A 144179-nucleotide genomic window follows, 5' to 3' on the forward strand; every position below is an offset into this window, starting at 1 on the left:
CTTTTTTTACATATTTGCCTTTTTATACAATTTTTAATTGAAATGTTGAGGCTCAGAAAGGACCAATAATGCATGATCTCTTTTGATCGATTTAAGCTTCTGGAAATAAGGGAATATGGAATGCAGGTTTGAGTATAATTTTTTAAAAAACTCATTAATATTTCTGAGATAAAACAAAAAATTTTGATAAAGGCAAACAAACAATCAATAATTAAAAAAAAAGTTTAAGCTTTAACTTTTTTACGTTAAACAACACATAAATATGTTACAATGCTCATTCATGAGACTCTGAAGTACAGTAATATTTTCTTAACTAAACTACAAATTTATGACCAAAAAAAGCGAGCCCCCCCCACCCCCCCCCACCCGCCCTCGTGCGCATGCGCCGTATAGGAAAAACAAGGAAGTAGACGGAATTTCACATGAATGAAAACAAACTCGGAGTGGACACGCAGCAGAGCCATAAAACATTTATGGTGTCGATAAAGAGCAACGATAAATGCGGTCCAAGCAGTTTTACAGCTGCTGACAGGTTATTCCTACAGGTAATGTCTAACTTTTAGCCCGCTAAGATTTTTATCCCAGTGTACATTGTTTAACACAGAATTATGACAAAAAGTTTCAACCAATTGTTGTTATTTTTTATTATCTTTTTACGAGGAAAGGGTTTGATGTCGTCGTTTTTCCTTTTTTCTTTTCTGTTTATCTAAATAAACGGATGTTATCTGTAAACAGTGAAAACACGAGTAATTGAATTCGCAACCTACATTTGCAGACGTCTGCTGTCTGTACGCAGAACGTCAGGTTGGACCCGGACCATTAACGAAAAGTAGTCTACTTTGTTTTAAAAAAAAATCAAGTATACGTATTACTTGAGTATAAGTATGCCGTAGACCCTGCGTGTGTAGTGTGGGAAGTTTACTAACTGAATCCTAAATGGAACCATCAATTTACAATCTGTAGATGGTAAATAAAAAGTAAACTTTAAGTATACTGTCTCACTTTTTTTAAAAATATAGACTAAGTATACTTGTAGTATACTTAGAGACTACTTTTTGCTGATGGTAGCTTCAGCAAAGGCTGGAACTTGTTTGTTTTGGTCAGATATGAGTTAAAGAAGTGTCCTCTGACCCCAGCTGTGCTGCAGCAGAGAGGTGGATTCTGGGATTTTGTCCCCTTTGAGGAGACAGAAAAAAAAAAGAAAACTGTAACGCAGAGACTTCTGATGGAAACCAGATCCAGAATTTGGTGCTGAGCCACAACCAGGTCGAGGGTGCCATCCTGGATCTGTGTGTCTACTGTACGTAGTGTCGGGCCTGTTTTTCCGACAGATGCAGTTCTTTAGGCTCCTGAAGACTGTTAACAAGAATCTGAGATGATTCAAGACTACAGTTTAAATGGCTAAAAGGGAGAGCTTTAAACCTCTTCTGCTTCTCAAAAAAGATTTTAACTCCTTTAGAAAGACAGAACTCGAAATGCAAAAATAGAAAAACAATGTTCTGCTGATAAGGAGTGACAATTCACTTTAATTCAATTCAATTTTCCAATTCAAATGTATTTGTAAAGTCCAAATTTACAACAGTCGTCTCGATGGGCTTCATATCGGTAATTGAAAAATTAAAACATAAAATCAAAAGGATCATGAATGCATAGAATTCAATAGGAAAATACTAAATTGAACTAACAAACTGACTAAACTAAACTGGACATCCCTGCCCTAAGACCCCCCCCCCCCCCTAACAATGTTTTGACTCATAATCCTAATTTGTGGTTACTAATATGATTCATAATGAGTATTGTTTTATTCTGAACGATCCGATTTGATCCAATTCACTGATCTAAAATGGATCCAGGACACCTTTAGGCAAAACTTCAACCAGAGTGACTCAGAGGTAAACACCTGATACTAAACAGTGCAGGTGAAGTTTTCCAGATTTCATGCAAGAAAATCAAGTGTAAATTAAATATGTGAACAAAAAAACAAGAATGAATGTCAAATCCATTCACATTCTAGTTTCCCAAAGTTCAGCCCACTGTTGTTTTTCCACATCCAAATAATCCAAACAGAACATTATTAGAACATTCTAGCTCACTGTTTGGTCACATGACTTTGCTAAATTCAAAGTGTTTCCACACGTTGGACTGGAATGATGGCTGATCATTTTTTGCTGCATCACATGTTTGTTATCTGCTGTGATGCACTTGGCTGCTTTTACATCATAGTTAAATAAACCTACCGTGCCTCAAACCAAACGGTCTTTTCCAATATTCATTTTAATAGATTTATTTAATTTTGGATTGATTGTATAATAGTAATAGTTAATTTGATAAAAAACTTGCAGATCGATTTGGTTGGATCGCAGAAATATGAATCAATTAATTAATTCAGCTGATTGATCATTAGACCCCTAAATATTTCCGTTTCTTGGAGCATATTTTCATAGATTCGTCCTTTAAAACTCTTACAGTTGTTCTCTTTTTAAACCCATATTTGTCCCCTTTAGACCAATTTCATTCCATTTATTTACATGCTGTTATGTTTTCTATTAGCACAGAGTTAAAACTGAGCTTAATAATTGGTGTTTTTTATATTAATGTTATATTATTGTTATTTGTAATAACCTTGTGGAGACGAGCTGTAGTGTGAGCAGTTTGTTTTGTGGATGTTTTAATCTTCCTTACGTTCTGAACAGCAGCTTTGTTGAGAAGACCATGAAAAAGTGTTTTTATTTGGCCATTTATTCATATAAACAGTCAGTATAGAGAGAGCCTGGAGTGTTTCTTGTAGAAAATGAAAATCCTCTTTGCCAGCTATCACAGTTTGATCCTAAAGCACCACGATTGGATTTTGGGTCCCTGCCTTGATGGCTTTATTTTTGAAGCATGTTGTGGATTTGAGGCACTTTGCACAACAATACAGCTGAGGAAACACAAACAACTGGAGGGTTGTGTTGAATTACTGTTTTCATACACCTCTCTTTTTCCAGACAGCCCTCATGCCAGAATGAAGGCAGCTAGAAGTACCATGTTGGCTGCTGGATTATCCAACAACAAGGCCAAGTATTCACGGCTGGCTGCCAGTGATGATGGTTATATTGATTTACAGGTGAGGGGTCCTTGTTAAAATACTCACATCACAAATACAGTGGGGCAAAAAAGTATTTGCGGGTCAGCGATTCTACAAGTTGTTCCACTTAAAAAGCTGAGTTTGAGCTTTGATGTTCTTCATAGATAAACTGTGAGAGACAGAAAGTAAAAAAAAAAGGATTGAGAAAATAACATTATTTGATTTTTTAAGACTTCTTTTGCATAATGGAGCAGAAAATAAGCATTTATCTCTTGTAAGCAAACAAAATGTCTGTCACTGACAGACCTCTTACTTCATTAAGAAGCTCTCTACCATGACCAAGATCAAAGAGCTGTCGAAGGACACTAGGGACAAGATTGTAGACCTGAACCAGACTGGGATGAACCAATCTACAATAAGCAGCTGCTTGATGAGAAGAGATCAACTTTTGGAGCAAGGATTAGAAAACCGAAGAAATGTGAGAGATCTCACCTGGTGGAACAAATTATCTTGAGGATGTTGAGGAAACATCCGTGAGCTACACAGGGGAACTGGTCATGAACAGAGCAGGGACCACAGAAACAAAGGTTACTATAGTAAGTATACTACAAGTATAATTAGTCTATATTTTAAACCAGCACATGTCCAGAGCCGTCAGAAGTTCTCCAGAGGCCATCTGGATCATCCAGAAGAGGATTGGAAGAATGTCGTGGTCAGATAAACCCCACTGGCCTTTTTTTTCTTTTCTTTTGGAGGATGAATGCTGAGTTACATACCATGAACACCATGTGAGCATGGAGGTGACAATATTATGATTTGGGACTGCATTTCTACAAAGACGACTTGACGACTGACCAGTAGGAAGGAAAGGATGAATGAGGGATTTAAGCATTTCAAGGTTCTGGAGTGGTCTTGCTGACCCAATAGAAAACAAAGTATTAAGTAAAACTTTAGTCATGGACCAAAAACTTGTTTTCTGCTTTATTATTTAAAAATCAAACAATGTGATTTCCTGGATTATTTTTTACATTCCATCAGTAATGACCATTGGGGGCCGGTTTAGCTCATGCTGGTTTGCGGCGCCTTCCAGCCATAAAATCAGAGTTCAAATCCAGGCTGCTCCCTATTCCCTTCTCTCCTGCTGTGCCGGTCCCAAGGCCAGCTGGATTGAGAGGGTTGCATCAGGAAGGGCATCCAGCGTAAAAACATTGCCAAGCTTACCATGCGACTCATCCTCGTGGGAGGGTTGTTTCACTTTGGCGACCCCTGATGGGAGAAGCCAAAAGTGAAAGTAGATCAGTGATGACCATTACAGACCAAACTCACTTTTCTAAGTGGAACAACTTACAAAATCGGTAACTTGTTGGGAATCATGTAAACCTTTACTGTCAAAGTTGATTATTTCCTGATATATCCTAAGCAAATGTTTCCTGATGAGGAACAGACAGAAATGACTGAAATTATAGTAATTGTCAAAGCCTTTTCATCCATGTTTGCATTAAATTGGACTTAGCTTTTGCTTTTGAAATAAAAAAAAAATTAAAGAAATGTAAAATTCTGTATTGATGATTTTTTTCTTCCATACAGTTCCAGAGAAGTCCACCAAAGATCCCATACAATGCTATTGCGCTGGCAATTTTCTTGTTTCTCATTGGCTCTGTCCTGATCATCTTTGGGACTCTTCTCCTGACAGGAACCATTGAGGTCGAGGTACGTTTTTATTGAAATAATGTCACACGTTTTTTTCAAATAAATAGTTATTTTGTCAGATTTCTATCCTTTCAAGGGAGCCATTATGTCATTTTGAGGCCAATTTAAATGTCAGAGTGACTAGAGGCAGAGCAGTTCACAGAGTAACCACTTGGTGGTTATTTTATGAAGAAGTTACCAGTACTCCCTAATCCGTAAATGGAAAATTAGTCCACATGGTTTCACAATGCACTTTTGAGAGCAAACCAAAGTCCTTTTGTTCCATTATACTCATCACTTCCTTCCTGTCTTAGTTTCACTGCTCAGTCTATTTGCATTACTATGGAGAGAAATTACACTCAGTCGGATTTGTGCGTAAATTAGGATTTGTGTATGCATATTCTTGCTTTGTGCGTGCGTAAATTAGGATTTGTGCATAAATTTGGATTTGTGCGTGATTTGTTACTCACATAATACGTTTTGTGTATAAGTTAAAAAAATATAAAATGAAAAAAATACAAAATGCAATTTACGTATGCACAAATTAAGATTAGAACAGCTTGAAACTACTTACACACACACATCTTTAAAAAACACGCACGAATCCCTTGTTACGCACACACAAAGCCAAAGTTACGCACGGATCTTCCGCGAGACTGTTTTCACATCTCACAAATTCGTCCGTGAGTGCTGCGTTTAAATACCAGTGGAATGCTCGGTCATTAGAATTTTCTTATCAGCCTTCCCTTCTAAACGTATTTCCTTCAGTGGGTGTAGCAGGGCTTAAAAAAACTTTAAAGGAAAATAAAAATTAATATCTGAGAATGTGACGTTCACTTTTAAACGCTAATATATATATTAAAAGTATGTTATTCTCCGAGACACCGAATTGATACAAAATACGTAACAGGAACGACCAGTAAGGGGCACTGTTTTTTTTCTTCCGGAAAAATCAAAGGCAGTCAGACTAAGAGAGTAACGGGAAGAATGGCGGCCCATCTCGGTGGTCAGCGCCCCGAAGTAAGTAGCCTCTATGTTCAACACTAACATCTACTGTCTTCATGTATTGATTGAGTCATTGTCTGGATACGTTTAGAAGGGAAGGCTGATAGGAAAGTTCTAATGACAGAGCATTCTATGGTATTTAAACGCAGCACTTACGGACAAATTTGTGAGACGTGAAAACAGTCTCACGGTAGATCCGTGCGTAACTTTGGCTTTGTGTGTGCGTAACAAGGGATTCGTGCGTGTTTTTTAAAGATGTGTGTGTGTGTAAGTAGTTTCAAGCTGTTGTAATCTTAATTTGTGCATACGTAAATTGCATTTTGTATTTTTTTCATTTAAATTTATTTAACTTATACACAAAACGTATTATGTGAGTAACAAATCACGCACAAATCCAAATTTATGCACAAATCCTAATTTACGCACGCACAAAGCAAGAATATGCATACACAAATCCTAATATACGCACAAATCAAGAATTACGCACGCACAAATCCGACTGAGTCTAATTTCTCTCCATACATTAAGTTCAAAGTGAACTGCACCAGAGTTCATTTACAACCCAGATCCACTCTTTCACAAGTTTTCAACAGTTACCTGAAAAAGTCAATTTTTTGAACGAAGCAAACTAATTCCTGAATGAAACAGCTCTGATGTGAATGTTTCCCCAGTCTGCTGTGAAGAGCGGAAACTAACAAGACTTCTGTTAAAGCTGAACTCTTTGTTCTGTGACTCTTAACTGGAAGATCTCTGTTTGTCTGTGTGTGTGTGTGTGTGTGTGTGTGTGTGTTTGTGGACCACCTGACGCGACACTGTCCTGACAGTTCAAGTAATACAACTTTAAACAATTGCAGCCAAAGTTTTACCCTTTCCAAACACTAAAATCTGCTGTTGGTTTTCATTCAAATGTAGTTCAATTAAAATGGTTTTAGTGAAAAGCTTTAGATGGTCTGAAAAAAATATCCTCAAGTCTTTAAAAAAAAAAATAGAGCCAAAGGAGTCAAACCAGGCACAGAATGTTTTTGTTGTTGTTAGCAATTTGAAATATGAGCCAACTGCTCGTTAGTTCAGCTTGAAAAGTAGAATGAAAGGAGAAAGTGATGTTTCTAACTGCAGAGACAGGGATGTCTGAAACAAATGCCTTCAACCCTGGACACCATTTAACATCGTTATTACTGCATTGTACAATAGTTAAAATGAAAATGGTGCAGGTAGTGAAACTGTGTTCTGATGTGACCCACATCTTAGTTTTTGATCGTTACATCTATTCTGTTCCTGCAAAACATTGGTTTTATTCTCACAATAATGAGCTAAAATGTTGTAGTACAGGAGAAGGTGTAGGGGGAACTTTCAGGGCTGGTTAATGTCAGAAACAAAAGACGTCTGACAAACAGAAGAGCACAGAAAGATCTAATCAAAACAACACACCATGCTGCCATTTTGCTGAATTTCAACCATAAATGCTCAGACTGATGCAGCCTCTTGGATGAATGGTTAATTGTTACAAAGAAATAAGACTTCATGTCCAGATGCCATGTTTCAACTTCAAGACAAAAGATAGTCTTGATAGTCAGTCAGTGGCATGCATTCATCTAAAGCACATCTGTCAAACTCAAGGCCCGCGGACCAAATGTGGCCCGCCATGTCATTGTATGTGGCACGCGAGAGCATAGAGGTTTTGAATTTCTTAGAATAAAAAAGAAAAATTGGTGTGTATGTATTCATATATAGGGGGAGTCAGACTTGAAATATGGGATTGGGCAACTTTACATTAGGACTTAAACACTGTCAATATAACCTAACCCGTCAGAATCAAATTTAAAAGGATTTATAAGTTGTATCTGCCCCTTTGAGGACAGCCACTATGCTGATGTGGCCCTCTGTGAAAATGAGTTTGACACCCCTGCTCTAAAGAGATATTTTAGGGCTTTAAAACATCCCTTTGAGAGTTTTTAAAACGTAAAACAGTGGATTACTTTCCCTAGAGCAGTGCTTCTCAATTGTTTTTTGCCAGGCCCCCCCTAGGAAATAGAAATGTTTCGTGCAACCCCCCCCCCCCCCACCCACACACCCACACACACACACACCCGCGCGGTGACAATATATTAGGTTAGTATCTATAAAAACTGAGTAAGACGAGCTTTAGCTGTTATTTTTGTTGGAACTGAGCGAGTTTATGAGCAGAATCAGAACAAGGAAGTGAAGACTTTAACCACTTCTGATTGGTCAGACTGATGACATGTGATTAAGCCTCCAAGAATGATTGGTGGAGACAATTAAAGGGGGGGGACTTTTCAGAAAACAGCCGACGCTACGGCTAAATCGCGGTACCGTCATTCTAGTCAAAATGTCTTTAATAGAATCAAATAAACACAAAGAAACGGAGAGCCTGTTTAGCTCGTGCTGGTTTGCAGCACCTTCCGTCTGTGAAACCAGGGCTCAAATCCAGGCTGCTCTCTGTTCCCTTCTGTGCCAGTCCCAAGTCCAGATAAATTGAGAGGGTTGCATCAGGAAGGGCATCCAGCATAAAAAATTGCCTTTCCTCCTCAAAAGTGAGGTTGTTTCACTGTGGCAACCCCTGATGGGACAAGCCAAAAGGGAAAGAAGAAATAGAAACAAGTTTTTACAATCGTTCATATTCTTAACTACGTAGTGTTTTATCAGGGCCTGTTTGGATGAACTGATATCCAGGAGATGGTAAATGTTTTTGTATCAGTTAATGAGGGCAATTTCCCACAGCACACCTGACCATCTCCCACGGTGCGGCACACTGGTTAAAAAACACTGGTTTAGATGTTTCCTTTATCTTTTTGAGCGGTGCAGTTTGCTTCTTATCTAAATAGAAATACGTTTAGATGGCATTTCCTGCAGTCTTTGGATTGAAATTGTTGATCAGTTTGTGATTTACTGAGCGTCTCCATCCAGCATGCAGTGAAGCATGTTGGGCTTTAATTGTGGCTGCCTCAGCAGCTATTTTTATACAGCCAGATTACAGCCCGACACGTCACAGGTGTGGAAAATTACCTTTAATGTCTTTCTAGATTTAAGCAAGTCAGTTTGAGCGAAGAATGCGTACAAGGTTCTTTCTGAAGGTGAAGAAACTTTTCTGTAGAGACCCTCATTTTTAATAAAATCACATATTGTGGCAGCTTGAATTTCTTGATTTGTGCATCGTCTAAGACCATTTTTATAGCAGAATATGGAAATTTATGAGTAAAACTGAGCACAAATTGGCCTCATTCTTAAATGTTACTCTTTATTTTGACAAGCTAAAGCTGCAGGTGGTTTTTACTCTCATTTAGAGAGAGAAGCCATGGTCTAAAATTCCAGCTCAGTCTGCAGTAAAGACTCCCACATGCCTGCTAATAATAATTGCCGTATCCAATGAGTGTCCTGACATTTTATAGCTCTGGTGCCAGTTTCCTGCGATGCTTTATCTTTTCCTGCCTTTTTTTTCACAGTGTTTTCGTATTCCTAATGATTTGGATCTTTAATCACAAGTAGTTCCAGCTTAAGTGGATTGCTTGCTGTGTTTTTCTGCAACTTCAATTCACAACAGCAACTTGGAGAGTACTAGGTCTTCGTGTTTTACATTAGTATTTATCAGTAGGAGGCTAATGTGAATGCCAGCCTGCAGGTTGTGTTTGCAGGAAATTTGATCTGACATGAAAGCAGCGTTGGCGTTATTTAAGGCTGCAGTCTTTGCCAATTAGCCCACATGAGGTAAGGCTCAAAAAGCAGATGATGCTGAGAAATGAAGGAGTTTGTTAGAAGAAAGTCGTTTGATTTTTGGTTTTTTTTAGAGTTTGAACAGGGGAGTGACAAATTAAAAGAATTCAAGATTTCGAGTTCTTTTATTTGATGCTCCAGCTTTTTTTCCTGGTTCTTTCGTGGCCATCTTGATAAGACCGATTTGTAAAGCCTTCATCCTTTGGTAAAGCTGCAGTGCATCTTTCAAAACCTCAAGATCTGCTGGAACTTAGTGCGCAAGACCACCATCTAGTGGAGGTTGCGCTAATAAAGTAGTCTCTGCCTCCCAGGGGGTCAGCTGCTCTTTGCATGGAGACTCTTTTGATTTACATCCGCCTCCACCCTTTCCTACTACAGGAAGTGGATGTTACTAGTTTTTTGTTATGTACATCACAGCATGATCACTTCAGACTCTTCCTTTCATCCTTGACTAGATTATTTATTCCAATGTCTCATGTATTTTTTTGCAGAGGTCTGCAACCTTTAACACTACAGAAGCAATTTGGTCCAGTGTTTTACTGACCAAAACCCAATGAGAGCCTCAAACTGCCTTGAAAAAAAGAAACTTGTGTTTTTTATTTTTTGGGCCATCAAGCCATTCACTTATTTATAAAATGTACCTTACAAAAATTTACAAAAATTGAATTATAACAGGGTTATATTTTATATCATATTACTTTTGACAGCAAATGCAAGTTCCTTTCAAAATAAAATATACCCCGTCAAATCAAATTCTGATGCAGTACATTTATTTTTTCCCGAGACAATATGGGAATATGAAGTTACTCTTATTCTAACAATAACCACTCTGAAAATAGACCTTTAAACCTAATTATATTGATTTATTTGTTTGTTTTTTAACATTTGATAACTGATAGGAGGATTTGTCCCTTGAGATGCCAAATCTAGTTTTTGAGGGCTGAGATTTATGGAAAAAATAAAATATGACAAAGAAGAGTTAAGAGACTAACAAACCAAGAGTAACCAACACAAGAAAATACACATTATGATACAGGTTAAGTATATAACTGACACAAACACACACAGACGTGGCGACATGTCCAGGGTGTAACCCACCTTCACCCAACAGTAGCCGGGAAAAGCTCCAGCAACCCCGTGTCTTTGAAAGGGATATAGTGGGTTAAGAACATGGATGGATGGATGTAAAAGAACATACAGAAGGGGGAAGGTAGTTCCATTTTTTTGGGAGCGCAAATTCAAAAAGCATTTTTTCCTGAATTTCTATCAAATAAAATCTTGGGCCGTTAAAGTAATGAAGTAATTCTGATTATCAAGTATAGGGAGCAGAAGTTGAGAAATTATTTTTCTAACATGGAAATTAAATGAACTTATTGATTTATACATACATTGTTTTAAGATGGTAGATATGTTTTTTTTTTGTGTGTGATAGCTTGTATATGTGTTTTAGAAGAAAAATCTGATTCAAGTCAGACACTAAGGTCTTTAAACATCTCTGTTCTGACACCAGACTGCATCAGACACTACGATGGCGATCACACCAAGAATACAGAAGTAAACTAACATTACAATATGGTAGCAGACGGAGCTGATGCTGTTAGTTAAAAACGGAGGTGGGTTGATCAAAAGTCAATTTTTAAAATGTGTGTATTCTTGAGAAAAGACGTGTGTGTATTTTTTGGTAAAGCTCTCAATGCCTCTTGATTTAGTCAACAGCAGTGAAACAAAAAGGACAGTTAATTTTTATTCATGTAAGATCACTTCAGTTCAAAAATATTAACTTAGATGAAAAAAATTTAATTAACAAGTCACAGACTAACAACAGTGGTTGTGGTGAACGTTGTGAAACAGGAAGAAAAACTGTCGATCTGTGTTGTGTCCTCAGCATCCCGACCGTACCATTCCCCTCATCATCATTGGCGTTCTCGTCTTTCTTCCTGGGTTTTACCATCTGAGGATCGCCTGCTACGCCGCGAAGGGTTGCAGAGGATACTCCTACGACGACATCCCAGACTTTGGAGACTGAGCTGAGCCTCCAGCTGTAACCAGGATCATGACCCACCCCTCCTTCAAACTTTAGCTGCTTCACTTTACGATTAGAAGTAGCAAAACTCACATCAACACTCAGCCATGGAAACTTGTTAGCCTTCATATTAATGCTTTAATTTACTACATGACTGATTATCTGTATGCTGCTTGCACAGCAGTTTTAATTACTATGAAAATCAATCACAACAATGTTGTATCCGGATATGTATGAGAGCTTGGACTGTATTACTTTAAAACAGATTAAGTGACTGATGAATATTTTTGATTGAATTATTCTTTGTTTGTAGCCTAAACTGTCATTTTTGAATGTAAGACAGTATTTTAACTTGATTTGGTAAAAAATAAAGGACAATAAGTGAAAAAAGAAGCTTTTTGACATTAAAGGTTTTGCTTTTATTGATTGAAAAACAGTGAAACATAAAATGTATTTAAAGCAGAGTTGTAGGCCTTACAGGGAGGTTCTCCCGGGTTTGACGGGGAAAGACGCCCTCTAGTGGTTTCCTTCCAGTGGAGGAGGAATGGGCGGCATCCCAAACTGACGCAGCCTTTGGATCAGCTCGGGCCCTAACGTTATTCAGCGAGAGGGCTGGGATGCAGGAGTCAGCTTTGGTTTGTCCTGAGGCCTTTGAACGCAGCAGGGAGGAGGGGTGGATAGCAGCCAGGGGGAGGCTGCTTCAAGCCTGAGAGCAGCACCGCAGCGTCTCCTCCTTCCTCACCTGTACGTGAACACCTGTTGCCGGTGTTTGTTTTTTTTTAAAGGACAATAAGGGGGTCGTGTTTCAACCGGACTAAAGAAGGTTTGGGGAAACCCAGACTAGCAAGGCCGGCATGAAGTAAATATGCTGAGGACTTCAGAAGGAAACTGTCAGTAACCGAATTGCAGGTAAGACCAAGTTTTGGACTTTGAGCGGCTTTTACGGGGACGGAGTATCTCGTTGAGTCGTTAATGGCGTTTCCACCGGGGACTTTCATGTGAAACTCTTAAATTGGCTGAAAGTCACTGAAGTCAATTCAAATCTCCCAATGCAAAGTAGCTGTGCTTTAATTAAGGCCTCCGTGCCTTTTCCTCTCTGCTTTCAGTGGGTGCCATCCTTTATAACGTGTTAATTCGCTCTCTGGACCTTAACAGCCGCGCGCTCATGTGTAGTGATGTATGTGTGTGCGCGCGCGCTCGGTAATGGGAAGCCGTGGCTTCAAAAAAGCTCCTTGGAGAAAATGCTGCAGTTGTCTTTTTTTTATTTTAATCCCGTTAATTCATTTTAAAACTTTTCACATAAAGAGAAGCTGAGTGTGCGCTGATAAGACTTGATTCTTATCCCGCTCAGCGCATTTAAGGTGTTTCTGCTTTTATGTTACATTGTAGGTATTTTTTTCAAAACAGCTATGAAGAGGCCCGAGCCAAAATATAAGACATTTCCTAGTTTAGCACTTTGCTATTGAGGTTTCTTCTTGGTTATTGAGATTGGAGAATTAAAAAGAAAAAAGCTTCCAGTTTACCTTTCCTTTTGAAAGTTCAACTTAGTTTGTACTCTAGATTTCATGTAGGAACCAATTCAATAATGATATCGATTTTTATAGGTATGACTAATGACTGCATATGAGGACTGGAGTGTGACTCATCCCCTTGTTCCAAACGGGAAGTAACTGCTTATTCCAAGAAGACAAAATCTGAAAGACTTCCACAGAGAAATAAACAGCTATTACTCAGTCATTAATTGTCTGAATAATCATTCTAGCTCTGCTGCCTGCTTTGAACATGTTTGTGCTAATCCAAAATATTTTGATAATTCTTTGTTTATTACAATTTATAAAGGTTAAAAACTGGCCATTCAGACGCTTTGATATTTGTTTTGATATTTTCCATAGAAACATTGATTCAGACCAACTCGAAACACTCGCTATCCTTCCTGTTGACATCTGACTCCAACTTGGCCTTGTTATGAAAAAATGGCGACTGAAATGACTTCATTTTCTTGGAACAGGAAGTCCTTTTCTACATTCTCTACATTTCTCCCTTGGTCCAGTTGTTACAGATGGTCAATGGGTGCGACGGATAAATACAAAGGCGGAACAAAACACAAACGGTCCTTTAAAACTGGTATTTTCTAAATAATAAATAATAAACATGAATCCACCATTTGGGCAGCTTTATTATTGGCATCCTTTTAACATTGGTTAGCTGGTTGCTGAATATTCTGCATTATTATTATGGTCTGGGAACAACTGTCACAGAAATATCTATATTTATTGGAGCAAAGACTCCTGGTATTTGTTTGTTAAATACAGAAATATTTTATTTTGAAGTTCAACGCTCTTCTTCTGTTTCCTCATTGACAAAAGCAACTTTTCAAATATGTTTGTTTTTGTCACCATTGTTAGCTTTGGGCTGCCACTTTAAGAAAGCAGCGGTTGGATTTTCAACACGTGACCGAGCGAGTTGACATGCATCAAGAATAATTCAGATAAGGTGGGGAGAATCCGTTTGTTTTCCAAAATAAAATCACTTTCAGAATCAAATTTTAATATAAAGGGAAACAAAAAATGTGTGTCGTGTTTTTCTTGTCTGCGGCCTGGTACCAGCTGTCCCACCAACCAGTATTGGTCCACGGCCTTGGGGTTAGGGACCACTGCTTAGGCACCATCACTTTTCACTAATTTTTCCATAAAGATGGAATCATTAGGGAGACTCCAGTTAAAACGAATAGGGTGTTCATTTTTAAAGGTCTGTACCGTCTGGTGAACACCTGACATCTGACACCTGTGTGGAGCAGAAAGAAAAGACTCACTTCACTCCCACAGAGGCCTCTTCAAAGAACCATGTGCTTTTAAAAAATGTTTAAAAAGCCTTCAACGGCTTGATTTCAGCGCAATTTAACCTACATTTTGAAACATGTATGTACAAATTTTTTTTAATGAATCTTAATTCAAGTTTAAAAACTCCTTTGATTCCATTTCATAAGATGCGTTCAACGGTCATTCAGGGAATGAAAGGATCCGGTTTTATGGACCAAGTGCACACGATATGCCCCTTTTTTGAAAAACCTGAGCCACACCCACCCCCACCCACGATAGTGTGACAAATGAGTAACCAAATCACCTTCATTCACAGCTTTTAGTGAACCTTTTTACGTGGAATAATGTGATTAAGATGTACATGGTTATCCTGTAGCTGCAACTGGCTCACATTTTCCTCATTTCAAATTTTATCTTTTTACTGAAATGTTCAAAGATTAAAGATAAATGGGGGTTATTTTTAAAAATTTCTAAGCTGCTCTGTGGATGATTGCCCTGCATCCAGCTGTGCAGTGAGAGCAAAGAAACGGCACATCCCGCCTTGTGCTGTTTAATTCAGAATTTAAGAGCCTGTTTTGCTGCAAAACGAAAGCTGCTGTGACCAAAAACACTCCAACTTTCAGCCAACAAAAGATGATGAGATTGGCTTTGATTTACAGGAAAGATTTTCACGTGTTTGTGCTCTACATTTACATGTTCACTGTTTTTGTGACCTTTGTTGTACTCCCCTCAAGTGTTGTCCACAAAACCACAGAAAGGACGCGTTCCAAATTTCAGGAACAGGCTTTTCTCGCACATGTGCAGATCATGGAAGCAGAGTGTAAAACGCCAGGTGTGCAAAACCAACAGTTAAAGCTTTCAAGTGAAAAGCACCCCTGAAGTGAACTCAACATAATAACAACCAGGAGCCAGTTGAATTTTATATTTTGTCTTTGACATGACTAGCGGGACTGATTAGTGTAAGTCATAAAAATCACAATCAGAATTTTCATAAAAGAAAAACTTTAAAAATCAATTTTTTTTAAATAGTGGGAACATATTTTCCTGTCAGGGTCACCCCTGCGAATCAGCTTCCTCCATCTAACCCAGTCTTCGGCATCCTCTTCTCTACCACCAGCTACCTTCACGTCTTCATTCACTGCATCCATAAACCTCCTCTTTGGTCTTCCTCTTGACCGCTTGTCCAGTAGCTCTAGACTCAACATCCCTTCATCAATATATTCACTGGCTCTCCTCTGCACATGTCCCAACCATCTCAATCTATCTCCAAAACCTCTGACATAAAAACTGTTTATCCTGAAAAGGAAAGTTCTGTTCTGTTGTAGCAACATAAAAGTTGCTACTAGTCATTTTTTTTTGTTTCAGCAAACTCATATTTCAAAGTCTGAAATTCATTTAAAACTAAGGCAATCAGTATTGTTTTGTGCTATTTTCACAAGCAACCACTTTCGATGAAAACGCGCATAATGCACATTTTCGACTTCTGCGTTCTAAATGCTCGATTTCAGGCATAGCTATGCACATTTTTATGGTGCATAGCTATGCTAAAATTGTACGGCCGTTGAACGCTTGTTGCACCAGGTTGAACTTGGACCAATTAGGGACTTGGATTTGGTAGTGATGTATGGATGGCGTCCCTTTTAATTCACAGAAGTGCTAACCGTTTGGAAAAAGATGATTGAGGATTGAAGGCCCGTACACACCGGGACGAATATTCGCCAGGCGTTATTCGCCAGCGTTTTTCGCCACGTCTTTTGTGTTCACACCCAGGCGATTTTCGCTGACGATGAGCCGAGCGAACATGCAATTTCCTTCCCTGACATTAGATGGCGCTTAATGTAAACAGAAATACTCCTGTACACAAGGTGGCGCTGCGCAACTTTACGATTCTTAAAGTCGCTTTTCACTCAGAAGAAGAGAGCAAGTATTTACGCGCTTGTCAGAATCATACAAAGAAAACATGAATATTTCATCAGTAGCTGCAACTGGTACTTGGTAAGGGGATATTTAAGAATGTCCGTCATTATTTCTTCGCGGCAGTGTAGACGCTACTTGGCGTCTAACTTCTTCGCTGGTATGTGTGCTCAGCAAGGCAGTTTTGTGTTTGAGCGCCCCCAAGTTGTGTTTTACTGTAACTTCAGAAGCTCCAGACACGTGTGCAAAAGCGCCGTTCTCATTGGTCGAATAGATTTCGACGCGACTCGTCGAAAAAAAAAACGAACCCGAGGCGTTTTTTTTTTTGACGCTTTGGCGCTTGGCGTTTTTTCGCCTCGGTGTGCACACTCACATTGGTGCCCTTTGTTTAGTCACGAGGCGTTAAACGTCGGTGAAAATCGCCGGCGAAATACGTCCCGGTGTGAACGGGCCTTAATAGTTTCACTTTGTGCCAAGTCTTTCATATATCAGAAAAGAGCTGTGAATAAAAAGCCTAGAGCAAAATTTGTGAGATTTCTTTCCGCTTCGGAAAGATTCTTGCCTCTTCCAAGTGTTGGTGGCGGATATGCACTGGTGTTGGGAATCGATAGTCTAGTGTGAAGACCCTAAAACGCACATTCAAGAGCGTGCTTTTAGCATGGCTGATCCTTTACATCTACAGCGGTGGACATAATTGTTGGTATCCCTCATTTAAGGAAAGAAAGTCCACAATGCTCACTGAAATGACTTGAAAAGTTCAAAAGTAACAATACATTAAAATGTATTGAAAATTAAATAATCAAAATCAGCCATTATTTTTGAGTTGTTTATTAACAGAATTATTTATAAAAACAAACTAATGAAATTGGGCTGGACAAAAATGATGGTACCTCCATAAAAGACTGAGAACTAATTTCCCAGGGGGTAATGATGAACTCATGTATGTCCTTTAATTGACATCACAGCTGTTTTCAAACCCATTCGCTAATGTGCTAATGTGCACAAGAGACACACAATAAAGACACAATGAAACTATTAAATATCAAGTTTGTCAAAAATGTGATTAACTGTGCTCACAGTAATTGTAGAACTTATTTGTAACACGTTACACATCAGAAGCGGTTTAATATTCACAATAATGACACCCAAACTTGTTTGGGACTCATAAAAAAACAGATCAACATTTTGACAGTGCACCATGTCCCGCTCAAAATCTCTTCGGTAGCAGTAACCATAACCAGAATTAATCCATTCATAATGCACTCCGGATTTTGGGGGGCACTTTTGTTTTTTGAAAAAATTAAGGCCTTATAGTGCAAAAAATATGGTACTTGTTTTTTGTTTTGATTTATTGTAAGCACTGAATGTAGACCACATATGGATCAGAACTGTCCTCACCAGCATTAAACTCTTAAGCTGGTATGTAGTTTAGTGGATGGTCCCTTTTGTGCTCTTGTAAACTTGAAACCTGACCTTTTCTCACTTACAGAGCTGTTATTGGTGTTCTCCCACTCATCCTTGTAGCACTGCATCCTCTTTTAAAGTATGGGGAGTTGCTTTTTCCTTATCTAAAGCTTCTGCCCTTTAACTGTACCCAGAGCCTCAACCCAGTCTGAATAAAGTCGAGGTTTTATTCATACTGCTTCCTACTTTAACCTAAGCTTTAAAAATCTGCTTAGGCAACAACTGACAATGAAAGCCGGATTCAGCACTAGAAGTCATTGCTTGATAACTTCTAAGGAATTCAGTTGGTAAATTTCTTGTTTTTTATGATTGGGGATAAATCTGCTGTTCATTAAACAGATATCTGCTAACCTACATTCAACATGTTTTTGTTAAAGAGCAATTACTGCTCACAGTGGCTGTTATTGTGAGGGAACTTAAAGTGCTGTCACACTGCTTTGTTTTTTTTGAACGTAAATGTTTCATTTCATTTGGAAATAGCTTTTGCAAACGTTCTGCAAACATAATGCGTTTTTATAAATAAACAAACTGCTCATGACAGATACTCTAGCTGTGTAAACACATGTACATGTAAAAAGCTTGTACAGACTTGACTATAAACTGGTAATGAAATCCAACATTTTCTCAATATGTATAGCTCTTGTCCTGTGTTGTATTATTGTTTATGCACATCAAAAAAGTAAAACCGTTCTTTTAATTTGGTTTTATATCCTTGCTAGACAAAAGTGAGTTTATTGCAGTGAAGTGTCCCCAAACCGCAGACGTCTTCCATCTTTTTTTTTTAACGTGTCTCATCACAACAATGGGAAGCATAGAGGTAGTGCTGCTTGTTTCTTATTTTGTACACATACCCTGTTGCTCTGGTCTGTGTCTATTCTAAAGCCATTAAGGAAAAAGAGAGCCAAAAGGGCTTCATGTGACTATTTCAATTCTGTTTTGGAGGGAAAACACCCAGAATTGCATTTCTTCAAATCATAAAAAATAAAGAACATCTCATGTGCTGTGATGTTATTCTCTGACTTATCGGTGGCTTGGTCACTTGTGCAATTCATCCAAAGTCAGCACTGTTGGAACTACAGCCTCAAAAGTAAAAAAAAAAAAAAAAGGAGAAATACAGAGAGGACTATGAAAGTAAGAGTAGGGCTTATGGGCAAGCAGCCCTTGTCAGGACCAGTTACCTGTCCAGGAGGTACCTTGCCTTTGTCCTGTTGTAGTTGGGAAAGGCTTCAGACACCCTCTTGGATGTGTGCAGGTTAAAACTAATATGGATCATAGATAGATGAACAAAAGTCTACCCTCCAGACCATTTTTCTCAGCTTACATGACAGGCTATAGTTGATACTGTACACAGTGGTTTAACTTGGTTGACTTAACCAATCCAAAATAAAAGCTGACTTCTCTGAAAGTGAATGAGATTCTAGAGGTGACATGCAGAAAGCCCATCACCCTCGAAAAATCTCTCCAAAACTGACCTGACTCCAGCGTTTACCCTGGTCCTTACAAGAAGTCAAAGGACTGCCCCTTCAGGTGACTGTATTGTAGTGATTGTAAAGCTACGCTCACAGAGCTGTCAAGAATGTTGATCATGATCAATCATGTTGATTTCTGAAATAGTTATTTTTACATGATAATTAAATAATTCATCTTTGTCATGTGCTTTATTGATACTTTATGATTCTTAATTCTGTATGATAAAAGCTAGGAACCGGATAATGATAAATCATGTAATAAAATGGTTATAGTATAACGGGGTGGGATTATATAAATTCGCTTCCTTCCACTCCCTTTCAAGCAATATTAATATGTCTAATTATCCTAAGTTTGATTAGTTACTGTATGAATGTATAACTGATGATTGTATTGTTTTTGTGTATTATTTCTTTTTAATTGCTTAAAATAAACCTTTTGAAAGAATGTATACACGTTCAATTCATTTCCAATGAAAAGTCTATGTAAACATCCGTAAATGCTTGTTTTGGGCTTTTGCGTTGAAAACTCTTGCGTTCATGATTAGTTATTCAAGTTTCTACAATCATTTCTATGAAAAATGGCCTTTACGTACCAAATGCGCAGCCATTGAACACGCTTTAAAAATTAAACTAGGTTGAACTTTGACCAATCTGGGACTCGGTAGGGATTTGGCAGAGATCTTTAGATGGTATATCTTTTAATTTATTGAAGTGCCAACCATTTGAAAATTGATCATGGAGGAGAAGTTAATGATCACGGTCACCAAGTCTTTCATATGTCAGAATAGAGTTGTGAAAGGAAAAAAGTCTGGAGCAAGATTCAACAGATTTGCACTGCTTTGACATTTTCGCACCAAGCCTCATCCAACTGTAGATGGTGGACATAGGCTAGTAAAAAGAAAAAGATGAAGAAGTTCATCCCTGCTTGCCCAGTGTTAACACAATGGGCTAAATGCACTTTCAAGAACCCACGTTTAGCTCGTTCTTGAATGCGCGTCACATGTCAGATGTGTCTGTAGCTTAAGAGTCTGCTTACTGATATCTGATGCTCCAGGGGCTCGTAGTTAGTTGAGGTTAGTTGAGGCATTTTTTCCTAACTGAGAAAAAAACAAGCAAAACAAAAACAAAACTACAGACAACAAGCTGGCCATAAGTATTTTTGCTTTAATGTTACTGGTCCGGCCCACTAAAGGAGGTTGAAAGTGGCCCCCGAACCAAAATGAGTTTGACCCCCTCGCTGTACAGCCTTGAAAGAAGCAGCTGTGTGTGTCCGTAGCTGCGTTTCCATTACACATATCCGCTAAACGTTATCAAAATTCTGAAATTTTAGCTAGCTCCTCTACGGCGAGCTAGCTAAAGGCTATAGAACAAGAGGGCGTCCAAAACTGCGCTTCAAAGATGTCTGCAAGAAGGACATGAGGCGGTGCTCCATTGACCCCAACACATGGGAAAGTCAAGCAGACGATCGCCCCATCTGGAGACTCGCAGTCAGGTGAATACAACAGATGCAGAGGCCAAGCGGAACGAGAATGCTGTAAAGAAAAGAACCAGGAGGAAGCAACAGTAGCAGCAGCTGTAAGAGCCATCATCCTTCACCTGTACTAAGTGTGGCAGGGACTGCCATTCCTGAATCGGACTGCACAGCCATTCCCGGCGGTGCAGGTAGATTCAACAAGGAGCTACACCATCGTCTCTCGAGATGGACGGCTGCCGCAGACGACGCTGTGGGTCCAACAATTCAGCATTTCAATTCAGGTAGCCATTTCCTACCAAGAAGCGCATAGCAATCGATATCTAAGAAGCGTCATATCTCGTAGTGTTAAAGCTTCTTTTCGATAAATGCAAGTTTTTTTTAATTGACCTGTTCCAATTAGGCCAATTTATTATTGCAAATCCAACTTGCACAATTTCATAGTCAATGGAATGTGACTAGTGACTTTTACACTGGACTCTTCTTTAGTCTTTGGTTTAAGGGTGCAGTGCTTGAAAACAATCCAGATAAAGTGAAAGCTTCTCATTGTGTGGTAAATTCTTGAAAACTGAGACAATTTTTTTTTCTAGCCCCCAGTGGTAGAAAACATTCTGCCTTCCATATCTTTGTGAAAGTTATCATTCTCCCATGTCGTGGTATCACAGGATCTCTGTTCATCAGAGCAACAGGACTTTAGATGATTGGAAGATCACAAAATCAGTTTCCACTTTCCCTGCCCATTTGATGAAGGGTTGTCGGGCAAGACACTGATCATCACATTGCTCCTGTTGGCTATGGATTGGTCCCTTGTATGGCAGCGGAGCTGCCATCATTGACTGTGTGTAGGTCTGCACAATAAATATCAATAAATATCAATATCAAGCTGTGCAATAGGCATATCCCTAAAGTCGGTGAAAATTGCAATAAATAGTACGTTTAAAGGTGCTAAAACAATCTCAGGGAAGCCTGAGGTATTTAACGTATCAAATAAACCCCTTTATGCATTTGACCATCTATCATGGAGCCCTTTTGTGTTAGATGCTTGCTTCCCATGTAGACGAGGGTCATTTGGAGTGCAATTTAAGTTATGTTGACTCTTGCAGTCAAATGGAAATTATGTTTTTAGTTGTTTTGCTATTTGTTCATGTATCGCAAGTTAAATTGTCATCGCAATACTAATCATTAATATTGTGCAGCCCTAAGTGTGTATATGGTAAATGGAACTCTGGCTGTAAAGTGCATTGGGCCTTAAAGCAATGTAGAAAAGTGCTGTATAAGTATTCACCATCCATCATTTTATCATGAAGACGCTTATAAAACGATGAACATTATTCTACCATTCTGATCAGCGCCAGATCATTACATTTGCATCTATTCATGTAACAACTGAGATTTATGATGTCTTGTGCAACGTGAAGGTACTGACATAAGCTGCCTTCGAGATAAATAATCCAGTTACTCTGATGAACAGAAGTATAGCGAGTCGGCTTTTCAGCACAAGGTTACATTCTTGTCACCATGGCGTCACGATTGGGTTTTTCCAGTGTCATTCACCTGATTGCATTTTTGAGTTTTTCTTGGAGGTTCTATATATTTTAGAAAAATAGATTCACTTTGTGTTTCTTGTGGGTGACATTTCGCTAGGCCCATGTTTTATTGTGAAGTACCCAGCTGCAATGCAACACTATTGTGTGTGTGCGTGTTAACCATGTTGGGATTTCAATAAAGATACTAGGATCCCTGCTGGGAGGTGTATTGAACAGCAGGATGAACGCTAAACTAAATATAATAACTTTTTTAAGCTTAGCTAAGAGAATACTGTTTATTGCACTAACCTTTTGCATTTATATCTAGTCTAGATTATGTTAATAGCACCACTTTTTTTCTTTTTAGCTTGCCAAGCTATGTGTTTTTTTCCAATTTAATTATGCTTGATCCATGGCAATTGAGCAATAATGAAGGAAAATGGCCTCAAAGGTCTGAATGTGTTGGTCTGAGTGTTTATTCATTGAAGCTGTTCCTGCTGGGCTCTTGAGGTATTTTTGCGTCCCCCTCGTTATGAAGTGAGCTTGCAGGCGGCCTGGTTTCCTCATGAAATCAAGTTAATTAATTTCTTCTGGTTTTAAACATGTATCTTATTAATTTATGTTGGGGAAAGAGGTGGGTAAAGTTTACAAAAATAATACTCAAGTAACAGAAGCTTTACTTAGAAGGAAAAGAAAGTGGTTATCCATCCATCAACTTGAGTCAAAGACCCAATCCGATATTTTTAAAGGGCCTATACCATGCCTTTATAGTAATCAATATCCATGTACTGTACAGACCAAAAGTTTGGACACACCTTCTCATTCAAAGAGTTTTCTTTATTTTCATGACTATGAAAATTGTAGAGTCTCACTGAAGGAATCAAAACTGTTAAATTAACACATGTGGAATTACATACTTAAAAAAAATCTGAAACAACTGAAAATATGTCATATTGTAGGTTCTTCATAGTAGCCACCTTTTGCTGTGATTACTGTTTTGCACACTCTTGGCATTCTATTGATGAGCTTTGGCACACAAAAGATATGTTTGATACCAGCTCTTCCTCTGAGCTGGTATATGACTAAAAACTGAACGTCTGGATAGGAGGTCCAATATTACTGGCATTTTTGTTGCACCTGTAATGTTAAGTTGAGATTTTGAAGGCCTGTAAGCTAGTTGGAGAGTGCTTAAACTAATGGATGATGGGAAGAGGTGAGAGGTTGCTCCCAACCAACGCCCACAACTCGAGAGGTGAATTTCTCATGAACTACTTCTGCTCTGCAGAAACTATAACTTGTCCAAATTCCCACCCTTACCCCTATATAGTACGCTATATAGGGCGTTTGCCATTTTGTAGTGCTGTCCGAATCTATAATTCCTAAATTGAGTGCCCTAGAAATTTCCCAGAAGTCTCTGCGAAAAACCAGTGTGCATCAATGCTCACTAGATCGACAAATATAAACCACGAAGCATTGCGTTGTAAATTTTTTTGCCAAAAAAATGTATTTTTTAAATAAATTATCAACATTTTTATCTTCAGAAGTCAGTGGACTCATAAACAAAAGGCAAAACGCTCATATTAATTAGATTTTAACTTTGTGAAATCGTTGAGGTCATATATGTTGTTTAAAAAAACAGTAGTGAGCATGGTGTCCAAATTGCTGTTAAAATTCAGAGCACTACATAGTTGTTTAGTAGTTAGGGGTTAGGGAAGGAATTCAGACACAACCCATGTCTTAGAAAAGTGACAGTTTTTTTTTAAATTTGGGCTTAAAAATAATCATGATTAAAAGACAACTGGGAATGCTTTGAAAGTAGATCAAAAGATGATTGGAGTGGGTCTTTGAATGAAATTTATTGACTTTTTCAAGTTGTTCAAGAACCACACTGTATTAAGTTTGTCTTTGTACACTCACCAAGTTGTTTACTTGACCTTTTACCCTGTTTTTATTTGCGATCTGGTCATAAATTAATAACTAATTTGTGTTGCTGGTGGAAACAAACTGCCTTGGAATAGTCTGGACCGTGTAAACAAATGTTTCATGCTCCTGAGAGTGTACAGCACAGGTAGCCTTTTAATCAATAAATGGAAAGGAACACATACAGGACCTAATTTGATCCCAACGATGTGATCTGTGGATAGAGGGAAATAGAGTTTGAACAAGCATTTATCTAGGAGCTCTTTTATCTCTGGATTTTACCAGAGGTGGTAAAATAAGTCAGAGCCACTGATAAATATGTTACCCATCTTGGTCCTGATTAATTAGCCAATCCCCCATTTTTCATTTATTGTGTAGATGAGAATGGGAAGAAGAGAATGTCAACAGCTCGCCTGTCACTGAAATTTCTATTTCTGTCTGCGGATAAATCTGTGTGAGACAGCGTTGCTTCCTTTGTAAAGAAGTGCCGGCTCTTTTATTGCAGCTTTGACTTTTCCCAGAGTGCTGTGCAGTAACTGTGCCTATGTTTACGCACATCCCCAACGTCGGAGTCTGAGAGGATGTGTCTGTGAAATGTCTAGAGACCAACTGAGATGCTTCGGTTTATAGTCTCACTTGTGCTGACTGCTTTGTCTTTGGTTTTGAGTAAATGACAGAAAATATCCAGCTGCTTAATGAGATTTTTTTTTATGCTTCGTCTCTCTTCTAGCTGTGTTTACCAAAGTTTCTCTGTTTACCAGTGTTGGTCCACTTTATAGCCTCACATTTCACAAGTCCCATAAACAAGTTTGACGTTGTCAGTGCAATAATGGTATAATCCATATTTTTATTCATGTGCTGCTTTGGATGTCAACTGTAGTGTTTTGTAATGATGTTATATGTGTTTCAAGTTTATGCAGTCCTTGACATCTCCATTGTTCTGAAGAGAGAACAGAGATTAAAAAAAAAAGAGGCTGAGCATCTGTTCAGACTGCGCCTAATGAGGATGGAAAAGACAAACTAAGTTTGATTTGCATTTGTTTCTTAAAGTAAAAATCAGAAGAATGTGGAACATTATCCTGGACTGACCTTGTTCAGTTTCAAACACTGAAGACCTGAAGCAGGTGTGGAAGTTCTGCATCAAACTTTCTGCACCACTCGGATAAAGAACATTTACTTTCCAGTGGACTGTTGTTAACAGGCGTGCTGCCGATTGAGTTCTTTTTCTGTTTGACTTTAACATCGTCTAAATCTGTGCATGCTGTGCAGCTTGTTGAAGCATGGGAATGTGTTGCACCGAGCACAGCAGCTGCTGACAGCCTGTGTAATTGTTTTCCACCCGTTCAGACTTTGCCCAGCCATAAAACAAAAATAAATCCATAAAGGACTTGTGCTAAAGGCACACAGCTCAGGGCTTTATATGAGTGCTTGGGCTTAAAGAAGTTCAGTGCTCATTACATGGAAGGGCAGAGGCCAGTCAAGGACTTTATAAAGGTTTGCAAATCTATTAAAGTTGGCCTTTTAACAATTTATTTCTTGATGAAATCACTACTGATGTACAGAGATTGCATTAAAGGAGTCTCTTACATTTATGATAACCCTGTAAATCATAAAACATTGCTGTGTTTTATCTAACTAGGTTAGCAAAAAGTAGGGAATGACGGTCATGGTAGCTTTCAGTGTGTCGTATCATGCCAAAGGACACGTTTAATGATGCTTTACCATAAAATGTAGTTTTATATTCACAATGAGAGATCTCCATGATGTTCCTTTAGACAAGTCCTTCAACCAATCATGCGTCAGAGACTACATGGCCAGGGAAACATTTAACATGCTTAGAATAGTTAAATTAACATGTTGATTGTCAGGGAGTAACTGAGACATCAGTGATACCCATGGGAGAGGGATCAAGTACAAAGAAATCTTGCAGAACTAATCAATCAATCAATCAAATCAAAATAATTTTTCTCCGTTGCTGGTGGGACAGTAAAATCAACAAAGTAAGCAACAATTTGTACTCAGACCCGCTGAAACAACGTAAATAAAATACTTCTAAAAGCCGTCGTTGCTGCAGAATTAACAGATTAATTGAGGCTGGTACAAAACTAAGTAGCTCTTTTTTTCCTATGGATCTGCGTTCATGTTCTGAGGGTAACAAAGTGCAATGGCTGTCCAGAGTGTGTATGGTATCTGTGGCGATCACTAAGCCTTACGTTTAACTCTTTCATTGTAAATTGTCATGACTGACTCATGTTCCTGTCCCAGAATTTTACTGATGATTTAAATGATCCTGTTAATAGTGTTGCAATTACCAAGGGTAAATGAACTAAACCAAAGGCCTATGTTAAATGAAGGATGGCTTCAATGACACATTGATAAAAAGTAACCGGGAAGGATTGGTGGATCTGGAGTTATTGAAGTTTACAAAGAAAAAAGATGTTGTCATTTACCAAAGAGATATTCATTGTTAAACTGAAATGTGAGTTTGTGGTCAATTGAGATATTCATATCATTTAACTTGTTTAATTATTTCATTATTAACATACAACTTGTGCGCAATGGCGTATCCACAATGGAAAAGCATGGTCAGCGGTTTGGTTTTTGACACATTTAGGTCCAAACAACTGTTTTGGCTCCATGAAGAGAAAGTTAAAACTTGTATCAACATGTCTAAAGTAAAATTGTGTTTTATTGTTTTTTTTATTGACAGTAACAGTTTTTTATTATGAAAGATATTTATCAAAATAACATTTTATCCAAAACAAAGGGTGAAATGATTTATTAGTTGCAGCTTCAGTCACCATATCATTGCTGAAATGTCAAGTGCTCATTATAATTCCAACCACTAGCAGGACAGTCAAAACATTTACTGGTGTCTTGAACTTACTTTGACATGTCCCGTTTGGTTTCAGTTTAGTCAGTTGTTAAAAATGTGTGACACGTTTATGAGTGGTTGGAAATTAAAACGAAAAAGTAACATTTCTTTCAGTTTTTCCCACTTTAGGCTTTATTTTTCACAATTCAGAATCCAAAGGTTGATGCCAAAGATTATCCTTCCAGTGTGAATGCCTTTAAGTTTCATGAGACTTTTCAAATTGATTCAAATCAAACTTTATTTTTTATAACAATTTTCCAACTGACATTACTAAGTGCTTTTAAACAGTTAGGTTGTAGGATATATTTACTATTTTAAAGAAACAGGTGCTAACATTTTACAATTGATCCACCCATAGATCGAACTCTGATTTCATGGATTTTTGGAATAAAAGTAAACATTATGCTTCACTTTGAGGGGTTTTATGTGTCTTTGAAATCATGTAAACGTCTGAGTTAAGGGACAGAGCACTATTTTATCTTTAAATTCACCTAAAGCCCCACTGCCTTATACTTACTATCCACTTCTCCATTTGCCTAAAAAAAAGAGCAAATGAGACGCCACGTCCGCAAGTGGCAGCTTCAGCATATTGTTTCTAGATAATCACTGTGTTTTTGTGAAAATGCTCTCTGTCAGAACATGTTTTTTTTCTGGCAATGTTTGATCAAACATGACAAAAAAATATAGTTATATGTCTTTGTGACAGATGCAAGTGGTGAAGGGCATGAAGATATAATTAAAATGTGTTTGCTGTATTCAGAAGCAAAGTGGTTTATCACTTTGTAAGATACTTCTTCTGATGCTAGAGATTCCCGTGTGGGAGTTAACTAGAAAAAAAAAACATTCTTTAAAAGTGGTTGGAAACAGGACTAACACTGAGAAAAAAGGCATCCAATTTTCAAAAACAAACTTTGAAAGGCCTTTGAGAAATCCACCAGGACTGCTGCCTAAAAGACTATTGCACTCCATTTGTATAATTTAAAGAAAAGAATGGATGTTCAAGTCTTTTTTTCTCACAATATTGCAATAAATAAATAATAACTCATTTTAATAATATTCTGTTTTTACCTTGTGACAGCAAATAATTTACCTCATCTATCTCTGTCCTAATTAACCTCCTCACTCACCAACCACTCTCATCTTCTCCTTGACTACATCCATGAACCTCCTCTTTGGTCTTCCTCAAGGCATCTTCCCCTCTAGTTCCAACCTCAGCATCTTTTCACCAACATCATCACTGGTCCTTCTCTCAATTCCAACCTGCTTGTACACACCTCTCTACCCTTTTCCCGCACTCTGTTGTTCTGTTGGGACTGTTGACCCAAATAAGTTAAAGTCCTCTACCTTCTTCACCTCTGCTGCCTGTAACCTCACCATTCCTCTCATCTGTGCCTTTAACATTTTCCTCATTTATCAGGTCTTCAAAGTTCTTCAATCTTTCCACCACACTTGGGGAACCTGTCAACACATTTCCATTCCTGTCCTTGATCATCCTAACCTGCTGCATATCCTTCCATATCTGCCTCACCTGACTCTTCCTCCTTTGTGTCCAACATCTCACAGAAGTCATCAACACCCTCCCCCTGTGCTGCATCTCTCTGGTCTTTTCTCTGCTGTTTTCTGTCCTTTTAATGTTTTAACTTTTTCTTCTTCTGAACTTCTTCATTCCACTATCGAATCCCATTATCTGCTTTGCTTATTGCAGACTACAGCTTCCCTCCACCAGTGCTGTTGGTCAACAGCACCAGTGGTCCACAGCACTGCTGACGGCTGCTGATAACCTGGGCCACAACTGATCTAGTTTAAAAGTTCACATTATTTTTTTTCTACTGGTTTTATGTCAGATGCCCTACCTGATTTACCTCTCTTGGAACCAGCACAAAGAAGGCTCTGGATTGGGCCCCTTGTGGTTGCATTCTCTTTTTCATTTTCATAACAGTAAGAGATGGCCTCATCTATGATAGTTTAAAAATGACGCAAAGTTTTGATCCAGAAACGGACAAATCATCTTCTGCAACTAAGATTGAATTGTTGTAGGAGAATCTCCTCCAAACAGACTGAAGTTATTGCTTCACTTTGATGTTAATTTTTCCGGTTTGATGTCTCACTTTAGTGATCCCATCAGGTCGGATGGTCTCTGTCCTTGAGTGCTGAGTATCCCGGCAGCTCTGGCCAAATGTCTCCATTGATGTACTATAAATAAAGCACTTAGATGATGTCCCCCAAGTGACCCCCCCCCCCTCCCCAAAGATTTATTATACAATTATGACATTTACTTCTACAGAAGCATTTATATGACCTGGTTGCACATGCGGCTCTGCCTATTTATGTAATGGCGGCGGATGGAATGGAGTTTTTTGGAGGAAAAAGTTTAAACCAATTTTTTTTTTTACTTTCTTTGAAATGGATGCAGAAAAGGCAGCTTTACCAACGTGGTGTTTCAATCTTAAAAATCTGTCACAGATGGCTGTTTTGATATGTGAAGCCAAGAGAGTCATGTGAATGTGACAATTGTGTCTCTTTTGCCAACAGACCCAACATGCTGCTGGTTGTGTGAGTGACAGAAATGGGGTCAACAAGATCCAGTTGGCACACTTTTACTGTGGTGGCATTTATTTTTCATTTGCGTAAGTATTGTTCATTGTTTAGTTTGACAATTCACTAAATGCTGGTGTTTAGACAATAGTACTGTATATACTTTTGCAAATGATTCCTCATTCTGCTGTTGGAAATCTCACCAGTAACCAATGATGGTGTGGCGTCTGAGGTCCTTGGACGGGTCGGTGGCTGGGTGGATCTGGAGTGCAGTTTTCCCCTGTCAGAGCCAGCAGCTGCATCTTCTGCATCCATGCATGTGTTGGAATGGGTACGACAGGGACTTGACATCCCTGTCCTGATTAAATTTGGATCCCACACACCGCGTGTCCACCCACAATATGAGGGTGAGTATCTGTTATCAAAATAAACACAAGCATCCTTACCATTCCTTTGACTGTTTATATGTGGTATTTTTCCTGAAGGACCATATTTTGGTAAAAATAAGTACTTTTTACTTCTGTCAATTTCAAAGGTGGGTTGGATTCATAGACAGTGCACTGCAAAATTTGAGGCAGTATTTCATCCTTCATACACTCAAAAGATGTTGCGCATAACATAATAATTACTCTTAGAGACGTCATCTAAAATTTGATCAGCAGAACGCTTTTCCTTAATTTGCACAATAAACACATCCATCTTTGCTAAAGTTCGAATGTAGCTTAATTTCGTGGGCGAAACGCAGACAGGCTGCCGAGGCCGGCTCTAGGATGACGTCATGAAATGGGCGGCACCCACAAGGAGCGAAAGCCGGTGCTTCAGAGATCGAGTCGTCTTATTTCCGGATAGGAAAATGGGTTGAAAGGCTGGCATCCTGTCCAAGATGTCCCTGCCTTCCCCCACAAGTGGCCGGGATAGGGTCTGGCAGCCCTGAGACCCCGAAAGGGACAATTACGGGTTTAGAAGATGAATGAAAAGGAGCTGGGGAAAACCATTAAAAAAAAGTTTCTTTAGTGTGACAAAGATAATATGTAATGATATATTTGGATAACGTTTATTCTGAAAGGCTTAAGAATAGCATGATATAGGATAGTAAAATAGCATTTCTGAGTATTTCTTTTTCCAAATCGTTGTGAATAAGGAGCAGGCAAAAAAAGGCTGTTGGAAAAAGCTTGTACTTCTGACGTTGGTGCTACAATCGGCAGCCCACAAGCGCCCTACTCCACTCCAATCTGGATCAAAACCAATGTTGCTCGCCATTTTTTTTGCACCTGTTAGGTTGGGGTGTGAGGGGCTGTAAGATAGCAGGAGAGCTGTTGCTTTACACCAACAGTCCCAGAGCTCAGAGATAAATGTTCTAATGAACTACCGCCGCTCTGTAGAAACTATGTCCTTGAAAACGAAACAGTTTTTTTTTGCTAAAAATGGCATAGTAATAATAATTGAAAGATTATTGGGAATGCTTTTACAACAGATGAAAAGATAATCAGAGTGCGTCTTTAAATGAAATAATCTTTTTGCCTGTTTTTTTAACATAATGATAGATGCATTTTAGCATAACCCTATCACGTAAAGTTTGAATTTAAAAACACTACAAAAAGACGGTTAGCAAGAGTTTCAGTTAAGTCTGCTGGGAAAATGTAATCAGTATCTGGGTCTCAGAGGGTTTTTTTCGGCGCCCCGCCTCTTTCTCTTTTCAAACTCGCTAGTTTAAATGAGCAGAACCTCTCCCATTGCATCATCATCTATTGAGCACTCTCTGCCCTCAGCACAAAGAACAAAGATGGTCTGGAGTGAAAGGAAAGATCCTCAATGGGCTAAAACTACCTTTATGTGGCTTCAGTTACCCTTTAAAGTCACAAACAATGGAAGAAAGGTGAAAAAAAAACATGTCTGGGTGGCTCAAATTTTCATCTTGTGAGAACCATTTTTTTTTCCCAGAGAGATGTCAGAGAGGATTTTAATCTGGAATTTTCCAGCCTATTTGAAATGCTGCTGGAGCCACATGTGGAGCTTCGACCAAAGTGCTTTTTTGAAAGAAGCTGGTTGTGTAGGTAAACCACTTTAGAGTGACAGGGATTAGCTTGTTTTTATTATAAGTGAGAGTTAGCAGGCGACATACTGGTGCTTAACTTGGTCATTTACCACCAGTATTTTGAATGCAGGGCATTAGGAATCATCTTTTCTTACACGATTACCAAGGGTGTGAACCTTCCCGTCCATCTCACTGTTGTATTAGTCATTAGAAGATTTTTAACTGAAGCCTGTTTAAAACCAGTTAGAATAAAAAAAAATGTTGCTTAAAAACGTTTATTTTGGTGCCATTATATGTTTTGTATCCCTAAATTATAAGTCACAATTGTTGTGGCAATAGATATTGATTTTTTCTTTAATTCTTTTATCAAAAAAACAACAGAAAACACTGAACGCAGCAGAATAAATACATTGTTCCCTCGTTTTTAACGGATGTTATGTTCTAAATATAACCTGAGACAGGTGATATCTGCAAAGTAGGATTACAGATGATTTAAGGCTGTAAAGCTCCTCAATAAACACTTTCTACATTTTTTTATGACGGACATGAACATTTTCACATTATTCTCTCTTGTTTAAACTCTGAAAGTCCAAACCTTCAAAGAAAAATAAATCCAGTTTCATAAAATGAAAACAAAGATCTGCTTGGGATGAATATTTATGTAGATTTAACACATTCTGAAGACATGGTGCAAAGCAGATTGATTGTCAAGGTCAACAGCCAATCAGGACGCAGAACACAGAGCGCTGTAAATAAAAGCATGAAAAATTGTACTGAAAAAAAATCAGTGAATCATCGAGACCACAAAAGATGAACCAGAATATAATAAGGGAACACTGTGTATGCAAAAGTTTGATCTATTGTTTATTTCAATTTAAGCAATTGGTGGTTCCAAGTGTTTTTCAACTGCAGGAACACATTTTTGTTTGACGGATAAACCCAAATCATCAGCAGACTGCAGTGACCATTTTGTTTGCAATGGGATTTAAAGTGCATTAGTCATGCCCTTGGAAAAAAAACAACAGTTTTAGTTTGTCATCGGTTGCTACTGTTTTTAGTTAGACTGAAGCCTTGAATATTTAAATATATTTGGCACAAAGTTGATGAAATTCATGAAGCTTTTCCTACACATCTCTAGATTTGTTATCTGTCAAATATAAGATGTTGCTTTTGCTCTTTGTCCTTTCTCTGTTTCTCTTTTTCACTGAATTGCTGTTTCTAGCTCTATTGTTCTCTTCTACCACAAGTGTGCAAAACATTTTGCAGCAGGAATCATGCCTATATGCTAGTAGCAGCTTTAAAGACCCCATCCGGTAAAAAAGGTAAAAATTGTGTTATTGGTGTTTTTAACATGTTCTTGTAGCGTTTTTCTCATGATGGAGGACATACACTGACCAAAAATATAAACACAACACTTTTGTTATTGCTCCCATTTTTTATGGTATGAACTCAAAGATGTGAAACATTTTCCACATACAAAAAATAACCAGTTCTCTGAAATATTGTTCACAAATCTGTCTAAATCTGTGATAGTGAGCACTTCTCCTTTGACAAGACAATCCATCCCACCTCACAGGTGTGCCATATCAAGATGCTGATTAGACAGCATGATTATTGCAGAGGGGTGTCTTAGACTGGCCACAAGAAAAGGCCACTCTGAAATCTTCAGTTGTATCACACAGCACAATGCCACAGATGTCGCAAGTTTTGAGGGAGCGTGCAATTGGCATGCTGATAGCAGGAATGTCCACCAGAGCTGTTGCTAGGGAATTGAATGTCCATTTCTCCACCATAAGCCGCCTCCAAAGGTGTTTCCGAGAATTTGGCATTACATCCAACCGGCCTCACAACCGCAGACCACGTGTAACCACACCAGCCCAAGACCTCCACATCCAGCATGTCCACCTCCAAGATCGTCTGAAACCAGCCACTCGGACAGCTGCTGAAACAATCGGTTTGCATAACCACAGAATTTCTGCACAAACTGTCAGAAACTGTCTCAGGGAAGCTCATCTGCATGCTCGTCGTCCTCATCGAGGTCTCGACCTCACTCCAGTTCGTTGTCGTAACTGACTTGAGTGGGCAAATGCTCACATGTGTTGGCGTCTGGCATGTTGGAGAGCTGTTCTCTTCACAGATGAATCCCGGTTTACACTGTTCAGGGCAGATGGCAGACAGCGTGTGTGGCGTCATGTGGGTGAGCGGTTTTCTGATGTTGATGTTGTGGATCAAGTAGCCCATGGTGGTGGTGGGGTTATGGTATGGGCAGGCATATGTTATGGGCGAAGAACACAGGTGTATTTCATTGATGGCATTTTGATTGGACAGAGATACCGTGACGAGACCCTGGGGCCCGTTGTTGTGCCGTACATCCAACAACATCACCTCATGTTGCAGCATGATAATGCACGGCCCCATGTTGCAAGGATCTGTACACAATTCTTGGAAGCTGAAAACATCCCAGTTCTTTAATGGCCAGCATACTCACCAGACATGTCACCCATTGAGCATGTTTGGGATGCTCTGGATCGGCATATACGACAGCGTGTTCCAGTTCCTGCCAATATCCAGCAACTTCGCACAGCCATTGAAGAAGAGTGGACCAACATTCCACAGGCCACAATACACAACCTGATCAACTCTATGCGAAGGAGATGTGTCGCACTTCATGAGGCAAATGGTGGTCACACCAGATACTGACTGGTTATCTGAGTCCCCTGACCCCCTCAATAAAACAAAACTGAAGATTTCAGAGTGGCCTTTTCTTGTGGCCAGTCTAAGGCACACCTGTGCAATAATCATGCTGTCTAATCAGCATCTTGATATGGCACACCTGTGAAGTGGGATGGATTGTCTTGTCAAAGGAGAAGTGCTCACTATCATAGATTTAGACAGATTTGTGAACAATATTTCAGAGAACTATTTATTTTGTGTATGTGGAAAATGTTTCACATCTTTGAGTTCATACCATAAAAATGGGAGTAATAACAAAAGTGTAGCGTTTTTATTTTTGGTCAGTGTATAAAACGCCAATTAAGATTAAAATAGCATTTTTGACTATTTCTTTATTGTAAATCCCTGTGAATCAGTAGCAGACAAAAAAGTGTGTTTAAATGAGCTGATTTGTCGTCCAGAAACTACAGTGGGCGGGCCACAAGGTCACTTCTCCGCTCCATTCTGCTGCATCCACTTGTAGACGAATAGATTAATGAAGATTGTTTTCTTTGTCCGAGCTGGCATCTGGCTCAAAACTGTACGGATGCTTAGCTCGAATACTGGTCGCCATCTTTGTTGCACCGTTGGTGTCAGGTTGGGGGTGTGAGTGGCTGTAAGCTCGGAGGAGAGCACATCAATGGAGAGCTCTCAGAGACTCGCCCACAACTCAGAGGCAATTTTTTTGCTGCCGCACTGCAGAAACTATGTCTTAGAAACCGACACAGGTTTTTGATTTTGGATCAAAACGTCATAATTAAAATACCACTGGTAACATTTTAACAATAGATCAAAAGATGTTTGGAGTGGGACTTAAAAAAAGATGTTTTTGCTGTTGACATTAAGAAGTCCAATCAAAAACATTTGCTTTCTGTCAATGAAATCTTATTGATCAGTGTGATTACGCTCTATGTTCTGAAAGAAACATGTTCTTTGGATCACTGAGGCGCATGTTAAGATATTTTGGAGCAACAGGGAAATTAGAGCTTAAATTTTAATTAGAAAACCTCAAGTAACTCATCAGTAGCAGCACAAGGATTTTAGCAGTTCTTGGCAATGACTGTCAAGGTTATTCACAGATTCTTTTGTATTTTTTATATTTTTTTATATGCCATTTTAAGCAAAAGCAAGAAAACAAGCAAACAGGTTTTTCTGCAAGTGGGGACATAAAAAATATTAGTTTGCTTTTTCCCATCCAGCAGAGTTTGAAAAAAACTTTATAAAGTTAAAAATATAAACTGTCAAGAAAATTGTCTTATGCAAATGGAAAGGCATAAAACAGCCAGAAAATATGATTTGACTCCTCCAATGCTACTAGGAGGAGGGGCGAGCAGTCGCAGCGGCCCCTTGCTCTCTCATTGCGCGTGTCTGTGTTTGTTTTTTTGCTTTTTGTTTATTATTTCTATTTTGTCTGTGATGCTTTTTCCCCGCCAGCCTACAGTAGAACATATGTACAGTCGACAGAGACTGTTGGAAATTAGAAATAGCAAAATATGCAGCGTTTTGGACACTAAGCCAGAGATGCTGGAAGAGCTGGGATTACTACACCAGCCAGAAATCACTACACAGAACTCGCCAACCACACCCACCCCAAGAAGGTCACACCGAAAACAGTGCGCGAGGACAAGGAAGAGGGGAATTTGTTGGAGGTATCCAAGCCCGACTGGCAGCTAACCCAACTCGCCCAGCCATTCCATCTACTGTATACTTCTAGCTAACGTGAGGTCATCTTCACGGAAACATGGCTAAACAACAACATTCCCGATTCTTCCAAACAACTGGAACAGCTAACATGCTATCGGCGGACAGAGACCTCGTAGACGGAGGAAAAACTCGCCGCGGCGGGGTTTGTGTTTACATCCGTGACGCGTGGTGCCGGGATGCTAAGCTGGTAAGCAAACACTGTTCACCGCGGGCGGAGTTCATGATCCTGAAGTGTCGTCCTTTCTACCTGCCGAGGGAGTTTACTGCGATTTTATTAGTGGCAGTAAACATCCCCCCAACAATAAACAACGGTGACAGGAAAGCGGCGCTAAATGAACTATACCAGGCCATTTGCAAACAACAGACAGCAGATCCAGATGGCTTCATCATTTTCGCCGGAGACTTCAACCACGCTGATCTCAAAACAGTCCTACCAAAATTTCGTCAGCATGTGCACTTTCCAACTAGAGGAAATAACATACTGGACCTGTTTACACTCCTCACAAAACAGCCTACACAGCAACCCCCCTCCCCCACATCGGAGCATCAGACCACATCAGTGTTATGCTAACCTGCATACAGACAAAGGGGGAAACTAGCAAAACCAGTCTTGAAGAAAGTAAGAGTGTGGCCAGAGGGAGCATCCTCTGCCCTTCAGGACTGCTTTGAAACAACAGACTGGGACATGTTCAAACAAACTGCCACCTACAACAACCTCACAGACATCGAGGAGTACACAAACACAGTAAACTCCTACATCATAAAGTGCACTGATGATGTGACACACAAAAAACATCATCATTCGAGCCAACCAGAAGCTATGGCTGACAGGGGAAGTCAAGGGGCTGTTGAGGGCCAAAGACAATGCCTTCAGAGCAGGGGATGAAGCTGGCCTATAACAGCAAGAGCCAACCTTTCCCGGGGCATCAGGAAAGCAAAAATGGATTACATGCACAAGGTATCTTCTCACTTCAACGACAGCAGAGATGCACGGAGCCTGTGGCAGGGCATCCAGGCCATCACAGACTACAAGCCTGCACCACAGAGCTGTGAGAACAACACCCCCCTTCTCAACAACCTGAACAGCTTCTTTTCACGCTTTGAAGGACTAAATAGCACACACCCACAGAAAACGCCCCCCTCCCCCCACGACCAAACTTTGCACCTGACAACTGCCAGTGTGAAGAGGACACTCTCCACCATCAACCCACGGAAAGCTGCGGGTCCAGACGATATCCCAGGCCGTGTGGTGAAGGACTGCGGAGAAGAGCCAAAGGATGTCTTTACAGACATCTTTAACATCTACTTGGAGCAAGAGATCGTCACATCATGCTTCAAGGGCTACCACCACCATACCTGTGCCAAAGAAACCATCACCATCCTGCTTCAATGACAATGACCCCATAGCACTTAGCCCATCATCATGAAGTGCTTGAAAGGCCAGTCATGTCAGATAAAATCCACCCTTCCCCCCATCCTGACCCCTTTCAGTTTCCATACCGACACAAACGATCGACAGAGGACGCCATCTGTTCTGCTCTTCAGCTCTGCATTTAACACAATAATACCACAGCAACTCTTTTGCTAACTGGACAAGCTGGGTGTTTACACCCCCATCTGCAACTGGCTGCTGGACTTCCTCAGCCGAAGACCACAAACAGTACGTGCCAGCAACAACACCTCAAATACAATCATTCTCAACACCGGGGCACCCCAAGTCAGTGTGCTTAGTCCGCTACTCTTCACCCTGCTGACACATGACTGCACAACAACCCACAGCACCAACCACCTTGCGAAATTTGCAAACGACACAACTCAGGTGGGTCTCATCACCAAGGACGATCAGACCAACTACAGGAAAGAGGTACATCTGCTGACAAAATGGTGCAGAGATAATAACCTCCTGCTAAATGTCAGCAAGACAAAGGAGATTGTTGTCTCTTCCAGAGGGGCCACACTCAACACCTGCCACTGATCATTGAAGGTATTGCTGTGGAGAGAGTGATCAGCACAAAATTCCTGGGGGTACACATCAATGAGGACTTCTCCTGGACCGCCAACACCACATCATTGGCATAGAAAGGTCAGCAACGTCTCTACTTCTTGCGGAAATTAAAAGGATCAGGTGCTTCACAAGCCATCATGACCACATTCTACAGAGGAACCACTGAGAGCATCCTCTCCAGCTGCATCACTGTGTGGGGTGGTAGCTGCACACACAGCAACAGGAGAGCCCTGCAGAGCGCATAGTCAACACAGCCAGGAGAATCATTGGAACACCAGTCCCCTCCCTGCAGGACTTATACATCACCCCCCTCACCCGCAAAGCACTAACAATAATCAAGGATGCACACCACCCTGCACACGACCTGTTCAGCCTTCTGCCCTCGAGGAGGAGGTACAGGAGCGTCCGCTCCCGCACCACCAGACTCAGAAACAGCTTTACACACCAGGCCAACAGGATGCTAAACACCCTCTCCCCTCTCCGCCTACCCACCACCCATCTCCCCCCATGAACAGTGCTCAAACGAACCCCCCCGGTGCCTTGAGATATTGCCTAAAGTGCACTCGCACTTTATTGGCTAATATTGTAAATTGTCTTTCTTGTCTTTGCTTTTTATTTATTTATTTTTATTTTATTTAATTTTTTTTCTCTTGGAGAGGCATGAGAGAGTAAGAAACGGAATTTCGATTCATTGTATGTGATGCATATGTGAAAAATTGACAATAAAGCTGCCTTTGACTTTGACTTTAAATGCTCAGTGTGATTTCAAATTGGTTGCTTCCATGCTGAAATATAAGCACATCCCACCTGTCTTGTATTTTATATACTAGTGTGGAATGTTACCTTATTCAGGAGAGGATAATCACAAGGGCATGTTTACATGATCATGTGTTATTCTGGATATTAGCTTCTTAAAAACAGAGTTAAGATATTGGTGATTTTCTAAATGAGACGCCCACTTTGATGAAAATAATGTTTTTGTTTAAAATGTTTGTTGACCAGTGGGATGGATGATGGGACGTAGGGGTGGGCTTACTGCGCACCAACAGCTCCGCCCACAACTTAGCGGCAAATTTCTAATGAACTCCTGCCACTCTGCAGAAACTATGTTTTAGAAATGGACAGTACTTTTTTTATTTTGTCTAAAAGTGATATAATTAGAACTAAAAGACCACTAGGAACACTTTGGAAATAGATCAAAAGATGATCGGAGTGAGACTTGAAGTTGATGAGTTAAAAAGTCAGCAAGGAATGAACAATTGTCAACTTAATGCAAGGTTTTTAACAGTGCAAACATCAAAGGATAAAGATTAAAATTACCCAAATAATTAAAACATCATAACATCTAAAGATTCATTTGACAATTCAATTTGGTATTTGTGATTGCCAATTTAATACATTCTCGATTTAGGCTCATTTTGAGCGATCTGATTCACTTACCTAAAATGGATTTAAGACACCTTTAGGCAAAACTTCAACCAGTGTGACTCAGAGATAAACACCTGGTACTGAACAGTGCATGTGAAGTTTTCCAAATTCCTTGTATTTCTTGCAAGATAATCAAATGTAAATTGAACAATATGAACAACAATATGAACAAAAAAACAAGAATTAATGTCAAATCCATTCACACTTTAGTTTCCTTAAGTTCACAAAATAATCCAAAGGGAACATTATTAGAACATTCTAGCACACTGACTGGTCACATGACTTTGCTAATTCAAAGTGTTTCCACACGTTGGACCAAAATGATGGCTTGATCATTTTTTGCTGCCATAACATTTGTGTTGTCCAATGCAATGGCACTTGGTCTTTTTTTCCTAAAATAAGTTAAAAGAAACAAATAAATACAAATAACAATAATGAAGGTAAAATAAAAGTAAAAAAATAAATAAATAAAAAACTAACAAGTCTCAGTCCAAGTGGTATTTTCCACTATTGATTCAAATATCAATTTATCTAATTTTGAAATGATTTTTTAATAGGTTGATTTGATTCGATTCTGCCTCAGACAAATCAATTTGGTTGGATCGTAGGAATAGAAATTGATTAATCAATTCATCGATTATTCGTTACATCCTCATTCAGTAGCAATAATTAAAAAGGATATAGATTTTGTTTTAATTTGCATTTTTCACAAATGTTAAAAATAATTTAAGGTAATCCATTGGCCCTTCAAAAGTAACTGTTCTAAAACCTCTGAAGTTCAAAAGGTCATTTCAAGCAACTACAGAAATGTATTTCTATTTTACTGCATCATTCTCAGAAACTGTTATATTTTCATGATACATTTTCCCCACATAATCCTTAGCATGTCATTATACTTTATTTGCACAATGTATTCTCCTATTTGGCATGGTGTTCATGGCCGATGCCGTCGTGAGCGGTAATCTGCTTTTAAGCTTGTTTGTCAAAGGATCTGGACCTGCTTTTCCTCCAGGTCAAAGCCTTTTTACATCTGGCTGTTCTGCCACTCCCTGCCCAACCTGACCACAGAATGTGATACTGACATTTACATAGCAATAAATTCACTGCCAATCCTAGCTGATGAATTGTTGAAGGTGAGGGCAGGGCAGACTTTAATTCCTGCCCAGGCTCATAAAAAGAGAGCAGGCTTTTGTTGCTGACTCAGAAGACAATTCCCTGCATTGATGCAACACCTCATGATGTATTGAAACTATGCACGACCATATAAATTCAGTCAGGACCCTAATATTTACTTGTGCTGGAAGCCTTGAATTACTTTCCCCCCTCTTCCTCTCAGCCGTTCAGCAGTGCGCTGAGGAAAGCTTGTGTTTCTTTAGGCAGGTATGCTAATGACTTGTCTCTCCTGCTGGGAGTGGAAGCTAGTTCTTCAGCCAAACAGCAGGTCTGAAAAAGAGGCTTTGAGCTCAGGCTTCCTCACAGGTTGCTGTGTTAGTAACAGGTGCAAGATGGGAAACTAAGACTCGCAGAGTTGAAAGGAGCGGTGTGTATTTCACCCCCCAGGCTAAAGCGGGCTCTCAGGTGTCTCATCTTCAGAACCAGACTCCCAACTGTTGTTCAGGTGCTGGGATGCTAATGCGAGTTATCCGAGTGATTTGGTCGTCTCAGGCTCATTTCCCTTGCTCCTTAGTTCGTTTGATGCAGGACGGTGCGTATCAGTTGAAGTCCAAGAACTCTTCATTTGGTTTGGCACAAACAAATTTATGCAAACTTCCGTGACTTCAAGCAGCTGCGTGAAGAAGTGCTTGACAACATTTTATAGCAACAAAGATTAGAGTTGCCTTATGCCAGGGGTCTGGAACCTGAGGCTCCAGAGCCACATGTGGCTCTTTTATCCCGCTATTGTGGCTCTTAGGTCAAAGAAAAATACAAATGTTTTTTAATTTTAAGAAGTAACATACTTTTTTAACTTCAAAGTGCATCAAGCAAAACAAAACAATCATATAAGTCAGACATTAAACTCAGTGACAAACAGCTAAAGCATACAGTAGTATGGATCACTCCGCAACGCTCCCTACTACCCATAATGCACCAACAACCCATCAAGTGGTGTGCCCCAGACCAAACCAGCAAGTCCTGATACAAAAGATCCCAATATGAAAATACAACTTTATAAATGTCAGCAAAAAAAAAAAATTATTAATATAATATTATTGGCGGCAATAATTGGGGAATCCCTTAAGTGGAGTGGTGACTGAGGCGCAGGGGGAACACCGACGCACCAGATGCACCGGGTGACACCCCCCCCAAAAGCCCGCAGAGGTCCAAGAGGACGGCTCGAGGAAGTCGGAACCGACTCATAATCCACTCGTCCTCGTTTGCCAACAAGTCTTCTTGCTGTCTAAAGATGCGTTCACTCCGAATTCTTCCTTTTGCCACATCTTCTAAGAGCGCAAGATCAGCCATTGAGCGTCATTACGCATTGTGATGGGGCATTTTATTTCCCTCCATTTAATTGCGTCTGACAAGCTACAGATATCGGTAATAATCGACGTGGAAATGGGAAATTGTTCTGCGCAAATGTAATTTCTTGTTGCTTTCTGAATGGTTGAGACATATGCCATACATCGTTTTATCAAAAATAAAACAAACTAAAGGCATATGCATGAATACCATAATTCCGTAGCTTATGAAGAAATGTTTTACTATGAAAACAACTATCCCCAGTGGACAATTAATATGTCCGTCTGTCTGTCTGTCTAATTGCACCTATGTCTGCTCCGCCAGACGGACACATTGATGAGAATATCAGTTTTGTACATTATTTCGTTCTGTTAACTATATTATTTATGAGGATGAATTGCACAATATGCCAATATTGCAGAACATATTTCACTTTTCTTTCTGCAAATAAGTGTTCATTTGAATTTCTGTTGTAATTGTCGTTTGATTTTTTTGTTTGTTTCACTGCTGATCGATCAAACGGGTCTTCGTGTAGGCTGTTAATTGTAAGACTTGCTTTGTGAAGTCTTCATGTTATTTATGAGAGGCAGGATTGTCATTTTCACTTTCACGTGTTTCTTCCATCTGCCGACGGTGTCGCCGTTTCTCATTTCACCCGTTTTTGTGCGTACGCCTGGGTCAGAGCTTGCGTGAAGGACCGCACATTTTCCCGTCAAGTTTGCTTTTTATAAATCTCAATTATTGCGTAGAGAGTGGCGTACGCCTTCTTTTGTGCATACGCAACGTTTATAAATGAGGCCCCTGGGCACTCAATTTTGGAATTATAGATGCTTACATCTCTAAAAAATGGCAACACACTATAAAGTGCACAAAGTAGTGAAGGAATTCAGACACAACCTTAGTTTGTGATGATCCCATTTGTTGCAGGATGTCTTTTATTTTGAAAGGAACTCTTGTGAACCGCTGTCAAAAGTTTTAAACATAATATTTTTTTAAAAAGCTATACTTTTTCTTCATGTTTAAGTTTTATGTTTCTGGAGCGTATGGGTTATCAGTAATTATACCATGGTCCGGTTGAATACTCGATTCTGATTGGCTGGTGGGTATGCATTAAAACCTGATAACCGCACGGTGAAAAAAGAAGTTCGGTCAGCTAGCTTAAATGTTTTGTATCACTTCTTTAAAACAACCTTTTGCTTCATCATTTGGACAAAAACAAGCGGTAAGAGGTGAACTTTCTCTCTGAATTGATGCTTTATTCAAGCCATCGGGACGATCAGCATATATATATATCGCCGAAACTTGACTGCAGCGGTGGTGCTGCGCGACGCGGACTATAAAAAAAGCAATCCAAATCGGAAAAAAAAAAGAACTAAGGACTAAAACCTGGTTAATATGTATTGCCTTTGTAAGTGACCATGGTATAAGGGGGTTAATGGCCTTTGAAGTGTGCGTCGGATGGTTCAGGCTTCCACGGCGTGCGTTAAAAAGTAATGACCGCACACTTCGTCGGCCATTAACCCTTACGAAATCAATCTGAATGGCTCTTAAGGTGTTAAAGTCCCATTCCAATCATATTTTAGCTCAAATCAAAAAACCTTTGTCATTTTCTTTGACATCATTTCTGCAGAGCGGCAGGAGTTCATCAAAATTGTGGGCAGGATTGTTAACACAGAAGTAAGCTTGCGCTGATATCCCATCATCCCTTTTGTTTACACTCTATCCCGCTAGACTACAACCCCTCACAACCCCATACTAACATTAGCGGAGCAACAAAAATGGCGACCAATATTGGCGCTATCTCGTCATAAGGTTTCGACCCAAATACCAGTTTGGATGAGGAAAAGGAAGACGTACATGGATCGATCAGAATGGAGCGAGCAGTGAAACTTTGGCTCGCCCATTTCAGTTGTTGCGTCACAGCTGAGAGCTCTTTCAAACTACGAGTTTTTGTCTGCTTCTGATCCATCACGATTTGAAGAAATACTCAGATCTCAACCATCCTCCATCATAAAAAAAATGCTTTTAGATCATGTTAAAAACACCAAAAACAATTTTCATTGGAGTGGGTCTTTAAAGGTTGCAGACCCTTGATTTAGACTGATGTGTGCTTATGTGCTGTTGGGATGATTTCTCTTTTTTCTCTTGATACAGAAAACCCTGTAAGAAAAAGTCCATTCTTTTCCACATGACTGTGCATTTCATTTTCTTCTCAATGCTCCCTTGAGACTGTTAGGAGCTAACAGGGGCTTTAAAGTATTTGTTGTTATAGAGCAAAAAGATCAAAGGATTAATGTCTCCTCCACGCCCAGGATAGAAAGTCCCTGAGCAGCCATCAGTCTGTATAAATGCACGGTTTGCATGTGTTTTCTGTTTAACCCTATCATAATTAGTCAGTGTGCAGGAGTTGCATAAATGGATGTTGTGCTTCCTTTCTCATGTGCACAAACATGAGAGCATGCACAAGGGATAAGTCCTGTTAGCTACAGCAGTGTGGAGCCACACAGCACCACATTTCCAACCGGCTCACAGTTGAGCTCAATAAAGCCAGAAGGCATGAAGAGTGCATCCTTATCTGCTCCTGCCTCCAACAGAAACCTCCCCACTGCCGCCAAGAGCTGACGACATGCCTTGGAAACGATGTGGGCGTGCTGCCCGTGACTATCACATTTTCAGGGACATAAATGTCTGTGTTGCACAAAATAGTATTGAATTTAAATAATTTTTTATACAGACCCTTGTCAAACCAAACAAGACCCCTTTTAGACGATCTTCTCCTGAGCTTTTTCCTTATTTTTTGTAGTTTAATTTGAAAGCTTAATCTACCAACAACGTTATACATTCATTTCAGAAGAAAGCAAATCAATAACTTTGGTGGATCTTTCAATCTGAATAAAAATGAGCAAAGCTGATAACTTTGCTTTCTAAATGTTCTTGCCAGCAGCGTTTCCATTTTAGCTCTGCACAGGACAGGACCTCAAACTTGAACTGATGAGAAATGTGGATGTAAAAACAAGCCGATTTCCAAACAAACGAAAAAATAAGGTCAAAGAGTAATAGCAAGAAACTCACCATAGTATAATATGATACAAGTAAAATCCAGTGAAGGTCCTAAGGCTTCAGAAAACTGATTAAAATTTCTTCTATGATTTGTTTCTCTCTTTAAAGATAATGGGATTTCACTCCTAATTCACCATTTGTGGGGAATAATTTTTCCTCACAGCACTGAACGCATCTCTAAGTGTCTGTGTCACCTTAGTGTGAACTCAGTTTTAGGGTCCAGAAGCAGAATCCTTGTAGACTTTGTCAGCAATTTGAAGCCCTATTCTAGGACATTTAAAGCTGAATTCAGATGGGGGGTTGACCCATACGGGTGTTGCAGGCCAGGTCAGGACTCTGTGTAGGCCAGTCAAGTACATCCACACCAGACTTTGTCATCCATGTCTTTATGGACCTTGCTTTGGTCACTGGTGCACAGTCATGTTGGAAGAGGAAGTGGCCCGCTCCAAACTGTTCCCACTAGGTTGGAAGCATACAATTGTCCAAAAGGTTTTGCATTCAGAGTTCCTTTCACTGGAACTAAGGGGCCAAGCCCAGGCCCTGAAAAACAACCCCACACCATAATTCCTCCTCCACCAAATTTCATACTCGGCACAGTGCAGTCCAAAATGAACCTCCAAACCCAGACTGACTTGTCCATCAGATTGCCAGATGGAAAAGCGTGATTCATCTCTCCAGAGAAGTCGTCTCCAATGCTCTAGAGGCCAGCGGGTGCGTGCTTTACACCACTTCATTCAACGCTTTGCATTGTGCTTGGTGATGGGTGGCTTGGATGCAGCTGCTCGGCAATGGAAGCCCATTCTAAGTGTCTGTGTATTGTACTTGGGCTAATCTGAAGGTCACTTGAAGTTTGGAGCTCTGTAGCAATTGACTGTGCAGAAAGTCAGCAACCTCTTTGCACTTTGCGCTTCAGCATCCGCTGACCCCTCTCAGTCAGTTTACGTGGCCTATCACTTTGTGGCTGAGTAACTGTTGATTCAAACTCTTTTATTTTGTTATGAAAGAGCTGACAGTTGACTGTGGAATATTTAGGAGCCAGGAAATTTCACGACTGGATTTGTTGCACAGGTGGCAGGCATCCTTTCACAGTTCCGAGCTGGAATTCCCTGAGCTCATGTTTGGAAACCTGCTGAGGAACGTTTGCATGGATCCTATCTTGTGTTTGTTCTTGTCTAGGAAAAAACAAAAAAAGTCTGTTTTTCATCTGAGCTTAAAAATCACCTTTTATATAGAAAACAATTTAAAGAAGTTCATGACCTGTCCTTTACCAGAGGCATGAGCGCAATACTTCATCAGAAATGTTTTACCTACTTTTTTTTGTCTAATTTAAGAATCATTTACAAAATGGAGTGGTGTGTCCTTGGTTCACTGCAGCTGATAAATCAGAAGAGACTTTTTGAGGGGATGGGGGCACCTCCAAAATAGTTTTTTTTTTCACAGGAAATATAGACTAACAAAAACCAATGTGCTGGCTGCTCACAGTACCTCATACTAGACTGTCAGAATGTGACATAACATAAAAAACAAATCAGCTACACAGCTGCTGGTTAAACATTACAGAGTCTTTCATTTGCTAGATGTGTCCTTTTCAAAGGTGCAGCCAGCCTGAGATCATCTAAATGTGGCCTTCAACTATTTATATATTTGCATCAACGTACCTTATTCCTCTTAAGTTATGACATATCTGCAGTGACGGCTCCTTAAACCTTGCATTTCATCCATTCACAGATTATATTTTCCCTTCTTTTAGGGGATGGAAATGATACAAACAACTAGTCATAGATAGTTGTTCTGTACTCTTTTCACATTGGCTTTACCAATAATGTAAAACAAATTTTGCGTCAGCTTTAGTTTTGTTGTGGGGAAAATTCCACTCATATTCACTGGGAATTTGGTATAAAACATAAATGTTAATATATGGTAATGCAGTTTCTAATTTTCTTTGCTTTACATGGTGATTAGTCCCCCCCCCCCCCCCCCCCCAGTGTGTGTCCATCAGTTCTACAGGCTTTCATGTAAAGCAGATCCATTTTGTACTGCAGAACAGCACAGCTGCTCTGAATTTCACCTCTCGCTCAATTTAGCTTGCACTTAAATCACTTGCAATAATGCACTTTTTTAAAAGCAGCAGTTGCGCCATGTGGTCACCCTCATGCCTCCACCCCACCCCCACCCCTTTTATCTGATGACGGATCCATTCATGCAGCTTCCCTGCCTCAGCACAACCTGAACTCCAAGGTGCTGCAGTGACCTGCACCACACTAATGCAAGAAGCGCAAAAAAGTAAAAGACCTTCTGGGGGTCAATGGTTGGGATTTTCAAATGTGCTAATCCCCTGAGTGTATTCTGCCATGTGTTTTGCTTCACATTAACCCCACACTCCTCGCACTCTGTGGATTTAGTTAACTTTAGCAGCTCAGAACGTAAATGCTTTGCGTTATCACTGCCAGCATACCCACTGTGATGGGTACTGTCCATCTGTGATGTTGAAAACCAGACTGTAGACTATTCCGACTGTAGCACAGTCATTCTAACTCATACTGGGCCACACAGAACTACACTGTGCTACACTGGTCCCTACTGACTTATACTGGGCGCTAGTGAGCCAAACTGGGACCATGCTAAGTTATACTGGCCCTAACTATACTTTGCTATTCTGGGCCTTACAGGCATATACTAGACCATATTGAGTACTCATCCATACTGAGCTATGTTGACCTATACCGGACCATACTGGGCTATAATAGCAAAACAGAGCTAAACTGAGCTGTAATAAGTCAAACTCCATCATATGAGCCATACTGAGCTTTAGTGGGCCATACAATGTGATGAAATATTGGGCTATACTGAGTTATACTGTTCCAAACTGAGGCATACTGAGCTAAAGTGTACTTTGCTGCTCACTTGTATCTGTTTTTTAATGCCAGTGCATGCTGCTGAGGGGCTGAACCAGTGTGTTTTTGTTAAAGTTTAAAAGCTAGATTGGCAGTTGTAGGCTGCAGAGTGGAAAGAAATAAAGGGCTGATGTGGCAAAGCAACAGAGGCTTGAGGGAACGGTCACCTGGCAACCAGGAGATCAGATTTCAAACTCTGCGTGCACATGAGTGTGTTGTTTTGTCAGTGTCTTTGAGCATACGATGATATTTTCAAGCAACATTTGATGATATTAAACATTTTCTTCCCAGTCGAGCATCACACCAAAACCCACAGTAGCTGCAAAATGACATGATAAATCAGTTTTCTCAGTATTTTACCTCTTTTATAGTCTTTGTGTAGCTTGCCCGCTCCTTTTTTCACATGCACTGTGTGCCTGCAGGGCGAGTGTCTCTGGGGAAGAACGCCTCCCTGCGGCTGGAGCGCCTGCAACTTGATGACCAGGGATGGTACGACTGTCGGGTCCTCTTACTGGACAGGCCCTCAGATGAGCTGCGGAACAGCTCGTGGACTCTGCTCTCTGTGTCTGGTGAGGTTCTCCTTACAGAGCTGTGATTTTTCAAAGCAGACTATGGTGAGCAGCACAAAAAGAAAGATCAATCCAGCCATAAACAAGTGGGCTGCACCTTTGGTCCACACAATTGTTTTCACCAATTTTGTCAGTCAAACACAAAAGTTATGATAAATTACTTTATTTTTCCGCATTGATTCTGCTACATATTACCAGAGCTAACACGCCTTTGGCTGGTTATTAAAGCTCAGTGCTTTTTTGTAGCCAGCAGCTGTTTCGAAACTTTGACTGAGAAAAAATAAGAAAGAACTGAAGCCAAATGTTTGTTGAGATTCGCTCTGTACAGTGTTTTTCTGATCGCTGATATTATAGATCCAGCTTAGATAAAGCAGAATTCTGTTAAACCAGAACCCTCTGCCAACACACAGAACTGGGTTCCGTTTGAAGAAAACTGGACTGTGGGAATTAACTGGCATAAATCTGGCTCGATGGTCTGCTGTTGATACTGAAGCTGTGTAGATACTAGGCATGTGACGCGTGTTCTAGAACTTGCGCTCAGTGCGTTCTTGAACACGCGTCACATGCGTAGTATCTACACAGCTTAAGTATCTTTTAGTATACAGTGTTCACATTGGACTGTTGCTACTCGCTGCCCAATGCTACGCATCTCAGCCACCTACAGTTGAAAGAGGCTTGGTACGAAATGTTGAGACTCTGCAAATCTCGCGAATCTTACTCCAGACTTTTTACTTGACAGCTCTATTCCTATACAGTATTCCCCCTTTATTCGCAGAGGTTAGGGACTACAGACATCCGGGAATAGGCAGAATCCGTAAATACGGAGAACCCCTCCCCCCACCCTGCGGCCAAAGAATGTCTGTCACCATCCTTACTCATCAAAAACCCTTCTGATGCTTTATGCAACATTTATTTAAATATTTAATAAATATCGCTCAATGCAGTTTTTTTTGTTCTTCAGAGCATTAGACCTAACGTACTTTATAACACACATTATGAGTGTCACTCGTTCTTTTTGTGCCTTAAAAGCAGGAGCCCCGTGCTTCCGAGATGGCATTTTCTCCCAGGAGACGCGATTTCATCCATCATTCATTCATACGGATGATAATTATTCTCCGTGATTATCTTCCTTAGCATTTCAGGATATTTCTGGCTGTTTCTGAGTCAGCTGATGGCATTTCTCCATGCAGAGGCACAAACTTTGGTCATAGCGATTCAGGAACCGGTGAAACCACCTCCTGCTCGCTGTAAAATATTCTTCACCCTAAGGTAAACTGGAGGAGTCATGTGACTGAAAAACAAATCTGCGAATACGTGAAACCGTGTGTATGAAAGACTTGGTGTCGTATAGTTCCGTTCGGGCACAAATTTATTTCTCCTTCATGATTAATATTCAAATGGTTGGCACTTCTCAAATCCGAGTCCCTGATTGGTCAAAGTTTGACCGGGTTTAACTTTCAATATGCTTAGTACTTTGGCTGAATCCGAATTGCTTACCTACCCCCGCAGCTTCTCCCTATCCCTACATCTGCCCCCCACAAGTGTAGAGATATAGAAAGAATAGTGTCTTCAAATTTGGACATTACTGCCGTTTGATGATGTCACCAATAGTTACAGGTCATCTAGTTTACATCTACTTAGCATAGCTGCCAGTGCTCTAAAATGCATAACAACATTGGCTTTATAACTTTAAAAAGTCATGCAATATCAGCAGATCACCCTACCAGTGTAGGGATAGCCAGCCCTAAGACCCTACGGCTCCTCCCCAAAAAGTGACTTTTGGACACCAGTACAGCTTCAAATGCCCCTACAGCTGGAGCAATAGGGCTCCAACTGTAACGGAGTAGCTAATGTGCTTGAACGATCGAGTTTTGAACACAGAAGCCTAAATGGCACATCTACGTGTGTTACCATAGACTTCATTAGAAGTGGTTGCTTGAACGCGCATTGCAGAGGCAACTGTGAACATAGCTTTGCACATTCATTGGCCTCTCAGAAACAAAGCCATTCACAGCCCATACAACAGTAATCCGGTGGGATTTGTCTCAGTTGGCAGATAAATAAAACTGAAACTTTTCCAGATTGGTTTATTTTGACACTCTTTGCTGCACTTCTGCTGCTTTTCGCATCCATCTCTTTGGCGCCATGAGGATACCAACTTGGAGACAAGATGTGTTTATCCTAAAATTATCATTTTACCTCCAGCTTTTTACTCTCCTGGAATGACTGACAGTGGCTTGAGTGTGAGGATTTAAGTGGAAATATTTTGAGAAAAGACATCAGTTAATTGGAGCCATCCTTCTGCTGCTCTTCAGAAGTTCTCACGGTTGATGCCAGTTTTCTACTTTACAAAACACACAACTGTAGCTCATTTGAAATAAAAGACAACAACTATCCATGAAGTGTTTTATCAGCCTCATTAAGAGCATTCTGCTCTTTATGGAGACTTTCACCATAACTTTAAGTCATCTCATATTTCATTTGTTGTGCAAAGCTATGCTTTGACATATACTATAAAGAAGTCTTTAAACTTCAAAAACATCCTTAAAACTTTTTCAAACTGAGTAAACTTTTCAAATGGATTGGGTAATATGGAGAAACGTAAGAACTGCTGACTATCAGAACAGATTTTGTAAGGAATAATGGCTGCCTGCCGTTGATTTATTATCACACTTGTTGATAGGTTTAAATATTAAACTCTGATATGAAATATGCATCATTATTTTCACAGCTTTGAAGTTTATCTGTAGTTTGTAAAGCCTCTGCCATGACTCCACACACAAATGTACAGAAGAAACCTGCAGCAGGCTGCAGATCAAAGCCAGGCGTCAGGTTAGAGATGAGGATGATAATGGGCTCTGACTGTGTACTTGAGGCCTGCTGTAGCATGCCCTGCAGGTATTCTCTTTCACCTATCCTGTGCTCTTTTCCTAAACATATGAGACTGTCAAAGGCTGCAAAATCACAGATAAAATAACTCAATAACAAACATATTGCAATTTATAGGACCTTATACTTACAGAGGGAGAGAAATGAACTTGTATCTATTATAGAAATGTGTTTAGGATCAGAGTTTTTGTGGTTTGCCTGTGACTGGAGGGTTTGCAGATGATCAGAACGTCCATTGATGAGATCTGAGTCGGAGGAGGTTCGATTTGATATTTGCACTTTAGTTTTAAAAGTAATAGATTATGATGCTGCTAAACTTTGCTCAGTTTGCTGTATCAAGGCCAAACAGTAGTGTTAGGAAAACAGGAGCGGCAATCATTTATTCTTTAATATCTCCAAGAAAGTTGCTTTTCTGTATAATTGAGGTTGTCACATTTAGAAAAGTAATGTGCCTGATCGGAAGGCAGGGATGAAAACAGATGTCTAAATATTCTTTTTTCTTCACAGGTCCACCCACCTTTACAGAATTCCCACTCCCTGTATTGGAGGCACTGGCTGGAACTCATCTTTCTTTTTCTTGTGTTGCTATTGGAAACCCCACACCAACCATCACATGGCTGAAGGATGGCACTGTCATTCAAAACATCCACTATCAGGTACGTGTGAGTGCACAAAAATATAACTGAAACATACAGCTTTGGCCTAGATTATGTTGTAGGTGCCAGCAGTGGACAGTGGCAGATGATCAAAATTAAATCTTGTCATTACCGGAAATAAAAGGTACTGTTGCGGCTGGTCAAACACAAAACAAAACAAAAGAGTGGAACAAAAAGAGACAGAAAAAGCTTTTGCAAGCATCTGTTCTGTGGGGAGTTAATGACGGGTGAAAAACAGCTGAGTGGCAATCATTAACTAAATCCCAGAAACTCCACACAGAAACAGAAAGCGACACAAAAAGGCAACTAAGCACAGGAGAAAAAAAAAAAGAAACTGCATCTCAGAAATGACATTTATTTACACCAATTAAGGTCATCATTACATTAAATAGCAGTGAAACCGATTCAAAGCTGTTAGTGTTGATTTTCTATCAGAATAGACCTGATCATTTAAACCATCTGTGGTGGACATTTGTTTTAAAGCTGTATCTTCTAACATATTTTACTGAATGCAAAAAGTCTTGATATACCCAATGAGAGACGTTCAAGCCTTTTAGTGATAGTTTATACATTTAGTTGGAATGAAGAAATACGTTTTCTTTCACATGAAGATTATCAATATAGATTTTTATCCTAAATAAAGCAAGCTAGACAGCTCTTTTTATCTCTTAAATACAGGTTAATAAAATATCACAAATCTGTACTTTGTTTATATTTTGTAACATTAAAAAAAATTGTGCAAATAGTTAAACAAAATATTTATTTAATTCAACAATCTTCTTGTTTATAAAGATTATCAGATATTCTCATGTATTTCAACTTATGGTGGGGGAAAAAAGATACTGGAAGTCACCAATCCTACCAGTTGTCCATTTTAAAAAGATACATGTGTCCTGTAGTATTTATCATTGAGCCACTTTAGCTGTAAGACAGAATGTAAAAAAAGAATCCAGGAAATCACATTTTTAATTTTTAAAGAGTTTATTTATGCAGCAGAGAATAGGTTTTTGGTCCATTACAAAAGATCCTCTCAAACTTTGTAACCAAGACAACCATACTTGATTAGTAATGACAGAGGTCAGTTTTCTATAAGTCTACGTACACACCGGTTATGTGTGGCACGTTTAAGAATGTGCTTATCGTGAATTCCTGAACACGCTTTTAGCATGTGGTATTTACACAGGATACTGGTGCATGTCCTTAAAGTTGGAAGAGCCCTGGCGCAAAATGTTGAAGCGGTACAAGTCTTGCAAATTTTGCTCCAGCCGTTTCCTTTCATCGCTCTATTCCGATACGTGAAAGACTTGGTGTCATATAATTCTAGTGGGATACAAACTGCAATAATTATTTCTCTTCCATGATCAATTTTCAAACGGTTGGTTGGTACTTCCGTGTTTTGAACAGGATACTACCCGTACGTCACAAACAAATCTGAGTCTCTGATCAAAGTTCAACTGGTTCGACCTTCAGCGCACATTCAATGGCTGCCAGTTTTTTTTTATGTAGAAGCAAAATGGACCCTAAAACATCCGTAGCAATGCGTGAGCATGAGAGTTTTCAACACAGAAGCCCGGAACAAGCAGATGCACGTTTACAACGACTTTTCTTTGGAAGCAGTCACTCAAACGCACATTTCCAAACCGGGTATGAATGCAGCATCGGTAAGCCTTCACCTTGCGCTGTGGCTACTATGTTGGTCCATTATCAAAGGTCTTCTCAAGAGCTCATAGCCACTCTTTTGTTTTCCTGGTAATTTGTTTGGGATCACTGCCATGCTACAAAATCCAGCCACGTTTCATCCTCAATGATAGAAGGAGGTTTTTACCCAAAATCTCTCCATACATGGCTCTATTCATCCTTTCCTTCATACAGATCAGTCGTTCTGTCCACTTTGCAGAGAAGCAGCCCCAAAAGATTGAGGCTTCCATCCCTATGGTTCACAGTGGGATTGGTTTTACACAAACAGTTCTTGAAAAAAATGTGAAAAAATGTGAATTCCTGGATTATTTTTTTACATTTGGTCTCTCACAGTTGAAGTGTATGTATGATGAGCATTAAGGACCTCTCAGCCTTTTTAATTTGACAATTTACAGAATCTGCAACTGACAAATAGGTTTTTGCCCTGCTGTAAGTTTGATCAGCTGAAATAGTAAATGAGTTCTGGAAAAAAAATGTTTAGACATTTATGCTGCACAATCAATGGCAACATTGGCTAGTCAATCCAGCTGTCCTCTTTAGACACACATAGATTTTTACATCACATTTAGAAATGCACAAATACACTTTCTGCACCTGCTCTTCCCAGCTTGGTGGTTTGTTTGCAGCTCGTTCCAGCACACAGATGCAGAAACCTTCATGTTTTGAAGCGACAGTGCCAACCATCGCACACTGAGCTGCCCCACATGGAAGAGTCATTAAACTGAACCTTTGCCAGTGACCTCATTACAAAATTCAGCTTGGGAAATCTGCAAAGCACCACCAGAATAACCCATAGAGACCCTGAACCTATCCAAGCTATTTGGCTGCCATGATGGAAAAGGGTTTTAGTGAGAAAGCCTAATATGTTGCTAAATGTCAAGAGCCAGACGGAAATACAAAATGCAGCCATTCATGTTGGAGGCTCTACGTGATTAAAGGGGAGAATGTTTTCTGCTGCGTTTCAGCATGTTGAGGTTTGAACTTTTGGAATGCAGAAGATTTGTTGTGGATCTTGTTGCACCAGCGCAGAGAAGTACTAGTTTCAGATGTTAGTGAACTGACAACAAAATTCCATTCAGTTTTTATTATAAAGCCCAATATTACAACACAGTTGGTCAAGGAAAGGAAAAAAAAACAAGAAACTTCAAGGATGTCCACATGAAGGAGAGGACAGGTGATGTACCAGGACTGTTGAAGAAGAATTAGCTTATCTAACTCCACAACTACATATTTGAATAGTGTAGCAGATGGGCTTCATCCAGATGGAACTGGGATCTAGATGGAACAACTGGGGGCACGAGATGAGGTCCAAGGCCAAGGACAGGAGCACAAATAAATTATTAGTTAATCATTTTAAGTATGGATTTATTTAAATGGGGAGAGCAGCAAAAAAACAAAACAAAAAAAAAACAAAAAACCAACAGGTATAGATTCTAGTGAAACAAGTGTTCAATGGCTCATCAATCAGCAAAATGCCTGATAACAAACTGAGATTAGGAGTACTCTCCCAGGTCCACTGAAGCAATCAAGCAATGACATTTCATCTCCACCAAAACAAAAGAGCTGCAAGATTGTCAGGAGCAAGATTGCGACATACGCAAAGATGCGATTCAGACTATTGGCAAGCAGTATGATTAGATGGCACTGATTCAATAATTTGTAATAGATAATCAAGTAAACAAAGAAAAGTCAAACTGTAGCTGCTCCTTAAGTTCTTTAATATGATCAGGAAAAAGCCACGCTCCGACTGCTGATGTTTTGGTAGTTTATTTTCACGTAACCAAACGAATCACCATGAAAAACTAAAGAAAAACAAATTACCCTTTTCAGAATACACATATGCATAAAGATTTACAAAATTACAATATATTGAAACAATATTACCGTGTGCCCTCTGATCACATTTTAAGGAGTTGCTTTTCCATTTCATAGTCTTTGCACCGTGCTATATTCCGTCTTCTTCCAGCTTGTTCTCTGCTTTCTTTCTTATAACGCTAATGCTGCCCCATCAGACTCTTTATGACCAAACGCATGGACAGCGCATGCACAGTCAATTTTTCAGTTCACCACAAGGGGTCAGCAATGAGACACAAAATTTGAACATATAGAACATTTACAAAATGAAAACATTTTTCGTGACAGCTACACAAACTGTTTACCAGTGATCACAAGTACAGTGAGGAATCAGCTCAGGCGCCATGAAGGACTTACATCCTGCAGCTCTGATGCTACATTCACACCGACCTCAGTAACACGTGTTCAAGCGACCACTGCAAATGAAAAGTCTGTGTAATAGTGCGTATATGCGTATTTTGGACCTCCACGATTACAACTCTGTTGCTACGCACCTTTTTAAGTCTGTTTTTGGGCTTCACGTACAAAATGGGTGGCCACTGAATGCATGTTGAAAGTTGAAACCAGTTGAACTTTAACCAATCATGGCCTCAGATTTGGTAGTGACATATATAGATGGCGTCCAATTAAATTTATAGAAGTACCAACTGTTTGTAAAACGATCATGAAAGAGAGGTTAGTAATTAGATTAGATTTGTATCCTGCTGGAAATTCTAAGTCTTTCACATATCAAAATAGATCTGTGAAACAAAAGGTCTGGGGCAACATACACGATTATTTGCTGCTTATCTGCATCAACTTTTCGCACCAAGCCACTTCCAAAGGTGCATGCGCTAGTATCGAGTAACAACAGTCCAGTATGAACATCATATGCTAAAAGCTCGTTCAAGAACCCGTGTTCAGCGCTTTTTTTGATTGCACGACACATGCCCAGTGTGAATGTGTAATGACAAGGTCCTCTACTGAAGCACACTTACAGACTCATGAAGGTTGCCGATGAACCTCTGAAGGATTCAGGTGAGACCTGGATGAAAGTGGTGAGACCAACATCAAGGTCTTTGGAAAAGTGTCTTTGCAAAAGACACCTTTTCTGGATCAAACACAGATGTGGAGTCAATGCTTAAGACTGTTCACCACATCAAAGGGATGTATTGGGCCATGTACCATCAAATCTTGGACTAGAAACTCTGTTCTTCAAAAGACATAAATATACTTACAAAAACAAAGGACTCCCTTAAGAAAAGTTCCACGGGGTTCTGGAGAAACCTGGCCATCTTTAGATCTTAATCTCAGGAAAACTCTTTAAAGAAAACTGTAGGCTGCAGTTTCCAAATGTCACCCAGGAAACTCTAATAATTCGGAGAGGATCTGAAAAGAGAATCAACAAAAACTCCTGAGGTGTTTCTGACCCTGGAAACAACAGCCACCAACTCCTAAATCAAGTTTTCAGAGATCTGAAAGAGTTCAAACGGTTATTGTGTTGTGAGGCAAATCAGTTCTTACCTTTATTAAACATTGTTTTATATTTCCTCTGTAAGTATATAAAATACCTTCCTTCCTGTTGATGTTTGTAGTTTATTTTATAACCTCTCTATTGTTTGCTCTCACCCTCTCCTCACTTTATCTGTCATATCAAATTTTCCAGGGTGGAGTCTTATCTCTGCCTGCAGTGAGCACGCAGTCAGCGGGGATGTACACCTGCCACGCCTCCAACTCTGAGGGAAACGTGACTCGCGTCACAAACGTGAAGATCAAAGGTCAGCTGTTGTCTGGCTGTCTGTCTGGATGCTGCCTGCCTGTTTCCACGCCGCCTGTGATCTTCCTGTCTCTGATTGACCTAAAGCCACCATCATTTAAATGTCTCTTTCTCCGCCTTGCATCATGCAACAGAGAAGTGGAAGAAACTCCAACTGAACTCAGACCTTATCTTTTAACTTACTAAATATTTTCAGTGTCAGAATATGAGTCCAGATATCATCTGATAGTTTGGAGTGCGGTCTTATCGCTTTCAAGCTTTCTGTTTTGCTCAATTTTAGAGACGTACAGTAGCGTGAATGCAAGATAAGAAATATTTGTATAAATAAGGACTCAATAGCAAGGCAGTCTGGGTATACTATTAGAAAAATGTAATTTTACACAGTGTCATTATTTAGGAAAAAAGGAGCAGAGACAGGGGTTTTGTGACAGACGGTGATAACTGTCTGTCATGTACTGGTCTTCATCCGGCTTTTCTGCAGATTTTCAGGCTTTAGGAGTAGACGAAACAGAGGGAACACTAGCAATGATCTTAAAGAAACAGTAACTAATCTTCATTACTCTTAGGTTACATTTCACTGGGCTCCTGCGGCTTGTTAAATCGTGAAAAAGGATGCCGATTTGTGACAAATTTCCCTTATAGATTACACTGACTTAGAAAAGCAAGAAGACTGCACCAATGGGTTCATTAAGTTTTGCTTAGTATTTGCACTGGGATCCACATAGGTGTTAAATAAAACAAATTTTAATACTATGGGATAGTTGTACAACTCTTATGTAATGGAAACATCAGATTCTTATACTCCAACCCTTTAAAGACCCACTACCATCATCTATTGTCCTGGCCAGCACAAGAATTGCTGAAATTCTTATGCTGCTACTGATGAAGTCTTCGAAGTTTTCTAAATAAAACCTAAGCAGTGATTTTGCTAAACATATCTTAACATGCTCCCTAGAGATCCAAAAAACGTTTCTTTACGAACATGAAGTGTAATCACATGTAATAACGGATCCATACACTTCTGTTGAATGAAAACAAATCTTATTTAATGTACTTCTTAATGTCAACCCCAAAAACATCTTAATAGAGTCCCACTCCGATCATCTTTTGATCCATTTTCAAAGCATTCCCAGTGGACTTTTAATTATGATTGTGACGTTTTTCGCCAAAATCCAAAAAACCTGTTGTTTTCTAGGACATTAGGAAGTTCATTAGAAACTCACCTCTGAGTTCTCGTAAGCTTAGCTTCCGCTAATATCCCATCATCCCTTTGTTTCGACTCTCTCCCGCTAGCTTACAGCCCCCCACACCCCCAAGCTAACATTACCGGTGCAACAATGCTGAGGAGCGACAGCCGTACAGTTTAGAGCCAGATTCCAGCTCAGACAAGGAAAACAAAGATGCACATGGATCTATTTATCTACAAGTGGATGCATCAGAATGGAGTGGAGCAGGGAGCTTGTGGCCAACTGTTCCAACTGTGTATTTTTTTATCTGCTAATGATTTAACCCAATTTAAATAAAGAAATACTCAGAAATGCAATTACATGTCCTCCATCATGAGAACATTTTAAAACACCAAAAACACAGTTTTCATTGGATTGGGTCTGTAAATGTTACAAGTTTGCATATTTTTGCAATGGTGTGTTCCTGGATACTCTGAAGCCATTGTGACCCAGTGAAAACATAGATTTTCCTCGTTCTGAATCTGACATTTTGGCAAAATCACAATAAAGTAACCCGCATATAGAAAAGGGAAAAGCCTTAAAGTTCACAGAGACGTTTTGGAAACTATCTTTTAAATGCTGTTCACAGTTTGTTTCTAAAAGTAGAGGCTCAGGAAGATGAAACATTTACTCTTACAAAGTTAGATCTGAACAACCTGCAAAACTTTTTAAATGAGAGCTTGAGCAGAGTTTGAACACAATGGGCAGGAGCCTGTTTGAAAAAAGAAAAGTATACATAAAAAAAAGTGAATCCTTTGAATCTTGGGATGTTAGTTTTTCAGACTTTTACTGCATGTGCTTTACTGCTTTTTTTCATAAAGCCTTGCAAGTGGAGGAAACTTTATTTTTACAAACAACTGCAACTATTTTGCAGTGACTAAAACTACCTTGTAGCAGCCAGAGTTATTTATTTTTTTGGAGGCAGTTGGAGTGAAAAATACAAATATTTTCTGTTGACAAAATGGAAAACATTTCAGAAAAATCTGATTCAGGTGATTTGTGAGCTTTTTGGCTCCAGATTGTCGGTCGACTACACACAGATTATACTAATATGACGCTGTGCATCATTGGATTACACCAACACTGTGCGGCATAATACTCTGTAGAATTTATTTCTGACTTCTCTCTGTACTCCTAATCCAACTCTTTCCGCGGATTCTCTTCCTGTAGCATGAGGAGTTCACATATAGGCATAAGCTCTCCAATGTTTTCACATATTTGGAAATCTGACGCTCATATTTGCAGCATTTGGTCTAACAGTCCATGTAAACATGCATCTGAGCTTTGGCCCCTCTTTTCTGCGGCATTGCCACATGCATGGATTAGTAAAGACTAATGGTTTATCTAGTTTAACCTAAAAGCCTGTAGTAACCTCTAAAACCTTTCACTCAAACACTTTGCACATGTATGATTACGAACCAAATCTGTAATGACCGTATCAGAGATTATGTTGCTGTTCATAAGAACTAAGAAAGGCTGTGTGTCTGGACTTTTATATTAGCTCTTAGCACACAGCTCACAGAGGTTTGTGCAGCAGATAAATGGGCCATCATAACAGCACTCTGCACTGGCTGTGTTTGATTAGGTTTCAAGGCAATTATGTTGTTAAAACTGAAGACACAGGGACCGGGGGAGATAGTTGCATTCCTTTTATTGTTGTTGCTTAAAAGGTTATGCTTGAAAAAGAATTTTTAGTTGCTTTTTAGTTTTTGACCTTTGCCTCGGCTCATATGAGCTCATTTATCAAGTTGATGCTCATGCAAACTAAGTTAAATGTAAGATATTTCAGCAGGTGTTTATTACTTTTAGAATATAAACTTTGTTCAACTTTTAGATGAACTTTTTGAATCTAAGAGTGGTAAACACGGTCTTGGTAATTTCAATAGCAACAGACATGGTAAACAATGAGGTTAGAGCATCATGGGAAATATTTAAAGACCCACGCCAATAAAAATTGTGTTTTTAGTGTTTTTAACATGTCTAAATATAAAGAAAGTTAAGCTTAAAATTCCATTTTTGAGTATCGTATTTTCCACACTTTAAATCGCTTTTTGTGAAAAAGCGATTTAAACCAAAATGTAACAAGAATAAAGCACTAATAATTTATTGAATATTAACTGATTGATCATTTATTCCTTTTGCAAGTGACTATGGTATAAGTGGGATTATGGCCTTGAGTGCCGTTAGTTTCTGATGATGGACACCTCATCAGCCATTATCCTCTTTATAAATTAAAATATTCTTATATACTAATCCATATATAAGAAGGTCCAGATTACAAGGCGCCACTGTCATTTTATAAAAAAAAATTGAGACTCTAAACTTTTCCTTATAGAGTGGAAAATCAGTACTTCTACTCTAATCAATTCGTTCTATTCAAACCGTTATGAATCAGGACAATAAAATGTTCAACAAAGATTTTATTTGTGATTTAGAACATACACTGGAGGGGAAGGGGGGGGGGGTTGCTCTGCACCATGGTCCCACCCACAACTTTGAGGCAAATTTCTAATGAACTGCTGCTGCTCTGCAGAAACTATGTCCTAGAAAACAACACAGGTTTTTAAAACAGCTCCAAAGATGATCGGAGTGGGTCTTTAAAATATGCTGTGTCATTTCTCATTTTAGTAATAAAGCAAAATTCCTACCGCATATGGCAAAATACATTCTCTCTACCTGCACATCAAAGTATAGCTCTCCAGTATGGGAAAGGTCAGAATTTGGTTTTTCTATTTTGCTTTGACATCTGGAGGTAGATTTGGACAGAGGAAGATTCCGTATGAGACGAGATAGCGTGTGACATGCTCAGTTGGTCTCTTACTGTCTTTTGTCACTGCCGCCTCACTTCTCATTCGTTTATGCACTTCACTGCACAGCCAATATGAGTGATCTCCCTCACTGACTGACCTGACATGTTGAATCGACCTATAAAAATATGAGCTGGATCTGGCGGAGCTGAATGCGTGAAAAGACAAGAGAGATGGGGCTCCTGCAATCACCTACAGGCTTTTTCTGCCTCAAGGAGCAGCAAGGATGCGAGTCTCTTTCAGGCGTTCACTCTTACTTTGTGGCTTTAGGAGAAAGTTTTATGAAATCCCTGAATTTCCCTAAAGAGTAAAACACATATTTGTTCACTTCTGTATGAGGAACATATTTAACAATCACCATTTTGTATAAAAGATCAAGCAATTTATCAGAATAACCAAGTAAGTGTGATGTTTTTGTCTCTTTTTTTATCAACAGGTCCGCCGGTGATCGTTGTTCCTCCAAAAAGTAGCTCCCTCAACATGTCCCAGAATGCATTTCTTCAGTGCCAGGCAGTGGCTGACCCCCCCAACATGACATATGTGTGGCAGAAAGGTGGAGAAAACGTTTACCACATAGAGTAAGTGCAGCTAAACAGTTTTGTCCTAATCTGAACTATTTTCAACAGATTTCACCTCTTTTCATTTTCTGTCTATAAGAGAGGCAGAAGACTAAACACACAAAGATGGCAAGCATTAACACAATAAAAAGAAATATGATAACAGTGCTCAAATTTGAAGAAAAAAAAAGGTTTTTAATGTTGAAATATACATTTATTTTCCTTGTATGTCATCATAGAGGCTGCTGCACAGAAAGAATGTGGAGCGGCTGAAGTCTGTGCTTTTATTTTTATTTTTTCACTTAGGTTTTAATAATATGTGGCACAGCTGCATGAAAGCCAGACTCCAAACAAAACCCTATTTTAACAAAAGCAACTCCTAAAAGCCTGATTTCCATTCATGCAGATGGCCGCAAACTGGTCTGACAGCATGGAGCTTTTACTCCAGCTAAAGAGGAGAGATTTCAAAACAAGTGCTGTTGATCATGTGTGACCAAAAAGTCTCCTAAACAAACAAAAATGCACAGAATTTTCTGTAAAGCCTTTGGTTTCGGGATTCGGGAAATCTGTCTGGCATAAAGCAGCATTTTAGGTTCATTGTACCGTTTATGCAAAAGTAATAATGGTGGTTTTACAAATGTCAAATGAAAATAGCATCTTTTTTTAAACCCCTCCTGCTGCTCAGGATATCCCAGCTGCCATCATGTGATGGGCACCGGGCAGGTCTGAGGAAAAAGAAGCCTGAGGTGATTCAGAAACCTTGTCATCATATGGTCTGTCCTGCAGAGCTGCTTCTGTTCAATTATTTACTAGTGTCACCTTTGTCTGCTCACACTTGTTGCAGACTTTGCAGTGCAGCCAAGCAGAGAGGGGATGTTCAGCACAAACTACACAAAAGCAGAGCAAACGCAGAGCAGGAAAAAGCCAATTTCCTGTGACCTAAATTCAATTTTGTTTATTCAGATTTGTTGCACATTAAGGATTCCACTCATCAAGCAAATGTTAATTTAGTTTGCAAAAGAATCAAAGCAAATACATTTCCCTGTTTTCCCAGTGCTATTTTAATTATGATTATTCCATGTTAAGCCAAAACCCAAAAACCTGTATCGTTTTTTTACATAGTAGCAGGAGTTAATTAGAAAAAGATTTTCTAAGTTGTGGGCGGGGCCTTTGGCACAGAGTAAGCCCGCCCCTTTCCCATCGCTGAGAATATTTTCATCATGTATCTCCACCCCCACGTGCACGTGCAGACTGCCACACTGCTCCCTGTCTGCTTCATCCCTCCTCCTTACCTACAGTGTATTGATGGACAGATTTTTTTTCGCTCATCTTAGTGTCAGATTTTCACCTTTTATGTAACATTCGTCTTTCCAGCAGATCTGGTATAATTGTTACAGCTTAAAATAATAACTTATTCAAATCAGTGCTTGTATCCCCCACCTTTTCACCTTTCTTCCTTTTACTCTCTTCCACCCTCCCCTCACATTCTTCCCCTCTCCCTTCCCACACACACTAAATGTAACAAATAAATAAAAAATAATACGACAAAAAGGGGTTTATACAAATGTACACTCTAGTTTCTTGAAGCTATATAACCTCTTTTTGTGATAGTAAAACCTGTCCAACACAAAAAGCCTTCAGCTCTAATCTGTTTGCTCAGCTGTTGGACAGAACAAGTTAGAAAAAAAAAAAAAAAGAGAATATTTTCATCTGCCCCTGATTCATAATGATTTGAATAAAGAACTACACAGAATTCCACGTTTAGGCTCAGCTTTCTTTCTAGATGTCCTCCATCATCAGAGACATACCACAAGAACATGTTAAAAACACAAAAAACATCATTTTCATTGGAGTGGATCTTTGACAAATTGACACCTTGACAGTGATGCAGCAGCTTCTAACAAGACTCGTCTGTATGTTATGTATTTTTTAAATGTTTGCTTTATATGATGTGTTGTACACCGTCTCTGTGCAGAAGTGAAGAGCACATTCTTAACTGATGAAGACAAAGTTTGGGATTTTCAAGCAATCTCAGTTTTCCAGCTTTCTTTTCTATTAAATGTCCTTCTGCATTGTAGTGATAAGTAAAGGATATACAGCTAAATTACTCAAAATGAAATGACTTTTCTGTTGTAACCTTTAATGGCAGTGTTACTGGTAAACGCTCCAAAGTTTCTTTGGTAGACCGAAGCAAACAGCTCTGCCAAAACCAGTCCTGTTACTAATGAAAGGAAGCTTTGTTCATTGGCTGTGTGCTCTGGAGACCGGGGGGAAATGTACACGGACAAGTCTGAGGATTTAATGAGAAGTGGATTTTTTTCTGCTACTTAACATGTGCAATTCAGATTGTCATAAAAGAAGACGAAAGAAAGAAGAGAAAAAAACTTCAAGGTTCCTTCTTCTAGGTTAAGGTATTTGAAGTCACACAAAAAGATTTTCACCTTGATGTTTAGTGTATAAAGCTGTACAAAATAAATTGACAGAAGGCTACACTAAGGTCTAAAAAACAAGTTAACTGTGCTGTCTTTGCTGAAAAACATACTGTACTTCAAGTAATGTGAAGGCTCAGTGACCTGCAGAAATAAACTGTAAAATAATTGATTTGTTGTTTTAAATTCACTGCTGCGCAGTAGTAATCCATCAAAATTCAATAAATGCAAATCCGGCCATGACGTGTCATCATTTTAAATGTCATGCAGAGATCCTGTTGCCCTGCTGTGACCAAAATAGGCAAAGCGAGTTTATTTGTATTGCTCAATCCATGCATAATATCATGTGCTTTATAGAAAAAGACACACTCAAAACAGACAGAAGTCAAAGTTAGGACAGCTAATTCTCGATTAAAATCTCAAAAATCCCAGTTCCAACAGGAAAACCAGCAATAAATGAGAAAAGTCCTTGTCAAACAAGGTGAAAAGAAGAGTGCGGCTCGAAGACTTTCAGCTGTCATACGCTAAGCTTTTTGTTTGGACTTAAACATTAGCGGTTTTGAAAGAACACCAATTCTGTGAAATATAACAATTATACAATAACAACAGTTATTAATAAGGGAACATTTAGTAGAGCATCTTACTTTTGTGTTGTACTAAAACCCCGACCACTAGTTGGCAGCACAGCACAAAAAGCCTCTTTCAGCAGCTCTTCACCGAAAAAACATCAATTCTAACATTCAAAAACATGCATTCTATTCAGTTTTGCTGTACAATTGTAGCCAATCATTTTGCCTTTCCAGCGATTGGGGGTGGGTTCATATTAGAATGAGTGAGGCTGTGAAGATGCTGAAGGCAAAGCAAGTCAAAGTTTGTTTGTACTTCCCAGCAACAGATTCCAATTCAGGGAATATGGATCCGAGTGACGTGTCCAACTCTGAAAACAGACTGTTGTCGTGGCGATAAGGGGTGAAATACGTGTTTACTTCAGCATGTGTGAAAATGGAAATGGAGCGCTGCAGTGCAGGCTGTCAGAAAGAAGGTGATAAAGCATCGTTTCCACATTCAAGTGCTCTTCTTCTCCCTATGATGCAGCTTCGTCACACTTGAATGTTTATGGGAAAATTGCTGTGTTTTTTTCTTAATTTTAGAGGCTCAAGAACCATTCAGCCACCGGAACCATTTTAAAAGTACTGGTTCGGCACCGGCACTAGATAAAATCCTCGCATTACTCATCCCCAATGTCAGCTGAAAAATCAGATTGCCATGTTGGGGATTGTTCGTTGTTTCTTCAGTTGTTTATTCAAGCTGCCATTTGTTAAAGTATATTCAATCAATATGGGAAGCCTTTTTTTATAACCATGCTAGTTCTGGATTCACACCAGATGCAGTTCGCATCGGACGCCTAGGTTTTTATTTATTTATTTATTTATTTTTTTACTTGTCCTGTCCAACAGCTGGGCAGGCAGATGAGAGCTGAAGGCCTCTTGTGTTGGACATTTACTTTAACAATAGGGGTTGTTAATCTTCAGACAAACCAAAGGTATGTCTGAATAAACCCCTTTTGTAATTGAGGCCAAGCTTTATTAATTTTGATCATGTTTGAAAATCTTTGGTGTTGGACCGGACGGAAAAGGAATGTTTTGACACGTGTCAAATTCGTTGCTCGACGCCTGTTCAAAAATGTGCTTTGGGCCTCAAGGCGCTACCAAGTGTTTTTGCTACGTGGAGCGGTGTCATTTACAATGCATAGAAGAGATGAAAGATGTTTGATTAAAAATCTACCTGATTTATTTTAAAAAGCTCTACAAACGTCTCCATGTCGGGGTTCATGAGATTATTCGGAGTCTCTCCAGGTATGATGAGCTTCACTCCTGCTGCAGCATGAACTGGTTCTGAACGATGGCCGCTTTCCGCCGCTACTTCTGTGACCAAGTCTGATGGCTCTCTGTTCCATATTAGTATTAGAGGGGAAACAATAAAAACAAGATTTATTGTCTTAATGAAAACGAGAAAAATATCATAACGTTTTTGGAGGCCAGAGTAGGCTGCCTCCCCATCCCGCAGCGGCTCTCTATCTGCCATCCAGCCAGCCGCCCAGGGTCCAGTGGAGCTCGGGTCGCCTGGCATTGTGAGCTCTGTTGCCGTGATCCAGCGTAGCATGCTTTGCTGCTCAGGGCTCAGCATAGTGACCGCGATCGCTCCAGCCCCATAGGCCCTGCGGCAGACTGGCAACCTGTTCAGGGTGTATCCCGTCTAAACTAACCAGACAATGGTTAGTTTTGAAAAAAATATTTCCTAACTTACCAACAGAAACGCACTATGAACCTGCATGGATAAAAGCAACTTGTGAGACACTGGTGCAGAGCTTAATGCTCTGAATTAGACAAACTGTATTTTATACGAGTTTATTCATGTAAAATCCATCCATTCCTCCCTCCCTCCCTCCCTCCATCCATCCATCCATCCATCCATCTATCCTTCTTCCTCCGCTTATCCGGGACCGGGTCGCGGGGGCAGCAGTCTAAGCAAAGATGCCCAGACTTCCCTCGCCTCGTCCACTTCTTCCAGCTCCTCTGGGGGGACCCGAGGCCCCAGATGCACACGTTCTCTTTTCTTTTTTGAAGATTTTTTTTTAGATTGGTGAGTGAAGCCCTCATTACTGTAAAGAGCTGACCTGTGACCGCCGAGTCACGCTTTCTCATCTCCCCTGGTTTCTGCAGGAGCTCTTCCCCGAATTTTGAAATTTCACGTTAAATGTGTGTTGGTATTCAGACAACGTTTTTTCAAAGTCATACTCTTTCAAAAAATTTGGATATACTGTCTCTGGTACAATCTGGGGATACATCAGGGTATATACTATATTGTGACGTGTAACCTGATGCGTATAGTACCGCCAGACTCCTGCCAATACACAGCCCTACTGAGCATTGTCAGAATGAAGCTTGTCTGATATACAGATTTCCACTCCATGAAACTGAAATATTTGGTTTTCCTATATGAGCCAGACAACAACACTCCTGGAGAAATGTCAGTGTTGTTTTTGTTGTTTTGCGATTGTACATGTGCATCCAAACCACTTTATGCATCTTGTTTGTGGAAGCGTCAGTCAAGTCACTTCAAAAGCAGAAAAAGAGCGTTATTGAATGAATGAGCTTTTCTGTGCAGGTTTGACAAAAGCCGTGCTCTGTGCAAGACAAAAGATCTAACAGAGGAGACAAATGGTTCATGATTGCCAGCATGTCATCATCTAGCAGGCAGCTAAGTGCCCTTTAAGGAAACAGCGCCTGGGATGTATTTGAGCAGATGGAAGCTTAATTGGCTGATGTCAGTCTGCTTAGTACTCAACCTGCTAAGAGGGGATAAAATCTCAGAGATATTTTGGAGCTAATCCACTCAAAAATGCTATTAATAGCTTGGCAACACATGTAAGGATTGATCAAATTATTAATACATTTGGTAATTGCTCTTTAAATAGTGACGTGCTTTTTGCAGCACAAAGGTATCTGAACCTTTGCTGGGTGTTCCCTTAAAAACATGACAATCAAGACAAAGTATGTGAGTGAAAAAGGAGGCTGGTTAAGTCTTCTTGTCTCTGTCTGGTTTTTTTTCTGTAAATGAATGTATAGAGCGTGTGGGCTCCTCTCTTCCCACTCAAACCGAAATGCAATATCCTTAACCTCCTTCCGTGCTGCAGTAGTGAATAACTCAACCTCCTACACGTGGTGATGCTTTGATATCCTGTTTGACTTGACTTGAGTGAGAAAACTGAATAATTTCCATCAGGTTCTAAAGGATCAGGTCGATTCTCTCCATGCTGATGAATTCCCTTTTGTGTTTGTGAAGGTCTCTGAAGTCACGCGTGAAGATCATGGTGGATGGAACTCTGCTCATCTCCAGGCTCATCCCAGAGGATTCTGGGAACTATACCTGCATTCCGACTAATGGCCTCCTGACTCCGCCTGCTGCCTCCGCCATCCTCACAGTGATGTGTATGTAATGCAAACCTGCAGTATGTTGTTGTAAATCACCATAGACCTACACATTACCTGCAAAGGTTTTTATTAATGTAAAACAGTCGTCGTTGATAGATAGGCAGATACAAATACACTTAACCCTCACGTTGTATTCAGAAATGTGTTTAATTTAGTGTCTTGTACGTAAAATAGCAATAATAAAAATGAGATGTTTAAAAAAATTTGCCTTTACTCCCCACACTCGTATGCTTCTTATAGTATCCTTGATACTCTTCTGGTTATGCGGGGAGCCATGCACATTTATAAACAGATGCTATGTTCAACATTGTCAGTTGCTTCTTACAAGAGTCACCCAGCTGTCAGCTGATTCACAACCAAGTGAAGAGACCCCGCTGGTTGTAATCTATACCCACACTGGGTGATGTCGTGTTTTTGAACACAAGCATATACTAAACAGTATACTTGGGTTGTGTATCTCTCCTTCTCACAGGATACGCATCTTAATACAAGGTCCATGAATCGAAACATAAAAGATTCCACTGACTTTGAAACGATACAATACCGTCCTTTTCTTTTACCAAACTTGATTAAATCTAGATATATGGTATTTATTTGGCATTTAAAACTATAATTTTATATTCCTTTTAACACCGAAACTCTTATTTTTCTTACTGGCACTTTTTATTGTAAGCAACCAAAACAAAAGGTCCTCAACATAACAGCCAACATAACACCTGCATTTTGGGTCTTTTAGGCTTTTTTTCTTTCTGGTTAAAAGAGAAAGTCACATATTCAGGTGTTATTTTCAGTGCTATGAAAAAGAAAGGTTATCAAATGTTTAGTGCAGACAACACACATCATTTACTGTGGTTCACCTTAGGCCAGTTGGAATTGTCCCGAGAAGCTTGTGATTGGAGGCTTTTTGTTTTTGTTTCCATCACATGCACATAAAAAGGTAAAGACAGTAGAGAGCACAACAGAAAGAGAAACCAGAAGGTGATTATTTACTGTCTGATCGATTTTATACCTTTTTAACAACATAATCTTGTTTAGATCTGTGATTTTCAATGGATAATGTTACTCCCAGTACTCGATCAGTTTTTCGATACGAATGTTGATAAAAACGTATCACACACCTGGTGCCTTCAGGTCAGAACATTGTCAGGGCTTGTCAATGATGGCAATTATCTTATTTTCCATGACATGCCCCTGTGTTCTAGACAAGCAAGACCAACCACTGCTCTATACTAAGAAGAACCTGGGAGCCTTTGAACAAGTATAGGGTCTTTCCTCCTAAAGCCTAATAAAAAGTAGAGATCTGAGCATTCCTCTATAAGTATGTTTCCCCAAACCATTAGTGATCTAATCAGTGTAATACCCTTCATATCTTCTCCTGATGTTTTTTACATCTTCAACTTCTGTTTAGCTTAACCATTTCCTCTGTGAAAACAAATTACTCTATAGTGGTGGACCTGCAGTTTCCAGTATTCTGTGGCAAAAGCAAACCCAACCACTGTTGGGCCCCCTAGAGGATGCAGTACACCCTGGTCTACTTCTAGAATTATTACTGCATTGATCTGCTGGAGGTTATTTTCAGAGACTTACACAGAAGGAGCAGATACCACCAGAACCTTGTTAGAGTAACATCCCACCTCTGTGAGTCTTCATGCTCCTCTTACTGATGGCATAAAGAAAACTGGGTTTGGTGCATCTCCTGAAGGAGCCGAGCTACCACTGCAGCCTCTACAGCATCCAGGATTCACTTCACAGTAGTGGCGCTGACCTTGGGCAAATGCAAAAGTAGTAAAAACAAAACAAAAAAACAACTAGGAATGATGAGGAGGGAAGACATGTCAGTGGCATCAAACTATCAAATGATTGTGGTAGTGGGACCTTACAGCGGGAAACACAACTCAGTCCAGTTAATGGCCACACCAGACTTTATGTTTCAGAAGCATCTCACAAGCAGCACCTTACGCTGGTGCTCTAAAAATACTCACAAACGCTTGGGTTGCAGCGCTGCCACAGAAATGCATCATTATTTCACAAACAGGACAGAAAAAACAGTAAGCCTTTAACCAGAAGGAAGAGGTGATTCAAAGTAAAATGACATGTGAACTTTAAATCACGTTATCTCAGGGTAAATGTGAGATCTTGTTGACTAGTTGCTATTTGATCATTTAAAAGTTTTCCTTTCATTTTTTTAAGTGTAACATTTCTATAATCAGAAAGAAAGCAAGTATTTAACCATAATCCTGGTATAATCAGCTGTTTTCTCATAAAACCTTTTATTCCTTTTTTGTAAGAATTTTCTTCCAGCTGTAAATATAAGTTTAAAGCAAAGGAGCAGTCTCAGAGAAAACTGCAGAATCTCAACCATATAGTTAGCTATTGGATTGTTTCTTTCTTTCTTTCTTTCTTTCTTTATTTTGTAATATAACACAAAAATGTTTGAATCTAATCATGGCTCACACAAAATCAGGAACTTTTGTTTTGTCATTGTCTTCAGACCCCGCCCGAGTTATTCACATGCCCAAGGAAACATACCTTCCCACAGGGATGGCGGGGCTGATCACCTGCCTGGTGGCAGCCCAGCCGCCGCTGCTTCGTGTGGACTGGACAAAGGATGGAGAACCTCTGGACCTCTCTTTGGTATGAACACAAGGATGACCCTCATTTTCTTTAAAAACTCAGCTCTGCTCCTAATTTTCTGCGATTTAGTTCATGTTAAAGTTGATATTAGCGGCATCACAAAATCAGAGTAGAAAAGAAAATCTTGAGGGTTTTTTTATGGTGGCCCTGAAGTGTAAATCATACCCAACAAATCACTCAACTCAAAAACATTTAAAGATCGCAAGGACAATCGAAAAAGCAAAACAGATAAGAAAAACACAACACTACACTTTAGAATTCAAAACAAATTTTCAAAAACATGAAACCAAGAAAAAATGAAACGTTTTGGAAAACAGAGACATATCCCAGAAATCAAAATGAAAATGTTGAAAAAAAAAACATCATTGGTGATTGGATGATGAGGTTTGAGTGTTGTGTTGTTTTTTTTTTAATTCATCTTTAATATCTGCATAAAAGTTTTATGGTTGGTATGGAGCATCACCAGTATCACTTCATGCTAAATAAACCAGTTGACATCAATATCCAATCATAGATGTCCCATAGTACCTACCTTTCTGGTTTCCATAAAAAACATTTAAAAAATTGCCAGAAATCAAACTGAAATATAAAAAACAAAAAATAAACAAAAGAAGAAACCAAAAAGGTAGGTTTCTATGGGACATAGATTGGATGATGATATCTATCCATCATTTCAGTGATACTGGATTTGCTCCGTATTAATGATAAACATTTAGAAGTATAGGAACTAAGTCTAGAACTCAAGGAGCTAATTCTAGTACTTCAAGCTACTGAGGTGGGTGATGCTAGAGTGACCTGGCTGTCGAGCTGAGTGCAATCAATGTTGCAGATAAGTTGTGCTTTTATTTTTAAAAATATCAAAAATGGAATTCCCTTTTATTCTCTCATTTTCTGCAACACCGATCGAAAATCTTTTGGCTGGAACTGAACTGTCGTAGGTTAGCTAATCAATCTGTATTTATAATAGACAGCAAAGATGACAATAGCGACACCCACAGGATATATTACTCAATAAGGCTTCTATAATAAAGCTTCTATAATAAGTATGCAGGTGAATTGGAAAAAAACTTAAACCTCAAAAATCAAGGGTCTTTATCCAAACAGTGATGTCCCATAGTGCCACCTTTTTCCAGTTTCTAATTGTGTTTCATTTTTGAACATTTCATTTTGATTTCTGGAAATTACATTTGCTTTGTTTCATGTTTTATTTCGTTCCTTTTTTTTAATTGTGTTTTTGGTTCCAGTAATTTTGTTTTGATTTCTAAAAGGTAATAGGCTTTTATTTTTTTCATTATTTGTTTTGCCCTTTTGATCTTTAACAGTCTTGGTTTTTTTTTTGCATTCAGTGATTTGTTGGTGTGATCTGCTCTTCTGGGCCACCGTAGTTTTCTTTCATGAAAGAACACTCCAAATTTTGGGAATACTGTACCATTGGAAAACTCTTTTACACATGGCACATGTTTCTCATTAACAAGACATTTTATTCTAAGCACTGGTGGAAGTGTGCTCTCATTTCTTTCTATTAAGGCATTTTAATCATTTACATTTTAATGGACATGGCTAATGTGTTCGATCTTAAAAGCTTGAGAGGCAAGCCCTCAGGAATTCTCCACCACCTGCTCTTTTTCACTTTGATCTTTTCATCCTCTTATTAAAGAGATGAACGAAGGTAGCTCTATATAGTATAGAACCGGACACATCTCCCCTCATCTTTTAACCTCTGTCCTTTTGCTGTCTCACTGGAGAAGCAAACTTCTTTATAAATACTTCTTTCAAAGTAAAAGCCCACCCTGGAAGCCCTTTGACTTCTTTTCACATTTCAGCATGCAGGAAATTCCCTGCACTCCTCCACCTCTTACCTCCCATCCCCTTCTAAACCTGGCTGGAGATGTAAACGAGGTGGTGGTTGAGATGCTCTGCAGGAGATGTGATAGATTTCTGTAGTGTAGGACCTCCAGTGTAGGACTCAGGGGCTGGAGTCAGGCTGTTATTCTGCCAATTATTCCAATTCAGCCGTGCAAGCCAGCAGACTCGCAGCAACACAAACTGTCCAGAATTATGGCAATTTTGACTTCATTAAACTGAGTGGGAGCCTTTGGAGCAGTTAAATCACAACATTAGCCTTTTTTTCTGCCGCTTGATGGAAGAAAAACTGAATTCAAAAGTTTAAAAGCTTTTAGTGCAGAAATTGAAACTATAAAGAGCATTTATGCTCAGAGTGTTTGGAGACACTTAGAAAGGAAAGAAAAAAGTGCAACAAAACATCCTTCTATCCCTTTCTCCATTTTAGATCATTTATGATATCCTTACAATGAAGCCAGACAGAAATTGAAAGTCTTTAAAAGCAGAAGTGTCCCAATGTTGCTAACGTTTTCTTGTTCTTTAAAAAATGTGCAATTATAAAATGGATTTCTTTCTTTTTCTCTCTATCAAGATTGAATTCATTTATTTTTTCGTTCCATTTTTTTCTTTCATAAAGTATCCAGGATGGTCCCTAAAAGCTGAAGGTACCCTGGTCATGGCGACCGTTAATGAGGATGCTGCCGGCACATACACATGCACTCCATACAACAGCTATGGCAGCATGGGATCATCCCAGCCAACCAGAGCCGTTCTGCAGGTTCGTGACCAGGATGAATGCTAAACAGAATGTAGAACAAATGGGATCCAGAATTTTTTTATGCAAGAAAACAAAAATATTGTAAGACATTCAGAAACTCGAAGTCTTCTGGTTTTGTTAATAATTGACTGTATTTTAATGAACCGTAACTGTGTCAGTCAAAGCAAATGGAAACAAAAAAAGACTTTCTGTTGACCTTTCCCCACTCAAGTGTGAGCCCTCTGATATTAATAGAAGTCAGCCCAGATTTACTACAATGGTGGCACTTGGTGGGGAGTTAATTGTGTTGCTAATCCTTTTGTTATTAGGATAATCTTGTCCAAGCCAGCAGTAACCCAGTCTTGAAATCCACTGTTGGCATCGCTGCAATCTCGCCTCGATTTAGCTGTATTTGCTTTGGCAATTTACAGGACCCCCCATCATTCAGCATGGCTCCTGAGGAGCAGTACAAACAGGAGGCCGGCAGAACGCTGCTTATTCCTTGTCAAGGAACTGTGGAGTCAATGAGCAAAGCGGCCTGGAGGAAGGTAAATGTGTCTGATCAATATGTTTGGTGTTAATATTCCCTTTTTTTATTTACCAAGAAATAATGTAGTGAAGACTCCCTGCCTAGAAAATAATAAAATGACCTTGGTATTTTATTTATTCTAAAGTTGGACAGAACCTCAGTATCATTGTTATCACTCTATCAGTGGCTCCCTGAGACTGGAAGGGCATGAGTTCAAATCCAGGCCGAGCCATACCAAAGACTTTAAAAAATTGGACCCATTGCCTCCCTGCTTGACACTCAGCACTGAGGGGTTAGACTGGGGGGTTAAACCACCAAATGGTCCCGTGCATGGCTGTGTCTGCAGCTCACCGCTCCCCCAGGGGATGGGTCAAATGCAGAGAACAACTGGACGGAACTGGACAGATAAAAAATGGCTTACTTCCGGCTCTAATAAAAAGACATCAATTCAGTCGCCATTTTTTCATATGGATACTGCCACATCCATATACCATGTGGGAACCAGATGACATCAGTAAGTAGTGATCGGTCCAAATCGCTCTGAGTCAATATTTCCATGGCAACCACTCTTGCAAATCAGGAGTGAGTTTGTTGAAAGTCCACACCCCTACCGAGTGTGAGAATCTCAATCAAACGTTTCAAAAGTTGGACGTGGGGGCCAGCAGGCATCACATAGGCTTCCAGGAAAGCAGGTGCTTCCTGTTTGGAAGGGGAGAGGTCACTCAGCCAGGTTGTCATATACAGTCTATGCTGTTGACCCACTCTTAAAAATAGTTGTTTGCAAACCGCTGAATGTGTCTGTGTTTGGAACTTTCATTCAGAAGTAGTAGAAGATGAGTTTTATGTCAGAGGTGTAGAGTGAAATCTGCACCGCAGCCTTAAAAGCCCTCAGGGATTCATCTACAGCTCCCTTCTTATCTCCTCACGAGTCATCTAGATGGTAAAGTAATGAGGAGCCTAATGATCCTGAACTTAGCACACGTCAGCGTAACACAGATAATTTTCCTAAAAGAAAAACAGACTTATTTCAGGGGAAAAAAATCCTCTCAGTATTAGATTGAATATGATTAATCTTTAAATTATATTTGCTGTCAAGTGCAGCTCTGTTCCCTTGAGCAGATGCAGGAAAAGAGGCACAGTTCAACACGTTTGCTTTTTAAACCTAAAACATGACGTGGCTATATGTACGTGAGCTAAATCCTCCACATAACTGACGCAGGTTGAAGCGGGCAGACTGCAACTCCTCACAGAAATCCTTACTATGGAGCAGAGCAGGCCATGACAGACAGAGACCAGTGATTACATTTAATTCTTGGACACAGATTCAGCTTCTTTCCCGTCTGACCTTGCTGTGAACCTTATTAGGTGGACAGATGAACTGTAGAGTTGTGAACCTGAGCAGAGGAAGAATAAGGATGAGCCACAGATATGTGGACTCAACCAGCAAACCTAAAAAAAAAAGTATCTTTTTAATCGCAGACTATTGAACTTGAAAGAACTGATGTGTTAAATTACACTTGAGATATTCTAACATGAAGTAGATTATTTAAAAAATGTCATCAAGTTGCTTGTTAAAAGAACTTATAGTAAGCTTCAGTTTACATGGCTTTTAAATACTTAATTATAATCCTCAGGTTAACTACATGTGCTGCATACAGCTAGGAGTTATCAGAAACTTTCTGAGATGTGCACATGAATCCTAGGAAAATCATCAGCTCGTTGTGCAACAAAAAGCCCGTATGGTCCCATCTTTTTTCCTGAAATTAGTCGAGAATCTACAGTCCACCTAACACGTGCACATTGAGCTGCTGGATCAATCTAGGCGAGACCATGAAACTCTGCTTAGAAGAACCCAGCTGGGTCTCAGAGCTGCAAACTGCTTGCTTTAACCCTTGTGCTATCTTAGATGACCCCACCCTTACATTGACGTGTTCTCCCTACCATGACAAAGGTGGATAAAGGTGGAAAGATTTCATGTAATCCATGGACACCAGTGAAGATCACTAATCATTGAAGAAAAAAGGTTCAGCGCACTGTCTTGTGGGGTCCAGATGACCCAACTCCCAATGTTAAAGTGCCTAGGATAGCACTAGGGATAAAAGAACCCTGTGTCACGTAGGATCATATCAATTCTGCAAATGCAGTTTTAGGTAAGTAGTAGAAGGTATTAGATTGGCGGGGATTTAAAAAAACGATATACAGTTTATTTCACCATTGTTGGTGCATCTCAGCTAGGAATTTGTAAACTAAAATTAAATCCCAACTAAGTAACTATTACCATATTTCTTTAGACCAGGGGTGTCAAACTCAGATTTCTCAAGGGGCCAAATCCAAAAGACGCTGAAGGTTTTTGGCCGAGAGGATCAACTTTTTTCAACACACTAGAACTAACCTTTAAAAACTGAACTTTTTAAAACATAAATATGAATAAAAATAGACTGAAAATAATACTCTGGAATAAATCAACTTAAACCTTAAATAACTTTATAAAAATATTTTTCTCTCCATAAAAATATATCCTGTCAAAATGACACAAATTCAAAATAGGAATATGCTGCATAATAAAACAAATACAACCTGGAAATATGAATAAAATGTGTGCTTTACAACAATAAATCAAATTCTGTTTTCTTTGCTCTTGTGTCACTTTATCAGTGCTAGATGCCTGGCATTACTAATGTCAGCAAGTTGGTTTGTGTTAGGTGTGAGGTCCTGTTGTGGAGATTCTCAGGGTGGACCGCAGGAGGTCATCAGTGGACAACACCTGTGTGATGTTTTATTAGTCTTCATCACTGAGAAGAGCTTCTCACATAGAAATGTGCGACCAAACATGCACAAGGTTTGAAGCACATGTAGACGGATCTGGGGCATTTCTACAGGAATGGAGAGAATAAACTGTGCGGTTCTGCAGTGTGATACTTGGCCTTCAGTGTGTGAAAACACTGCAGCTCAATCGGCTCCATCTGAATCCGCGGGTGTAGTTTCCACTGTACGGCAAACGGGTTAGGAAGCAACTGAAAATTGCTTTTTTGTTCCTCAAAGTTACCAAAGCGCCAGTCTGCTCAGCTTCTCAGCAAATTGGATATTGGATGTTTGTCTGATACCACCGTCTTAGATTTTATTCTTTAATCACAGCCACAGATGAGACACTCGGGATTACCAGTAATGTCAGTAAACATTCACTCTGCCTCCAGTCGGTTTTTAAAGGCTCTGTTTTCTGAATCAACTTTTTCTCTTTGGCATCGTGGCAGATGAAGCGCTGCACTATGGGATCTTTAGTGAAATTAATGCCACCGCTGCTCTCTATGATTTACTAGTGGCAGCTTACAAATCAGCTGCGTTGTTTTAAAAGCAGTTTTAAAGCTTGCATTTACTTGCACTTTGAATTCTGCTCAACTCCCAAAGGAGATGATAAGATAAAAGTTTTTACTAAGAAAGTAAAGGGAGGAAAAGAAATTGCTTAAAAGTAGAATTGTGGTGTGAAAAATATCAGAGATTAGGCCATATCGCCTAACCCTACTTCAAAACCTTTAATTCTGTTTTCAGACAGTCCACCGTAAAATCTGGTGCACCTGAAGTAGGAAATCTGGTTGTGAGTCGCCCAGCAGTACGAATTGTTGGAGTATTATGTGTACTGTAGTCAGGAGCCTGGTGGAGCGGTTTTGTGCTTCAACTATTTGTGAATTTGGTTAAAAAATGTACTTATATGAGTTTTTTGTTTTGCTTGATGTATCGTATTCTCTGATGAATATGTTACTTTTTTAAAATTCAAAACATTTTAACATTCTTTGACCAGAGAGCCTAAAAGGAGTGGTCAAACAGCCAGACGTGTCTCTGTGGCCTCAGGTTGCAGACCTGAGAGTCCACACCGGATCAGTTTGAAAAAGTACCTAAAGAAATAGTGCAAACTGTTGTGACCCTTTTTCATTTTCCAAACCCATCTGTATTTGTTTTATGGATTTTCTGTGGCACCTATTTAAATGAAACAGACATTTTCCACTTTCCAGTCCTAACTTCATTTGACTCTCCATGACTCAGGCAGCACTCAGGCATGTACACATTTATTTAACCAATCAAATGCATTTTCTGGGTGACTAGGCAACCCCTCCCATGCAAGCAAACAGCACTTGACCTTTGCTTGTGGGCAGTAGCATGTGTCAGTGCAGTGTGTTGTAGGTGGTGTGTTTTGACAGCACACAGCTAAGAAGTGTGTAGCTTGCCAAAAGAGAGTGAGTGAGGTCCTAATTTATTCAGTTTAACTTTTCCTCCACCTCCTCATTCAGGCAAGGAGGCGTCAATGTTTATCTGAACCTCAGCAGCATGTTGAAGCTGTGAAGTCAGACCACTTTGTAATTATTCTGTAAAATACATTCATCAAGTCCTTGATTACTTACCACAGTTATATTTTAACTTATTTCAATATCTTTAACATTAACAGCATACAAATTGCTGAGAAATGACAAATGTAGTGGTCTGGTTTCTATATTTAGACGGGTAATGACAGCTGAGAAAGGGTGCTTTAGCATTTTACCACCAAGACATTTGAACTACAGTCTGCTGAGGACTTTTTTCTAGAAAACCTTTGAAAACTATAGAAGCTCAATCCTTGAGCATCACACATTTCATGACACGCTTCCTGGTTTTTTTTTGTTGGGCATTCATATGTGGTCTCCAGCTCACCATGGCTGTAAAGACTAAGGATTTGGTTCCATTTGCTTTCACAGGGAGTCTAAATAAAGGGAAATTTCAACTTAAATTAAATGTTTTTTCTTTGTGATAAGCTGAAACAAAATCCAAAAGCTAAATAAATACATAGCTCCCTATTTTGTATCAAGTAATTCAAACTAAGTTAAAAACAATTGAAAAAAGATTGTTACTTTTAAATCGTCAGTAGTCTCATATTAGCAGCACGAAAAAATGCAAAGTTGTACTGCATCTTCTCCAACCAGATGGCTTCTCTTGGGCTCTGAAATTGCAGGGAGCTCGCTGTAGATGCCGTCGTCGGAACTGATGAGGGGGATTTGTGTCTTGTCTTGGTGTTGAGCAGAGGAGGGAGGGGCCACAGCTGTACCTGCACACAAAGCAGCTGAGAAGCTCGCATTGTTTTTTTCTCGGTATGAGGAGGACAAACTATTATCATCAGTGTAGAGCAGGGGGGCGTGGCTGAACTTGCCTCCCTGCAATGCACACCTGATCCTCATCTCAGCACTGTCTTTAAAAGCCTGCACCTTTCTGTTTCTCTCTGCCAGATGATTACTATTCAGTAGCTCTTAGTAACTGTCCAGTTTAGTTTGTCAGTCTAGCTCTGTGATTCAGCTTCCTGTCTGATTTTGTTTTTGTTTTTTGAGAAATAAACTCTTAACCTGCCCTCGGCTTCAGACTCTGCTTTGGGATCCTTCCACACAACCTAACACAAACCTAAACTTTTTAACTTACAATTAATGGCGTTTAGACACATTTGTGTTAACGTGTGGAAAAGTCACAGCCATAGTTGCTAGTAGTGTGACATGCAGAGGAATGAGATGTTTACATGTGTTACTACTTCAAGAGAGTTTTCTGTGTTTACATACAGGGTGTACGGATGTACGTAGCTTCTTCACACAAGAAAACTTTCTTTGCCTCTGATTGGTTCTGCCTCAAACAAATGCATGGTTTACATAACCAATCAGATTACGCAGTGGGCGGGACAATGCCGTAAACCAAGAGTTCGGGGCTACATCTGAGTTGAAATAACCAGTTCATTATCGGCCTGTCTGATTAACCCTTGTGCTATCTTAGATGACCCCACCCTTACTTTGACGTGTTCTCCCTACCATGACAAAGGTGGATAAAGGTGGAGAGATTTCATGTAATCCATAGACACCAGTGAAGAAAAAAGGTTTAGTGCACTGTGATGACTCAACTCCCAATGTTAGTGCCTAGGATAGCACAAGGGTTACAAAAAAAACAGGATAATTCAAATTAAATGTCTGCCCCCATAGCTGGTCCAACCCTAATCTGGGTTTACATGTGACATTTGCATCTCTTTTTTCCCCCTTTACCATGCATTTAAGTCCCAGTACACCTGCAGTTTCCGAAATACTCCAACCCTCATCCTGTCATGTTCAAAGTCACTTTAAACAGTTTGTTTCCCGCTTTTTGTGTTGAAGGTCCTTTCATTCCCCATTTCACAGCAATACATGAATCAAACAGGAGACTGTAACATAAAACTCCTCATTCTGGTTTCTGAGCATCCTGCCATCGCAGATTCTGCTTTGTGTTTTTGCAGGGAGTATGACCCATTGTTCACATGTGGATTTATGGTCATTTTGCTCCTGCTTGGACTGAAGATAGCTTACTTTATTCTGATTATGCCTAAGTCACTTGCACCTGTATAGGGGTTGAACCGCACAGGTCCCGCAGGAATTTGGGTTGTCACCGATAGAGGGTCATAGAGAGGGGGCACAGGTGCATCTTGAAGTTTCCTTGAGGCTTGTACAGCCACCTTAAAGGGACGCCATGAAAATGGAACGTACCATTGTTGTGCGTGTGGTAAGTGTATCGTGAAGTAATTGTAAGGATAATATAAGTCACACACACTTATGATGAACGAGTCATGATGTTGTACGATGTCCTTACGCCACACTCTAACGGTGAAGTCCCATTAGTTTTCACGCACCTAGCGGTGTGAAATTTGTTCTCTGCATTTGACCCATCCACAGTCATGCTGTATGCATGGAAGTTAGCGGTTATCACGTGAACAGCATTAAAAGGCACTTTGCATAGTGTGCAGGCTTCGAGGAGATTTAAAAAATGAAGAAATCCATGCGACGTGCCTGCATCTTTCCCACTTCCCCCCCTTACTCACCCTTACGTGTTGCTTACATTTTTGCTTTCGACCTGTTGCCCGCAGCTTTTCCGTAGGAAAAATGTTCATCAACATTTTAATCCTATGGGCTCACCGAGTGGACTACGATGTAAATACAGAGACCTTGGGCCAAATTTTGTGCGGGCCACTCATGCCCTGCTTTTAGCTCACAGACAGCTCGAATCCACCCATAAGGGCAGTTGTGACTTACGCATAAGTGTACTCTCCACTCATTTTTACCCTCATGTGAATGTTTCCATGTTTTTAGGTGGACCCCGTTCGCCCCATTTCATACTCCATCGAACCCAACGGCTCTCTGCTGTTGCAGCCCCTTATCAAGGAGCACCATGGGGAATGGGAGTGTAGCATTTCCAACCGCGTGGCCACAGTGAAAGCCTGGACTCAGGTCTTTGTCCTCGGTAAGTGTTATGTCACAGAACCACACTAAGACAGGGATTACATGAGCTTTCTTCATTTTTAGTTTGTACTTCTGGTTCCCAGATTATTATTATTATTATTCTGTGTACCTGTTCTGCCCAGCGCAAGCCTCCACGCCGCCTCCTATGTATAAATGCGGTACATCAAGAGCTGGCCTCTAAACTTGTTCTGTTTCAGGTAGTTGAAATACTGGCCACTTTCCATCAACTCCTCTCCACTTCCTCCATCACAGGCACCAGTCCCCATGCAGCTTCCTCCATGTCCGTCTCTCCGGGGGTGAAGCAGGCCAATGTATCCTGGGAAGCAGGCTTTGATGGAGGATCAGCACAGACATTTTCAGTTTGGTGGGTGTAACACCTCCCACTTTCTTCTGGGGCTGTAACCATGACAGCCATCGACAGCACAGGCATTACTCTATTGATCTCTGGGATGAAGAATTCATTTATCTGTTATCATCTCTTGGCAGCTACAATAATACGAGAAAAGTGAAAAAAAGAGCTACTGTAAATCAAAGCATCTTAACATAGTGACCCCAATAGATGTTAAAAACATTGCAAACCAAAGTCTTCTTGTTGGTTGGTTTTTTTATACATTTAGAATTCACTTACAGGCTTGGTTAAACCCCACTGATGGAAATACTTTCAAGCACTGGGAAAAAACAGACTCACAAAGCAGTTAAAATGCAGCAATTGGACTTGTTTATTCACTTATTGGCAAACCAACAAATATACTTTATTTAGATTGCTTTGGGTGTTAAAGATGTTCAGAATTCTTTTGCTTATATTTACTGCAATGAAACTTTAAGATCCAATTTAACATCAGAAATGGAGGAGTTAAACAAGAAGTGTCTCTTTAGTGTTGCAGTGGTCTCCAACCTTTTTCAGGTCATGGACCGGTCTGAACGAAGCAAAAATTTGCCTTTGATCATTTTTTGCTACTGGTTTCTAGAAAAAATATTTTTCACATTAAAATTCTACTACAAGAAATTTAGTTTAAAAACTTTATTTGACTGAATCTTCATCCTCTGCCAAATATTTGCTGTTGGTTTAGACTTAGTGATGAAGATGAAGACGTCAAACTGGATGCTAACCACCAGACGCTAACTTTAACAACATCTGACTTTTAAGGTGTGATGAATAAATAAAGCAAAATAAAATGACACAATCACCGTCAAAAGGGCATTTTCCAAAAACAATAATAAACATGAATGTCTGCAGAGTTGTGAAGTTATTTTTTTCAGACACTGTTTGTGCTTGTGAACATACCCAACATGTTTCTGTGGAATCACTTCCACCTTCATCAGAGTTATCATCAGGTGGTAGTGTGTGACGTCTTTAAAAACAGATGGTTGTGACTGAGGCGGAGTCGCCTGTCAGACTTTGACAAGTGCCTCCGTCCCCTGATGTTCGTTTTTTGCTGGAGGATGTTACTCCAGGTATGAGAGAGCAGGAAGGCCCCCTCATCCCGGTTCATGGAGGTATGGGCTCGCTTTTGGATCTCCACCGCCTCTATAATAGTCTCAGGTCTCTGCAATTTTATTATCTCCATGTGTGAAACATTCGAGACCCAATCACCGCAGCTTCTCCAGCTTCTTGTCCATGAGAACAACTGTCTCAATAGATCAGTTTTTAAAGGAAAACTCCTGGTTCTGTCTGTAAACAGCAGCTTCATGTATCTTTAAGGTCGAAGGATCTTCTTCATGTTCCTCACTGACTTTTCTCCCCAAAGAAACCTTCCAAATACATTTTATTGTTTGCTTGTTTTTTAGCTTAGAGTTGCTAACTTTGCATTACGAGCAGCTGCTTAAAGTCACATGACAGCAAACGGATGTGGTGAGCACAATCCGGTAGTTTTCCAAATAAATCTTCCGTCAGTGTCGGAAAAAGAAAAGGAAAACGGAAATAACCAAAGTTAACGTATGCATTTGTTTTCTGTCTGCGGCCCGGTACCAAGTGGCGCACGGACCGGTACCGGTCCGCGGCCCGAGGGTTGGCGACCACTAACATCAGAGCCACACATTCCAGTACAACTAGTTTTGATCATAATAGAAAAGAACAGTTAAGAAAAAAGAACACTTTTTGTTCTGGAAACTACTAAAAGTTAGAAAAGATAAACATTGTTTCTTAACATGTTCATAAAATGTAATTTTTCTATGTTTTTTGATGGAGAAAACTGAACTGACATCTGTTCTTTTACCCTAATGGATTTCAGTTAATGGAAGAAACGTGATAATGCTAATGCTTGTCAGATACTATAGCTGTGCTGGCACTTTTTCTCTCCCACTCAGAAGAGAAAATGTTTTTTTTACCAATATATCAAACCATTCCTGGAGCTCTTTAATGTTTTTCTTGGAAGTTGAACTTGTCTTGTTTTAGTTTTTTTCTTCTTTATTACAGTATTGATTGAGATCCGGCTCTGCAGTCCCCATTTGAAAAACAAAGTGCTGTATTCACAGTTATAACTGAAATTCTTTCTTTATGCTCTTCAAAACATAATTGTCTGAGTCGGATATCTTAAGTTTACATTGTAAACTAAAACTGAGCAAAAAAAGGTTTTTGCTCAGTTTTAATTTATATATATAGGACTTCATCAAAACATCCTAATTCTAAATTATGTGAATTTTCTGTCAATAATTGGATGTTGTGGGCTTTACAGTGTTCCTCTCTGTCACATTTTTTGAATCTGACGATGAGTATGAATGATGATCATTTGTTGTTGTTTTCACTCTTTTCCCCTTCCTCTGCAGGGTGAAGAAGATGTCAGCCGGTGATATTGAAGGGAAGCAGGAATGGTTCTCTGTGCCGGTGCCCCCCTCCTCCAACACCACGCTTCAGGTCTCTGATCTGTCTCCTGCCACAGAATACCAGTTCAGCATCCTGTCCCAGAATAAATTTGGAACTGGTCCCTTCAGTGAGATTGTCACAACAAGGACTTTGGGTCAGTACCACCTCCCAGTTTCCTCTTTAGAACTGCTGTATTTGGTCAGAGATCGTGTGGGTCCAGCAGCAGACTTTGCTGTAATCCAATCTAGCAACTCTGACCTTTCTTTTTTTTGTTATTTCAGGGTAAAATCAAAGTGAGTTGTTTGTTTGTGTTTCCCTTATTCTATTCTCAAGGCAAACATTTAGACTTAAGTGATAAGCTTGATAGAATAATTCATTGCAGGGCTGCCAGATTCAGAAACTACACTCCTCATCTCTCCTATATGCAGACAATAAAGAGTGCATAAATCTAAGGAAGTAATGAGGCACTTTCTCAGTTTTATGCATTGTCACTAGTTAAAAGGTGCATTTCATCAGCAGGAGCACCTTTCATGCACCAGTATCAATCACAGGAGACAGGGGGGGGACTCTATCTTCATTTGCAAACACTCATTCTGATTTGGACTATTAGAGATTGAGTCAAAACAGACGGGTTATGAGTCAGTCCTTTGTTGTCTGACTACAGTAACAATACTGTCATGAAGAAACAACACAACTTCAAACATTACATTATTAGAGGAAAACAGTTCCTTTGGGAAAATGGAACAGGGATATTTCCGTTAATTAAAAACCGTTAATAAATTTAAGTTCATTCTGATAGTTATTATAAAGTCAACATTTTATTTTTAATAATCTTAATAAAAATTTTTTTTTTTTCATTCATATTTTTCACTGTTTTTTTTCATTTGCTTTTGAAAAAGAAAATACTGAATGGTTTTCTTAAAAATAGAAAGAATCACAAGGATGGTCTGATCATCAAGCCAGCTTATTAGAAAATGTAGAAGCAAAACATTACGGTGCCCCAAACTTTCAAGCCTTTAGCTGGAGTTCACTCTGAATAAGCTTCGCGCAACAGGGACGGATAGTTTCAACGTTAGTTTTTTGTACAGATGGGATCAGAGGTCATGCGGTGCAATTTGAGTGCAGCGCGGTGGTCTGGGGACAAACTGCAAATTTTTGGGCTATCAAGTTAAAAAACCTAAACTTTGGCAAAGAACTCACATCACTTCAATCAGGAACTCAACTTTTGTGACATATTGATGATGTGACCGCTGGTGGAGTCCAAAACCAACATGGAGGGGAATCTGATTGTTCTCCTGAACTTTAAGATATTTTTATTATAATTTGTTTGGAGACAATAATAGAAAGGTCCTCTCATTGTATTCCTGTTTTTAGTTTGCCTTCCTCTGACTAATGTGGGACAGCAATTCATCAAACTGGGCCTCAGATAAAGGAAAGTAGCGCTGAAAGCGCAGCTCCTGCAGTAGATGGTGAAGCTCACTGTACTGGAAGAGTCTCTAAATGATCTCATGAACCCAGACATGGAGACGTGTTTATCGATACTTTTGGAGAGCTCTTCAACCTGATTTCTCTACATCCGTGTCTTCCAAGCATTGACTTTATATGAAATATACAGTCAGCACCTCTGTGTAGTAATGAGGCTGAAAACAATGAAGTAGCTCCTCCCTCATGTGCCAGGACGGGTGAGAATTGCATTGGGTGTGAACGCAGCTTTAGTCACAACTTTTTAGATGGATATGGGGAAAAATAGGCAAACCTGTGCGGGGCCTGCAGGGGGCCCGCATGAAATATCCAGGTTGTAGACCTCTCATAGAAAAAAAAAGTTAATGCACTTTTTTTTCTAAGGGCATGGTGCAAGTGACAGGTCATGGTGAACGCAATATGTGAGGGTAAGTGGGTGAGATGCAGGCACGCCGTGCAGATTTTTTTCAACCCCTTTAACTCTGCCCAAGGAGCCCTAACAGGCTGTTCAAGTGATAAGTGTGTGCTCCTTGCTTGCAGCCTGACTGTTGGCGATGAGGAAATTAGACAGTGTCGTTTGTGAGCACATCCTACGGGCACTACTGTATCACGTGCACACACCGTGTGTGCAGCATTTGCGCATAGTCAGTAAGGTGCCAGTACTAACAACTAGCGTGTGATGGAAGGGTATTGTAGCATTTCCCGTATGCCAGAAGTGTGTGTTACTTACATTATGCGCACGCTGTGTGGATTTTCAATTTTTTTTTAAACTCCCAAATCCTGAGCACTGCACTGTCTACGACCCTCTACAGGCCCGAATGCAACTTGCCAGTCCAAGCTGAGAGCATCAGAAGTGTTATCAGCTTTAGCATAAGCAGCCTTTTCTTCAGCAGTAATTTAATTTGCTTGTCAAAAAGTTTCAGCCTCATTGACTAAAAGTCTTTCTTAATCTCTTCACGTAAGATCCTCCACAGAGAAGAACCAAACTGAAGCCGCCTGTGCCGCTCTCAGCTAATCAGGGCTCAGCAGGTGTTCTTCTGCAATGGTCTCTTCCTGAAGCCCAGCACCCCCCCATCACAGGCTTTGTTCTCCAAACCCGAACCGACAAAGGGGACTGGTTTAATTTGGATGAGAAGATCAGTGCCAACAGCAGTGAAATCCTGATTCAGGGTCTCCAAAAGGTAAAACCAGTGGAACTGCTCCTTCTGTCTGATATTAAATGCCTTGGAGATTCTCATCTTATTGATACCTTTTTGCTTTTTATTTAGAACACTTCTAATTAGCACTCTACATGCCAGTCATCACTTGTGTCATCCATTACTCAGACTCTGTGCTGCTTCTTCTGCCTTCTCCCTGTTTGAAGTCCCCCTTTTTCTCTTCCGCATCGGCCTGCATGAATTCAGATTAACTTCATTAGCATTGCAAGCGCAGTTGTGTGTTGACAAAGTGTGGTTTCATCCTCTCCACTATGTGTGTCATCGCTGGCCTCAGGACGGCGTGCACGAGCTGCGACTGCTCTCTCGTCGCGGGGAGATGCTGAGCGAGCCCAGTCCATCCATCAATGTCAACATCAGTGGTAGGTGTTGGAAAGCTACCTTGCCCTTTAACAGGGTTGCCCCACCTTCTGTTTCAATCCGTCTCCCCCTCTCAGCGTTCTTGTTGAAATCTTTTCTCTATGGCTTTTTATGTCTTCTCTTTTAGCAGCATTAGACCAAAATTAGAACAGTTCTCCCGGGAAGCTGCCCATTAGAAGGCTGAGTGATAGACATTGCTAACTCTGTGAAAGTCTTAGAAATATTCATACAAATGTGACATGAATGCTAAATTAGGTGCAGGACGTGACTGTGAGGGGTTGCACAATTCCACTGGGGTGTTGCCCAAAGAACATCACAGCAGCTGTAGTCATTCTGTTTTACACAGTGCTGCTGATGATCTCCGTTTGTTGTGGGACTCAAACCAATCTGCAACACAAACAAGTTTCCAGTTTTGTTATGAAGATGGGGCGCTTCTGGGAAGTCCATAACGTATTTCATCCACCTTTCAATGATAAAGTAACAGCATGAGGCAAGTGGCGTGAAATACACACATGACTATACAAGAGTCAGTTTGAGGATGGACAGGTCTGACACAGCATTTGGTCTTGGAAGATCAAAAGCAAATTTCAAACTTATCTTTTATTTCATTTTTTTAGGCTCTTGGAGCCTCCAATCCGGGCGATTTTTTTTCTTCTCACAACTAAACATTGTATTGTTTAAAATAATCAACTTCATAGTAGGCCTGCACAATAAGTAGAAAATTTGCTTTGATATTAGTTTGTGCACTACGCATATAACAAAAGACAATGTAAACCGCAATGACTGCTTACCTTAAATGTTTGCACACATGCATAAACAAAGAAACCATTATGTTTTAAAATAGCCCAAGCAAACATTACACACATTTTTCATAATTGTTGTTTATATTATTGGCCAGTAATACCAGAAAGGTAGATAATTGTTCTTTGATGTGTTTCCCCAACATACGAGTTTTTGCAATATAATTTATGTTGACTTTTACTTAAATAACACCAGGGATGTCAAATTATCGCGATTATAGACAAGTTAGCCCATTCTTTTTTCTAAATCACGTTTATCTCATTTTTAATCTTTAATTATTATCTATAATGTGAGGATTAATGCCCGAGCTGTCAGTCGGCCTGATCGTGTCGGACGGTTGTTTTTGTAAACTCCACAAGTTTCTGAAAATGCACACCTCGAAGAGTATTTTCCCGCTTAAACCATGATCACTTATGAAAGAAATAATTAGTTTTACATCATCATAGTACTTCAATCTTTTTAAATGTATATGTTTAAATTGTTTTTATTTCATACTTAGTGCGACGCATTGTCTACCGAGCCTGTACTGACCTCGCTCTGCAGCAGCGGAGGAAAGTGGCATAAGTAAGGGTTAATGGCTGACGAAGTATCCATTATCAGTTTTTAATGCACGCCGTGGAAGCCTAAACCTTTGCGTCAGACGGTTGCTTCCGAGAAGTGCGTTAAAAAGTGATAATGGATACTTCAAAGGACATTAACCCGCTTAAACCATGGTCACTTACAAAATCAATAAAAAGTAACCTGTTTTTAGTCCTTAATTCTTGTTTTTTTCCAAATTGGATCGCTTTTCTCACAAAAAGTGAACTATTTGTTACGTGGCACCGCGCCGCACCACGTAACAAATATTTCGCGTCGCGCCGCACTACCGCTGCGGTCAAGATTCGGCTAAATAAAGCGATATATATATATGCTGATCTTTCCGATGGGTTGAATAAAGCATCAGTTCAGAGAAAGTTCACTTCTTACCGCTTGTTTTTATCCAAATGAAGAAGCAAAAGGTTGTTTTAAAGAAGCCGGTGCAGTGATACAAAACATTTAAGCTAGGTGACCGGAACTTCTTTTTTACCGTGTTTTTCTCCTGTGGTACATCACTTTTTAATGCATACCCAGCAGCCAATCAGAATCGAGAATTCACCCGGACCATGTGATAAATGCTAATTGTAATGATAAGTAGCATCACTTCAGATGGAACGTTTGCCTCTTTACCAGCTTGTTTTAGCCCAGATGATGAGGCAGACGTTTTTTTTTAAAGGAGCAAAGTCTAAATACAGGGTTCCTGCATGGTCTTAAAAAGTCTTAAATTTTAATACCTTAAAAAGAGTGCAATTTAAAACGTTTTCTGTAAGACTTTTCTGTTCTAAAATTCTTTTTTTTTTCTTTTTTAACCACAATTATGTAAGTCACGCGTGATGACAACCACTGAAAAAAAAAAAGGAGAAGGGAAAAAAAGAGTCACTCTCTTTAGATAGTTGTGACCAGGGCTGAAAGTAAACCGGTCCCGGTTTAGGATCTGGCGGAGGGCTGTGTGGCCTCTCTTTGCTGCTGTAACACACATACAAAAGCAGCTGCAGGCTAAAACTGCCACTAATGCTGCTAAAACTATGAACCAGGCAGCACTTTTATCATTTTAACATCTCTGTGTCTTATCATCACTGCGTAATGTGATTTACGTCCCTCACTCCTCTCACGTTATCCGCTAATTCTGCTGCTTCCCTAAACAAACACTCTGAGCATGCACGTGTTACAACCAGAGTATGTTAGATTTGTTATACAGGAGAGCTCAACTCATTCCCAGTCAAAGAGGTTCCTACAGTTTCCTACAGTTTTCCGAACACTATTGAGATTAATAGTCCAAGATAAAACCTAATGCAATGGTAACGAGAAACATGCAGCAAAGAAATTCATTTATATTTGAAAAAGTTATTGATAAAAGAACAATGCAGGGAAGATTGTTCAAGAGAAAGATTGCAAAGGAGGATGAAAATATACAAGCTAAAATTAACAGAGGAGTGAGAAGGTGGCGGACCAGCGCTAGTAAACAGTAAAAACAAAAAAAGAATAAGAATCTTACCTCTGTCTCTACCTGCGTGTCTGGTGCTGCTCCAGTGTGTACACCACCAGCTGGATGTACGTTCATAAAACCGTGTAGAGCGGGTTCTTCCTGTAAATAGTTCAATTCCCCCGGTGTCACTTCTCGTGGCTCTTTTCCTCCTTCTCTTCTTTCTTTCTCGTCTGCTGCATCCCAGTCTTCAACGTTATCTAATTCACCAAACAGGTTAAAGGAAACTTTAAAATCACCCTCGTCTTTTCTACTGACTTGCTGTTGTGATAAACTGTGGAATAAGGTATGTCAACATATGTATTCAGGTATTGTAAGGAGTTTGTGGTCAATATTTTTGGATTGTTCAGAAAAGTGTTCCTACTGTTTTTGATGTGTTAACTTAGAGCGCTCTGGACCTGATGTTTTTATTTTTTCTTAATTGTTTGATAATGAAAAGAATCCCCTTTTGGTGGTGTAAAAGTAAAGGTTGGAAGTCTGTCAGTAAAAAACTTCATAATACCACTTTTTAGTTGTACTTTCATCCTTTGCTGTGCCACACTGTAAATAATTTAAATGATTTTTTTTAATTTTATTAGGGTTAGATTCAAATAGATTAAATAGAAACATTAATTACAGGCCATAATTAATTATTTCCTCAAAAAATGAATGGCATGACAGCACTAAATAAAGCTAAACTGCAGTGAAATGGAAATAATGTATTAGTTGTTGCTTGTTTTGATCTTGTATTACAAGTCTGATTGTCATCACAAGATTGACAACTGCTATTGTACATAACAAGTTTTCCTCATATTGTCCAGTCTTACTACATGGACATTGTTTTCTGTTTACCTCACAGGCATGGGGATGGTCCCAGCCACATCCCGGCACCTGGAGGAGTCTGTCCCGGTGCCGTTGCTCACCGGGGTTCTGGGTGGGGTCGGATTCATGTGCCTGGCGCTGGTCTTGCTGCTTGGCTCCGCCTGCGTCATCAACCGCATGGTGAAGCGACGCCGCGGCAAGAGAAAAGATGGTAAGAAATGAGTCTGGCCGTGGATGAATTGTGTCACGAATATCATCATTTATTCACTGAAATATTGAAGTCACTTCTTAGCCATCACATAGGTCTGTCCCTTCTGCATACATTACCATCCCCATCCTCTATCCATTTAACCGTAAAAGTTATTGATGACATTTACATGACTTTTTAATTTAGGTCATTTCTCATTAGTAGTTGATGAATGTAATTGTAGAAACTTTGGAACAGTTTGGTGCCTGGGACCCTTTAATGGGCTCTCTTTTATGGTTGGTTATGTTTTTATTTCATGGTCAGTCTGTTTGAATTTCTTTAAATCAGATGGCCTTTTGCCCCTCTCCCTCCATTTCAGAGTCCCTTTCTGCCATCTATAAATGCTCCCAGTCAATGTAAGTCCCCCTCTATCATTTCATTGTGTTCCTCCGATTGACCTTTCCTTCTGCTTTCCTTCGAATTTGCTGAAAATGCCAGAAGTTTTTGCTCCTATATCTTGTTTTTCTTACCCTTACCTTCATCTATTGCTTCGCCTGCTGCTGTCAACATCTCTCCGTTTCTCACCCTCTCTTTCACTTAGTTTGCCACCTCTGTTTTTCTTTCGAACACCTGAGATTTTTCTTAGAATTTTTCTTGCCACCTTTTTCCCTCCCTCTCACAGGAAGACGTCAGGCAACAGCAGTTCAGACAGTTTGTTGAAGAAAAGCCTTCTTCCAGCCAGCCCCGTCTACCCCACACCTTCGTCTACCATCAACTCATCCTCCTCACAGACTGGCTGCGTTCCTACGAGCACAGAGAAGCTTCTTCGGAGCACAAGTCTCATGTCTAATGATGCTGGGCGCCGCCTTACAAAGACAGCTTCCCTACTGTCGCCTTCCATTGAATTGATCTCAAGAGGTCCAGATGGACGATTTGTTGTCCCGGCTTACAGCTACGATGCTATGAGTGCTAACAGTAATGCAAATGTAAGGCACGACCAGCCCGCCAAAGTTAGAAGGTCTATGTCGTTGCATTCAGACACAAAAGACGTGCCATTTGTTCTCTCCGTGGATTTTCCACCTTACACACCGGTGGGTGACACAGTTCAGCTCCTGCAGCACCACAGTGCTATTGTGGAGGACGAGGAAAGCTGTGGAGGCTCTGCTGATTTCTGCAGCCTCTGCTCCAACAGCAGTCTCGCTATCATGCATCAAGGCAGAGAAATAACCCCAGTCTTTCCAGTCCTCCCCCATATCAAGTCTAGCCTGCATCAGGCAGCTACGACAGCCAGCTCCCTGGTGCTTCAAATGGAACATGAGCGAGAAAAAGGGAACCTGAGTCGCTGCCTGAAGCTTGCTCAGGAGAGGGAGGAGCTGGAGCGGGAGCTTCAGAGGTACACGCTACAGCGAAACTCATGGAGAGGAACCACGATGCTCCCCTTAGACTCAGACAGAAGGCAGGGTCGGGAAGAGCTTACCTGGGAGTACAAAAGCAGGACATTGCCCTACAAATATAGTCAGGTAGCCCAGAAAGGATCACGCCTGTCCTCATCTTCTGTCTTCTGGGAGGCCCATCCATTTGTGTCCCAGCCGAGTCTTCTTTACCCAAAAAATAGCTGGAGTTCATCTTCACCGTCAACTGATTCTTGTTTTCAGTCGAGCATTAATCCTTCTCTATCTTTGCATCAGCCTGAGGACACATGCAGTTTTCCAAAAGATCCCTTTGCTTTCTCACATCTCTCCACAAAGAACCAAGAGCTTGAAGATGTTTCAGTCATTACCACTCAAACCAGCAATTCATTCTCTGAAGCAAAGAGAAAGAACCATCTCAGTACTGAAAGCTCTTCAACATCATCGCCCTGTCGCACCAAATGCAAAGAAACCTATCAGTCCGTTCTTGATGCTTCATCAACCTTATCAAGGCTGGAACCCAAGTCCCCTTATGAAGGCATGGATGTTGAGATGAGTGTTGATGAGCCAGAGTTTGAGGTGACTGAACTGGAGCCTCCAAAGCCCACAGTGCACCACGAGGTGTCCTCTCATGTGCAGTACAGACGCCTTCGGAGCCAAAATGTCCGACATCAAGACATGAAGAGGAGCAGAAGCTTTAACTGCTCCATCCCAGATGCTGCTGACAACAAAACCCGGCCAGAACAAGGGTCAAAAAGATGGAACTCTAAGCAGAGAAGTCAGAGTCTGGACCTGAGGAGTCAAAACAAACCCGTCTTTCTTGCACCAGATGCTTGGATAGAATCTCTCAGTCAGGAAGACTGCTCTGCTGCTTCATCCCCTGGACCAGATCCTGTCTTCTGGAAAGCTCAAAGGTCTCCTCAACGAAATGTTCACAAATATGCAGCAAATTCACCTGCAGCCATCCAAACTTCCCACCACTGCCCTCCTGCTCCAGACCATTCAACTCTAAGGAGTCCAAAGAGGCTGGCACCAACCACTGACCTGGCTTTTATCTACGAGCCAAAGCGACACGTGTCCTTCTCAACCAAAGCCACAGCTAATCAAGAGGCTTCTAGAGAAGCAACTAAAAGGTACGCCGTTAAAGGAGTCTCTGTCATCTCCCCGCCTCACTCTGTGGAGGAGGAACTAGAACTTGTGGTAGGAAACTACGAGAGAGCGTCGGAGTCTGGGGGCAGCTACAGCAGCTATGCCAGCAGCGGCCGAGGCAGCATGGATCCTTCTAACCCCATCAGCTCACCGGAGACTGTGCAGGACAACACGGGGAGCTCGGGGAACTCCAGAAAACAAGCTATACCAAACCAAAGGTATTACTGCACACAAGGCGATGAAGCTTTTGAGATGTTTGAGGTGCACATCATTCTGTGACTTTCAGGCTGAAGCAGAGACAGATGTAGATATTAAAATAGAAATAAGTAGATAAAAAAAGCTCTACCAACTTCAATCTGCAGACAAAAGAAAATTAATAAAAACCACCATATATTTTGCACTAAAGACGACACCAGATTATATGGTGATCCTTCAATAGATGGTCTGTTTTAAAATGTATGTCATATACAAGGCGCATTAACCCTTGTGCTATCTTAGATGACTCCACCCTTACATTGACGTGTTCTCCCTACCATGACAAAGGTGGATAAAGGTGGAAAGATTTCATGTAATCCATGGACACTAGTGAAGATCACAAATCATTGAAGAAAAAAGGTTCAGAGCACTGTCTAGTGGGTCTAGATGACCCAACTCCCAGTTAAAGTGCCTAGGATATAACAAGGGTTAAGTGAGACAAAAGACTCAGACATAATTCCATCAGTCAGTCTGTCAGACTTTATTAAATGTGTTCACAGCAGCTCCAGAATTTCAGTAAAAAATGTATTGGTAAAAATAGACTGACTGAGATATTGACATCAAAATCACTTTGACATCATTAAGCACAACCAGAATTGAAGGGTCTACATCATGAGAAAACAACCTTTTTTTTTAGCTTTTAAGGGTATTATAACGTTAAGTCCTCATGAAAAACATCCCCAAAGCGGTATTTTGATCCATCCCTGCATCCCTCAGCATTCCTTTAAAAAACCTGTGCTCTGAGCAGCAGCCCCTCCTGATTCACAAAAACGAGCAGGTGACTTTGTGACGTAAATAAGTGGGGAACAGCCCCTTTCAGGTGAGGTTTGCACTGCCAGCAGCACTGCCAGCACCGCCTCCAGGCCAACACACACTCACCCACTCTCCGCTGAGCTAGCGGTGATCGGCTAGTCTCTTTTGGAAGTACAGATGTTGTGTGTGTTCATGGGCAAAACGCAGACAGGCTGCAGAGGCCGGCTCTAGGTTGAGGTCATAAAATGGGCGACGCCCAAAAGCAGTGAAAGGTGCATCAGAGATTAGGTCATCTTACTTCCGGGTAGGAAAATGAGCGGCGAAAATTTTCTTTTAAAAAATTGTTCTTTGGTGTGCCAAAGTAATAAACATGGATACAGTTCACTCTGAAAGGCTTAAGAATTGCATGGTTTAGGCCGTCTAATCCACATAAAAGGCGCTTCAGATTTCAAGGCACACTGTTGTTTTTGAAAAAAAATGAAGGCTTTTTAGTGCCTCTTATATCGTCATTTACTGGCAGAATGGTTGGTTATTTGTGAAAGCATCTTTATGTTTGACAAGGATCAATAAGGCTAATTTGATTCATCCAACATAATATAGACACGGTAGAAGATGAATGAAAATGTTATACTCTGCATTGAGGGTTTTGCATAGTGAAGAGTAAAAAACATTTGAACTTTCATTACGTTTAGCGCTAAAAAATCTCCTCCCTTCTTTAGGAGGAAGGTTTCTGTGGATGAGAGTTATGAGTGGGATGCTGCTGATTTCAGCACACAGCCAGGTGCCCAGGATGGTGAGCATTTTGTTTTTTTTGACTTACTCTGCAGTTTCTGTATACTACAAAAGCTACAGGGGAACTTACGCACATCTGTTTCTTCGTCCTAGGTTTTAAATGACATTTTTAAATCGCCTTTATTTTTCAATTATTATTATATCAAGAAATTATAGCTCCCTGTCATTATTTTAGTGTTATCCTGAAGAGACTGCTCAGAATAATTAGGGTTGCTGTTCCTGTCTGTGAATGAGGGAAAGCAGAAGTTGACTTTGCGATGAAGGCGGCGCTGTGCTGCTTCTGCTCGTCAGCAATTGATCTACCATTCATTTTTTTAAACACTCGGTAAAAGCTGCAACTGAATAGAATAAAAAGAGTAGCTGATAATGTGTAGGCAGCAGTGTATGTGGTAGAAAGTCATGTTGAAGTGAGTGCATTCTTTGGAGCAGACTCAGGGACACATCAGGAGCTGTTGTTTGTTACCCGTGACTCTTTCACACCTTTGGATGTTGGAGATCATGAGGATTAAAAACTTTGCATTTCTCTGAAGGTCTTTATGTGGCTTTTTTTTCCCTTTTGCAGGCACTTTTCCTTTAATGCAGCTACAGAAGATCGTTTCAGCTTGTAGTCCTCCCAGCATGCAGTGCTCCACTAAAGCACAGAAGAAGTGCGCACAGCTGCCTTCACCTCCGGGGCATCAAAGCAGCTCTGCTCAGGCTGAACCAGACGCCGTGCTGTTCTGACAGGACCGACCTCGGCTTGTATCACCTGGTGTGTCCCTTCATATATTGACACGGATCACTGCCTGACCAAATCGCGTTTGGCACAAAAGGAGCTTCAGTAAAACTCAATTTTCCCCCAAACTTTAAGGAAAAAGTGAGACAAAAAGACACAGAAGCGTGTGCTTTATCTTCCTTTGCCTTTTTGTTAAGTTTTAGCTCAAAAGTTTGTAGTAGAGTTGAAAAAAAAGAAAAAAATTACCTTTTTTTACGTGATTCTTTCTGACGCATCTCACTGGCTGTTTTCTTTATGCGAGAGTGTGCTGATCCCTAAAGCATTCAGCGTGTTTAAGGATTCACCACATTCTGTCGAGCAGGTTGACAATTCATCATCTAGAGATGACTTCACAGCCACAGACGACAGGAACAGCTTAGTCATCACAAACGGACTGGTCCACGCCGTGCATGGATATGCAATTAGATTTTATCAATCACTGCCAGGCAGCAGGTCCAGCTCCGCCTTGCCTCTTCACCAGCGGAGCCTGGCAGCTTGCTTCAGTCGCTGTGACCCTGAAGCACATGAAACCTTCATAGAATTTCAAGGTTGAATTTGTCCTTGATCTTTGGGTTCAACATCAAATGTTTATAATTAAAACAGCTTTTTTGGGAGAAGTACACTGCAAAAAAAAAGGCCCTCAGGGAAACAAGTCAAACATTTTTACCCCATTGGTAGATTTTCTTTGAAACAGCAAAAGAATCTGCCAAAATGGTCTTCCCAAGATTTCCAATGATAGGAACAGAATTCTAGCTTTCCTAAACTAATATTATTTTACTATTGAAAAAGCTTTCTCAATAACATAATTTTTTTTAAACAAGGGTCTTTTTACTTTCTTAAGATTGAGTTTTTGCAGTGTAAAGAATCCTTTATGTGCTTTTTTTTATTTTATTTTAGCAGTTCCTATGAAGATTTTTGCCTTTTGTTTTCTCATTCTCAGGGAATCGTTGTGTGAAATGTGACCAAATATGTGAAATACGTTTCTAGTTTCTGTTTCGAAAAATCTCAACATGCTCAAAAGGATGTAAATAACATCAATCTACTGTGAGAATTTTTTGTTTTAGTTGCTTTAGTTGTCGTGGAATGGATGTGTCCTGCCACATTTCAAGCCCCTCCACCATCCAAGTCTCTACGTTTTTGAGTGATCGTATTTGTCAAACACTGACCCAAACCAGATCAGGCTAATTGTGTCGAACTTTGAGGAAATAGAAAGAAGAGTCTGACTCATGAAGCTGACTTTTTTCATCATATATGAAATATCTGCACAACCAGTCAATCAACGGCTTCCCTCAACCTGCTCAGCATTATTATTATGAACCTTCTGACCATCTCTGCTGGATTATGCAACCACGTCATGAAGAATAAATCCCCTGTGATGTCACAAATGCAGACTTTAATGAGCTTTTGAACTTTTTTACTAAGCTTAAAAAAAATTATTTTGAAGTAGATTTGCTTAATGTAAAATACTATGAAATTTACAATTATAAAGGTTTTTTGAAGGGCTAAGAGTTTATATTTTTTATATTTTTAACACTAGAACGTCCGTAGGGCAGCCATTTGGCTTTTCTACCTACAATGTCCAAGGGACAGCCAAGTGGCTGGATTAGTTGAAATTTACATGCCCTAAGAGCAGCCTTCAAGATAGTTTGCACATGAAGAGCGCAGCCATTAGGTTGTTCTTTTGGCATGCAAAAAGGACGAGCCAAGTGGCTGCGCAAGTTTTCACTATTTCCCCTCACCTCTGTCACTTCTAGTAAGAGGTCGCCACAGTTTGGTTTTTCTTTTTTGGCTGAGATTTATCGTTCATGCACAAGTTACACTTCTTTACCGGCATAATACTGAAATGTTCAAGCAAAGAAATCATGTGGTCAAAGTCATATCTTCAACCCACTACTGTTCTGTGCATACTTGGTACTGCCCCAAAATCTCCTTTCTGCATTTTCCACATGGTATACTTGTAGCAATCAACAAAGCGCACTCTGGAATTATTGTTCTTGTACTGACTATTCACCTGGCATATTGCCCGTTTCCCTTTGCCAGGTATGGGAGCTTGTCACCAAACACGGTATTCCTTTTTCGCCTTCTCAGCTCCCGCATGTACCTGTGCAAGGTTTTTTACTGATTCCGGAAGCTCCCAGTGAATTTTGCCTGGGTTGAAAGTTTGATGCAGTTGGCAACAACAAACCCACAAACATTGGAGATTGCAGGAAACCTGTCAGTCCCAACTTGTTCCATGTGCGTGCCCTTGACATCAAAGTGTAAATGCCGCATGATATCTTTGAAGTGGTTCATGACCATAGTTTTTTTAGATCAGTGGATTTCCCATTTTCGCCAACCATCTTGCATCTTGCGTTTTGCATGGATGGAAGTTTTATCCCCCCCTCACAAGGAGGATGGCAATGAACCCCATTCATTCAGGGAGGGTTATGAACCAGCTGTCATCTTCTGTCTGACATTCATGCTGAACAACACAGTCCCGAATAGTCTGAATCATGTTCAGAGTGAGGAAACACAGGAAACTCTGTAAGCGAGTCGACACCGTACTTCTGACCAAAGCAGTTGGCTCTTCCTCAGCAGTGTAACATTCAATTGGGCTGTGATGGAGAGGCCTTCCAACCTTTTCTGAATGCCACATTGTGCCATCTTTTGCTTTTTCTGTTGGCACAGTGTGTCTCCTCTCTGTCGTCCTCTCTTTTCTGATGGCAATGAAATCTCCTCATCTGTGATCTGATTTCTGAGATCTGAGCAATGAAAACCTTCAACAATGTAAAGATATGTTGTTTCACTTGTTTATTTTTATTTTTTTTGTTTTTTGTTGAATTCTAGTTGAAACCATAAATTCCAAAACATGTCAAATAGGCCTCCTTTGCCTCCCCAGTCCAAGAAACATGTGGTTAAATTAAATGACTAAATTTCTCACAGGTGTGTATGTGAGTGTGCCTGGTTATTTATCTATGTGGCCCTGCAATGGACTGGTGACCCATCCAGGGTGTACCCCTCCCCAGTTGCTTGTGACTAGCTGGGATGTGCTCCAGCAGACCCCTGTTCACCTGACCAGGATGAGCAGGCACAGAAAATAAATGGATAGACAACTGCTAGAATCAGCAAATGAGAACAAGATGTTCATGAAATCTTATCAAAAGAAATATCCGTCTGAGTCCAGCTAAAGGACTATCTCTTCTCCCTCAGAGTCAAATGGGTTGACTTGCTCCAGGATAATTTTCAATGTCTGCTCATTGTTGTAAAATTAAGGCATCTTGGTTTTTCACTTGACAAACTGGGAGTCAATGTTTGTCAGAGCTTGGAGGCTCTTTTGAAGCAGAAAAACCTCCCCCACCCTGATCTGAGTAAAGAATGTGGTTAGCTAGGACATGTCTTCATCCAGATGATCAGGTAGTTGGTGCTGCATTTACAAATGAAAGGTGGCTAATTGAAGGCTGTTGAATCAGTCATTTCGAGCCACCCAGCCATTTGGCTGTGCTCTGGACGCTGCAGGGGGAGTGAAAAATCCTGGGCGTTCTAGTGTTAATGCTAAGCTATCCATTAAGTAACCTATTACCATATTTTTTGGACTATATATCGCTACAGAGTATAGGTCGCACTTTTGGAGAAATGTATTTAACAAAAGATAGATATTTCATTTTGAAAGGCAACTCATAATAAAAGAATAGATAACAATAGACTGAACATCTGCATGCTTCACTTCCTTTACACATGAAACTTAGGGGGAATTTAGTATATTAGCGCTACATATGTGCGATTATTCAGATAATCATAGCATAAATAATGTTCTAATAAGTCAACTAAATTCTTTGTGTCTTTAGAAATCAAATCAAAATCCATCGAATTCCTCATCCCCTGTGTCGCTTTGGAAAACTCTACTGAGGCAGACGCTTCTTCTTTTGCGTTGCTGTCAGGAGCAAATACTGTAGCCGCACATACAGCGTCCTCTAGCCGTTGCTGTTGAAAAAAAAAGACCAAATGAGCCTTTTTTTAAATCACATATAAGTCGTACCTGAGTATAAGTTGCATCCCGAACAAACTTGGCATAAAAACATGACTTGTACTCCGAAAAATACGGTATATATTTTCAAAGCAGTATAGATTTTACTAAATGTAGCTTCAGTAAAATAAAACTGAAAGCAGCTTTTTAACTTCCCAAACCCCCTCTGCCTTTTAGCTATCAGCAGAGCATTATTTTATTCCCTAAAACCTGCTGCCATAAACCCAGCAGAGAAATGCTCGTTCCTCACATGTTTTTTTCAAGCTAAACCTAAAAAAAAGGAAGGAAAATAGAAGCTGTACGGCAACCCGTTGTTCTAACCAATAATAAACTGCAGACTCCACAGTGCATCAAAGCATTATGATTTATCCATCGTTTAATTTGCTTCATTAAGTACAAATCAGTGGAGAACATTTTCATTTTCAGGGTTCCACATGTTTGTATATATGAGGCCAGACATGAGGTTTATAAATAGTTTTTGTTCAGATGGATATAAATATATATATATATATATATATTTTTAATCTGATATTAATGTAGAGTTTGTCATCTATCAACGATCACAGCTGCACATTTTTTCTCCAGATATTGGATGAGCTCCTGGAAAGCCAAATCAAATAGAGAATGTTGGTGTATTACATGGAAGGACTTTGAAGGTTTTAGCTTTGAAGGATGCTCAGAGAAAAACCACTGATGTCAGGCGGACAGAAGAAAAGGGCTCAGGAGAAACCTGTTTACGGCGGCAGCGGGAGCTAAAAAACATGATTGTTCTTCAGCTACCTGTTTTACTGGATGTGTGTACTTAGGGGATTAGCTTCAAAGCATTCGCTCTTTCATTTTTTCCATTAGGCGGCCAATGAGTTATTTTCAAATGCCAGGAAGTGACTCATGTCACTAGAAACCAATCAGGGACTTACAAAAGAAATGTCATCTACAAACTGAAAAGACCAAACATATGGTGCTCAAGTTAACACGATTATGTTTTAAACTCAATTTAATTATTACCTGGAGCCTCTTTTTATTCCACAAAGAACTTTTATTGTTTGACAGGAGGAAAGAAGTTTAATGTATTTTAAAGTCAGAAGTTATTTGTTTTCCTGCTTTTAATCTGCAGCAATAATAGAGGAATTGTACGCTCTCACAGCCGCCACCTACAATGAAAAGAATATGTAAACACGCTTTAATTAGAGTTTGGGGCTTCCAGGTTCCTTCAGAAGTTTAAACTACAACTTTTCCTACAAAACGAACGGCCATTGCACACGCACTGAAAGTTAAACCAAGTAGAACTTTGACAAATCAGAGATGGATTTGATAGTAACGTATGGATGGTGTGAGTTTTAATTGATTGGTGTGCCAATCATTTGAAAATTATTATAAATTAATAATTGCATCGCTTGCCTGGTGTGTAACATAAACTGTTGAAATTATAAGAAATTATTTCATGAACTTTATATTTCGACTCTTCCAGCTCAGTCCCAATTGTATCCTGATTTCAGTGCTTTTTCCATCTTTTATCTCTGCCTCCTTTTAGCTCTGAAGGGGTTAACAACGAGAATACAAGCAGTCTGTCAGAGTGTACAGGCGCACAGCGAGACTCCGCTCTTTTAGCACTGAGTGGGTGGGAGACTTCACTGACTGAAAAATATTTGTCTTAGTAATTTCTAATTATACCGCGCTTGTAGTGATGCAGCGCTGCATGCAGCCTGTAAACCATAACTGTCATCTTTTCTTATAAATCCTCGCCCTTCTCCTTCGCCACTTTGTTCTTCAGCTCACATCTTATGAACTCAGGCCCCGTGCCTTTTGCACATTTATTCTGTCAAACTGACACCTTTAATTCACCCGGTTTGTATGCAGTTCCACGCAGGGATGCTGATAAGAACCAGATATGTACGTTTTAGGTCTGAGATTATGGTTAAAGCCTGTGGTAATTAACCCTGACTTCTTCCCATCTCTTATTTCCATGGTAACGCCAGGTTAGGTTTATGTTAAGCTGCCCAGAATTTCAAGGGCAGCCACTTTAGATACGTCTACATCTGCCTTTATGATTCTTCGTGAATTGTTGCTTAAGCTGTGATTAATTTATTATGTTAGAAAATGAATGTGACCCGACTCTGTAAGGGAATTAATGTGAGCAAAAAAAAGCTATCTGAACCCACGCCATCCCATAAGTGAAAAATAGTACCTTTCTTGGGGATGACAATGACAGCTTGGAAATATTTTACAGGAAATACTGGAACATAATTGAGTTTTTTTTTTTATTATTAGCAACACAGCAAACCAGAGGAGGTGATTTTATTTTATAATTTGCACAAATCATTTACACTTATGCCCTTATCAGAGTGCAGATGGACTAATTTTCCTCTTTAAGGTCATTTTGAGGGAGTTTCCAGCATGTGGAGTGTCCATACCTCTGCTGGAGCTGGAAGGAGAGCTGGCTAAAAACAGCCCATGAGAGGATGAGCTGCAAGTTTAACCCACTTATGTATGTTCCCAGAACAAACATCTAAACAGATACAAAAGGTTAAAAGGCACAAAAGATGGAATAAAAATTATTTCTTTGTCATTGAGATGCAAAATTCCAACATGAGTTTCTACTTCTGTGAATCATGTCTCCTCAAACCAGAGTTCTTTGGCAAACACCTGAAGTACCAGAAACCTGCCATTCAAAGTTAAGCTGCCTTTACAGGTGGATGCAGGCTGTTGGTGGGCGAGAAATGGGCAAAACTGTTTGAGACATGCAGGTGGCCTGCATAAAATCCTAAAATGGTAGACCACACAGTGAGCCCCTTGATAGAAAATGTTCATGTACAATTTTTTATGGACATGCTGCGAGTGACAGGTTGTAGCAAACATTTAAACAACTCGTGGTAGGTGAGACACAGGGGTATCGTGGGGATTTTTCATTTTGTCAACCCTCCTGAATCCTATGGGCTTCTCAAGAAGCCTGTTAGTGCTGTTCACGTGATAACTGTGATAACTGATTACAGTACAGTAATAAAGTCAAGTACTTCCACCTTACTAACAACCAGAGTGTGGACACTGTATGACGTCATATGTGTGTGACATACATCATCTTTTCAATTTTACGATTAACTTACCACACACATGATCATTGTTTGTTCCATTTACATGACGTCTCTCGAGGTGGCGGCATGAACCAAAACTCAGGTGCATGTGACAAAGACTTTATTCTTCACCTCAACGAATACTTTACACATTTGATTGGAGTAAAATAAAGAAATCCACGTTCATTAAATACACATCTCCCACTGAGAGCTGAAACTCATGTTTTCAACATTATTATTAGATTGAGTAAAAAAGCCGATTATTCCATTGTGAAATAATGAGATGCATAATCAACTGTCAGCTCAAAATAGCACATAAATGATTCCGTTTTAGCTGCAGTGGTGACCTTTTCATGTCAGCCGTGCACTCACTGATAATTCCCTTTGTTTCCCATCGTTCAAGCGTCAATATCCTTTGCAAGAGTTTTTTTTTTTCCATGACAGGAAGCACAAATATACCAAGAAGTGACTGTCGCCGAGGGTTACTTTCAATTACAATCTCTGACCAAGGGTAAAATTGGAGAGATTATTGTAGGTTACCATGGAAATACGGTCGGACGTGGATCAGTTAGAGAAGGGAACCTAACCTGGGCGTTTTTCAATCAGCCCATCTGCACATGCAGCATTTAGAGCGAGAGGCAGAAACTCACATGTTGGCAAAGTTAATTACCTCTCTGAATGCCTCTCAGCAGAGAATGGAATAATGGCATCAGGAGAGACAATGACTTTTCTTCTCTTGTAATGGTTTTATAGTACAGAACCATCTCTCTTAACCCCTATTTCACTTTAATTAGGCATTTGCCCAAGAGAGACTTTTTTTGAAAACATCTCTGTGCTTGTTATCCCGTAGGGCCGTAACCTTGGATAAGTGCGCTTCTTGTTCCCGCATTGATTATGTTGTGTTCGGCCAGAATTGATAACCTTGTTATATTGGGTGGTTTTAGCGTGTCCTTGAGAATGTGCGTGAACTCACAGATGCACAGCTTAACATGTCAGAGAGACGTGACACTCCAGCTTTTAATTTATGAAATGTATCCTAGAAGAGCAGAAATGGCTTTATTTTTACAAACACACATAAAAAAGCTGTAGGCAAAAGTTTTAAGTCTAAAGAAAAGTCTTAACAATAGTAATATTAGACATAGATTTTTTTTACCAGAAAAATAGAATAATTATATACAATTAAAATGTAAAGAATAGTAAAGATAATGATTTAAATATATTTGTATCAAGATTTTTTTTTCTTTGTGTTTATTCATAAATGTTTTTGTGTATCTCATTTACAAAACATTAACTGTGACTCCAAATAAATTAGCATTTATCCGCAAAGAAATAATAATAATATTAAGGATTTAGGTTAATCATGTATTTCATAATGTTTTTTTTTTAAATTCAGGTTCATACAATTTTAACCTAAATCCTATTTTTCCTTTGAAATGTTGATAATTATGTCAAATATTTCTTGCTGTCTGTTTGTAAATTAACTTCTATTTCTTTTCATCATTTGTTGTGTGAAACATTTTTAAAACATTGTTTTCTTTTCTTTCAGTTGAAGACTGTCACTGTAAATTGTTTTTAACTTGAATAGAATTCTGAATTTATAAAGTCATTTAACAAATTATTATCTGAAACACTATAATTGTGTACCTTAAAAATGTTTTTTTCGTTTCTAAATAAAACATCTTTGGATCAAAATGATTGTTTAATTGGAGCATTTTTCTTCGGATTCTCCGAAGCGATGCTCACACCACCTCTACAATGCACGTTCAAGCAACATGTGCAAGTAAACAGTCAAACAAGAAGAAGAAGCCCCTCCCTGTTTGGCTAGTGTGAACACTGTGGGCTAAATGCAATAATAAGGGAGCATGACTAACAAACTGAATGGTTTCCTTCATTTTTTTAATGTTGCTCAGCAGTTTTATTTTGCTGAAAAACAGGAACCCACAAAAAAACGGTAAAGGAATTCCACCTCAACATGTGGTGTATTACAGCAGGCTGATTTTTAGAATATATTAAAGTATCTCATTGGAGATTTTTCTCACTTTTTGGAGAAAATCCATCTTATTTTACTCAAAAATAAAAAAAATATTTAACCTATTAAAAAAATAAATTTGAACCTTCAACTTTAAGAGACAAAAAAGGAAGATCTAATGCAGGAAAATCTGCTCTAGAACTGACACAAACATGTTATCGTAAACATGACTAAAGATTGAATCAAAAAAATTACCAGGGGTTTCTGAGATTAATTAAAGTGTCTCAGTGTTGTAATGTTGGAGGACATCAATAAATCAGCGATGACATCAGGTCATCTGGAAGCCATGGGTAAACAAAAAATAAATAAATCGTTTTTTGTTTATGTAGCACAGCTCCTGCTGAGATTTATATGAGAAAGATAAAGTGAAAGTGTTCAGTTTAATTGTTGACCACGGTGAATACAGAGAAATAAAGAAAGTTGGGTCAGGGTTATGACTGACTTTACAAAAATAAAGAGTTTGATTAATTGATTTAATTTCAAATTCCACTCTATGCAAACGTGTACAAAGCTGAAGTTTGAAACATACATTTTTTGAAAGAATTAGAGTGTGTAGATTTAGGTTGTTGTTGGCACCCAAATGTGGAAGGTATTGTAGAAAATTGCTTGATCAAGATGACCCACTCATAGGGTCAGCTGTCATTGAAACCCACGTAGTAACCAAAGGAAAAAATCTGTTCATATTTACAAACTTGATTAGGTTTTTTTTTTTTGTGCCTCGGAAAAAAAGCAGAGAGAACCATTGATAATGTTTCCTCCTCCTTTGTCTCCCTAACACACCATGACTTGTGTGCTTCAACGTTTCCTGCTCTTCATGGAGTCCCTGACCCTGAAACTCTAACTTACTGAAACTTTTATATCTGCAGATATTTATCTTGTCATTTTATTGTGTGAAGCATCCAAAATGTCTGTGCACAAGTATTATTTGTACAGTTTTTTACAGTTTGACAGGGGGGGGGGGCTGTAAAACTGTATGGGACCTTGGAAGTATGACGGGTTGGGGTCTCCGCTGAGGCAATCGGCGGTCGCCCCGGCTGGTTGGCTGCCTCGGTCCCGTCGAGGCCTGAGAAGAGCTCTCCTTGGGCCGGTGCCTGTGTGGGGTGGGTGGTGTGGAGCCTGTGGAGTCGACACTTCGGGGGATGGGATCATGGGACCCCTGGGCAGAGGGGACCTGAGCCCTATGCTGGGGGGGGGGGCATGGGGGGGGGGCATGGGGGGGGGGGCATGGGGGGCTCCCGGCGCGGCAGGGGGCTGCTCTCCTGGTTGGTCTGGAGCTTGCACTCTCTGTCCCCCATATGCCTCCCTGCTCTCTGGCTTTGGGGGCCCCCGTGGCAGTCCTACTGGCCCTGGCCTGGGTGGCGGATGTGGTCGCCCGGGGGGCGGTTGTTCTCTAACCTGCTACCGTGCGGGCGTTGGGGGGTTCTAGCTGCCACTGCTGCTGCTGGGGGGGGGGTTCTTTGTGTGGGGATGACTGGCACTCTCTCTCCTTCTTTTTACATTCCATCATCCACTTTAGAAGATAATCACCCTCCTATCCCCCCCCCCTCTAACATCCCTCTCTCTTCTTCTATCTTGCTCCTGTGTTGCTCCACCTTTAACTCTTGTGCTATCTTAGATGACCCTTACCTTACAATGACGTGTTCTCCCTACCTGTCAGGAACTGGTGGTGGAGGACCCAAAATGCAGGAGACCAGGATTGGTGACAGGAAATAAAACATTTAATTAGCAAACTGAAACATGACAAAACTATGGGGAGAAACAAAACTGTGACACAACAGAGCAGATGACCTGACAAGGATGAACAGAAACCAAGACACTTAAATAGGCTGAGGGAAATAACTGAACTAAAGACAGCTGTGGATCATGAACCTGAAACTGGAGTGACTGACAAAAAGAAAACCAAAAACAAGAACAAAACCAAACCACTAAATCCTTACACTACCATGACAAAGGTGGATAAAGGTGGAAAGATTTCATGTAATCCATGGACACCAGTGAAGATCACATATCATTGAAGAAAAAAGGTTCAGTGCACTGTCTAGTGGGTCTAGATGACCCAACTCCCAACGTCAAAGTGCCTAGGATAGCACAAGGGTTACATTAATAATTTTGCTTAAAATAGTCCCAGTGTCATTGTGGGTGTCTCGAACGCATCACAAATCGGTCATCAATAGTTTCCAGAAGTCAGAAAGTGCAAATAAAACAGGAGGAAACTTTATAGGAGGTTGGGGACCCATGTAACCAAGATGTGAGCAGTAAGAGACACAAGTCAAGTGTCAATCAAACTCCAGCCTCATCTCTTCAGCAGCTCATGCAGCATTAATGCAACATTTGAGCGCCTTCAGAAAACTGTAATTCTCCATGAAGCCACAAGCTAATGCAGCTCAGTCACTATAGTGTTTTTTACACTATAAGGCCCCCCTTGAGGCCTTCATTTTGTGGTCCTTATAATCCAGAGTGCCTTATCTAGGGGTTAACTCTGGTTGTGTTTACTGATGTCGAAGCGCTTTTGAGAGGTACACGGCACTCTGTCAATAAGTCAGTCTGTTTTTTTTAACAAATTGCAAACCAGGTTGGGTGTTAATTCAAATGTGGCTGACGTGTAGCGGTGTGTGACTGTTTTATTTCATGTTACTAACAGGAAAGGGTGTTATTGTAAATATGCTAATGCGGCTAATGTTTAGCTGTGTTTATAATAAATGTGCTGGGAGGAAGCGGAGTAAGGAGTTTGTTTTTTTACAAGGTTATAGGTTAGCGAGTCATAGTAACTTTTCTTTTAGCACGGTCTGTGTAACCCTTGTGCTATCCTAGGCACTTTGACATTGGGAGTTGGGTCATCTAGACCCACTAGACAGTGCTCTGAACCTTTTTTCTTCAATGATTTGTGATCTTCACTGGTGTCCATGGATTACATGAAATCTTTCCACCTTTATCCACCTTTGTCACGGTAAGGACAACACATCAATGCAAGGGTGGGGTCATAGGATAGCACAAGGGTTAATGCATGTTACAAACTAGGTTGGAAGTTACAGGTGTAAAAAACGTTAACATTTTTGTCACATTTTTTTCTTGTCTTTCTGTTTAAAACCTGCTGTTTCAGTGATTCAGTGTTTGTGAACTTACTTTTCAAAAACGCACAAGTCTCATCAGAAGATTTTTGATTGCATGTTTTTCAACTTTTTTAGGATGAATAAAATATAAGAAATCCCTACACCCAAGGCAAATATAAGCATTGTAAGGTATAAGCTTTCTTAAGTGGGAATAAGATATTAAACTTTGCGACATTTTGCTTTCAGGCACAGATGCACTTCAATATTATCCGATTTTTTTGCCACCTGTATTTGTGTATTCTGTATTTTTCATTACACAGGCCACACTTTGACGGTAGAGACAAAAATAATCTTTACAATAAAAATAAAAAAAGTCACATAGGGAATGAAGTATTCTCAGGTTTCCTGTTTGCAGCTTCAGGTCTTACAAGATCCTTTGTGATTTGTGACTCCCAAATGATTTCCTTGCAATCAGAGGAGATGAATGTTGCCTACAGCTGTTCATTTCAATCACAGCAGCTGCAAAAAATCACACATCCGCTCAGACTCCTTGTTATATGTGTGCATTTGCTTCTGTGTAATTCAAACTACTTCACAGCAGACTTAAGGGACATTGTTTTTTTTTTTTTTTGCTTACGAGAGGACAATGTAAAGTTATCACCTCATAAAAAGCTAACCTCCTTCATTCCACTGAGGAATATAAAGATGTAAACAAAGTGTTGACATAAAAATGGTGGAAAAATGTCATTAAGAGCTGTCAGTTATCAGCAAAAATATGAAGCTCTTTGTAAATAAGCAAAGAAAACTCTTTATTTCTATGCCAGAGGGAATATTAACCACAATCTAAAAATCTCCAGACCTTTCAATATAGTCACTGGGATTAATTTAAATGTGAAATGCGGGTCTGTTCTGACCACAAGCACAGTTTCAGAGTTGTTGTTTTTTATTTTATGACATTCTCTACAAAGTCTTTGCTGTTTTCCAATTTTAGTAACTTTATTGTTTAAGCTTCATTTGTTTTTACAAGGAATCCCTTCTTGGTTCCACAGAAGCAGATGACTGCATTAGTGGGAATAATTTAAAGTAGCTTCGAGAGGTCAGCCATGCTGGTCAAACAGTAAATTAGATCAAAAGTAAAAGCAATGAGGACAGACCAGCTGAGGTCTGCTGAGTTCAAAACCTACTAATCCAGTGTTCACCTTTGTTACTGTTTATCACAGCATAATGCTGTGATTGTGATGGTTCCCTGGCTTTGGTGTGGTTTATACTCCTGTGGGTGTTATCACTGGTGACTGAAGGTTGTTTTTTGTGTTACCTTAAAGCTGCGCTCACATCTGCAGGCTGATCTTGCCCACTGTGTAATGAGGCCTGACATCTGTGTTTGCAGACTCCATCTGTTGTTTCCAGCTGTTAACCCTTCAGGCCAACTCAGTTTGCCCATTCTGCCTATTTCAATGATCCCATCCCAGCTGATGCTGGCATATGTCTCCTTTATGTCCTTTTAAACATCTCTGTCAAAAGGTTCAAACATCACTTGGGAAATGTGTCCTTGACAGCGACATCGCTCCTGAGCAGTACAGTTGGCAGTTCACAGCCAAGGACATTGGACTCGTGTGAATACTTTTATAGGCTCTTAAACGGTTTAGCTAACACTTCAGTTTGATTGCTTTAACTAGTTAGAGTAAGTAACTTTAGTGTATTTTCTTTGTAATTGACCCCATCTGCAGTGTGCTAGATCTACTGGCTGACTAGACAAAATCTGTTTGCCATGAGTAAAGGGTAAATCGCATGGCCCAGTGCAACAGGATTAAACCACAGGCTTTTTTTCTATGGCTATTTTTGATCTGTCCTTCAGCAATCAGCCCCCATTGTAATGTGATAGAAAAGAAGCTCCGTCTGTGACAAACTTCTCACTTACAAAGCAGACCTGCAGTTACAGAAGTTTTATGGAGCTCAACAGGGGAGTCATTACCTTGATCAACAATTCAGCTTTGATTTCATTATAGCCAGCAAAATATCATTTCCAGTCTCTTTCATTCCCGTGACACGAGGGTGTGATCTGTAAGATGACCTGACCTTTGAAAAGAGTGGTCAGGAGAAAATCATCGCTGGCTTTTGAAATTGTTTTCAAAACGCGCTCAGTCGGCAGTCATCTTCATGCACAACTGCAGCTGAGTGAAAGCCAATAAAACTTCAATATGGAAAGGTTAAGACCCAAAGGACACCAACTATGCACACTAACTATGGACTTCTGACTGCAGCCCTGAGCACGAAAGTTCAAAGTGTCAAACATGCAAATCTAAAACAAAGATTTCCCATGAACAGATATAACACGGATCAACTGAAGTGAACACTCATAAAGTCAAAAAATCTGTGGGATTTCAAGCATAACTTTTTCCTAAATGTTAGGGTGGCCATTTCTTGATACCAACGCTGATGTGCATATTAATGTCTACACATACACATTTCAAAATGAACTACATTGGCTTACAATTCTTTTGTCATGAAAATGGCCACCTTCAGCTGCTACACATCTGTCCAGCAATGAGATGTCAGGTGCCATGATTGTGACAGCCTGCAATTAGCTTTTGTATTTGTTGTCACATAGTGCTGAAATCTCTGACAGCAGCGTGAGGCTAAAAGAGGGGAATAATCTCAAACTGTAGGCTGGCTATACTAAGTGCTGCAAAAAGCAATATTATACATCTGCAAAAGACAGTTTTTATTTTGTTGCTGGAAGCTAAAAAAATCTTAAAAGTCAGGGAAAGTTTCACCACAGCAAAATGGTCAAAACTGGAAATTGCAGAGAGTATGCTCCTTTAGATGTTTGGAAGTCACAGTTTGCTCGTTCCACAGTTAAGTGCAAACTCTGTATTGCAAAGATTAGTTTTGCAAAGTTTTGCCAACACTGAAAGCTCTGGTGATAAAGGGTTAAAAACACATGCACAGCTATGGGGGTATTGTAAAGGACTGCAAGTGTGTTGTAACCCTTGTGCTATCCAAGGCACTTTAACATTGGGAGTTGGGTCATCTAGACCAGTGTTTTTCAACCAGTGTGCCGCGGCACACTAGTGTGCCGTGGGAGATGGTCAAGTGTGCCGTGGGAAATTGTCCTCATTAACTGATCTAAAAACATTTCCCATCTCCAGGATTTCAGCTCTCTGTTCATCCAAACAGGCCCTGATAAAACACTGAGGAGTTAGGAATATAAAAGATGTAAAATACATTTTCTTAGCGTTTATTTTATTTTATTAAAGACATTTTGATAAGAATGACTGTACAGTACCGCGATTCAGCTGCACCTTCGGCTGTATTTTGGAAAAGTCCCGTCCCTTTAACTGTCTCCACCAATCATTCTTGGGGAGCTTAATCACATGTCATCGGTCTGACCAATCAGAAGTGGTTAAAGTCTTCACTTCCTTGTCCCGATTTAGCTCGTAAAGTCGCTCAGTTCTAACAAAAATAGCAGCTAAAGCTCGTCTTTAGCGGTGTAGCTTTGCACAGAATCCGGTATCAGACCGTGGAACCAGTGAACAAAACACTGAAGCTCCGAAAACCGATCTCCAGCCGTTTTATGCACTACATCTCCCATGATGCATTGGGTCATGAGATTGACAGCGCACAAGGAGATCTGTTGTTAATAGTCTTGAAACAACGAACACGCATCAATCTGTTTTTAAATCTTCTAACTTAACTTTTATTGCATTTTTTAGGAAAAAACAGCTGCAGTTTCCAGCTTTTTCTGACACAATTATATCAAAAATGCATGTGAGATTGTGGAGGGACTGTAGATCAATACAGACCATGAGTTTCCCCTTTTTTCTTTTTTTCTTTTTTGGATGCTGGTGTGCCGCGGGATTTTTTTTAAGGTTAAAGTGTGCCGTGGCTCAGAAAAGGTTGAAAAACACTGATCTAGACCCACTAGACAGTGCGCTGAACCTTTTTTCTTCAATGATTTGTGATCTTCACTGGTGTCCATGATTACATGAAATCCTCTTCCACCTTTATCCACCTTTGGTAGGGAGAACACGTCAATGTAAGGGTGGGGTCATAGGATAGCACAAGGGTTAAACAAAATAACGAAATTGTGGATCTAAACGCATAAACCGTGCGTTATTATGGTGCTGTTTTTTGCAATTTAGCAGTCATTTGCACGTCAATTATTCAATTTTGATATATGTGCGCTCTATACGCAATTTAAAAGTTATACATACGTGGGACAGGCATGATAGGTCAGTTAGAAATACGTGGACATACTTGTAACGGTCATGGAAAGTCAAAAATGTGCGTATGCATCTCGCAAGAATCACGCACAATTGCATGATGCACAAAATAATTCCATATGAACTACCTAAACTATGCATGAACTGTGTGATTCTCAACCGACCAAAGCATTTTAAAAGCTCAAAACCAAATTTACGTTAAGACCTATCAGCCGAAACCCTCGATGGACATCTGCGCGCATCGACGAATGCAAGAAACACTTATGACTTACATATACTGGGCATGTATCACGAAAGTCCGACATTTCATCCATGTGCAAATTTTACTTAGCGCCAGTGTGACACGGCCTTTACAAAAAAAACAAACTCTGTGATGTTTTAATATAATAGAGATGGTGTTAAAATTGATAAGTAAGCGTGGGTTTTTTGACCTTGTCTTAAAATTATCATCTGTGTTTGTCCCTTCTGTCTTGTAAATGAAAACAGAGCAGCATGAGCTCTTACATCCATGTCAAGCACATTTGCATCAGAAATCCTTTAAAGGAAAAACACTGGAGCGTAAAAATCTGCTAAATGAATTACATTTTCAAAGTGTGAATATAAGGACAAGCACACATTTAAAGGGAGCTCTGAGGTTCAGAGGAGGCTAGCTCATAATAACAAAGTTATCAAATTATAGTGACATAACAGCATTACTGTGCTAAGATATTCATTTTCCTCACGTTCAAGTGGTATCACGGAAGCTGGAATCAAGTAACAAACGTTCCAGTGTGACCTTTGATGTGTTAGCAAGAACACTTTCTCTGCTCAACAATTAAAGAGGGCTTTTAGTGGTCCCCTTTGATTTAAACTCACACTACAAAGTCTCATGGCCTCTGTAAAGCCTCCATCATCATACTGTTACAGTGCACGCACATGTAAATATTGGGGAACAAGGAAAAAACATCATAGGGAAGTTTGAAACCGTTGTTAACACAAGAACTGACTAAAGCATCAGCAAAGAAACAAGTCAAATAGAAAGGTTAAGCTGAAATTTAGAAAATACATTTCGAGTGGGTGAAAAATAGACAACGATTGGCTGTGGATGACTAGATGAAAGTGACATTTAGTGATGAATCACAGGTCTGTGTTGGGCAAGAGGAGTGCCAGAACTTAAATGTGGTACAGATCCAATTCAACATAACAATATAGCATGAAGTAAATGAGCACATTTCCACTGTCATTTTGATGAAATCAGTCAGTGTGTGAGGCAGAGGAGCTTAAGCTGTTGCAGATGTACATCTTAAACCAATCATTTTCCAAAGGTGAGGATGAAAGTTTTGTTATTCTGGTAATTGCTGGCCTACCACCCGACCATAACTGAAGTGGCTGATATCAAAAAGTCCTACCAATGACTGGAAAGGGCTAGCCTGCAGGACATCTCTGAAGGAACCTGAGCTGCCAGGAACCTCAGCCCTGAGTACCAGAGTGATAGAGGCTCTGATTTATCACACCAAGCAAGACACAAGGTGTAGGCTGTGCAAAGAGGCGCCTGAAACAATCCAGCACATAACAGCAGCATGTAAGATGCTGGCAGGGAAAGCATACATAGAGAGCCACAATCAAGTGGCTGGAATAATATCCCTTGTGCTATCCTATGACCCCTCCCTTACATTGACGTGTTCTCCCTACCATGTCAAAGGTGGAAAAAGGAGAAGAGGATTTCATGTAATCCATGGACACCAGTGAAGATCACAAATCATTGAAAAAAAACAGGTTCAGCGCACTGTCTAGTGGGTCTAGATGACCCAACTCCCAATGTTAAAGTGCCTTGGATAGCACAAGGGTTACAAACACACACTAACATGCATGTTTTATCGATACGTTTTAACGTGTCCGCATCTGAAAACCTGTGGCGCCTTTTGTACGTGTTAAATACAGAAAAAGCAAACATAACTTTAAGACGACTTTTGGGCTGGAGAACTGGGACACTGTCTGGCAACACTGCACAGAGAACCAGAGTCCTGAGTATTTCAACAGGCACTTCAAGAGGTGGACGACCGGCGCTTAAACAAAACTCCTCTGTGGTGTGGTCCACATAAGCCCGGAGCTCATTTGCTCTCAAAAATCAAAAACTGTGTCGTCGATGTTGGCATCTTATGCAGTAGACAGATTGTTTGTCTGTATTTGATCAGCCAATGTGAGCAAAGCCGTGCGGATGTCGCAGACATTGATTTTGAAATCTGAGTTTCGGAAAAAAGCCTTAGAATTATAACAACAATCAACATGATTATACATGAATATTTTAAAAAGATGTTTTAAAATAATGAACATGATTTTTAAGCAAAATGAAATATATTTAATAATATAAAGGCTAATTAAAAATTTGTGTGCAGGTTTTTCACAATTTCATGATCTTTTTATATATTTATGAGAAATGTATTGGTTGATTGTGTGATTGCACAAGGTCATATTTATTTTTTTAAGTATGAACTCTTTGGGGCTCCATAGAAAATAGTTTACTCTGAAAAGCTTAAGAAAAACATCATATAGGCCCTTTATTAATTGTGTTCTGTCCGGCTGGAATTCTACGTCACAAAGTATTTAATTTATTGGAATAGAGCTGTGAAAGAAAAAGCAGCTTGGAACAATTGCATTATTTTAAAAAACCAAAGACATTCAAATCTTCAAACTCCTGTGAACAACTCAACAGTCTCTACTAATGTTTTTAAACATTTTGAAAACTTTCTTTTTTACAACTTGACGTAAGCCAGAAAAAGATTACAACATTACTTTCTTTCTCCTTTTATCTTGTTTCTTTTGATTTTTTAATGTTTTTCATTTAGAGGTTTGACAACATAGATGATGTCCTTTTAGACCTTTACATAATAGGTTCTGTTGCTTTGCTTCTCTCAAAAGGCAGGTTTATTTCACAGTAAAGTAAGCTTCTAGTTCATTTCACAATAATACTATCAGGAAAATGTCTCCTTGGTGTAAAAAACTCAATATTTCAAAACCATTAGAAGACAGAGCTGCTAATTATGAAATATTGCAATCTAGAGAACTGACGTTTTGCAGTTTTTCTTTGGTAGAGTGATGAATATGACATTTTAAACATTTATTTATCTTGTGTGTTGGATCAGAAGAAAGGTTTTCATTAAGATTTATAAGGATTACAGTTGAATCAAAAACCTGTGCTGATTTGAGGTTAAAAGTCTTTCAAAGATCTTAATTGGCAGAACATTACTCACACCACAAAGTACAGCAACATACAGAGCCCGGGATCTGACATGGGTAAGATAAATAAATTATTATTTCCCATAAATTAATATTTCGTTACCACAAAATAATATTCTGATATACATTTATACTGTTGTATGCAATGCACCACAGTTACAGGCACACATTAATTGGTCGAAATGCAATATGGGATACGTGTGATGCATGATGGGATACGTAGCATGTAGCCTTCAGATGTAAAGTGAGTGCAAATAAGTATGTTAATAAAAGACAAGTTACCTCAGCACGTCCTAAATATTATTATTGCTATTATTATTGCTGTTCGACCCTAAAGTACAACATCCCATCCCGGCAGAAGGCTGTCCTTCTGCCGGCCAGCCAGCTGCCAGGATCCCGGCATGACAAGCAAAAGAGCTCCGTGGCCGGAGCTTCGGAGCTCGCCCGCGGCCGGGAATAGCTTGCTCCGCGGCCAGCCGGAGCTTGCATGCTTGTCATGGGCATCAGACAGAGAGCCGCTGCAGTATGAGGAAGCAGCCAGCTCGGGCATCCTAAATCTTATATTTTTCTCATTTTCATCGAGACAATAATAAATAATGTGGGTCACAGAGACACGGAAATAGAATAAATAAAATAAATACATAAATCAATAAACATCCTCTGTGTCTTCCGTGAATTGTAATGAGATATACACAGACAGAAATGTAACGGTATCTGCTGTATATCCAAGTATTGCTCATATTCATGTTTTTGAATGACTTATTACGTTAATTATTATTTCATTCCCGTGTAATAATTAATTCGTTCCTACAAATTATTATTTCGTGGAGCTTGCTCACCAATGCAGTGTTGCAGAGAAAACAGGAACAAGGGAAGGACATAAATGGGAATTAATATACTGTAGCTTGTTCTTTCATGAGCTCAGATAGTTTAAGTGGCTTGATATAAACCTTACAGCCTTTTAAAAAAAAAGACGATTTGCAGAGGAAAGAAGCAGCTGTGGGTGTTAGAAGTCTGACTTATTGACTTATTTTTTTCTCCGTGAATTGCTGTGAAAATGAAGTTTCTGTTTGTGCGAAAGCAGAAAAATTAAACGAAGATCTTGTCAGAGTGCAACAAAACTGTAAAAATAAGCTTGTGGTCTTAGAGAGGTTCCTGTTGAAGTATCAGAATCAAGCTGCAGGCTGTCAGGGTGTCTGTGTTCTTTTCCAGATGGATTTTCTTTGGGATACTTCAAGCTCACAATAGCAGCAAGATTATGTCTGCGAGGAACAGACTGAGACAGATGGGATTGCACACCACAGAAGCTTTTTCTGGTCTTTCTACTTGTCTGAAAAAAAAAAAAAAAACTACAAAACCTATATTCTCAAAAATAGAATAAAAACATGTTTTTTGTTGTTGTTTCATTGGCTTCGGTTAGCAGTCAGGCATTTTCATTTTTATTCATGCGATAATATCATTCGGCAAAAAAACAGTCATTTCTGAAGAAAGGGATACAAATCCCAAACAGAAACATCCAGCTGAGGTTTGAACCAGATGGAAACTTTCTATTTCCTGCATTTAAATGAATGCAATCCAATTCTAAACACAGCTTTTAAAGTGGAAAAAACGCAAAAAGACCCAAACGCACACTACTGGTTAGCAGACACTGAACTTTCCTTTACCTTTCAACTAAACGCCACCATTTTTATTTAATATGTTTTTATTTTACTTTTGTGTGTCTCTTGTGTTGTGAATAGAAAATAACCGTAATGGTTCCTGTAATTAAAGCATTACTCGTGAAGGAGGTCATGTAAGAAGCCAGAAAACAATGTAAAGATACATGTAGCTAACCTGTAAAAATGTCTTCCATTAGAGTTCCGTTTTTTTTTTTAAATGAGTTTAGTGAGTCACGACTCAAATCTTGTGGGTCATGATTCAAAAGACTTGAGTCACGACTCACAGCCGTGATCTGTGACCTGCGGCTAAAGTATGTTACAGGTGTCAATGTCTTGATTAGATATGTGGTTATTGGTTTATGAGCTCCAGCTCTTGAACATTTGGGTAAGGCTGTAAGAAGATCCATTTTATTACACAGGACGTTGTGAAGAAAAGAAGACAAAGAGAAAAACATTTGTGAATATGAAATATGAAATATGGAATTTCATGATGGGGATTCTATGACAGTTCCACAGTGGAATTCTCTGAGCTCTTGAGAGCTCAGGGAATTCTTTCACAAATGATTGTGATAACAGTCTGGATGCCTCAGGATGTGGTTTTATACACCTGTGGCCAGGCCAAAAAAGACTCCCTATTCTGATTATTTGGATGGGCGACCGCATGCTTTTTGTAATATAGTGTATATCAGAATAGAGCATGGCAAAAAAAAAAAAACTTTTCTTGTCCTGCACTAAGCCTCTTCCAACTCTAGGTGGCGAACATGCACTGGTATGATGAAGCAACAGTCCACTGTCCATTCTTAACATGCATCACGGGTGGTGTGGAAGTAGCTTAATGGTAAGGGATTGATCGTCTAGGTGGATGGTCTCTGGTTCCTTTTATACTTCTGTGGTCCCGATGAGCAAGGCACTTGACTCTGGTGGAAATCATAAACTACAGGCAAATATGTGGTTTATGGTGTCATTGCTGCATTCCAATTAAGTGACAAATCTGTGGTAAAAAGTGGGATTTTGGCAGTAACAGCAGAGGGAGACTTGGAACAAAAGTATTGAAATTTGGGTTTGGCAGATTACTTCTTAGCTGTAATAATGTTAACGTAACAAATCTCATATCATTAGAAAGATTGTACCTTACTCTCTCAAATAGTGCTACACTTGTAAAACCTTAGACACAACTACCCTTACAGGTGGATACGGGCTGTCTGCAGGTGAAAATGGGCAAATCTGTGTAGGACATGTTGGTGGCCAGCTGGAAATGTTAAATATGTGGACAACCTGATGAGCCCAAAAGGTGAAAATGTTCATGCACAGTTTTCATATGAGCATGCTGCAGGCAACAGGTTGTAGTGAACACTTGAGCAAAATGTGAGGGTAAGTAAGGGTAAAGAAGGTGAGACGCAGGATTGTCGTACAAATTTTACATTTTCTTTCACCCCCCCCCCCCCCCCCCCCAATCTCTGCGCAGTGCACAGGGAGACTGTTAATGCCGGTTAAGAGAAAGGTGAAGACTCCTTGGGCATTCCTTGTGCTCAGCCTGGCTGTTAGAAATGGGGAAATTAGAGTGCAGTTTGTGTATTCAGACACTGGCAACTCACCAATATTGCTTACTTCCTAAACGTTAGTCATCCAAGTAACCAAAGAAGAGTGAACGGCAGAATAAGATGTTTGAGATTATTTGGCAAATTTTTTACCCAGGTTTTCTTCTTTTTTGGCACAAAGCAAGATCACAAACTAGCATCTTGTATATATACATCTCCTTTCCCTGTTTTGTTGGCTCTACTGTCATTCTGGAGACTTTGTAGATTTTGCTGTTATAACCTCCAACCCAGGTTGGTTCTGCTGTCTATTCTTCATGTCACACAATGAGTTGCTGCTCAGCTAGTGATAACTCATTGTCTTTCTCCATCCTTAGTTGACCATCTGTATAGGCAGAAAAGGGTTGGAGTGATTACACATCACAAACCAAAGAAGCACAGACACCTTCCCTCCACAGCAGGTGGTAATTTACTGCAGACTAGGCGTCTCTGCTAACATCAGTATGATGAGTCTTTTCCAAACCTCCACCCACCCCTCTTCCATCCCTTCTTTTCCTTTGGCGACAGCAGCTTCATACACTCTGCATGCGGCATGACTCATCACGCAAGGTGTTATCAGTGATAATACTGCAGCAAATGAGACATCTTTTTAGATGAACAAACTGCCATTAAAAGTCTACATCAGGCATCCTGGGCATTGCTAAAGATGTAAAACATGAAAGAGGAGATGACAGGAAACAGGGGAAAGTACATCTTTGATGTCATGCTACTGCAATAGAGTCAATGCTTTAACAAATAGGTTGTTTGCAAAGTGGCAATAGTTGTCAACAAAACCTGCCAACTGGTAAAACAGAAGCAAAAAAAAAACATATATATGAATAAAAATGCTCTTCAATAAGAAAAGTCCAAGTTAACTGCATCCTTAGATAAAAAAAAAACAGAAAAATTCTAATAAAAAAACTACATACAGCATATATATATACATAGAGAGAGAGAGAGCTGTTCAACATCGACAGGACTCTAAGCGACTTCATAGGAAACTCGATAAAGCTATGGAAAACCCCCTTGAAGCCAATGGCAAGCCACTTGTCCATCAAATGTGGCATGTACCAAGGTGACGCTCTGTCCTCACTGCTGTCCCCTCAGCCAAATAATCGACAAAACTGTCTATGGATACTGACTCAGAAATGAGGCCACCATCAGTCACCTCCTCTACATGGATGACATCAAGCTACATGCTAAGAGTGAGCACGACATTGACGCCCTGATCTACACCACTGGGATTTACAGTACTGACATTGGGATGTCATTTAGGCTCAAGAAATGCACTTGAATCATGACAAAGAGAGGAAGAGATGGAGACAATGATGCTAAGACGCAAAAGCTCCTCACCATACATGGAGGGTTCCATCCTAAATCTGACTGTATGCTAGACGCAAGGAAAGAGGCTGATGACTAGTGAGCTCCAAGATGCGTGAATACATCAAGCTCAAGGCCCCAACTGACAGTGTGCTCAGTGAATGTCTCAGACAATGGAGAGCAGAGGATGCAGTGCTGGAGGACAGATCCTCATGGGAGGACAAACCCCTGCATGGCAAGTAGCTGATATCAAGAAGTCCTGCCAATGGCTAGAAAGGGCTGGCCTACAGGACAGCACTGAAGCACTCATCCTGGCAGCTCAGGAACAAGCCCTGAGCACCAGAGCGATAGAGACTCAGATTTACCACACCAGACAAGACCCAAGGCTGTGCAAAGAGGCACCTCAAACAATCCAGCACATAACTGCAGGGTGTAAGATGCTGGCAGGGAAAGTAGACATGGAGCACCACAACCAGGTGGCTGGAATAATATACAGGAATATGTGTGCAGTATATGGACCGGAAACCCCAAAGTCAAAATGGGAGACATCTCTAAAAATGGTAGAAAATGAGAGAGCACAAATCCTGTGGGACTTCCAGATCCAGACTGATAGGATGGTAATGGCGAACCAACCAGACATTGTAGTGGTGGATAAAAAACCGAGGAAAGCCGTTGTGGTGGATGTGGCAGTGCCATGTGATGGCAACACCAGGAAGAAGGAACATGAGAAACTAGAGAAATACCAGGGACTCAGAGAAGAACTGGAGAAAGCATGGAAAGTGAAGGTGACAGTACTGTATATGTCTGTCTGTCTGTCTGTCTGTCTGCGTGTGTGTATCTCCAAGAATATCAAGCTGACAGCAGGTCACCAAAATCGTTTTCCATGATCATCATGTCTGTGTCATTATTCTCTGCCTTTTCTGGCCATGCTTTTCCCTTTTTTCATCGCATATGAGTCACCTTTGACTTTTTGTGTATATTTTTGCCAGCATATATTCCTGTTTACCAGTCAGTGTCTGCCAGGACATCTCAGCCTTTAGCTTACAGCAACCAGCCCTTCACACCAACTTCGTGTTTCTGTCTTGCCTTCTTAGCCTGACCTTGTTTCTGGACCCAAACAACATTTTTGTGCCCGCCTCTTGGTAGTTTGAAAGTTTCTGTCATTCAACCTTTTATTATTTGTAATCTTTAAGGATTTTTTAAATAAAAATGTTCAGCTTTGCAACATGCAATCCCCACACAGAAAGGACCCAGCCATATGTATATATGTATTAAAGATTGCATATACCTGTACTGTAGTACATAAAACATACTTGCAGAAATAAACTGTCGTTTTAAAAATCTACTTCAACATCATTTAAAAACATTATGCTTTACTTAAAGTAAATAAGAAAAATTTCTCATAGAGAAACCATAGAGTATTCTACTTTAATGCACAGCAAATAAATGTATATTTAAACCACTGAGTTAATAATTTGTGAATGCTGACCTGTGCTGTGACCTGAAATTGCAGCAAACTGTGGCATGTTTGCATGCCATGCATGCAGGGAAAGTCTGTTGTTAAATAAACATCACTGCACTTTCTTTGACTTGTATGATAAGCATAGCTTTTGTTCAAACACAAACTGGTAGTAAAAATGCTGCAAGTCGTCCTGTCTTCACCTACAGCTAAGCACTGAGCTGAAACTAGCCCTTGTCAGACTTTTAAACTTGAGCTAAATTAACCCAGAGACTTCATTAACAGCAGTCTCAATAATATGTGGACACGAAATGTAAAGGTTCAGCAAATAAAGATTGGCTGCCAGTTTTGTCAGATTAACCCAACTTTTCTGCATTTTGACAAACAAATCGGTCATATGTATCATGTAAAAGCATCATTATTTAAATGCTATGGGTAAATGTTAGGATCTTTGGGATGTGTTCCTTCTAAGGGTTTTGTCCTCTCAGGACAGATTGGGTTGTTTTGCCCGGAGCAGCGATCTGCAACCTGAGGCTCCGGACCCACATGTGGCTCTTTTACCCCTCCATTGTGGCTCTCAGGTTGAAGGAAAATCAAAATGATAGTAATTTTGAAATGTAACAAACTTTTTTGGGGACCACAGGGTGCATCAAGTAAAACTAAACAGTCAAATACAGTATTCCCCCCTTATTTGCTGGGGTTAGGGACCAGAGACACCCGTAAATCTATGAATAGTGAAATGCAAATAAGCGGAGGAACACTGTAAATCAAACTTCATTCCACTTATTCACAAACAGTTGAGGCACAGTAAGCAATGCAAGGCTCCTGACTACAGTACCCATAATGCTCCAACTATCTATCAAGGGGTAAAGCTTCATAGTTTACAAAAGTTCACTGACTTTGAGAAGTAGCACACCGCAGAAAGTTAAGAAGAAGTAAAGGTTTTTAAGTGCAACTTATGGTCTGAAAAATCTGGTTAAGGTTGTTAAACTAACTTTGATTTAATTTAGTAAAATTTACAAATTTCTGGCTGTGAAGGACCACAAATGGTTTAAAAACTGTATCAGTTTATAAGGAATGTACCTAATATCCGACCACTGAATATATTCTGCATAATATTGCAAAAAAGTTTCATTCAGCCTCCAGTTGGAGCCAGTTTAAGTGAAGCCGAATAGCGACATGTGATGTTATGACGCAATGAAGCAAGTTTGGTTCAATGCGCATTGATGATCTAGCACCTTCTTTAAAATGTTGGCTGTGTTGATGCATTTTATAGTGACAGAGAGCAACAAAAGAAATGCAATTTGCATTGAATGTGAATTCAAACCTTTAGCACCACTGCATTGATATGTCATATATAGGCCAAACACCCGGAACAGTACAACGAAAATGAGATAGAGACTGCCGCAGCTAGAAGGAAAGCTAGCAGCATTCCGTCCGTGGCCGATGTTCAAACAGAATTATAAATAGTGTAATAGAATTTATGGCTTTAGGTGACCAGCAGCTTAGTGTTGTAGAAGGCACTGGCTGTCGTAGTCTTGTGGAGTACATCAAACCCCACGATACATAGCAGGTGTTCTTCGGATGTGTGTTTGCCTGAGATGTATGAATGTGTTGTATCTCAGCTGTCATGGTTTCTTTTCTTTTTTTTATTTTGAAGCTAAATAACTGTTATTGACAAATTTGTCCCGGTCATGGGTTGTGTTGTGTTCTAGGATAAACGTTCTCTGTTGTTTGTTTTCTGTTGCATATCCATCTACTGTTCTGATAAACATTTAATTTCTTTGAAAAAACATGTATAAATTGTATTCTTACCTACAACATTTAAGACACTATGAAAAACGCAACATCCATATTTAATAAGTATTTGGTAACCATTTGATACTATTTTTATTTTAGTGTATCTCAAGTTTTTTTTTTTTTAATCACTGCTAGCATCGCACTTCTACTACATTCCCTTCATTGAGATGATCTGAACAGGAAGTAACAAATAAAGGACCATTAATTACTGATAATTACAGCTAATTAATCACTGGATTGTTTGTTTTTTTGGGCTGGAAAACTGTGACTATCTGGGAACATTTGGTACAGCTTATTTTGAAAAGAAGTCATGTGAACCTCTGTTAAAAGTTAAAACAATTCTTGGACCTCTCCTCTTTGGAGGGTCTGCAAAAGAACTGTTAAATTCTAACTTTATGCTGCTGGTAAATGCTGCTAAATGTCCAGAATGTTTCTTCCTTTTCACCTGATGACAGATGGAAGTCACTCACTAGTCAGTCTCAATTGGAGAAACAGAGAGAATTTATGGAAACCTAGTCTCTCCTAAATAGTTTTTGTGTGTGTGGTGTGTGCGTGGGTGTGTGCGGTAGCCTGGACATGGAAGGGGTCACTGGCTTTCCCGATCTGTCTCTTCAGTCAACATAACACTGATCTAAGTCACAGACAGCAGCAGCAGCAGCAGCAGCACTCTTTCTGGCTTATTCCATCTTCTGTGTTGTTTCAAGTTAAGGTTTCATTTCCAACGGATTTCTGTCTTCAACCACTTCCTTTTTTTTTTTTTTTTTTTGCACCCCGGGTGACAAGACTCCACAAAAGACTTTATTAGTCATAGTTTGCAAGTTAACAGATCGCTGTGCTTTTGGACGTTGTCGTCGTCATGGTAGCATCATTAAAGCAAAGGCTGTCAGCTGGAAGCTTCTTTTCTGTCAACGGATTCACACTGAACTATTTCTTTCTTAAAAAAGAGAACAGCAGAAAGGTTATATGCAAAACTTTTTTTCTTAATAAAATAAACTGAAGAAAAAAGATTTGGCTTTGTATTGAGTTTGAACAGACATCATACTACGTATTTTTCTCCATGTGGGGAGGGAGGAATAGAACATAGTAATTATTTGAGTGGAATACACCCTTTGATTTATCTCCCAGCCCGTCCCACTATGCTGCAGAAAATTTTACATTTAGTAATGAATCTAGAGTAGTGGGCTATTAAAAAGGGCTTTTGCTGACATCTCTATAAGCTTAAGAAGAGCTGGACCTATATCAAGGAAAGTGCTGAGCAAGCACTTTGCAGTCCAAGAAAATCTTCCCATGAAAGCTTTCAGTGGACGATAACAGCAGGTGTATGCGCCTAAACCCATGAAGCCCTATAAGGACTCAAACGCTTTTTAGCTGAAGTTCCTGAAACTGCTTCGTTTAGCTTCCCCACTTAGGTCTATTACTGCTGTTACTGATAGCAATATTGGTAATAATAAAAATGCATCTTAACATTCAAGTATTCATCATAGAAGTGCTTTCAGTTGACAGGAATAGATTTTATTTCTGTAGTTTTTTTCTTTCTTTCCTCAACGAATTAAACTGGCAGAAAAAATCCTTTGACTCTTGAAAAATGCTGGTTGAAAAAGCTTTGGCAGTGATGTGGGTGCTATAATCGGCGGGTCACAAGCTCCCTGCTTTGTTCCATTCTGATGCATCCACTTGCAGACAAATAGATCCATGTACGTCTTTGTTTTCCTCGGATGAGCTGGCATTTGGCTCTAATGTTAGGTTGGGTTTGTGGGGGCTGTAAGCAAGTGGTACAGCGTGTCAACAGATGGGTGACACACGCTAAGAGTCTCACCAACAACCTAGGGACAAAGTCCTGCTTTTCTGTAGCAATCATTTGGTTTGGATCGAGTCCTGAACCTTGTGTTTGGTATGTTTTCAGACTGCCGTCAAGCTGACTTTCCGGTTCCAGACCAAAGCTTGTAAACATGACCAAGTGATTAAAGATGTCTTCAGTCATTGGCAGGAATTACGAGGACAGGGCAAAGCAACTAGAAGCAGAAGTTATGAAAGTCTTGTGCTTTGCAATTCTCGTCAGGATGGTTAACTGATTCAAACTTTATTTTTCGCTTGCCAATTTTTAACGCCTGTATCAATGTCAGTTTCAACACTTTTTACTCACTTTTTTTCTTGTTATGGAGGAGACATCATGCTTCAGGGCAGTTACTGGCAAAAAGATGACTAAGAAGGTACTGATGTTTAGTGTTTATGACATAGATTGTTGGGAAAACAGTGAGAAGCAATGTGTATCACTTTAAAAATTGTCTTTATGAACCTGAATTCATCCAACAAAATTTTAATAAGTTGTCTCATTGTTGTGGTGTTTTAGCACTGTTTTTAAGAGAATTCTGTTAAGTGTTGCTTAATGAGACAGAAAAACATGTAAGAAGCATTTGCAGCAGTGTTACAATAACATTCTAACAAGTAAGTTAGATACTTACCTTTTTCTCAATCGTTGACGTTGTGATCACAATCGTTGGTTTACTTTTGTTCACGGCTCATCGGTTGCCATATTCCTACTCTGTTTACATCACGTGACCACCCGCTACGGTGGCCGCTTTTTGTTCAGCTGAGAACAGATTGTATTCAGACTGAGGAAAGTCAGAGCAAACTGAAGCTCAGTCCGACTGAAGACGAACAGAGACCACCTCCAAAGATGAGCCAGAGAGCAATTCCCGGTCCTGGATCAGCCTATGCTAGGGTGTATTTAGAAAAATTGTTATGGAGAATCGAGGGAAACAAACTCTAGTTCACTTTTAATAGAACCAAATGTGTGCAGTCTGAATACATCCCTAGCCCTTGTGCTATCTTAGATGACCCCACCCTTACTTTGACGTGTTCTCCCTACCATGACAAAGGTGCATAAAGGTGGAAAGATTTCCTGTAATCTATGGACACCAGTGAGGTTCACAATCACTGAAGAAAAAAGTTTCAGCGCACTGTCTAGTGGGTCTAGATGACCCCAACTCCCAACGTTAAAGTGCCTAGGAAAGCACAAGGGCTAGAAAACGGTACAGTTTTTTTTTATTTTAGCTAGAAACGGCAAAATCATAATTAAAAAGACCACTGGAAACAGTTTTACAACAGATCAAAAGATGATTGGAGCGGGGCTTTAAACAGAAAAATAAATGATTGATTTTTTAATCAGTGAATCGGATTAGATAAAAAAATAAATGAAATGAATCAATATTGACTATGAATTACATTGTCAACCACAGATTATGATATAAATCAAATCATTAAAATGAATCATACTACGCCTAATATTTCCAGAAAAGATACTGTGAAACCTCAGTGCTAAAGGTGGAACGTCATTTTCTCTGCTTTGAAAAAGCTGTTGTATGAGTTTCTGAAGAAAAGTGTATTTGTCGTGAGGACTTTGTCCTTCTTTGAGCGTTTGCAGGGTTTGTTTGTTTCCCCCCTAAGCAAACCACTTCCATTTGCTAACGTGGTTGACTTTACCTACACACATGTCTCTTAGAAAAATGTTGAGATCAGTTGTGTTGACAGGTATATTCATCCTAAAGATAGTATTTTATATAAATACATGATGCAGTAAGTTTGGAAAAGATCAGAGCGTTTTTTTGCTGTGCGTCTTAAGGATACAAGGCAGATAAATGCAGCTGTGACCTCGGAGCGCCACACAAGGAAAAGCAAAATGCTCCTAGGACATCTTTGTCCTTTTTATGCTCATTTCCTTCCAGTTTCATTAGCAAAGCTTTTTGCAGATTTTTATCTTTGACTCCCCGCTCTCACACATGACTTTTTTAACTGTGAAAGCCTGTCATTTGTACCAGCAAAGAGTGTTAGCTGCCAGTTTCACACAGCGGGCAGAGAAGTTAGCTACCAGCTAATGAGCATGTAACGTTTCTCTCTGCAGCCGGTGGAGACTAAAATAGGAACATATAAAGCATGGCTGTTACATCTAGCAAAGGTATATATATAAAAAATACAAACCAATTGAGTGCAAATTGCATGGCTGGACAGGGCTGCAGATTCAATTTTTATGGGAACAAACATCTTCCTTTTTTCTTTTACAAGTATGTGATAGTTGTACTTTGATTTTGTAATATTTTGTTTGAGAAAGATGCATTCCGTCCAATTTCATTACAGGATTTTGCAGGAAAACTGAACTGCTCAGTTTCATCTTGTTCCAGCCGTATTAACCAGTGTGAAGAAGGAAAAGTTATTTGGGATTTCTGGAGCTTAGCGGAGGATTACATCATCCTGAGACAGTACTGATAAGAACTGGAGCAAAAATGGGCCTCTGTCAGTAGTCAACAGCAAGACGTGTAAGGCCACAGTTTGCACTTCCACTGCAGTCAAAAACCAAAATGACTGATGGAAATGTTGCAGTTCTGGGAATCTGGCAACAATCCAAAAGGCAGCTAGACGTTTAATAAACTCATAACAGAGTGACCAGCTGCTCCTGTCATTTCCTTTTAGCATTGGTCATATGGACAGCAAATACTATGACCAAAATTATTCCTTGACAAATAATTTTTATGACCAAACAGAAAATATCTGAAATTAAAACTGCAACGTTTTTGTTGTCTACAAATTGGAAGTGAATAATGTTTTAAAATCTCAGATTAATGCAGAGTTAGTATTTTAATCTGGATCGTTCTAATTTGTAAAATAATCAAATATTTAAAATAAGCCACTTTTTTTCAGACGGCTGTCAAAAAGTACCCAAAAGCCCCCCTCTCACCCTCTGAGTCAACTGACTGTCCTTATGTTACCCCCAGTGTTGGGAAGGAGATTTTTATCTATGCTGCCATAAAAAAACAAACACGGTATAAAATAGGATGGGATGAATAAATAAAATAGGTGATATGATAATCTGAAAAAAAAAAATTCAGGAAAGGTTGAGACGGCCAAGAAATGTATATAATGGTAAGTGAACATTACAAGAAAAATATAAAGCTACAGCTGTAAATACATTTACAAGAAAATTTACGTTCTACCATGAGAAAGCTCAGTCCCTGTGGAATAATGTTCATAATAACATAATTAATTACATAATTTCATAATTACAGAGAACATCTTGGTAAAGGTGTCTGTCAAATTTAGTTGAATAAATGTTAAAGGCTAAAAAAAGAACACTGGTCCCTTTTTTTTTTTTTAACTTGTCCTGTCCAACAGCTAGGCAGGCAGATGAGAGCTGAGGGCCTCTTGTGTTGGACATATTTTACTTTAACAACAGGGGTTATTAATCTTCAGACAAACCAAAGGTATGTCTGAATAAACCCCTTTTGTAATTGAGGCCAAACTTTATTCATTTCAACCATGTTTGGAAATCTTTGGTGTTGGACCGGACGGAAAAGGAAAGAAGGGAAGAAGAGAGAGGGATGTTAGAGAGAGGGGGGGGGGTGATAGTGAGAGGGGGGGTAAGACCATGAAGCAGCATAGAGCAGACAGGTTTACTGGTTGTTTATCATTACGGTACGGTTCAAATGTAGTACAAAAAGGGCGGGGCCTGTCCACACACACTCAAATGTTATCAACACACCTGCTAGCTGCAAAAATGTCAACATGTACACAAAACAGATAGTGTTCACACACGCATACTTATGCCTTTAAACCAACTAGTGTGAAATCTTTCATTCATTCAATCATGCAAACTATTAGTGCAAAGGTGAGCTAACACCTGTGTTCAGGTGAGTGTTTATGTTCTTCTAAAATGGATGGTGGAATGTGAAAAGAAGGAGGAGGAGCGCCCAGCCACCCCCACACCCAGACCCCCGCCGCAACAGCAGCGGCAGCCGGAATCCCCCCAACGCCACACGGGAACAGGCAGGGAACAACTGCCCCCCGGGCGACCAAGACCGCCACCCAGGCCAGGGCCAGCAGGACCGCCGCGAGGCCCCCAGAGCCAGAGGCCAGGGAGGCGCGGAGGGAAAGAGAGCGCCGCCCCAGCCCAGCCAGGAAAGCAGCCCCCCCGCCGCGCCGGGAGAGCCCAACGCAGGGCAGGGACACTGGTCCCTTTTTAGTTATATTTGTCTCAGTCATTTATCATGAAAATATGTGAATATTTTTAATTGAAATTTTTTTCCATGTGTGGCTAAAACAAATAAGATGTTTTGCGGATCAAAATGAGACTGAGCTATTAAAAATGAAATGATTGAAATGAAAACTTAATTTAACCAAAAATGTTTCAAAGAAGCCTTGTGACAGGCTGGCAACCTGACCACGGTGTCCCCTGCCTTTGCCCACAAGTGGCCGGGATAAGACCCCCCGTGACCCTGAAATGGACAAAACGGGTTTAGAAGATGAATGAATGAATGTTTCAAATAAACTTTTCAGTTAATGTTCGTTCATTAGGGCCATTTAACAAGAAATCACAAAAGACTTTTACTCAAAGGCAGTTAATGATGCGTGAACACCCCATTCTGAATTATGACTTTTGTTTAGATAAGGCAAATTCTACACAGCACATTATTTTGGTGCAACAGGTCCAACTCTGTGCCCGGATAAAATACAGGGTTGTGTCAGGAAGGGCATCCAGCGTAAAAATCTCTGCAAGACCATTCAGTTAAAGCTGACTGTGGCGACCCCTGAAAGGATATACCAAAACAGCTCATATGAGATCCCCTAATGATCATGGCAATCCTTAATGTAATTTTTTTTTGTTTAAATTTAGGACATTTTCAAGTTATGTAGTCAAATATTCAACTGGATCAACAGTTTGATTTGATCAAAAGTCTGTTGAACAGTCAGGAAGATTTTGAAAATGACACATTCTTTCTTTTCAGAAGGCAACTTTTCTCAGTTAAGGATACAAAAGCAGAAGTTTTTGAACTCAAAGACACTTGAAAAGAACTGCAGCGTTCACTTAAGATGGGTTGAAGAAAGAAGAAAAGTTGAGTCTTGTAATTGCTGCCTCGAAAATGGTGAAAACATTTTGTTTTTGTTTTGACTTCCCTGTCCTCAGGTTGCACACTTTGATACATGAATTCATGTATTCCTTTTGTACCTTCACTTTAATTGTTTTCTGTTTACATGAATGCATAATGGGTAAGTTGACGATTGTCCACAGTTATTGTTGCATCTTTTTTGTGCATGCACAGATGGGTACATTAAAGTTAAATTAGCATGCCCTCAGAAATTCACAAGCTAAAACAACAGCTCCCATCTTCTCCCACAGTTAATGTTGCACGTTTCCGGGCACTCTGTTCCTGGGAAACTGTAAAATCATTTTCCTAAGGGGATTGCTTTTGCATTTAGCAACATTTTATATAATGCTTGTCTCATTTGCATATGGCTGCATGTAGTCGGTGAGTGCCAGAGTGAAATCACACCACAAGATAATTGTTTGCCTTCCTCTGGGAGATTCAGAGCTCAATCCTACACCATCCCTCCAACACAGGAAACAGATTGATGTCTTTGAAATGCCCTCCAGGCTCCTCTTCTGAGCTCCAGAAAGATTCCCTGATAAAATGTTGCTTGGAGCAGGATTTTGCAAATATTGAGACACATTTACTTGGAAAAAGGAAAAGATCCTTTTTTCCCCACCTAAGGAGACAGATGCAGTTCTGTATCCTGTAAGGCATTGGGTGAATGAATGCTTTTTTTGGCTAATAGCAGTGAAAACAAAACTGTCACCCACTCCAGGATCTGCTGAGTTTGCACTTCACGTATATGTTTTTCTCCAGGTGTTGTCAGCTGCAAAGATGCTCGCTGATCTGTGAGACAAGCAGGAAATAAAAATGAGCAGATTAGACATTTGCCATGTATTTATAAATACCCCCTCTCCAAATAAAACGGAGAAAAAAACACTCGTCATTCTAATTATGTTTCATTTGCAGCAGTTATAAAGGTTATCTTGGTAGGAACTTAATAAAATCTCCTGAAAAAGTGTTTGTGCTTCACATATATTAATAGGTGAGCCTCATTAATGTGAGCAGAAAGGAGCTGAATATTTGTCTCCACTCTCAGGATGGTCAAAAATACACTCTGCAGATTCAATAGGACACTTATATTCCCTTTTTATTTTGTTAAAGCCCCACTCTGATCACCTGTCTTTGCTTTCTTCGTCTGAGCTGGGATCTGGCTCAAAACTGTACAGCTGGATAGGTCCAATATTGCTTGTCATTTTTTATTGCACCAGTAATGCTAGGTTGGGGTTGTAAGGAACTGTGAGTTAGTGGGAGAGCTTGTAAACAAAGAGCTCTCATTTGTCCTAGAAAATGACAGCGTTTGATTTTTGTTAAAAACGGAACAATCATACTTAAAAGACCACTGGGAACACTTACATGGATCTATTTGTCTGCAAGTGGATGCATCAGAATAAAGCGGAGCGGGCAGCTTGTGGCCTTGTGGCCAGCGTGTTTACAATCTTTTTTAAACAGCATTATTTTATCTGTTCCTGATTCACGATTTGAATAAAGAAATACTCCGAAATGCAATTTTAAGCTTAATTTTATTCATTTGTGCCCTACATCATCAGAAAAACGAAAAAAATAAATAAAAATAAACTGTTTTCATTGGAGTGGGTCTTTACTGTGAATTTTAATTTCTTGTTTTCATTTGTTTTGTGCAAATGATATCATTCATGGGTGTGGGAATGTTCCCTTTCTTTTGATTAAGGGTCTAGGAGTGTTTGAGCAACACATCCAAGGTTAAAAGGCCTTTCAATATATATCTGAAAAATAAATTCAATCAAGTAACATATTGTTATTCACACATCCAGGGCTCATTTATTCCTTTCAACAAACCATTTTGTTTTTTTTCTTATCACATATTTTTATCAAACATTTTGTCATGACTACGTATGACGTGGCAGACCCAGACCCAGACCCGGAAGAAAACTCGGGGCAATTTTTAGTTCCAACAGATTTAATGCTTTCTCAGCGGTGTAGTATTGTTCATAGGCAGGAACGATGACCTCAGTATTCTTGCCGATACTGCGTGGCGGTGCAGTAGGAACCGAAGCAAGGCAAATGGTCTCCGATCCCGAAGAGGTTTTTTTACTGGAGTCTTGAAGGACAGGACGGCGAGAGACAGGAGCGTGGCTTAGCGTGAAGGAAACAGGACAGATAGAGCCGCTTGCGTGGAGGCTGACGAAAACCTGAGAGACAAAGCGAGGTAAGTACGTGGGCAGACTTGAACCATAAGACTAAGCTTAGGCGACCAAACATAAGCAACGATTAAGAGTAACAAACTGGCGATGAATGTTGGGATTAGATCCCCTTAACCCTTGTGCTATCTTAGATGACCCCACCCTTACATTGACGTGTTATTCCTACCATGACAAAGGTGGATAAAGGTGGAAAGATTTCATGTAATTCATGGACACCAGTGAAGATCACAAATCAATGAAGAAAAAAGGTTCAGCGAACTGTCTAGTGGGTCTAGATGACCCAACTCCCAACGTTAAAGTGCCTAGGATAGCACAAGGGTTACGAAGGCTGGAGCGAGATGAGGGAAGTATCCACAGCTGGTTCCAACCAGCATAGCAGAGAAGGGAGGGGGGAGAGTAGACTGCCAGAGGCACAATGAAACATTTTCCCTCCTTTTTAATATTCTAAAATTTGCTTTTACTTTCTGTGAATCCCAAAATGATGGGAGTTTTTGGAAATGTAACTTTTTTTTCAGAATAATGCCCCTTCTGCATCGCTTGATCTGGGAGACACGTTTGTCACTTCCAAGCAAGAAAAAACTTGTTGGATAAATTAAAGTAACTTTAAGTAAAAAATGTTAAGTCAAAATATGAATAATTATAGTCTTGTCTGCACCGTGGTGCAGTGGTTAGCACTCTTGCCTCACAGCAAGAAGGCCCCTGGTTCAAGTCCCAGCTGGGGGATATGAAAAACACATCAATGGGGGACCTTTCTGTGTGGAGTTTGCATGTTCTCCCCGTGCATGTGTGGGTTCTCTCGGGATCTCTGGCTCCTCCCACCATCCACAAACATGCTTCATAGGTTAATTGGCAACTCTAAATTGTCCCTAGGTGTGAATGGGTGTGTGATTGTGGACATTCTACCCTGCGACAGACTGGGGACCTGTCCAGGGCATCCCCTGCCTTCGCCCCCATGTGGCTGGGATAGGCTCTGGCAGCCCCGTGACCCTGAAAGGGACAAAACGGAATAGAAAAAATGAAGTCTTGTCTGGATTTCTTTTTTTTTTTTTTTTTTTTTTGCTGTGCTGCAACTCTCCGTGTTCTTTTTTTTCAAAAAATGTGATTTCTAGTTTAACTTTCACAGTGCATTTTTGGGTGTATGGGGCGGGGTTTTGAATGAGCTGTTCTTTTGAATAAGCCTTTCAAAGACTTTTTTTTCTCTTTTTTTTTTCTTTTTTTTATTGAACACAATACAAAACAACACCAGAACATTTACATAAAACTTACAAATATGGCGAATACAAAAGAGAATACTGCAATTTGAAAGGAAGCAAAAAAGGAAAAGGAAAATTTTTATCAGTATGTATGGCCTTTCAAAGACTTGTACTGTCTCATTGAATTACATGTCCTTGATAAGCATCTGCTATTGTTACTGCTGTACATTCAGTGCAACTTTAGGTTTGTGCTCAGAGTTTCTACAATAACCAACATAGTTTTCTTGTAGTTACAGTGTTTCATAGTTCATAAAACTTTGATTACCTTATTAATCCAAACTTTTTTTCAGGTAGAGAAATGGGTTTGAAATGGAAAGCAAAAACATCAAACAATATTAGTTTTCTTATGATTTTTTTAAGTTAAGTAACATTTTGCAGTCCTTAACTAACTGAGTTTTGTTTGAGAATATTGATCATTTTAAAATATTACAGTATTTCTGTGGTTAAATATTCACAACAAATTGTGGGAACTTCTTAAGACAAAATGTGGAATGCATGTAAATAAATACAAAATAATATTAATCAATAGATATTAATTAAAGGGGTTGACAGAACATCTTTTTATGTAAACAGCAGGCGTAGTAGTTTTTGGTTACTTTTTGATGCTAGTTCTGTTGTTGACACTCAAACAGACACAGAACAGTGCTCATCTAAAGGGTGAGTCTTTTTTTAGTTTGGTTTAAACTCTGGGCTGCTTTTACTTCCTTACTGCTTACATTTAAAATAAACTCCAAGAAGTAAACATGTTGAAGACAAATAGGTTGATGTAACTTCTCCCTCTGCAGCAGTCACTTGTTGCAGCATCAGCTGAGTTAATATAGTACTTTCTTGTGTTGCAAACTGGAATTTTTTGTTGATTATAGAAAGGTTTGTAGTGATGTCTTCATAAGAAGATTGAAGGCTCTTAAAAAATAATTTAGTTTAAAGCCCTTAAGCTGACCTACAAGCACTCATTTTCCAGGCCCAAGTTTAAAGCTGACTCAATGGCGAATCTTGCAGTTCCACAAATGACCACTAGAAGCTGGTTTTAAACTGGGAATTTTTTTTGTATTAGCTTCCAAATCTAAAATTCCAACTTTACACTCAAAGTATGTTAATTATATGTTTTACATTTTTAACAAGGAAGTTAAGGGTTCAGTTTTCATTTATATTTTAAAAAAGACAAACTTGTTTATGGTCTGGTTACAACAACATTTCAGATGTTTGGTGTAACTTCTTATTGATCCAGGTAAGGTCTTGATGTTGAGTAATGGCATCTGGACTTTACATTCTCTTTCTGAGACTGTCTGCATCTTAAATGAATTGATACGTGTTTCCTGTAGTCTGCCATGGCTTCAACGCAGACTAATGAAGACCGTTGGATGATTGGTGAAAGGTTTCAACAACAAAGACTTTAGATCTAGATGTTTTATGTTTATTACCTTATTTTTTTAGTCATGACCAGTATCGTGTAAGTCTCTTAAAAATTGTAATACATCACAGATTACTTTTACATTTAAAAGTAATCCTGAACTTTATAATTTTACTTTCTCATTGTGTCAAGTGAACATTGTGGTACTTTTAAGTTAACATTTTGTTAAAACTGAAGACATCAAACAAATTCTTTGAAAAATTTACTGCTGAGTATTTTTCATTGATGTGATAAACAGCATTGTTAAACCCTTTAGCACCAAAGCTTAACAACGAATTTACACAGTTCCGTCTGCAGTGCGTATCCGCTGCGTTGACACTAAAAAAATAGAACGTTCATTAACCAATCAGAATGTTTACATTGCCTCCATCATACCTGTGGTCCACATCCGGCTCTCCGCACCACAACACAAACTTATGCAGGAGTTCTATTTTCAGTCCGTCAATTGCGCGGCTAAACACCGGGGAACCGGAAACCGGTCTGGTTTCAAAATGAAAACCTCTGTTGTACTTTCAAGCTAAAACTTTATACGACATCATTTCATATTTATGGTGACGTGCTCGATAACGCACGTTAACATGGCAGATAACTTCACCATGGACAACCAAAGTTTAAATTTTAAAGTTTTTTAAAGTTTAAATGTGAAGGTTTAAAAACATAACTTGTATATCATGTATTTTACAAGGACTCAGTTAGGAAGGATGGGGTCTGATCGTTTAATGAGATGAGCGAAGAGACCGGGACAAACTACTTAGCTCGGGGGTGACAGGACAAACCGCCGGGACCCAGGGGTATATGAGGGGATAGAAGATGTAGCGTAGTTTCATGGTCATAAAACAGACTCCCCATGTGCACAAGCACCGCAGACAGACAAATGTAAAATTCATGGTAAGTGTTGACATTCTTTGGACTGCTCACTCTTTAAACATTGACACAATCAAAGTCATTCAGCTGATTCTGATGCGGATAAAGGCGGCATTACGCACATAACTGCATAATGGGTTTTGGTAAAATGAAAACACAGAACAATTGAAAAATCATCTACTAGTCAGTCCATTCTTTTAAAATTAAAACAAAGAATTCCAAGTAGGAAACCTGCGGTCGATGTGCTTTAGGAAGACTAAAACAAATGCAACCTAATTAAAACATGTTAAATTACCACACTTGTTAGCGTACAACACCAATACAGACAGATATTGACTATGTGAAAAAAAACAGAACTAGCAAACTTATTAGAAACAATAAAACAAAGTGTTTGGAGCAGGTTGCAGGCTGATGTAGTGGTTAACGCTGTTACCTCATAGCTAAAAGGCCTTGGTTAAAAATCTCCGCTGGGACCTTTTTGAGTGGAGTTTGCATGTTCTCTTACATGTTATCTTGCCTGTTTCTCTTTGATTTTTTTTTCCAGGGCACTTCAGCTTCCTCCTACAGTCTAAACAAACCTTCATCGGTCAGTTGATGATTCTAAATTGTTCCTTAGATGTAAATTTTTTTGTGTGTGTTTGTGAGACTATTTGTGTTTGGGTTGTACTGCAGTGGTCTGCCAAACTGTTTGGGGTGCACCCCACCTTTGCTCTTTAGTCGCTGGGATAGGCTCCAGCAACCCAATGACCCTAACCACATAAAGCGGGTTTAGCATTTGGATGGGTCTTTTACGCATAACTGGGCATTTGGCTCAGTGATTTAAGCTAAAATTAAAAAAAAAAAAGCTTAAACTAGCAGAAGAGTTGATGTAATGGCAGTTTTTCCCCATTTAATGCCAGGTGATCCTCCTGCTTGAAACAATGAAATTTTTGTTAGAGGATAAAAAAATTGGTAGTGTAATACAGTATATGACTTTTTACTCGACACTAGTCATGACCCCTGTAAAAAGGCACTTTAAAAAAATTATATTTATTTTATTTTATTAGTGCTCAAGTTTATGCATAAATATTTGTGTATTTTTGATTGGCAAAAAAACATGTGTTGTGGTTTCAGTCTTAGACATTTTTGTTTCAGATTTTTTTTAGAGCAAAAACACCTGGCTGCAGGATTAATATAATGTTAGCTGTGTGCACATGTGCAAAATGTCTTTAATCTGATTAAAGATCATATTAGAATTGAACCGTGTACTTGATCCTTGAAAAACTTTATCCAATTCTAAAAAGACTAAATAATTTGGACATGCGCAGAACTGGCCGTAGAAGAAGAAGTACTGGAGTCCTGTTGTAAACAAACATGATTGTGGTTAGCAAGAAGGAAGACGATCTTCTGAGCATGCTTTTGTTTATTTATTTTGAAACTGATTTGCATGCAATTTTCTAAATACGTGCAGCCAGTGCTGAACTTTTTTTCTTGCCTGCACACACCTGGAAGAAAGGTTACGGTTACAGTTAGGTTGAGGTTAATAGTTGCTACCAACAACAACATTCTTTATCCTTGGACACACATGAAAATAACATCAGCCTTTATTTTTTCTGGATAAGATTGGTGACATGAATTCACATGATTGTTTGCACGGTTTCACAGGACTGCTCGGAGCATGGAGCAGCATTTCCTTATTCTAAAGCCGCCTCCGGAGCTCGGAGACAAGGAGCCTGACCGTTCTCCAAAGCAGGACCACACTTCAAAGCCTCCTCTTGAGCGCTCACTGTAACAAAGCACCATCCCCTGCTAACAGATATGAAGTTACAGCTGCTCTACTTGGAGACAAGGTTCTGCTGAGCCGGTCCTGTTCGCCCTCAAAGCACACACTGTCTATGCATGACGTAAAAGCCAGTGCAGTAATGACCCACAATCGGAATAAATTGTTCACATGCACCACAATCAGATAAACAATCAACAATTCACTGACAGCAATGTTTGAGTTGCTATGGGTCATTAGGAGGGTCTTTGTTTTTGGCGGGAGTGAGGAGGTGAGGGACAGGTGTTACCTTGTACTGCCTGATTAGCCTTAGATTAGGTTAAATTTGCAAGTGTTAATGACCTGGGTGAAACTGTCTAATCCTGCTTGGGTTTTAGGAGACTGTTGTAGACCGATGGAAGGTTATATTAGCGGCCCCTGGTTCAGTTGAGTAAAGTTGATCTTTTTAGATGGGGTCGGCAACCTGCGGCTACGAGTGGCTTGGTACCGGTAATTTATTTAAGTGTATTTGATTTGTGTTAATTATTTTTCTATTGTTTTAGTTCTAAATTGGAAGATTATTGTGATCTTAAAATATTAATAAAATGAGTATAATTTATTGTTTTTCATTGCTCAAAATAAACGTCATACTCGCGAAAGCCTGTATACCCGCCAGAACGCCGTCCATCTGTCGCGACTTTCAACCCCAGCAAGGCCAAGTATGGAGAAATGTAAGAAAAGAAAAATGTATCTGAGGAAAATAGAACATTCAGTGATACCTGGGCAGATTAATTTGCATTTACCTCTGACGAGAGTGGCCTACCAGTATGCCTTATTTGTGGAGAAAAACTGGCCAACAATAAACGGTCAAATGCCGCAAGACATTTCAACAATACACACAGAGCCTTTGCTGAAAAATATCCAGAGGGAGAAGAGAAAAAAAAGCTTTTAAGGAACTGATGCGAAAGGCCGATATGACGAAAAATCTATTCACGAAGTGGGTGAAATCTGCAAATTCATCTACATATGCAAGTTCTGTGGCCGCTCAGGATATTGTCAGGTATGGGAAACCGTTCACAGATGGAGAAAATGGAGAATATGTGAACAAATCATGTCTCTCTCTGCGAAGACTGTCAAAGATAGAACCATAAAAATGGCAAACAATATCACAAAATAGGAAATGAAAGATATCAATTCAGCTACAGCGTACTCAATCGCCTCTGATGAGTCCATAGACAAAAGTGATATTGAACTAAAAGTGCTGCTCTGCCGATATGTGAACTCTGCTGGACCACAGGAAGAAATGGTTGAGCTGATCCCACTAAAATTTGATTTGATTTGAAATGGTTTATTTCAAGCAATCAAATAAGAATAGTGCACAACAACAATACATCATCAGTTATACATTCATACAATGAGGAATAAAACTTAGGATATTTAGACATATTAATTAAAATGCCAGGCATGAGGGGAGAACGTCTGTGAGGCTGTGCTTGAGTGTTTACGAGCCCAAGAAATAAAAACAACACGCATAGTGTCAGTGGCTACTGATGGGGTATGACTGGAGTGCACAGGGGCTTTGTGGCCTTGCTGCAGAGGTCACTGGATAGAAAGCTGCTGACCTTTCACTGCATCTTGCACCAAGAGGCATTGTGCGCACAAACGTTTCCTCCAGAATGCACAGAGGTCATGAATGTTGTCATTCAGATCGTCAGTAAAATGATGCCAGTTCTGTGCATACTGGATGAGGTGGAAAGCAGTTTATAAGTCAATCAAGTGTTTCTTTGTTCTCTGGCTCAAACTTATCTCATTTCCATCCCCTTTGATAACAAAACATACCTTTGATTTTTGGAAATTGCCACAACTCAGAGAGTTCTTTAAAGAAAATTACTTTCATTATGTAAATACAATTTTAAAAGTCCTTTACTTTTACTATTCTTCAATTGGGGTTAAACCTCACTTGATGTCTTTTGTAATATCACCAATGGAGCTTGGTGGTATATGTATCCACAAAGGATACAGGGTCACAGCTCTAATTCAGAAGTAAAGTTCTGTATAGATAAAGAGGAAAATATTTATCCAACAATCTAATTCTATTCAGAGATAAACAAACAAGCTTAAGTCATAGCAATGAACTTCACCTTCAACCATGTCTGTTTTGGTATTGGATTTCTAGTCTGTTCTGGCATATTTTTTATGTGTTTACATTCAAACAAAATAATAGAAAAATGCGTTTGCATGTAAAAATCTCTCTAGTATACATACACTTACTTTTTTATTCACAGCTACATAAAGTTGTGCTCTTAAAGTAATATACCTCAAAGAAATTATAATTTCTTAGTAATTTTTCAGAGAATTCAAATAATAAAACAAAACCTTTTTCCTAGATGGTAACATTGCAGACAGGTAGACTGAAGATCCTCGGAACACTGCAGTACTCCGCAGGAACTTTTGCACATTTTTTGCCCAGTAAAGTCGAGATAGGTATTTAGAGGCTGCTCCACTGAACAGTAACTAAAAGTTAAAACTCAAACTTGTACTTGAAGCTGGAAAAATGTGAAACCACTAGCTGACCTTAGGGGTTGACCTCTGATTGCAGGTTCGATTCCTACATTGCCCTCCAATGTGTTGAAGTGTTATTGGGCAAGACACTGAACCCCTTCCTTTCCTCTGCTGGTGGGAGCAGAGCCGCCATCAGTGTGTAACCCTTGTCCTATCTTAGATGACCCCACCCTCACATTGAGGTGTTATTCCTACCATGACAAAGGTGGATAAAGGTGGAAAGATTTCATGTAATCCATGGACACCAGTGAGGTTCACAAATCATTGAAGAAAAAAGGTTCAGAGCACTGTCTAGTGGGTCTAGATGACCCAACTCCCAACGATAAAGTGCCTAGGATAGCACAAGGGTTAAATGTGTGTGTGAATGGGACTATGACTGTAAAGCACTTTGGGCCTTCAAAAAAGGTAAAGAATGGTGTACAAGTATTCGCCATTTTCCATTAACTTAGCACACATCTGCAGAAGGCAGATGCTTCTTAAACTGTTAAATGTTCACAGGTTTTTACTGTATTGCCTTCCCTTTTTTAGCCCCTTTGTAAAATGAAATGGCTTTAGAATCCAGTCTGTTGTAAATGAAAACTAGACTGAGTTTGCATTTCTTATTCACATGAATCTTTTTATATTGTTTGCAGCTTCAATAAAGTGACTGGTTTTTGTTTAACACAGCTAACAAGGGAGAAATCTTAAGCATTAAAGATGTTTAAACTGTTTCCATGGTTACTGGCAAAAGCTAAAAGGATGTTTTCAAAGATTCCTTTTAGAATTCCACTTATGGCCAAGCTGCAGTTTTTAATTTTTTTTTTAACAAAAGTTGATTCTGTGTAAAGAGGTGACTATTTTACCCAACCCACGAAACTCATTGCTAATCTTGCTTGATGGGGAATGGGGTGCGGTATGGGACTTTAACCTTGGGTTGTTTATCTTATTTATGTCTATGGTTCATTAAAAGCAGTTATTAATCATATATTTCAGTTTTTTCATGCTAAATAACATTCTTGACACGTTTAAGTTAGAGTTCAAAAACAGTTCCTCCACAAAAACAGCTGTTTTGTCTTTGCAGTAATTTTAGCAGAAGCTGCTGGTCACTCCTCAGCTCTGGTCTTGCCGAGCCTCTGCTGCCTTTGGCTGTTGGCCACAGTATTCTGTGATCCATTTTCTGTGATTTATACACTTCCTGCAACACACTTTTAAAGTTAAATCAAATCTGACTGAAAACATGAAAAGACAAAAATTCCATATCAGTTCTCCACTGGGGTACACGGTATTCTGTGTATTCTAAGTACTGGGTTATGCAGAATATCTACAGCTCCAGGTTTTAGTCCTAAAATGCAGTAACTGAAGCACTGAAAGGTTTTTAGGGTTGACTCTTTGAATTGAAGAATAAGAGCTGTCTCAGTACCAGAAGACATTTGTTGTTTTTTTTAAACCACAGAAAGTCGTCAATGGCATGATATGTACTGGGGATATTTGTGTGTCACCACTGAGCAGATGTGAACAAAGTGACAGAAGTTCAGAGAAGTAGACAAGAGAATTGCTGCAGAGATGAGAAACATGTAAAGATGAAAAAAATGAAAGACCGGGAACATTTTTTTAAAACCAGAAGATGCATCAAAAGAGAGAAGAAACTAGATTGGCACCTAAAAGTAAAAATAAATAATATTTAAATAAATAAATAAATAAATACGTTTTTCTTATATCCTAAGAATTGAAATAATTCAACATGGTTATTATGGCTTAACTTTTTTTGTTTTTGTCTTTAAAAAAAAAAACAACAGGTTATTTAATTCAGTAAACCATACATACCATTTGTTTTTAGATAAAAAAAACCTTTACAATTAGTCGTTGTTTTACAACTTATTTTGGAAAATAAAAGCTTAACGGGGCAAAGAAAGAGCCCTTGGAAGTGAGCTACAAATTCCAGTGATGGTTCTTCTGTCATCATCTGTCCAAGATGCTGACAAATATAATATGTCTGTGATGATTGATGACCATTTTCCTTTACAGTTCAGTCTTCAATGTATTACTCAAAATGCAAGATCTAACTAAATACTTTAAGCTACCTAGCTGTCAGTTTTCTCAAGTCCGGCCTTAGACTAGTACAGGTCCTTGATGGGAAAAAAACACATCTTGCATTATTTTCATTTGATGTATTATCTGATTCTGAATGATATTTTATTACTGTTTTTAACTACTGGATTATTTCTACCACATCTAACTATGAGTAGTTGTTGATGGACGTGGATACATTAGCATTGGTCACTTGTCCCTAAAAATGTTTGCTACCTTCTGTAAGCGGCCGCTTCGACAGCTAAATTGAAACCCCCAAGATAGCACAGCAAACAAAAAGAAACGTCTTTAGAAAGTTTCTTTGTGCAGAAAAGAGCCAAAAACAGACAATGAACCTTCAACTTCAAAGATAAAAGAAGTCTGCATATACATACAAAAATAAAAGTCTTGACTCAAAATATGGAGTACTTCATATGTACAATGCCCGCTCTGCATAAGACCAACCGTCTAATGTTACGAGGATGTTATTAATAAAGTTGCCTATCCACATTTATTAATATTTTTAGAAAATACCAGTTTAATGACAGTCATATCATTTGTTTTTGTTGTATTTATCCCCACACCTAAAGGTCCAATTTTATCTGTCAACCACATTTATGACCATATGTGATAAAGTTGAGAATAAGATTAAATGCAGAAAATAATATTTATTAAAACTAATGGAATAAATAAACAGATAAGGTAAACTAAAAGTAAAATGAAAAACTTACATCAAGATTACATTTGCTGTGATGCCCTCTTTTCTGGTGTAAAGAAAACTACTCTAAATCGCGTGCAGCTAGTTCAGAACTCTGCTGCTCGCTTTTTAACGAGAACCAGGAAGAGGGAGCACATTACACCAATCTTAAAATCTTTGCAATTTTTACTGTTATATTTTATGATATTTTACTACAGTTTTTTGTTTAATGTGTGTTTTTATTATTATTATTTATTCATTTATTTATTTTTTGTCTTAATATCTTACCTTATTCTTTTTGTATTTGAGGTGTTTTAGACTCTTTATGCATTAACTTTATTTTAATTTTTATATTTTAGCGGTTTTTATATTTTAACTTTTTATTCATCACTTTAACATTTCGGACGGTTCACAAGTGTTTTCTCACCCTTGGCTGGGGTGTTCGTGTCTATGCTGACACCCAGGCCAACTGGAGGACAGAGCAGATGGCGCCTTCTTGGTTCTTTCTTCTTAAGTTTTTTTTTTTTTTTTATTAAGTAATTTCTCTTTACTTGTGCTTGTTTTGTGTATTTTATTATGAGGGGCTTATTTATTTACTTTTTGCATTGGTGTTTTTGCATCCTTGTTTGTTTTTATGTACAGCAGGTGCTGTAGAAATAAAATTAATTCGAATTTGAATTCACACCTTAAAAGTCATCAAAGTTGAAGTTGACGTCCGTATTTTTGCCTACACTTTGACAAGTGCATATATGTAACAGCTGGGAATAATATACATAAACAATTTGCTGATTTGTAGGACCATTTTAATGTGACAAATAGATTTTTCTGAACTTTTCCCTATTCCACTCAACCACAGCCTTGTACAGGGGAGGTCTGTGAAAATATGGTCTGGTAATTAACTTGTCTGTGGTCCAGAAAGGTTGGGGACCACTGTCTTAGATAGCAGCTAGGTTCAGCTCTGCATAGCTGATTTAAAAATTTGCATTTCTTTAGACCCTAATTTTTCTTTAGATCCTTATAGACGCTCACCTGGCCTGGTG

At 39.6% G+C, this 144179-nt stretch overlaps 2 protein-coding genes across 3 annotated transcripts; both read left to right on the top strand.

The window, feature by feature from the left end:
• The first annotated feature begins 400 nt into the window (after positions 1-400).
• LOC101166728 (transmembrane protein 230) lies at positions 401-11906 on the top strand. Its single transcript, XM_004075019.4, has 4 exons — positions 401-545; positions 2988-3106; positions 4655-4777; positions 11376-11906. Exons 2-4 carry the CDS (start codon positions 3005-3007, stop codon positions 11514-11516), a joined length of 366 nt encoding a protein of 121 aa, XP_004075067.1. The 5' UTR covers positions 401-545; positions 2988-3004; the 3' UTR covers positions 11517-11906.
• Positions 11907-12111: 205 nt separating this feature from the next.
• LOC101155448 (protein turtle homolog A) lies at positions 12112-96700 on the top strand. Of its 2 annotated transcripts, XM_020707826.3 has the most exons (21): positions 12112-12422; positions 29504-29598; positions 29713-29913; positions 48227-48373; positions 51770-51918; positions 57116-57227; positions 61696-61837; positions 68092-68237; positions 70732-70874; positions 73354-73494; positions 73905-74021; positions 81118-81268; positions 81520-81631; positions 84034-84224; positions 86495-86712; positions 87023-87107; positions 90804-90977; positions 91333-91369; positions 91636-93729; positions 95239-95312; positions 95874-96700. In XM_020707826.3, exons 2-21 carry the CDS (start codon positions 29538-29540, stop codon positions 96032-96034), a joined length of 4656 nt encoding a protein of 1551 aa, XP_020563485.1. In that variant the 5' UTR covers positions 12112-12422; positions 29504-29537; the 3' UTR covers positions 96035-96700. The 2 variants fall into 2 exon arrangements, with proteins under 2 accessions (XP_020563485.1, XP_011480309.1); XM_011482007.4 differs by lacking the exons at positions 91333-91369; positions 95239-95312; positions 95874-96700 and having other exon boundaries at positions 91636-92742.
• Positions 96701-144179: the final 47479 nt, after the last annotated feature.

This window comes from Oryzias latipes, chromosome 12 (genome assembly GCF_053564925.1).
Source record: "Oryzias latipes strain Hd-rR chromosome 12, Olatipes_Hd-rR_3.1".
Classification (NCBI taxonomy): domain Eukaryota; kingdom Metazoa; phylum Chordata; class Actinopteri; order Beloniformes; family Adrianichthyidae; genus Oryzias; species Oryzias latipes.

Bases quoted from the DNA above. Each gene is read 5' to 3' on its own strand.
- LOC101155448 (XM_020707826.3), top strand. From the start codon at position 29,538: ATGGGGTCAACAAGATCCAGTTGGCACACTTTTACTGTGGTGGCATTT. The intron at 61,838-68,091 runs GTAAGTGCAGCT...GTGTTTGTGAAG, and splicing joins GAAAACGTTTACCACATAGA to GTCTCTGAAGTCACGCGTGA. The intron at 86,713-87,022 runs GTAAAACCAGTG...CGCTGGCCTCAG, and splicing joins TGATTCAGGGTCTCCAAAAG to GACGGCGTGCACGAGCTGCG.
- LOC101166728 (XM_004075019.4), top strand. From the start codon at position 3,005: ATGAAGGCAGCTAGAAGTACCATGTTGGCTGCTGGATTATCCAACAAC. The intron at 3,107-4,654 runs GTGAGGGGTCCT...TCTTCCATACAG, and splicing joins ATGGTTATATTGATTTACAG to TTCCAGAGAAGTCCACCAAA. The intron at 4,778-11,375 runs GTACGTTTTTAT...TTGTGTCCTCAG, and splicing joins CAGGAACCATTGAGGTCGAG to CATCCCGACCGTACCATTCC.